Here is a 123,272-nt window from a genome sequence, read left to right as displayed (position 1 = left end):
AGCACTTGTGTCCAAGCGGAGAGAGAGAAGCTCACAGCAGCAGTCGAACCTGAGGAGATGGGGGGAGGGTGGATGAGGGGAGGAAGGCCATAGGGTTGCCTTTATTTGAGCATATAAGCTTTGAAGGTTTGTTCAACTGAATGCCATGACAGACTTCATTCAATCCTTAACTTTGTTTCCCACCCTTACCTGTTTTTACTTACATAAGCAGCGTTGACAGTCAAGAACAATGACGACACAAGGATAGGAAGCCATGTCATCCCGCCGCCGCTTTCTGAATCCCGTCCTAGTAGAACCGGGTACTTAGCTCCCAGCCGAGCCATTCTGTAGCTGTTTCCCCTGGGTCCACCATTAGAAAAGCATGAAAGAGGTGAGCGCAGTTGTTGCCTCTTTGCAAACTCACCCCTCCAGCACAACAAAGGAGGACTTGTGAGCGCTGCTTTTGTGCAGCGGGCTGAGGGTGGGGGCGCCTGTGGGCGGGAGGAGGGGTTGTGTAGTTGGTATAAAAGGTTCTATGTGGGAATCATGATTGCTCAGCAGGTCAGCCTCCTCGAGCCAGATTCACTGTGCCTCTCCTGTTCAGGCCACTGCCCTGGGGATGGCAGGCTCTGACGGGGCCAACAGCTTCTGGGGCCTCCGTCCATCTGCCCGCCAAGGCCTGCTCCAGCTCCTGTGACACTGGTGACGGCAGGGGCCCAGGCAGCTTGCAGCACCCTTCACAGACCTGCCTGCCTGGTCCTGCCCAGAGCACATAGCCCTGGAGTGAAAATGCCACGATCAGCTCCTAGGAGAGCTGCCAGCAAGCATGCACAATTAGGGAACAACTGCCTCGTTGTTGGAGATCTCATTTAAATGTCGCCAAACCTCCTTCATGTCTCCCTCACAGAAACTGTGACTTTGAAAGAAGGTTGATTCCTCCGATTTGATTATTTGGCTGAATAATTACCTGATTATTGGGCCAAATTTGATTATTTGATTAAGTTCCAAACTTTTCAAATAATTTCCAATATTAAACTCTTCTGGCCTTTTTTATTAACTTATCCAACAGCACCGACTGCATGCCTCTTTCTGAGCCTGCTTCTTCATCCTAATTTTGCCACAAGGGCGGGTATATAGTCTCGGATTTTTAAAGCCACGTCTGAAATTCCCCTTTCTTGGCACTGCTCAGAAGAAACATGAACCTAGCTTCCAGTCTATCCAAGTCATCTGTAAGAAAGGGTTCATCTACTATTAGAAGTTCTCTGTTCACTCATTCAGGGGAACGTGCTGACCTCTGTTTGGGAGGAGTAAAACTTGATTTTAGTTCTTTTACTTCATGCAATTATCAAATACCCACTTTTCAGGGTCAAAACTTTTGAAGCTTCATTTTAAAAGCCTTGGTAACAATTCCCTTTAGGACAGATTCTAAGAGGTAACAGAAGTGCTTCCATCCTCTGGCTCAGAGATTCACTCAGTGCGGAGGTGGGTGGGCCGAGCGGTGGGGACACTGTGACAAGCACTGCCCTGTACTCAGAGGGGTCTCCGCCTCGTTCCTCGGCTCCTTGCCTGCCTTGAGGTTGTTTCTACTCAAACTCTTCAAGTACTTGAAATATTGGATAGTGAAATACATGACAGGCAGAAATAAAAATTCCACAAATTCATTCTGTTACATGGATAAACTTTTATTCATATATCAAAGGGAAAACTAATATTCACTTAATATTAATTTTCTAATAATTCACTGACATCCATATTTTCAATAGGGAAGGTGTTTAATTTATTCTGCACCTTTTAAAAAGCTTCAAATAAAATAAAGGTAGGAAAATACATAAAGAATTCAGATTATAAAACTCTCCAGGTAATTAATGGTCATAATAATATTGGAATTATGGAATTATATCTTTTAAAAAGCAACTTTCTAAAAGCCCTAAATGTAGTTTATCTGGAAGTACAAATTTATCCATTAAGTTGTAATAGAGATTTATAAGTAAACAATATCAAACTGCATAACTTTTTAAAAATCTGAAGCTGTAAACTATAATATATAAAAATGGATTATTCCTCCAGGTCTCCCAGAAGCTCTACGAAATCAGTGATGTACCATTTCGCGTTGTCCTTTACATGTTGCCTGATCACATTTCCTCCAAATCCAATGAAAACATCCTAAAAAAGAAAAAAGGAGGGGAGGGTGGTTAAAAAAAGAAAGAAAAGAAAAAAGCTACAGTAGTAGTCTGGGAAGTTAGTGTTATTTGAAACAACCGACTCTACAGAGCGAGCCCAGCCTCACGCGGGCGCCCCAGCGCCCCCTGGGAGCCCCTGCGGCCCACTGAGGACGGCCCCTTGCACAGCCAGTCACCGGGCGGGCGCTGTGGGCTTCTGGAAAACTGAAGCTCTCTTCAAACTAAGGCAATGCTTAGAGAAAAAGTCACATCTAGTGGTAAATGTCTGAGTTCTAAACTGTACAGAATCACACCCCGTCCAGGAAATTTCAAAGAGGAGGGATCGCACAGAAGCCCGTAGTGCAGCTGAACCCACCCAGGACCTACAGTCAGGGCTGGAGCTGGCACCTCCCTGCGGGTTCCGGCTGAGCCTGAGAGGCTCCTAGCCTGGGCCAAAGGAGATGCCACCCTAGTATCTGCCAGCAGCACTCTACTTCTCATTAAAATCATTGAAGCCTGACCTGTGGTGGTGCAGCGGATAAAACATCAATCTGGGGCCCTGGCCGGTTGGCTCAGTGGTAGAGCGTTGGCCTGGCGTGCAGGAGCCCCGGGTTCGATTCCCGGCCAGGGCACACAGGAGAAGCGTCCATCTGCTTCTCCACCCCTCCCCCTCTCCTTCCTCTCTGTCTCTCTCTTCCCCTCCCGCAGCCAAGGCGCCATTGGAGCAAAGTTTGCCTGGGTGCTGAGGATGGCTCCGTGACCTCTGCCTCAGGCGCTAGAATGGCTCTGGATGCAACAGAGCAACACCCCGGATGGGCAGAGCATCGCCCCCTGGTGGGCGTGCCGGGTGGATCCTGGTCGGGCGCATGCAGGAGTCTGTCTGACTACCTCCCCGTTTCCAGCTTCCGAAAAATACAAAAAAAAAAACAAAACCATCAACCTGGAATGCTGAGGTCACAGGTTCAAAACCCCGGCCCAGTCAAGGCACTATGACAAGCAACAACCATGGGTTGATGCTTCCCACTATTCCTACTCCCTTTTCTCCCTCTCTCCTCTCTCTAAATTAAAAAAAAAAATTGTTTAAAATTACATTGTTTCATTAATTTCTATTAAGTGACACCTTTTACTCAATCTTTTTTTCTTATAAACAACAGAAATTTATTTCGCACAGATTGGGAGGCCGAAAGTCTGAGGTCAAGACACCAACATGGTCAGGTGAGAGCCCTCTTCCAATTCTTTTAAACTGGTACCTTCGCTTTTTCTGCCAGGACATAGACACTAATTTGGAAGTACAAAATTCTCCTCCTTGCCCTTTCTCTTCGTTTTAATTTTCATACCACACGAGGGAGAAAAACATAACTAGATTCTTACCTTCCAGTTAAATTGAGCCTAACTGAGCCCCCTGCCTCCACGGCAGCCCTTTCCCTGAGCCCGCACCAGCTCAGCAGCCCTAACACTGACGCACTCCCTCTCTCCAGCTTTCCAGGGCTTCCCACAACTTACAGGTAACACCCTACCGCCTGGTGAAGGGAGGGATCCGCACTGGTTGCTGAAGAGAAAGCCCCCTCCTGCTGGACGGAGCAGCCTAGAACTGTGCCCCAGACATCCCACTCTGCTCTCCGCCTCCCTCCCTCGGCAGCTCCAGGCCTTCCTTCCTGCGGTGGCTGCTGACTGTCCTCTAGGTCACAGATTCCTCTGACACCTTCCAAGGGCTACACACCTGCATGCCACATTCTCTTGGTTCAGTCAGGTTATTTATAATTTTGGAATATAAGTATAGATTATATTCTGGAATTTATAACCAGTGCTATCACGACACGACTGGGGGCTCCCTGAGAACACCGCATGTATGTCTATGTACTCCCCATGAAGCCAGCCCAGCGCTCACTGCTTAGTCATGCCCAACACCATCTAAGACTGTGTTACCTGGATTAGATTCAAGTAATGCTAAAATGTTCCCAAAAGATTGTTAAACCACTTCTGATTAATCATTTATAAAGGCAATTAACTTTTTTTATTTTGTTTTTATTTTGGAATTAACTATTTTTAGATCTCAGGAAATTAAGTAGTAAAAAAAGTTCACTACCATATTTTTGGTTCAGCTTTTCTTAAATTAGAATGAGATAATGAAGGCAAAGTCCTATGTGACATGGACACGGTTGACATTTAAGACACTGGCTCTATAGCATTTGTTTCCTGCTAGTCTCAGAAAGTAACATTAGTTCAGAAGAATAAAATGCTTTAACACAGGCTGAGGCTAGCTCAGTTCCCCGATCAGTGAAAAGGAGATAACACTTCACCTCACAAGGCTGATAGAAGGATTAAATGAGATAACGGAGGGAATCGTTTGTCCAATATAAAATGACACAAAAATGTTGGTTAGTTATAAGAGCTGTATTATTTGAGGGTATTATTTGAGGGAACGAAGCCAAACCCTGTTGAGCACACAGTGGAAACAAGAGGTTCTTGAAAGTTTAAAAGGTTCTTTATTTGCAACCTTTCTCAGATTTGCAAAAAGTCGATTGACATATTGATTTAAATTTGTTTTATTTATTGGTTTTCATCTTACAATGATTTTTAGATTTTTAAACTCATAAATCTTAGTGAATTCTAAATCAGCTAAAACAAAAGTACAACGGGGAAAAGATTAGTATGTTTAATACGTACAGCAGGAGGACAGGCTTCCATGTCTGTGGCTCCGTCTCCAATCATGACTATTTTCTTAAAGTGAAATTTCTCCTTTAAAAGTTTAATAACTTTTCCTTTCCCACCAGATTCAGCTGTTGGCTGCGTCTCATCAAAACCTGCATATTCACCTTAAAAGAGCAGTTAAAACAGTGTTAGAGATTCACAGAATTATATCAGTAGGGTCAACTTTTTGCATAGATGATATCTTCACTTAAATATCACTGAGAAAGCTAAGAATGGTCCTCAGTAAACTGACACAGCCTGGACTTCCACACCTATTCCTCAGAATAAACAAGCTTTGCTTTAAAATTACAAATATAAGGTTACTGTTTTATGTCATAAACACCTTGGGGTAAATTAGTTTTATCTCTAAGCTCCCAGTGCAGTAATTCTCAAACCTAGTTCAGGATGCAGAACACCCTGAAACAGTAATAGATTAAATTTAAAATAAATTAATACAAAATTTCATCTAAGAGGAGGTTTCAACTTATATTTGATCAATTTTTTCCATTCTTACAATAATTACCATACTCATTCTCAACTTTTTAAAAATGATCTCTATCTACAGATCATTTGAAAGTGTTCTATTAACAAGTTTTAAATTGTTTAAGTAATATTATTTGGTTTTAAGAATGTCAGCCACGGCCCTGACCGGTTGGCTCAGTGGTAGAGTGTCGGCCTGGCGTGCAGAGGTCCCGGGTTCGATTCCTGGCCAGGGCACACAAGAGAAGCGCCTATCTGCTTCTCCACCCTCCCCCTCTCCTTCCTCTCTGTCTCTCTCCTCCCCTCCCGCAGCGAGGCTCCATTGGAGCAAAGATGGCCCGGGCACTGGGGATGGCTCCTTGGCCTCTACCCCAGGCGCTAGAGTGGCTCTGGTCGCGACAGAGCGACACCCCAGAGGGGCAGAGCATCGCCCCCTGGTGGGCAGAGCGTCGCCCCTGGTGGGCGTGCCGGGTGGATCCCGGTCGGGGGCATGCGGGAGTCTGTCTGACTGTCTCTCCCTGTTTCCAGCTTCAGAAAAATACAAAAAAAAAAAAAAAAGAATGTCAGCCACCCCTTGAAGTAACTGGAGACACTTTAAGATAATAGAAACTACAGCTCCGTGATGGTCTTTAAAGGGGCCAGGAGACACGTGCAAACAGAGCTACAGGGCAGTGACTTGCTAACAAATTAACTCCCCTTCCTGAGTCTGTATCAGTTCAAATACAGGAAAGCTCTCATACAACTGAAATATAATACCTAACAAAATTAATCATGTGAGTTACGGAGAAATGAACATTTTACTACGGGCAGGCATTTACACTCTGATAGATGACTGTATGAATATAAAAGCTAGGAGAAATGAAGACCTAAGTCTACTTTGCTGGGCAAAGGATACCAAGGAGCAAAAGAAACCAGTTAACTGACTTCTTTATCTCAGTACCGTCTTTCACCCCGATGCCTCCTTGCTTGAGTTGCATTCCAAGAGACATTACCCTGGGATACTGAAAACTAAAACTGCTAAGAAAGGGGACATGTTACCATGAAAGTCTTACCATTAAAGTAGAACTTCAGCCTATTGGCAAATACATTGGTTGATGGGATATTAAGCTTTGAAGCAACATGTTCTACAATGCTCCTAAAGCCACCAGATATTAGGAAAACCTGAACATTTCGCTCTTGTAAGCGACTTACCAGCTCCCTGCAAAAAAGAAATATAATATACTGATTAGTACAAAAGAGAAAACATAAAAAGAAAATTAAAATAGAAATATACTTTTTTGAAATAAGTAAATCAGAAAAAAACAGGAACTGCATTATTCCATACGTAGGTGGGACATAAAAGTGAGACTAAGAGACATTTTGATAAGAGTGTGGTGGTTGGGGGGGGGGGGGGGGGGAGGGGCATAAAGAAAACTAGATAGAAGATGACAGAGGACAATCTGACTTTGGGTGATGGGTATGCAACATAATTGAATGACAAGATAACCTGGACATGTTATCTTTGAATATATGTATCCTGATTTATTGATGTCGCCCCATTAAAAAAAATAAAATTATTAAAAAAAGAAAAAAAGAAATATACTTTTTCTCTCTAATGCATTTACCCAAGGTACATCGAAGCATATTGCCCAGTGAATGGTTTGATATGTTTTTCTAGACGCAGTTATAAATGAAAGCTGGGGCTTGACTGCTCTAGGAACCCATCCCACAATGCTGTTCTGCCCTTAGACCTAGAAACACAAGGTGAAGAGGAGGCTTGTGCTCTCCCGGGGAGAGGGGGAAGGCAGACGTGGGCAGGACCCCTCATATATGTGCCAGAAGAACCACACGGAAGGGAGCTCTAAGGTAATGGGGAGATGGCCTCAGGAGGACGTGCCCCTACAGGCAGGTGCCAATAGGGAGACAATACAGCCAGACCAGGGCTCCTCTTACCTTATGCCAGGGGTCAGGTGTGGGGGGTGCTCTGCTATGAGCCTTTGCACCTGTTCCCTGGAGGGCTGGATCAGCGCCAGGCGCTCTGTGAGGGCAACCTTGAAAGGCACCGCCCCGCCCATGGCTCGCTTAGTCCTAGGAGAAAGACCCAACAATCAGGCCAGTCAAGTCAGCTGTTCTCAAAGTGGATGCGCCTAACCTCCGCAGGCCCTCACAATGCCCACCCATGAGGAAGGTGCTGCCTGGAGCCCCACTGTATGACAGACAAGCTATGCTGCTATGAGAGCGAGGCCTGAGAATAGACTGTTGAAGGTTTGCTTGAGAATCACATTAATATTATAGGGCCATGTCTTGCACCAAATGCAGCTGGATATGAACTGGCCCATGACCTGGCAATCGCAGGTAGCACTAAGGACAGGAAGGGCTCTCATCTGGGCATCCATTGAGAGACTCTGAACCGAAACTAGCTTTCCAGCAACCCACTAAGGCCACACTTTCAACTGTGACACAAAGCACTAGACACTTGGAGAACCCACCCAAGTCATCGTCTCTGGTTAGTGAGAGTCGTGTTCCCCTGACCAAGTGAAGAGAGTATCTTATTCATATTTGTTTGTCAGAAGCAACTTCTTTTGCCATAAATATTTGAACACATGGACGATGAGCTAATGAACACCACCAAATTCAGCTCTAACTGATGGAAGAAAAAGCCTAGTGCCCCTATTCATAACCAGGGACTAAAACCAGGGAACTGTGGCTATGATCCTGCATGGCCTCCAAAAGTTTATCTCTTCTGCAATCCTTTGAATTTCCTACAGTGAATAAATACTGTTCCTACATTTCTGACACAGCATCCTCAACTCCACAAATTTTGGCCAGCTCATCAATTCCTTCTTCTCTGATGACTGTGCTATCAACATCCAAGCATACTGCGTCAGCCGAACAGAAAAGTTTCCTCAGCTCTGAGTGGGACACCATCCTTAGAAGAATTTTCTCCCTACAACAAAAACAGATAAATATATTGAAAGACATAAAATATAAGCATAAAATGGTTCAAGTTTGGCGACTAATGCCAAAGTACTTTGACTTGTATCAAACTCAGGATAGCCCACAAAAGCATGTACTCATGGGCTTATTCATTTTTTATTTTTTTTATTTTTATTTTTTTTGTGGCAGAGATAGAGAGAGTCAGAGAGAGGGACAGATAGGGACAGACAGACAGGAATGGAGAGAGATGAGAAACATCAACTCTTTGTTGCGGCTCCTCAGTTGTTCATTGATTGCTTTCTCATATGTGCCTTGACGGGGGGGGGGGGGGGGGGCTACAGCAGAGCGAGTGACCCCTTGCTCAAGCCTGAGACCTTGGGTCCAAGCTGGTGAGCTTTTGCTCAAACCAGATGAGCCCGCGCTCAAGTTGGCGACCTCGGGGTCTCGAACCTGGGTCCTCCACATCCTAGTCCGACGCTCTATCCACTGCACCACCGCCCGGTCAGGCAGCTTATTCATTTTTTAACAAAAATTAAGTACCTTCTAAATGTCAGGCTCTGGGGTTACAAAGAAGAGCAGACTCAAAAGTCTGTTCCCAACAACTCAGTCTAGTAAAGGTAACAACTTGTAATTATATTTGATGATCAACCAATATGCAGCTGTTTCTGAGCTAATAATAATAGCAATAAGGCAAGTACTAAAATAGAAATGTACATAAGATACTATAGCACACACAAAAAAAGTTTAATCTTTTTTATAAAACAGGTTTGCAGGAGGCACGAGCATAGGGGTTGAATCTTAAAGGGCAAGTGGCCTTCTGAGTGGGTTCTCAAAGGGCAGGGTATCAGTCTGGTGTGTGCTGGGAGTAGGAAGGAGGGAGACGGAGGCAAAGAGAGGGTAGTGATGGCGGAGGGAGTAAAAAGTCACGGCTAAAGTCACGGAGGGAGAATAATGGATAACTTGCTGGAAGGTGCCAAATGGCTCAGTCCAGCTGCTGGGCAGAGCACAAGGAATTCAGACCAAGAGGGGCCTTGGGCCAGGCTAAGGAGCTTGGATTTAACTTCTAGGTAATGAGAAACCTTGAAAGGCTATAGACCTCAGAAGAGAAGTCAGAGCTAAACATACACATTTATTAGTTACCAGTGGAGAGGTGGTAACTGAAGGCATGGCCTGATGCAAGTCACCAGAGTAGAGAAGGAGGAGAAAAGAAGAGGGCTGGGAATGGAGGCCGCAGGAATGGAACCTCCAAGTCAGGAGCCCAGGAAATAAAAGGGGAGGTCACAGAAAGAGACTCTGGGAGACCAGAGCTGCAGAAGCTGTGGAGGACAGTTTCCAACAGAATGTTGAGGTTGCCCTGGCTGGCGGCGCAGTGGATAGAGCATCTTCCCAGAGCGCCAACATCACCAGCCCAATCCTGGGGTCACTGGCTCAATCCCACCAAGGTCGCTGGTTTCAATCGCAGGATCACCAGCTCAATCCCAAGGGCACTGGTTCGAGCCCCAGTCAAGGCACATATGGGAAGCAACCAATGGCACAACTAACTGGAATGAGTTGATGCTTCTCTCTCTCTCTTTCTCTCTCTCTCTCAAAAAAAAGGGAAGAATTCTGAGGTTTTTTATTTTTTAAGAAAAGCATTGGACTAGAATCATTGGCATGAATGGGATCATAGCGGTTACTTAGACCAGTTTTACATCAAAGAGACTAATATGTCATGAACAAGGCCACATGAATGATGGAAACAATCTATATTTAGAATAGACGTCAGCTGACAACAGGCTCACAAGAGCTGGCCAACTCACTTCGGAACTGATTTCTAACCAATGCATTAGATAGAATAACCCAGTTCAGAGTTGACCTGGAAAAAAATGCCTTTTAAGTCAGGGGTTAGCGAACTACAGCAGTAAGCCAAATCCAGACTGCCACCGGTTTTGGTATGGTATGGAAAATGATTTTTATATTTTAAATACACATAGTTGAAAAAAATCAACAGAACAATAATATTTTGCGACATGTAACCTAAAGATAAAAGGCCAAAGTGAGAGGCAACAAGCATCTGACATCCAAAAGAATAGCTACTTGGGAAGCACTGATTCAGGGGAAAAGAAACCCAGAAAACAAAGTGTTCTTTTTTTTTTTTAGATTTTTTTTTATTTATTTATTCATTTTTTAGAGAGAGGAGACAGAGAGAGAGAAGGGGGGAGGAGCAGAAAGCATCAACTCCCATATGTGCCTTGACCCGGCAAGCCCGGGGATTTGAACTGGTGACCTCAGCGTTCCAGGTCAACACTTTTACCCACTGTGTCACCACAGGTCAGGCCAAATAAAAGTCAAAGAGTATTTATGAGACAGGGAAGGGAAACAATTATATCAATAGAAGGAAGGAATTTCTATAGCTCCAAATAAACTAAGATCATGGTGCTAATTCTAAAGAATGTTTTGAATTTTCAGTCCATTAGTCCCTATCATCTCAATATCTGATTTCCTGTTGTCTTTGCAAACAGTTGTTGGGGATATAATGCTGCTTTGGGCCCAGTTACTTAGGCGCAAAGGTTATTTTGCCCAGTTTTAACATTACAAAGTCTTGAGACATAAGACGTGCAAGGCAGTCCCTCTGGGATGACAGCTCCAACTCCATTTTAAAGTGGCTCTGACTATTATTTCTTTATAGACACACGAAAGTTACAAGAAATTAAAAATTCAGTGTCCATAAATAAAGTTTTATTGGAATATAGCTGTGTTAATTTATGTGTCTACAGCTGTTTACAACAGATGAGTAGCTGCAGCAGAGATGGTGTGGCCTGCAAAGCCTACAGGACTTCTTGCACTAAAGTGAATGAATAAAGCTCAAATGCCATCTCCACTACTTCTCCCCAGAACTCCCACAGTACCTTCTGTAGACTGGTTTTTAACATATGGGATTCATAGTATTCCAGCTTAGATTAAATTTATTTATGTGCATGTCACCTCCACGCCTGGATTACAAGCTCTTTATACTAAGATCCAAAATTTTCCAAGACACCTATTCTGAGATTGTTGTGGTTTTTTTTAAAAGAGAGACAGGAATATCGAGCTGCTCCTGTATGTGTTGTAACCGGGGAGTCAAATTGGCAACCTCCATGCTCAAGGATGACAGTCCCACCAACTGAACAATCCAGCTAGGGCTTAATTTCTTTTCACTAATGGCTTCAGAGAGACAGAAAGAGGAAGGGAGGGAAAGGGGAGAGGGGAGAGGAAAGGGAAGAATTCATTTGTTGTTACACTCAGTTGTGCATTCATTGGTTGCTTCCCATGTGTGCCCTGACTGGGGATCAAACTCACAACCTTGTCGTTTGGGATGACACTTTTTTTTCTTTACTAAGTTGAGGTGGGGAGGCAGAGAAACAGACTTCATCATACACTCTGACCGGGATCCACCCTGTAAGCCCCCTAGGGGGCGATGCTCTGCCCATCTGAGGATGTTGCTCTGTTGCACGGCAACTGAGCTATTTTTAGCGCCTGACTGTGGAAGCTATTCTCAACTCCTGGGCCAACTCAGACCAATCCAGCCATGGCTGCAGCAGGGGAAGACAGAGAGAGAGAAAGAAAGAGAAGGAGGGAAATGTGGAGAAGCAGGTGGTCACTTCTCCTGTGTGCCCTGACCAGGAATTGAACCCAGGACATCCACACTCCACACCAATGCTCTACTACTGAGCCAACTGGTCAGGGAGACAGGATGACATTCTTAACTGACTGAGCTAACTGGCTAGGGCCCTGTGCCTTTCTTTTACTTTTATGAGAGATATGGGGGGGGGGGCAGGGAGAGAGAGATGGAAAGGGAGAGAAAGGGAGAGAAAAAGAGAAAAGCATCAACTCATTGCTTTACTTTAGTTATGCATTCATTGCTTCTCATATGTGCCTTGACCAGGGATTGGACCAGCAACCTTATACTTAAGTCGAGCCAGTGACGCCTTGCTCATGCTGACAACCTTGGACTCAAGCCAGCAAACTCAGGTTTCGAACAGGCAACTTCAGCATTCCGGGTTGACACTATCCACTGTACCACCATCAGTCAGGCCTGAGCCTTTTTTGAATAGCTTCTCAATTATTTCCCGAGAGTTAAATTAAAACAAAATGATGTAATTGTAAATTACATTCCCCAAACTAGCCATTTTTTAAACTTTTATTGTGGAAAGTCTCAAATACATACAAAAATATGCTTCCACAATCATAACAAATCTTGCTTCATCAACAACCCTACTAAAAAGGGTTCTGCACCCAATTCCAACATGGGAGAGGGAGGTTCCCCAGACATCCAAGCAATTCTTTCACTATCAGCAGGATATCCCACGATTCCACTCAATTCTAATACTCCGTACCCAGCAGTAGTATCAGATTCCACAGTCAGGGCTCAGTCCCACGAGACTAACCCACATACCACTTCAGATGCCAATTTCAAGTCCATCTATAGAGTAGGGGTTCCCTCACCTACCTCCTCAGGTTAGGTTACTTTGCTAGAGTGGCTGACGGAACTCAGAGAAACATTGTACTTAGTAGATCATCAGTTGATTGTAAAAGGATATGACTCAGGAAGAGCCAGATGGAAGAGATGCACAGGGCAAGGTGTGGGGAAAGGGCACGGAGCTTCCATGCCTCTCCAGGCACATCATTCTCCCAGCAGCTCCAGGTGGTCATCCGTCCCTGTCCTTCTGCGTTTTGATGGAGGCGTCATTACAAAGGCATGATGCCTAAACTCAACCTCCAGACCCTCTCCCTTCCCCAGAGATGGGCAGTGGGGATGGGGCTGAAAGTTTTACCCTCTAATCACATAGCTTGTTCTCCTGCCAAGCAGCCCCTGTCCTTAGCTACAGTTCAAAAGTCTCCTCATTCACATAAGACACCTCTTTATCATTCTCATCACAAGCTGTGAAACAGGGCCAGCTGCTGCTAGTACCAGGCCCGGGGCCACTTAGCAACAGGTATGGAATGCTGAGGCCAGATGCTGCTTGTTTGAGAGATTTTAGGAAAATCTGAAGCACGAGCAAAGAGAGGGCATTCCTATGGAAAAGCCACTGGAAACAGCTGCCACAGGCCTGAAAGTTGGGTGGGGTGGGGCCTCAGGGCAGGGCAAACATTGTGAGGGAGGTTCACTGGAGTCTCAGATATGGCGCTCCCCACCCACCAGCTCTGCAGGGAGAGTGTTCATCACCGGAACAATGGCCTCTGCCAGCATTTGTGTCTTGGAGAGAGCTACTGCCTAGCTCTTATGCTGATGCCGGACAATTCAGTTCCTCCCCATATATCCCTGGTGCCTTTTCAGCTGCTGTCTAGTGCTGGAGCTCAGGGGGAGTGAGTCCAGGTAAGTCCATATGCAGCCCTTTAAGGGAAACCGCCTGGGACTCCAGCAGACCTTCATCTCAGTCACAATCCCCACTTGTTTTTACAGCCAGAAGTTATGAAGACTTCTCTTCTTGGCATGGAAGCTTGGAATGGAGGGGTCTCGTGTGGTACTGGGACCCGTTGTTCCCCAGGGGACCTCTGCAGCTGAGAGATCTCTCCAATTTTTATCTGTCCCATGTGGGTGCAGGACAAGTTTGCTCAGCATTTCCGCTTCTCCTACCAGTCTCGATATGCTTGTTCTTTAAATCCCTATTTGTAAGACTTCCATTCAGCTAGACTTCAGGCTATTCAGAATGATGGTTGTTCTCTAGTTTAGTTGTAATTCCGATGTGGTGTGGGAGGAGGCAAGTACCTCATTTACCTACCCCACCACCTTGACTGGAAGCTCAGTCCCATGCCTTTCTGCAGGAACAATATTAATGTGTCCATTTCACAGATTAACTAATAGGAGTATAAGAAAGTAAGATGCTTTACCCAAAGTCAAGCAGCTGCTAATTCATGGCTACAAAACTAAAACTTGGATTTTTTATTTTTTTTTTGTATTTTTCTGAAGCTGGAAACGGGGAGAGACAGTCAGACAGACTCCCACATGTGCCTGACCGGGATCCACCCGGCATGCCCACCAGGAGGCGACGCTCTGCCCACCAGGGGGCGATGCTCTGCCCCTCCGGGGCGTCGCTCTGTTGCGACCAGAGCCACTCTAGCGCCTGGGGCAGAGGCCAAGGAGCCATCCCCAGCGCCAGGGCCATCTTTGCTCCAATGGAGCCTCACTGCGGGAGGGGAAGAAAGAGACAGAGAGGAAGGAGAGGGGTAGGGGTGGAGAAGCAGATGGGTGCTTCTCCTGTGTGCCCTGGCCGGGAATCGAACCTGGGACTTCTGCACGCCAGGCTGACGCTCTACCACTGGGCCAACCGGCCAGGGCTAAAACTTGGATCTTAAATGCACAGAGACACCATAAAAGAGGTGGATAAATTAAGCAGAACTAAACAAGGTTTAAACAATGATAAGAACCTAAGGTGGACCCAGGAAATGTCAATGATTTTCATCAAGACTTCACACCAAAGGTCTGCTTGCGGGACAACACGATGGATGGTGATTCCCTAACAGTGAAAGACGGAAGTCTCCACGTTGTGGGGAGACCAGCAAACGGACTGGTTTCATAAATTATCAAATTCTCACCAAGCCAGGAAATCCAAGGAGCTCCATATTCCACTCTCTCTATGGCTCATAAACTGCCCTTTGGGCTCTGGTCTGCTTCCCAACCCACAGGGTAAAATACTCTGTCTTCCTGTTCACTTCTGAGTCCCTCTTTTCCCATTGTTTCTACCAGGAGTGACTCACAATTCATACATATTGAAAACTCTCATAGCTTCAGGGGGAAAAATCCACAGTTAAATTCAGTTGCTTCAAAAAAAACTGTATACATTAGAATTTTACACAAAGAAAAATCATGACTGAAGAATGAACTTTGGATACCTCATCTCTGGCCCTTGAGGGGAGAGAGTACAGGACTAGGGGTGGAAAGAAATCCTGGTGGAAGTTTGTGCTTAGACCTGGCAGCTTCCAGGCCCAGGTCCGACCACTGGATCACTACCTTCTGCAGCTCCGAGTAGGACCCAGCTCACCAGGGGCCCTGCTGGTCATCTTGAGAAAGCAGAGGGCCAGCTGATTTTTTTTTTTTTTACAGAGGCAGAGATAGACAGGGACAGACAGATGAGATGAGAGATGAGAAGCATCAATCATCAGTTTCTCGTTGCGCGTTGCAACTTTTTAGTTGCTCATTGATTGCTTTCTCATACGTGCCTTGACCGCGGGCCTTCAGCAGACTGAGTAACCCCTGCTGGAGCCAGTGACCTTGGGTCCAAGCTGGTGAGCTCTTTGCTCAAGCCAGATGAGCCCGCGCTCAAGCTGGCAACTTCGGGTCTCGAACCTGGGTCCTTCCGCATCCCAGTCCGACGCTCTATCCACTGCGCCACCACCTCGTCAGGCGGCCAGCTGATTTTTAAAAACCCACTGATGAGGCCCTGGCCGGTTGGCTCAGTGGTAGAGTGTCAGCCTGGCGTGCAGAAGTCCCGGGTTCGATTCCCTGCCAGGGCACACAGGAGAAGCGCCCATCTGCTTCTCCACCCCTCCCCCTCTCCTTCCTCTCTGTCTCTCTCTTCCCCTCCCACAGCCGAGGCTCCACTGGAGCAAAGATGGCCCGGGCGTTGGGGATGGCTCCTCGGCCTCTGCCCCAGGCGCTAGAGTGGCTCTGGTCGCAACAGAGCAACGCCCTGGAGGGGCAGAGCGTCGCCCCCTGGTGAGTGTGCCGGGTGAATCCCGGTCGGGCGCATGCGGGAGTCTGTCTGACTGTCTCTCCCCGTTTCCGGCTTCAGAAAAATACAGAAAAAAAACCCCACTGATGACAACTCCTTCTTGCCCCCAGCTCCAAAATTAAAAATGCAAGTTTTTCTTCAGGGCCAGGAGGTCCGCTTTTAGATACAAAGGAAAAACCCTCACCCAAACAAACTCCCTTCCAATTTCTCCATCTATTCATTTTACAAGTGACATCTAAGATCACCTTCACCAACTTCCCCTTTGGTTAGCATTGACCTCTTACCTTCACCTGTATAGGAATAAATCCAAGCTGGTTTAATCGTGCAGAGATTGTGGAGCTCAAGCACAGCTGAGAGAACAAAGCTTACTAGGCGCAGATGGACTTCACCTGGGCCACTCTGGCAGCAGTGAGTCTGTCTCAGGCCCCCTGCTAGGCAGTTGAAACAATGAACAATAGAGTCTGAGAAGCTTCAAGATCCGAAAAAGTCAAAAGTATCATACATTTTAGGATTAAAAAGAACAGCTATTTTGGGGGGAACCTGAGATTGTATGCATACCACATACGTTACAGCAGGCAATTTTTTAAATATAGGCGAAGAGTTAAGACTGCTGACTGATACACAAACATATAATGACAACAACATAAGACACATCTGACTCACGTTTCTCCAGTGCTGGACTCCTAGAAGACACGCCTCCTGCTTCTTTCCTCAATAAAAGTGCAGCATAAAGTTCTGAGTACAAATTCCTTTAAGAGTGATCTTGTGAGTTCTGGAAGAGCAAGAAGAGCCTAGAAATAAAGTACAAGGAAATGAACATCAAGGTCCAGACACACCATTGGAAAGAGGGAGACTGTCTGGCTTCAGCCTCCTACCAGGACTGTTACAAAGAAGAGTCAGATGTAATGTTTCCCAAGACTGCTTCCTTTGGGACACACTTGACTTCTGCCTCCTTCTAGCACTGGGGAGGAGGCAAACATTCTTTTCCTTGGCTTTGACTCTGCAAAAGCTTTAGGTCTGACAGCTATCTACACTTGATTAGCAGAGCACAAAGGAGAGGAAAAGGCAAAGAGGATCTACGCGGAGAACAAAATGCAAACACAGAGACAACGACAGAGGTACGTTACAGACTCTACAAAACAGCCCCTGCTGTCTTCAAAATGAAGAGACGGAGTTCACAGCATTCCAGGAACAGAGAGAGTCCTGCTGCCAAAAAACAAGGGAACAAATCCAACGCCTTGAATTACAGTCCTCACAATTAAAACTGTGAGGGTCAAGGTACAAAATCTATAGGGAAAAAAAAAAAACACAAAAGATAAAAAGTGGTTAAGAACACAAGGCAAGGAAAAGCAAAGGTGAGACTGAAAAGAAACTGGGCCAGAGTGGAAATAAGTCACGAAGTCCAGATACAGTCCTTACAGGACTCCACGAGGGTTCAGTGTATCCCTCCTCTCACCTATCCCATATGCGATAATACTACTGTGGAGGAGGAAGAGTACTCAAAGACTAGTACCTGGGCATGCTGTGGGGAAAACAGCTGTGTTATGTTTGCTCGCTCATTTACTGGCTGTTGCACAATTAGTGTGTGTAAAGCCAGTAGCCGCGGCCACCATCACAGCCGCCTGGCCCGTGCAGGTTCGCATTTGATTTGGACAGTTGGTAAAGAAACAACGGAGCCAAAAACTGGTGGGCCATTATCTTTAATCCTAGCTTGCACCCGGTGGGCAAGTAAAAACACACACTGGGGCCTGACCAGGCGGTGGCACGGTGGTTAGAGTGTCAGACTGAGATGCGGAAGGACCCAGGTTCGAGACCCTGAGGTCGCCAGCTTGAGTGCAGGCTCATCTGGTTTAAGCAAAAAAAGCTCACCAGCTTGGACTCAAGGTCGCTGGCTGGAGCAAGGGGTTACTCGGTCGGCTGAAGGCCCGTGGTCAAGGCACATATGAGAAAGCAATCAATGAACTAGGGTGTTGCAACGCGCAACGAAAAACGAATGATTGATGCTTCTCATCTCTCCGTTCCTGTCTGTCTGTCCCTGTTTATCCCTCTCTCTGACTCTCTGTCTCTGAAAAACAAAAACAAAAAAAAACACACACTGGGCTCCAAAACTCACTCATTCAGTGCTCACAAAGCTACTGACTTATCCAAGTTTCCTAGAATCAAAGGTTTCTAGCTCACCAGACTTATTCACCTCTGTTCCCCATTTCCTTCCTTCTCTCTGCACAAACTGCACAAACTGGCTTCTCACTCAGCACTCTACCATCTTGGCTGCCTCTCCTTGCCTCCACGTGGCCTCTCTCTGCACTGCTCTCTAATGCTCATCTCAGGAACCAAGAGAGCAAGCTCCTGGTCTGCCCCGCTTTATAGTGCAGAAATCAAAACCTTTAATCCAATATACAAAATAGGGAAGTCTCTAATACAAAGTCACTTATCTGAGGCATGATGGGATTGTACCACCCCACATCAAAAAGGGTGGGAAAGGTTTAGTCCTAAAACCAAGCCCCAGGCTACAAGGATCCTGTCTGCCCACAGCCCACACCAACACACATTAATATCACCTGGGCCGTGGGCTTTCACATGGGCAGCACCATCTTTAACAAAGTGAGCATAATATATTTTATCTGCCCAACAATGTGTAAGCACGTGGCAGGAGGCCACGTGTGTGTCTCTATGAAAAGCTATGGGTGCTTTCCCTCGGGGGCAATTTCACATCACTCTCCTCCACCACCACTTCAAGGTGCGGTCCCCTGATTCCCTCAGCCGCCATTGTGATGGGGGGGAGGGTTCTAATCCCTTACCCTCTACTGCAAAAAGCAGGTTTTCTCTTGTATATTTGCTGGCCTGTCTTTGCAAGACTCTAATAAACAGGTATCTGGCTACACAGTTCCTCTACCATCTGCCAGAATTCAATGCAAACCTGCCTGGCCTCAACCACCGGCATTACAGATGCAAATTTAGCCTTTCCTTTCCCATTCTGCTGAGCAGGACTGGCCTCTGAAGGTGTTCTGAATCCCACTCCCCTACTGGCCAGGGAGAGCTGCAGCCTAGGGAAGCCTCCCCCAAAGCTGCTAATCCTAAAAGGAGACCCACTCCCAGGGATGGCAGGACAATCAAAGTAATATTTTGAATTTGCTTCTTTAGTATAATTTACTTTCTCCTTTGATACCATTTATATCTATAAGACAACAGTTGTTTTGGGGGTGGGTTTAGAGAGACAGACAGAAAGGGAGAGAGATGAGAAGCATAAACTAGTCATTGCGGCTCATTAGTTATTCATTGTTGGGCAAATAAGTTTGTAAAATTTGTGTTATTTGATTTTGCTCACTTTTATTGTTAAAAATGGCTGCTGCCCACATGAAACAGCTAATTACCTTCCTGCTTGGAAAGGGGCTTTGTCATGCTAATGATGCTGGAGGAGGGGTTTTCACACCATAAAGTTTTAAGAAGAGACCATGTTGTTGCAGAGGAGGCAGGCAGCCAAGATGGTGGGGTACTGAAGGAGAAGTCAGTTTGTGCAGGGAGAAGGAGATGGGAACCAGAGGGGACTGAGCTAGTGGGGCCTTTGATTCTAGAAAAACCTGGAGAAAAGTCAGTGGCTTTGGGAGCCCTGAATGGAAAGGGAAGTGTTTCCCTGCTGTGTACTTACTCATCCACAGGTGTGAGGCTAGAATAAAGGCATGGCCCACCAATTTTCGGCTCCACTGTTTCTCTACCATCTCTCCAAATCTAATGGGAACTTGCACATGTCTGGCTGTGACGGCAGCCGTGACTACAAGCCTTACATTCATTGATTGCTTTCTCATATGTGACTTGACCAGGAGCCTCCAGCTAAGCCAGTGACCCCTTGCTCAAGCCAGCGACCTCAGGGTTTCCAGCCTCAGCATTCCAGGTCGACACTCTATCCACTGTGCCACCACCTAGTCAGGCTAAAAGACAATAGTTTTAATTATAAAGGACTGCCATATTTCCCTTCTAATTTGGAATTCATACATACATTGCTACTTAACTTTTATTTTTTATTTATTTATTTTTTTACAGGGACAGAGACAGAGTCAGAGAGAGGGATAGACAGGGACAGACAGACAGGAACAAAGAGAGATGAGACGCATCAATCATCAGTTTTTTGTTGCAACACCTTAGTTGTTAACTGATTGCTTTCTCAAATGTGCCTTGACCTCAGGCCTTCAGCAGACCAAGTAACCCCTTGCTCAAGCCAGCGACCTTGGGTCCAAGCTGGTGAGCTTTTGCTCAAACCAGACGAGCCTGTGCTCAAGCTGGCGACCTCGAGGTCTCGGGGTCTCGAACCTGGGTCCTCTGCATCCCAGTCCAATGCCCTATCCACTGCGCCACCGCCTGGTCAGGCCTTAACTTTTATTTTAATGTACCTTGGGCATGTATTAATTCATTTGAAAATTTTAAGAAGTCCTTTCTATTTTGTTTTCATGAACATAAAAATAACAGGACTATGATCATTATTATAATGCAATCCTATCTGGACGTTGTAATAAAACATAAAAATCTTAGAATTCATAGATTTAAATGCCAAAAGTTAACTCAAAATAAAACCTACCTTAAAATAAAAGCTACAACTGTAAAACTTCTGAAACATAGAAGAAAATTTTCAAAGGTGGTAGGCAGCCTCTAAGATGGCTCCCAGTGATCTTGACTCCTAGTATTCCAACCCTTCTCGGACCTCCCTGGCCCTTGACAATGAGCTGGATTTAGTGACTCTTCCAGTGAGCATGAGGAAGAGGTGATGGGATATCACTTGCTACTCTGGCCTGTGACATAAAGGAGTGCATGTGTAACTGTGATATCTGAATAAGCTCTAGGGATTGCGCCAATGTCACCTACTTGCGATACTGGCCTCAGGGGAAGAGACTCGGGGGAGGGAGAATGCAGGAGACTTCCCTGTATATTTCTTCGTGAGTGCCTGTGAATCCATAATTACTTCAGATTATTATTACTTTTTTTTTTTTTTTTTTTTGTATTTCTCCAAAGTTGGAAACAGGGAGGCAGTCAGACAGACTCCCGCATGCGCCCGACCAGGATCCCCCGGCACGCCCACCAGAGGGTGATGCTCTGCCCATCTTGGGGCTCCACTCTGCCGCAATCGAAGCCACTCCAGTGCCTGAGGCAGAGGCCACGGAGCCATCCTCAGCGCCCGAGCAAACTTTGCTCCAATGGAGCCTTGGCTGCGGGAGGGGAAGAGAGAGACAGAGAGGAAAGAGGGGGGGGGGGTGGAGAAGCAGATGGGCACTTCTCCTGTGTGCCCTGGCTGGGAATCGAACCCGGGACTTCCGCACGCCAGGCTGACGCTCTACCACTGAGCCAACCAGCCAGGGCCCAGATTATTTTTAAACAAAAGTGGTTTCTTTGTTTTTTAAGTGAGCTAATCTCAAAAACAAAGCAAAAGTTAGTGGCTTCTATCTTGTCCCTGTCCTTCTTCCCCACTTTGCTCTGAGGGAAGGCAGAGGCCATGTTGGTAGCTGCCTGATGGAGAGGCACATTTGGCAGAAATGCGGGGGCTTCCAGCAAACAGCCAGGGAGGACCTGAGGCCCTCAGTCCGACAACTCTTAAGGAACTGAATCCCGCCGACACCATGTGAGTTGGGTAGGAAGCAGATTCTCTTCCAATAAAGGTTTCAAATAAGTTGACTTGACCAACTGCAACCTCTTAAGAGCCCCTAAGCCAGAACCATCCAGTTAAGCAGCTCCCATGTTTGACCCACAGAAACTGAGAAAACATGTGTCTGCTGTTTTAAGCTGCTAGGTTTTGAAGTAATTTGTTGTACAGCAAGAAAGATAGGCCCTGGCCGGTTGGCTCAGTGGTAGAGCGTCCGCCTGGCATGCAGCAGTCCCGGGTTCGGCACACAGGAGAAGTGCCCATCTGCTTCTCCACCCCTCCCCCTCTCCTTCCTCTCTGTCTCTCTCTTCCCCTCCCGTAGCAGAGGCTCCATTGGAGCAAAATTTGCCTGGGCGCTGAGGATGGCTCTGTGGCCTCTGCCTCAGGCGCTATAGTGGCTCTGGTCGCAACAGAGCGATGCCCCGGATGGGCAGAGCGTCGCCCCCTGGTGGTCATGCCGGGTGAATCCCAGTCGGGCGCATAAGGGAGTTAGTGTGACTGCCTCCCCATTTCTGGCTTCAGAAAAATACAAAAAAAAAAAAAAAAAGAAAAGAAAGAAAGATAGCTTAGAGTCAGGATAGCAGAGTAGGAAAATGCTGCTCTCACCTCATCCTGCAACAATATTAAAATTACAACTAAATTATAGAAAAACCATCATTGAGAATTGCTTGAAGACTAGCTGAACAGAATTCCTATAACTAAGGCTATAAAGAAGAAGCCATGTTGAGAAGGAAGGGTGGGAAACTGGAAACAAGTTGGTCCCACACCCATGGTTAAGAATCAGGAGGAGTATCAAGGAGGCAAGGTCCCACCTAAAAAGGAAAAGGTCCCAACTCCTCACACAGCTTCCCAGCTCAGGGCTCCAGTGCCAGGGAGAAAAGTCCCCACAAATCTGGTTATGAAACCAGCGGGAACTGTGGTTGCGCAATACAAAAAGGGCTGCTGGAAACCTAGGCATAGCAGATCTCAGATGGACCACAAACAAACTCACAAACTCTGGGCTCTAACGCTGGGCAGCAGCTCGAAAAGGACCGGGGACATAAGGGGAGGAACTTCATTGACCATTTTCAGGGAAAGGGCTGAAGGGGCAGGGCTCGGGCAGCTCCCTCTTGGGACCAAAGTGCTGGCAAGTGCCATTGTTCTTTTGTGCACCCTCCCCCAACCCAGGGCTGGCCCAAATGGCTTCATGGATGAATTTTACCAAAAATTCAAAGAATTCATATTTATCCTTCTAAAACTATTCTAAAAATTTTAAGAGGATGCCCTTTCCACTAAGTCACCATTGTTGAGGCAACTGAAGAGACATTTCTATAAAGAAGATATGCAAATAAACTCAAAAGAAGAATGACGAAAATAAAAACTACTGACATTGCCCTGGCCGATTGGCTCAGCGGTAGAGCATTGGCCCGGTATGTGGATGTTCCACATTCGATTCCCGGTCAGGGCACACAGGAGAAGCACCCATCTGCTTCTCCACCCTTCCCCCTCTCCTTTCTCTCTGTCTCTCTCTTCTCCTCCCACAGCCAAGGCTCCATTGGAGCAAAGTCGGCTGGGAACTGAGGCCGGCTCCATGGCCTCCAACTCAGGCGCTAGAATGGCTCCGGCAGCAGCGGAGCAAAGCCCTCGCAACACCCTCTGGTGGGTATACCGGGTGGATCCTGGTCGGGCGCATGCGGAACTGTGTCTGACTGCCTCCTCGCTTCTAACTTTGAAAAAATACAAAAAACAAACAAACATAAAAACAACAACTGACAATACCAGGTATTACTGAGGACATGGAACATGAACTCTCATATACTGCTGGTGGGGATGTAAAATGGTAAAACCACTTTGGGAAACAGTTTTTTTACAAAGTTAAACATATAATTACCATTAAGACTCAGCAACCTCACTCCTGGAGATTTACCCAAGAGAAACATATTCATAGCAGCTTGTTTCTTTTTTTTTTTTTTTTTTTTTTTTGTATTTTTCTGAAGCTGGAAACGGGGAGAGACAGTCAGACAGACTCCCGCATGCGCCCGACCGGGATCCACCCGGCACACCCGCCAGGGGGCGATGCTCTGCCCCTCCGGGGCGTCGCTCTGCCGAGACCAGAGCCACTCTAGCGCCTGGGGCAGAGGCCAAGGAGCCATCCCCAGCGCCCGGGCCATCTTTGCTCCAATGGAGCCTCGGCTGCGGGAGGGGAAGAGAGAGACAGAGAGGAAGGAGAGGGGGAGGGGTGGAGAAGCAGATAGGCGCCTCTCCTGTGTGCCCTGGCCGGGAATCGAACCCGGGACCTCTGCACGCCAGGCCGACGTTCTACCACTGAGCCAACCGGCCAGGGCCGCAGCTTGTTTCTTGATAAGAACTAGAATGTCCATCATTAGGATAAACAAATTGTGGTATATCCCCACAATGGAACAATACTCAACAATAAAAAGAAATGAATTATTGATGCATGCTATAAAATGGATATTTTTAAAAAAATACATTATTCTGACCAAAATAAGCCAGACACAAAAGAGTACATACAATATGATTCTATTTATGTGAAACCTTAGAAAATACAAATGCATTCATTATACAGACAAATGACAAAAATCGGGTCAGTAGGACAAGGCTAGGGGGATCTGAGTGCAAAGAGGTCCTAGGAAACTTCCAGGAGTAATAGAAGTGTTTTATTGTGGTGGTGACTAAGTGTGTATAAAATTGTCAAGCCCTGTTCAGATGGCTCGGTTGGTTAGAGTATCATCATCGGGAAGCACAGAGATTGCCGGTTGGATCCCTGGTCAGGGAACATGCAGGAGTGGATTGATGTTCCTGTCTTTCCCTCTCTCTCCCTAAAATCAATAATAAAAATATAAAATTGTCAAAATGTACATTTAAATGGATGCATATTATTGCATGAAATTATACATTGATAAAATGTTGGCTTAAAACATTATTAGGCATGTATCAAGTTATTAAAAAACTTAAAACTGCCTAACTAAATACTTTGTTTCACCAACATGAAAGTGACAGGACCATGCTCATTATTATAAAGAAAACCTACAAGCAGATGTTATAAAATATTGAAATCTTAGATTTTATTATTTTCTTTCCTGATCCTCATTCTAATACCAGTCAAATATTTAAAGAGTAATCATAATGTGCAAGTTACATAAAGAAAACAGATTAAATAGTGTATGAATAAAAGTATTCGCTAAATTCCCAATTTGAAACTCTTATCTCTACAACTTCAACACTGTATCTTGTAAGTACTTATTTAAAATTCTTATTCCAGTGGGAGAGAAGATAACAAAGTCAGACTCTGCAAATATAAATTTTAGAGATTTTCATAATCTTGCACTGATGATTCCCTTGTGCAGGATTGCATCATTCATTCATGCTGTTTGGTTAACAGGCAGCAGTGAGATAAAATAAGTCAAAACTACACAAAAGTAAATAGGTGAAAAGAAAGCCTTGAATTCCCATGATATATTTTTCCTTAGTTATTTTACTAAGAAAAACAACTAGAATCACAGAGGCCCTGGATGTGGGAGAGGCAGACGGGTAAATAAGAAAGCCGGGCACACGGAGTAATAAACACATGCCTGGACTTACCCTGGTGTGCTGCTTCTTCCTGGGCCGCCGCCGCCTCCGGGACTCCCACGGCTGTAACCTTCCGACTGCAGGGGGCCGAGGGCTGGCTTCAGTGATCACTCGCGCAGTTGGAAGGGAAGAGAACTGTGCAGACCCGCAGAGCCTTTATCAAACAATCAATCATTGGCGACCGGCTGGTAAGTGAGGTGGTTTCAGGTCTGTTTAGCAAGTGCTTCATCTAAACTGAAGACTGCAGAACCCGGCTGCGAAAAAACCTTTGGCCCCGCCCCCGGGGAGGTGCTCCCTGAGCCCGCCCCCTCCTCCTTCCCAGGCTCAACCCCTCGAGCTAGACCTGCACCCCACTGTGGGCGCCGTGCCGCGAAGCTGGGAGCCGCACCAGCTGCACTTCATAGAGAAGGAACGAGAGAGCACCCGACGTTCAGTAGCGCTCTCCACCGTCACTTGGGTATAAGGGTACGCGAGAGCAACGAGGGACCTCTACACTGACTTAATGACTAACAAAAAGCCTTTTAGGGGCCTTTTTTGACATTATGCTCTTGTAGGGATGTAGGTCCCAAGTGAACGTTTAAAACCACTTACATTCGCAACTAAAATGCAGAAAACCACGAGTGACAAAGTGAGTCTCGACACCCTTCTGTTGTTTTTATTTCCTTTTATTTCTTTCTTCCTTTCCCTCCCTCCCTTCCTCCCTTCCTTCCTTCCCTTTCCTCCTTTTTATTTTTCTCTTTTCCTTCCTTCCTTGCTTTTTCTGTCATCCTGTTTTCCTCTAGACGGCACTTGCCCGGCTACTTTTACGTTGACTGCGGTAGGGAAAACTAATGGCCCCAAACATTTACCTTTAGTTCAGCTGGCTGGAGCTGCACAGTGAGGTCCCACCCTAAACACGACCGAAACCTCTGATGCTGACAGCTCTGCAGGTTCCCTCCCAGATGGTCACTCAGGCAAAGGTGTTCCAATTGCTGGAGCAAGCCACTTGGTCACAGATTCCCTGCCCTTGGCTACAGAACCTCTCAAAAACCAGTTCTATTCAGAAACAAGAGTCCTGATGCTCATGGGTCAGATGTGCCTTTTAAGTTAAGTTACATATTCTCAGGCTTCATTAGTGAGAAAATGGTTGCAGATTTGGGGTACACCCAGCTTAATTTCTCCCAGATCTGCCTGAGATGTTTCTGAGGAAGGATGCAGAGGAAGAATTTTGATGTTTTGAAATATGAAGTAAAAGATCATACAATTAATGGGGGACATGCAAAATAAGGGGATTTAAAACAACAATCTAGTCAAGAATCTGTTTGTGTTTCATGGTAATTTAGAAAGAAGTCTGATAAAGGAAACAAGATGTTGAACACAAAATATCTGTAGGTAAGTATAATATAAATGCTAACTGAGAATTTATTTAAAGGGGAAAAGAAACCCAAGTATAATAAATGTGGAAGAGTAAAAGTTCATTTCTACAATTATTTATATTTCATAGATATTTAATATTAAATAGAATTTCATATAAAATATACTGAATAAAATCTGTTAACTACTACTCATAGACCCTATGCCCACCTCACATTCATACCTATATTAACACTTGTGTGCATGAGATGGCGGTATTGTAGACAGTTTAGCTAAAGCACATACCACATTTAAAATAAAAATCCAGCCTGACCTGTGGTGGTGCAGTGGATAAAGCGTCGACCTGGAAATGCTGAGGTCGCCGGTTCGAAACCCTGGGCTTGCCTGGTCAAGGCACATATGGGAGTTGATGCTTTCAGCTCCTCCCCCCTTCTCTCTCTCTGTCTCTCCTCTCTCAGATGAATAAATAAAAATTAAAAAAATAAAAAATAAAAGTCCAGAGGAAGCTAATGGGTGGTCACAGGTACTTGTAATTAGGAAGTAATCTTGCCAGACAAGGCATAAAATATAAACAGATTATAATCTGCTTCATTGTTGTTCTTCTGGAATAATGTTAAATAGCAAATATGAACCAAATACAATACAGTATAATGAAGTCATTATAAAAACATTAGCAAATTCTTTTGCAAAGTTTTAATCAAAATTGGTTAATCAAAAATAATACAGGTAATACTAGTGTTCCTGAAAGGTTTTCTATACATCACTTTTTTTTTTTTAATTTTTATTTTTTTTGTATTTTTCTGAACTTGGAAACGGGGAGGCAGTCAGACTCCTGCATGCGCCTGACCGAGATCCACACGGCATGCCCACCAGGGGACGATGCTCTGCCCATCTGGGGTGCTGCTCTGCTGCATCCAGAGCCATTCTAGCGCCTGAGGCAGAGGCCATAGAGCCATCCTCAGCACCGGGGCCAACTTTGCTCCCATGGAGCCTTGGCTGCGGGAGGGGAAGAGAGAGACAGAGAGGAAGGAGAGGGGGAGGGGTGGAGAAGCAGATGGGTGCTTCTCCTGTGTGCCCTGGCTGGGAATCGAACCCAGGACTCCTGCACGTCAGGCCGACGCTCTACCACTGAGCCAACTGGCCAGGGCCCACATTTTTATAAGCTAACAAGTTTTCTAAGCTAACATAGTTAATTAATTATGTTAGAATCAAGTACTGTTTTTCTTTCAAAAGTAATTCAGTGCTAATAAAATAGCCTTCTAAATATAGTAGTAAATTGTGTCATGACCAGCTACCCTAGTTCAGTTGGTTAGAACATTGAACCCCAAGGTTGTGGGTTCCATCCCCCTTCAGGGCACATACAAGAATCAACCAATGAATGTATAAATAAGTGGAACAGCAAATTGGTTTCCCCTGCCTCTCCTTCCTCTCCCTCTAAAATCAATTTTAAAAATTAAAATATAGTAGTAAATAGGAACAATTACTCTAGAAAACAATGTATAGACACAGACTACAGTGTGGGGACTGCAGGAGGGAAAGGGGGTGGGGAGGTGGAGGAGGGTAGAGGGAGGGATAGATGGTGATGGAGGGAGACTTGACTTGGGGTAGTGAGCACACAATGCAATACTGTATACCAGTACAGTACAATTATGTACCTGAAACCTGTGTAATTTTATTAACCAATGTCACGCCAATAAATTCAATAACATTTTTAAATTAAATTAAATTAAAAAAACAACATAGTATTATTCAGTAACATTAAACACGCATGTTTTCTATGACTCAGCAATTACACTTCAGGAATGCACTTGAAAGAAATTTGTACATGAGTACCAGGACTCACATATAATAATGTTCATAGCAATACTGTGTACGTATAAATAATCATTAACCAAAAACATAAAAAAGAGAATATCATTTAATATCATAAATAGTAAGTTGGGACAGGAAAGGAAATGAGACTAGGATGAGATAATATATTGAGTTCTCTAATGCTATTGATAGCCTTCCTTTACTTAAGGGCAGATTTAGATTGCTTTTTTGCATCAGTATGTATGTATAAAATACTTTCTAATACAGGTAATATTTTTTTAAGAATTTATTTATTCATTTTAAAGAGGAGAGAGAAAGGGAGAGAGAGAGACAGAGAGGGAGAGAGAGAGTAGAGAGGGACAGAGAAGAGAGAGAAAGGACGGAGGAGCTAGAAGCATCAACCCCCACATGTGCCTTGACCAGGCAAGCCCAGGGTTTCAAACCGACGACCTCAGCGTTCCAAGTTGATGCTTTATCCACTGTGCCACCACAGGCCAGGCTATACAGGTAATATTTTCTATCAGTATATTAAATACCAATACCATAAAATTTCAAATGTTTTTAAAGAATATAGTTGAAGAGTCTGACCAGATGGTGGCGCAGTGGATAGAGCGTCGGACTGGGATGCGGAAGGACCCAGGTTTGAGATCCCGCGGTCGTCAGCTTGAGCAAAGAGCTCACCAGCTTAGACCCAAGGTTGCTGGCTCCAGCAGGGGGTTACTCGGTCTGCTGAAGGCCCACGGTCAAGGCACATGTGAGAAAGCAATCAATGAACAACTAAGAAGTCGCAACGCACAATGAGAAACTGATGATTGATGCTTCTCATCTCCATTCCTGACTGTCTGTCCCTGTCTATCTCTGCCTCTGTAAAAAAAAAAAAAAAAAAAAAAAAAAAGAATATAGTTGAAGATAAAATGCAATTTAATATGAACAATGACATTCAAAATGAACAGCACCACGGAAATATATCCATGATGTCATGTAAATAAAGCAGGTTGCAGAACAATATACTATATATATATTTGATTTCTACTTTTGTTTGTTTTTGTTTTTGTTTTTTTCACAGAGGCAGAGATAGACAGGGACAGACAGACAGGAACGGAGAGAGATGAGAAGCATCAATCATTAGTTTCTCGTTGCGCGTTGCGACTTCTTAATTGTTCATTGATTGCTTTCTCATATGTGCCTTGACCGTGGGCCTTCAGCAGATCGAGTAACCCCTTGCTGGAGCCAGCGACCTTGGGTCCAAGCCGGTGAGCTTTTTGCTCAAACCAGATAGATGAGCCCGCGCTCAAGCTGGCGACCTCAGGGTTTCGAGCCTGGGTCCTTCCGCATCCCAGTCCGACACTCTATCCACTGCGCCACCGCCTGGTCAGGCTGATTTCTACTTTTAAATAAAGAAAACTGTGTATGTCTATATACATGTGCAATACATGGTTATATATCTATATCTTGATAGATTTTTTTTTATCATTATTAAGTGAGAAGTGGGAGGCTGGGAAGCAGGGAGGCAGAGATAGACTCCCATATGCACCTTGACCAGGATTCACCTGGCAAGCCCCCTACAGAAGATGCTCTCTGCCCATCCCAGGCCACTGCTCCATTGCTAGGCAGCAGAGCTATTTCAGCGCCTCAGGTGAGGCCATGGAGCCATCCTCGGCTCCCTTGGCCAACTTACTGAAAGCATTCGAGCCTGCCAGAGGGGGAAATAGGAGGGGGAGGGGTGGAGAAGCAGATGGTCACTCCTCCTGTGTGCCCTGATCAGCAATCGAACCTGGGACTTCCACACACTGGCCCGATGCTAAGCCAACCTGCCAGGGCCTAGATATCCATACACACCAGACTCAACAGTAGTTAATTTGGGGGAGAAGTTCATCCTGGGAGTAAAAGAAGTAACAAACTTGCCTTTCTACTTTAGTAGGTTTCATATTAATTAAAATTAGTTTAAAAACAGGCCCTGGCCGGTTGGCTCAGTGGTAGAGCGTCGGCCTGGCGTGCAGAAGTCCCGGGTTCGATTACCGGCCAGGGCACACAGGAGAAGCCCATCTGCTTCTCCACCCCTCCCCCTCTCCTTCCTCTCTGTCTCTCTCTTCCCCTCCCACAGCCAAGGCTCCATTGGAGCAGAGATGGCCCTGGCGCTGGGGATGGCTCCTCGGCCTCTGCCCCAGGCGCTAGAGTGGCTCTGGTTGCAACAGAGCGATGCCCTGGAGGGGCAGAGTATCGCCCCCTGGTGGGCAGAGCGTCGCCCCCTGGTGGGCGTGCCGGGTGGATCCCGGTCGGGCGCATGCTGGAGTCTGTCTGACTGTCTCTCCCCGTTTCCGGCTTCAGAAAAATACAGGAAAAAAAAATTTTTTTTTAAACATTTACTACTCTTGTAATGATTTACAAATCTATTTAAATAAATGCCTGAGGGGTGGAGGGGTAGGCAAAATAGATGAAGGTAGTCAAAGGTACAGACTGACAGTTATAAATAAGTTATGGGGATGTAATTATCATGGGAAAAACTCAGTTTTTTCCTCCCTATGTACAGAAAAACTGAATTATTCTCTACTATATCTTCTTTAGTACTCACACAAAACACTTCTGGCCTGATTAGTGGTGGCACAGAGGATAAAAGCATCAACCTGCAATGCTAAGGTCATGGGTTCAAAACCCCAGGCTTTCCGGGTCAAAGCACATACAAGAAGAAACTACAACTACTATAAGTTGATGTTTCCTGCCTCCCCCACCCCACCTGCTTTCTCTCTCCCTTTCTCCCTTCTCTTTCTAAATCAATCAGTAAAAGTAAACTCTTCAAATAAAAAAATTTTAAAAACACTTCTTCTGGTCACCAAATGTGTGGGGGTTTCCTCCCACATCAAACAATTCTCTGCTCCACCAGCTGGGTACATATAATTTATCTCAACTGACTATCTGTCAGCAGCATCAGAGCTCACAGGTTAAAGACCACAGATCAGGAGTAAACATTATGTCATAGAATAAAAAATTGTCTCTAAAACGAAAGGCTGAGGATGGAACTGAAGAGCCAAGGCCTCAAGGGGTTTGTTAGAGAGTCAGAAGGGAGTGGGCAGTAGGACAGACATGGTTGTTGGGTCAGTGTGGGTAGGCAGACCCAGAGAGGCTGAACTTCCAGTGTGTCTCCCAAGTGACCCTGTGAAGACCTCTTGGGGTTGACTGGTGATCTAGCAAAGTATAATATCAAGGCACAACAAGGCAATCAGACAGTATTTTAACTTCCTGATAGAACAAACGTGAACACTCTTCAGAGGAAGAAGAGCAGAATTTAAGTCCCTAAAATTGTACCATCCAAAATGTCCAATATATAATAAAAGTTAAAGCCTTCCTAAGAAACAGTAAGATGTAACCCACAGTCAAGAGGGGAAAAGATAATCAATAGAAATAGACTGCAAGATAACAGAGATGTTATAATTACCACACTAGACTTTAAAGAAATGATATAAATACATTCATACACTTTAAAAAAAGTATAGTCATATGGCTGTCCAGATGAAAAAACTCAGGAGGAAATGGAAAAGTTTTAATGGAAAATATAGAATGAAAAATACAATAGCTAGGCCCTGGCCGGTTGGCTCAGTGATAGAGCGTCGGCCTGGCATGTAGAAGTCCCGGGTTCGATTCCTGGCCAGGGCACACAGGAGAAGTGCCCATCTGCTTCTCCACACCTCCCCCTCTCTTTCCTCTCTGTCTCTCTCTTCCCCTCCCGCAGCCAAGGCTCCATTGGAGCAAAGATGGCCCGGGCACTGAGGATGGCTCCTTGGCCTCTGCCCCAGGCGCTAGAGTGGCTCTGGTCGCAACAGAGCGACGCCCCCGGAGGGGCAGAGCATCGCCCCCTGGTGGGCAGAGTGTCGCCCCCTGGTGGGCGTGCCGGGTGGATCCCGGTCGGGCGCATGCGGGAGTCTGTCTGACTATCTCTCCCCGTTTCTAGCTTCAGAAAAATACAAAAAATAAAAAATAAAAAAAAATACAATAGCTAAAATAAAAATTTACTAGATTGGTTTAACAGAATATAGGAAACCACAAAGGGAAAGGTCGGTGAAATTGCAGTTATATCAATAAAGTACAGAGAGAAAGAAGGAAAAATAAACAGAAGAGCAAAATAAACCCAAAGCAAGCAGAAGAAAATAATAAATACTGGAGCAGAAATCAATGAAATTGAAAAAAAAGAAAGAAAATCTACAAAACCAAAAGCTGGTTATTTGAAAAGAAAGAGCAAGAAAAGAAAGACACAAATTTCCAAAATAGGAATAAAAAAGGAGATATCATCATAGAAGGATAGTAAAACACTGTGAACATACTATGCACATAAATTCAACTTTAATGAAATGGATCAATTCCTTTGAAAACCACAAACTATCAAAGTCACCCAATAGAAAAAATAGATAACCTGAATATTCTTATATTCATTAAAGAAATTTAATCTGAAGTTTAAAAAATGAACCTTTTAGATTAGAATCAAATTTTCAGGCCAAGATTGATTCACTGGAGAATTCTACCAAACATTTAAGGAAGAATTAACATCTAGTTTTTACACTCTCTTCTAGAAAATAGAAAAGGAGGAAACACTTTTCAGTTCATTTTATAAAGCCAGAACAGGTATTATCCTGATACTAAAACTAGACAAAGAGAGTACAAAATTTGGACACAAAAAACTTCAACAAAATAGTAGCAAATCAAATCCAGCAATGTATACAAAGAACTGTATACATCATGACCAAGTCAGGTTTATTCTAGGTACGCAAGATGGGTTCAACACTAGAAAATCAATCAATATTACCCTCAATATTAACAGTCTAAGGAAGGAAAATCACATGATCTTATCAACTGATGCAGAAAAAAGTATCTGACAAAATTCAACATCCATTCATGACAAAAACTTTCAGCAAATTAGGCATTCTGAAAAAAAGGCATCTACATAAAACCTATGGGTAGCATCCTACTTAAGAAAGTATGAATGCTTTCTCCCTACGATCAAGAATAAGACAAGTATGTTCACTCGCAACATTCCTGTTCAACATTATATTGAAGTCTAAGTGCAACAGAGAAGAAAAAGAATAAAACTGTCTCTTTTTTCAGATGACATAAATATCCACGTGGAAAATACCAAGGGAGCTGGGGGTAGGGTGGGGGGCGGGGAAACTCCTATAACTAGTAAGTAAGTTTAGTAAGGTCACAGGATACATGGTCAACATACGAAATTCAATCATATTTCTGTACACTAGCAATGCCCAATTTGAAACAAAAATGTCTCAAACAAGACCATTTATAATAGCTTAAAAAGGAGATACTGAGGTATAAAATTTAAAACATTGATAAAAGAATTCAAATACCTAAATAGAGACATACCATATTGATGAATTGGATTACTCAACATACTGAAGATGTTAAGTCTCTCCAAATTGATCTGTAGATTTCTTGCAATTCCAAACAAATTCCCAGCATATTTTTATAGATCTAGACAAGCGGCTTCTAGCTTAAATAGATGGGCAAAAACCTGGTTTAAGTATAACAGTTTTGAAAAAGAAAAATAAAGTTGGAGGAGTCATAGTACTTGATTTTAAGACTTACTATAAAACTGCAGTAACCAAGACAGTATGATATTAGAAAAGGACAAATACATCAATATAATGGAATAAAATCTAGAAATAGACCCAAACAAATATTACCAATTGATTTTTTTTCTTTTGTCTGCCACCACTCACCAATTGATTTTTTTTTTAAAACAGAGACAAACTCTTTTATTTATTTACTTTTTTATAGTTTATTTATTCATTTTTATTAGAGAGGGGGGGGGAGAGAGAGAGGGAGAGATAGAGAACAGGGGGAGGAGCAGGAAGCATCAACTCCCATATGTGCCTTGACCAGGCAAGCCCAGGGTTTTGAACCGGCGACCTCAGTATTCCAGGTCGACGCTTTATCCACTGCGCCACCACAGGTCAGGCCACCAATTGATTTTTAATAAAAGTGTTAAGGTAATTCAGTGGAGAAAGGGTGTCTTTTTATCATATGGTATTTGAACAATTGGAATTTTATATGCATTAAAAAAAAAAAAAAGAAAAAAAAAAAGAAAAGAAGCAGGCCCTGGCCGGTTGGCTCAGCGGTAGAGCGTCGGCCTGGCGTGCGGGGGACCCGGGTTCAATTCCCGGCTAGGGCACATAGGAGAAGCGCCCATTTGCTTCTCCACCGCTCCCCCTCCTTCCTCTCTGTCTCTCTCTTCCCCTTCCGCAGCCAAGGCTCCATTGGAGCAAAGATGGCCCCGGGCGCTGGGGATGGCTCCTTGGCCTCTGCCCCAGGCGCTAGAGTGGCTCTGGTTGCGGCAGAGTGATGCCCCGGAGGGGCAGAGCATCGCCCCCTGGTGGGCAGAGCGTCGCCCCCTGGTGGGCGTGCCGGGTGAATCCCGGTCGGGCGCATGCGGGAGTCTGTCTGACTGTCTCTCCCCGTTTCCAACTTCAAAGAAAAAGAAAAGAAAAAAAATCAAATGAACCTCAACAACCTATACTTCACAAATTCCATAAAAATTAACTCAGAATTTGACATAAATCTAAATAAGAATATTGAACTATAAAACTTTTTTTATTTTTTTATTCATTTTTGAGAGGAGGGAGAGAGGGAGAGAGAGAGAGAGAGAAAGGGGGGAGGAGCAGGAAGCATCAACTCCCATATATGCCTTGACCAGACAAGTGCAGGGTTTTGAACCGGCAACCTCAGTGTTTCCAGGTCGATGCTTTATCCACTGCGCCACCAGAGGTCAGGCTGAACTATAAAACTTTAAGAAAAGAGCCCGACCAGGTGGTGGTACAGTGGATAAAGTGTAGGCCCAGGATGTTGAGGACCCAGGTTCAAAACCCCAAGATCACCAGCTGATGTAATCATCTGTGAAACTGGTTTAACATATGACCTAATCAACGTCAAAGGATTCCTATTAGGATCAAATGAGATACTGCATGTGAAGGCACTACAAAAATGAAATAGTTAATTATATTATATTAATGCAGTAGTGACCATTTATTTAACACCTTCCATGTCTGGCACAATTCAACACATGTTACTCATACAATTTCATTTCACTTTCTCTAAGATATCACTAACTTCTACTTTACAGATACGAAAATTTAGTCAAAAAAGTTAAAACTTGTCTAAGATCACATATTGGTAAACATTGCAAAACTAGAATTCAAACTCAAATTGTTTGACTCTAGAATTCTAATACAACCGCCCTGCCTCATTAGGGTTCTTTCCTTAAAATGTTCTTCTGTATTGAATCCTTCCTCAATCAGATAGCTAAACACCTGCCGCCACCTTAGTTTCCTCAATCATGAACTAAATGGACTGCTTCCAAAATGTGACTTTTTGTTTGAAATTCTCCAAGAGACATTTTAATGTTATCCCATTATATACATGCATTAGCATGCAGGAAACAATCTCTTGCTGCTCTATTTTGTATCCTATAATGAAACTAATTTGCTTGAAAGTGTGATAACCAAGACTGGAAAAATAATATATGCAAATAGATTGCTTCTAGGGGAATCATGAGGATCCTTCTGTTTTGCTGGTTTTGTCTAATGCCTGATATGACACTAATGGGGATGCCTGATTTAAAATTCTATTGTTCATTGTAAATTTTTTGCATTAATTTTGAATTTTTTAAAAAAAATACTGCATTAAGCCCTGGGCAGATAGGTTAGTTGGATAAGAGTATTGTCTAAAGTGCAGAGGTTACCGGTTCACTCCCCGGTCAGGGCACATACAGCAACAATCAATGCTCCTATCTCTCTCTCTCTCTCTCTCTCTCTCTCTCTCTCTCTCCTCCTCCTCCTCTCTAAAATCAATAAATTAAAAATGTATATTGCATTAAAAGTTATTGATCTCGATTACCGAGTTTCTAGTGCCCCTTCAGGAGAGTTAAGTCTTTCCATTCCCCCTCCCCCTACCTGCAAGCAGATGTTTGAAATTCTAGTCATTACCTCAGTTCATGTTTCCCTCTACATCTCTAAGGGTAGTTAAATAAATCTGCATGCACAGCAGGCAACATCATGAGTCTCATCGTACTATTATGCTATTACTCAAACTTATATGGATGACTTTGTGATTCTCAAATATACAAACCCATGTAAAAGCATTACATACAAGGATATTTACTGCAGCCTGAATAGCAGACAATAGGGAGCTGCCTAAACATCAACCAGTAAGTGACTGGTTAATTATGTCATTCTATTTTTTTTAATATTATATTTATTGAATTTTAGAGAGAGGAGAGAAAGAGAAAGGGGGAGGGACGGAAGAGCAGGAAGTATCAACTCATAGTAGTTGCTTCCCATTTGTGCATTGACTGGTAAACCTAGGGTTTCGAACCAGTGAACTCAACATTCCAGGTCAGCTCTTTATCCACTGTGCCATCACAGGCCATCCTCTTTTTGTTTTTGTTTTAATTTTTATTTATTGATTTTAGTGAGGTAGAAAAGGAGAGAGAAACAGGAACATCAATCTGTCCTGTCTGTGTCCTGACTAGGAACTGAATTGGCAACCTCTGTGCTTTGGGATGATGCTAACCAACCAATCTTGCCAGGGCTAATTATGTCATTCTTACAAAGAATGTCATGCAGCTGTTAATAAGAATGAGGAATCCCTGAAAGGCTGAGGTCGCTGGTTGAAAACCCTGGGCTTGCCCAGTCAAGGCAGATATGACAAGCAACAAGCAAGCTATGACCAACTAAAGTGATATTGTATAATCTCCAAGATACTTTAGGTATAATACACCCAACAGTGTGTATGATAAATTGCCATTTTGTGTGAAAAAAAAAAAGCTTTGATTTATACATATATTTGTTCATAAATTCAGAGTGTATCTGGGAAAATTCAGAGCTTCTAACGGTAACTGCGCATGTCTGGAAGAAGTTACACCAGAGGAGGAAAACTTAACGTTTTACCATATACTCTTTTGCACCTTTTGAATTCTGAACAATTTTTATTTGTGAAAATAAAATACAAAACATTACTAAATATCTGTACTTGGAAAGGGGCTTGATAATAGAAAACAATTATGGACATCTTTCAGAATTTTTGTCTTAAAAACAGAGTTTTTTGAACCATTGTTCAATTGGGTTTGAATTTTCGAACCTGCCTCGAGGGACTAAGGCCCCAGCAGTGTTCTGACTCATGCTTCACCTCAACCGCCAGGGCACCAATCCTGTAGCTTTCTACAGGTATCTAGCACTTTCTACCTTGGCATTGAATAGTTTTATTTTCCCTAGGCCTAAAACACTTAGGATACTGGGCGAGAGTTCTGTTAACTAACATAAAAAACAACCAAACTTAAAAAACTCATTTTTATGAGTTTATTTGAGCCAAACTGACAATATACATGGAGAAACGAAATTTCAACGGATTAAGAAAGGCTCTGGAGAATGAGTTTTGTAGCTTATTTATGCATTCTAATTAAAAGATGATAGTAAGGAAAGTAACAAGAAATCTGTTGGTAGAGTAATAAAGTGGAAAAAAAGCATAGCAGGAAAATCCGTGGGACTGGATAAAAGGCAAAATGGAGAAACACGTTTCTTTTATATTGCTGGTTACAAGATGGTTAATAATTAACATTCACAGCACTTAGAGATATTTGGGGAACAGGATAATAACGAGGGGTTCTGTGTTCTCTGTTCTAGTGCCAGTTGTGCCTTCCAGGGTAGAAGACATTTCTAATGTGTTATCCTAGATGCGTAAGAACAACGGACAAAGCCCCTTAAGATAAAGTTTGATTAACCTTTGCTAAGGGAGCTATAGGCCTGGGATGTGACTACCTCCTCTGAGACATGACATGCCCAGTTAGGAACCTGTGATCAGACCACCCTACGTGGTATACTTTTCCGCACTGAGCGTGTCAAGCCTGCCATGTGACCGCCCCTCCTTCCCCGTCACCACCACCACCAAGCTCGTCGGGTTTATTGCATAGCCTCTTTTTCTCTCGCAGACATTATCAGAATCATTACAGTATCCCCACAGGCCCTAGAACATTGTCAAACACATAGCACATAGTCAAGAAACCAGGCATAAGAGAAGGGGAGGAAACAAGGCAAACAGCGGGAGTGGGGCGGGAAAAGGGCCACTCTACACACTACTACAGCCTGCGGTCAGAGACCTCCAGGGAATAGCGCCCGCGCTCCAGTAACGTCCGGCCCGGCCCACAGCTGAGCCTCACGGCGAGCGGCCAGCCCATCTACGTCTCAGGTCCGCAAAACTGGGTCCTAGGGGCCCGTAATACGAGTCCTCCGAACCCTTGCCGCGGGGGAACGAAGGGCCTCCGCTCCGCAATGGCGCCGTAGCCCCGGCGCAAGGGGCTGGGCCATAGGACTGTGACCCAATGAGAGGCGCCGGCAGACCCGCGGTCCAATGGTGGCGGCGCGTGGGCACGCTGGGGGCGGGCAGAGCGCGTCCGACTTTTCCAGAAGACCCGGATAGCGCCTGACGGCCACGCCGAGCCGGCTTTGGGCGTTCTTTGCGGCGGTCGTCTTTCTTTTCTCTCGGCTCAGCTATGGCGGCCGTGAAGACGCTGAACCCCAAAGCCGAGGTGGCCCGAGCCCAGGCAGCGTTGGCGGTCAACATCAGCGCGGCCCGGGGGCTGCAGGATGTGCTGAGGACCAACTTGGGGCCTAAGGGCACCATGAAGATGTAAGGCGGGGCTGAAGGGGAGGGCAGGGCCGCTACGGGCCTGATCCTGGGAGACGTGGTCTTGAGCCCGCCGCCTCCGGCCTCTGCGCCCGCCGCTGCGGCCCTTTTCCCCTCTTTCTTCCTAGTCGGGCTGTTTTCTGTCCCGGCCATTTCCTCTTGTGATCTGTGCGGTCTCTGAGGAGAACAAAGCTGCCCGCGTGCGCGCGCGGCGCTCCCGCGTGGTCAGTTTGAGACTTCAGCGACCCGGGGGACTCGGCAGGCTGCTTCTCAGAAGGGAGAGGGTGGGCACTGCACCATTCCTCTAACTGGGAGGAGAGAACCAACCCCACGGCCCCAGCTCCTTAGGATCTGGGTAAAACAGTCTTTATGGGAGTCAGCTTGGTGTCCGTTAAAAAAGTCACACTGATTCGTTTCTGCCCATTGAACAGGCTTGTTTCTGGTGCTGGAGACATCAAGCTCACTAAAGACGGCAATGTGCTGCTTCATGAAATGGTGAGGCCTTACACTAGGTGAAAAACGTTTTGATTTCCCTTAGTACATTTGATGGGTAAAATATCTTTATGTTCTCAAGGTGGGAGGAAATCATATTCGTCACTTCTCAACAGGTGGTGTTCCAGACAGTGGAGAAAGTAGAAGAGAAATGTAATTAGTAATAGTGGCAACAGTGAAGTCCTGGAGTCCCGTAATTCTTTTTGAACCCCTACTCCTGACATTTAAGGCCTTGGCTAAAGAATTGCGATTATTGAAATTCTAATAAAATCTCAAAAGTTAAGCGATTGACAATCAGATAAACAAAATGACATAGTTTACACTTTTTCTCTTTTTACATGTATTTTTTTTTTCTTTGTATTTTTCTGAAGTTGGAAATGGGGAGGCAGTCAGACTCCGGCATGCTCCCCTGGGGACCCATCTGGCACGCCCACCAGTGGGCGATGCTCTGCCGCAATCAGAGCCATTCTAGCGCCTGAGGCAGAGGCCACAGAGCCATCCTCAGCGCCCGGGCCACCTTTGCTCCAATGGAGCCTCAGCTGCAGGAGGGGAAGAGAGAGACAGAGAGGAAGGAGAGGGGGAGGGGTGGAGAAGCAGATGGGCGCTTCTCCTTTGTGCCCTGGCCGGGAGTCAAACCCAGGACTCCTGCATGCCAGGCTGACGCTCTACCATTGAGCCAACCGGCCAGGGCCACACTTTTTCTCTTTTTAAAACAGCTATTTGGCCTGACCAGTGTTGGCGCAGTGGATAAAGCGTCGACCTGGAAATGCTGAGATCGCCGGTTCGAAACCCTGGGCTTGCCTGGTCAAGGCACATATGGGAGTTGATGCTTCCAGCTCCTCCCCCCTTCTCTCTCTCTGTCTCTCCCTCTCCTCTCTAAAATGAAAAAAACAAAACAAAACACCCAGCTATTTGATTTTCTCTGTTACATCTCTCTACCTCCAAATGGAGGAGAGATAAAGCTCTTTGCTTAACCATTTAAAGAGTCCCAGTGGCCAGGAATAACAGATTATTGAGAGAATCGTTTTTACACATCCCTCAAACCTGAGAGTCCAGATCCAAGAGTTCAGACTTTGGGGTTTTTTGTTTGTTTGTTTGTTTTTTAACTTTTTTCTAAAGCTGGAAACGGGGAGAGACAGTCAGACAGACTCCCGCATGCGCCCGACCGGGATCCACCCGGCACGCTCACCAGTGGCGACGCTCTGCCCACCAGGGGGCGATGCTCTGCCCCTCCAGGGCGTCGCTCTGCCGCGACCAGAGCCACTCTAGCGCCTGAGGCAGAGGCCAAGGAGCCATCCCCAGCGCCCGGGCCATCTTTGCTCCAATGGAGCCTCGGCTGCGGGAGGGGAAGAGAGAGACAGAGAGGAAGGAGGGGGTGGGGGTGGAGAAGCAAATGGGCGCTTCTCCTGTGTGCCCTGGCCGGGAATCGAACCCGGGTCCCCCGCACGCCAGGCCGACGCTCTACCGCTGAGCCAACTGGCCAGGGCCAGACTTTGGGGTTTTGATTCTAGTGTACCTGTCCTTCGACAGCCAAATGTTTGTAAATATCTTCAGTAAGGACTAGCTCACCTAGGTGTCCTTTTTGTTTTAGTGGGCTAACTGGTGACCTCCGCTAGCTGAGAGCAATTGAAGTTACAAACTTAATGTCAGAAAAGCCTTATATACATGGCTTTTAAAATTTTTACTTGGTTTTTTTGAAATACAACATAAACACAGAGAAGCACCTTAAATATTTACATTTTAATTAGTAACTATAAAGAAAACAATGAAAAGTATACAGTATCACCTATGTAGTGTCAAAATAGTTTACATCAGCAAATTTGGATGAGATAGTGTACAAAAAATATTTACAGTTTAACGAGTAGCTGTAAAGAAAACAAGAATGCAGTATCACCTGTGTAGTGTCAAAAATAGTTTACATCATCAAATCTGAATGAGATAATGTGCAAAATGACTGGGCTGGATTCTTAAAACTGTCAGTGTCCCCAAAGATGTAAAAGGCGGGGGAACTGTTCTAAATTAAAGGAGTTTAAGGAGACATAAAAACCAAAAGCAATGCAAGGGCTTTGATTGGCTACTTTGTAAATGAGAATCTGTGGGGACTTGATGAATATCCTGGTCTTCCAAAGTCTTTCCATGCAGTGATTTAGCATCCACTGATGATCTTTGCTAAGGGGGCTATTTATTTTACTTTCTAATTATTTGGTCAGTACCAAGTAATACTGGAGGCTGCTGGACCTTCTTTATAAAAGGCACCTCGTTTATTCCAGGAGTCCTAGATTTGTCATAAAGAGGCATGCATGGGTTTGAAATGATTTGTAACTGTTACTTGTTAGCTCTATCACTGATTTTTAAAACTTTTATTTATTGACTGATTTTAGAGGAAGAGGGAGAGAGACAGAGGAAAACATCAATTTGTTCTAATTATTTATGTGTTCCTTGATTGATTCTTTATGTGCCTTGACCTGCAACTTTGGCATATTGGGATAACACTCTAACCAACTGCTCTATCACCTTGAGTAAACTTTAATTGAGCCTCAAATGTCCTTATTAGTAAATTGGAAGTAATCTTGAGAAGTAAACATATTTATACATGAAAATGTTTTGGTTGTCAGAAACTGATAAGCAAAATAACTAATGGTGAGTTTTTAATCAAAGTAATATGTATCTGAATACTTGGCAGTTTGTGTACATAGAACTTAGGGAGGTCTTCCACACATTTTAAGTTATATTGAGATTGTTTGAAGTTACTTAATTTTTTTTCTTTTTCTACTTTCAGCAAATTCAACACCCCACAGCCTCCTTAATAGCCAAAGTAGCAACAGCCCAGGATGACATAACTGGTGATGGTACCACTTCCAATGTCCTAATCATTGGAGAACTGCTGAAACAGGCGGATCTCTACATTTCCGAAGTATACATGATTCCTGTGTTTTTGTGATATTTTATTGTGTATAAGAAGTGGACTGAGTTTTGTTTATACAAACTGATGTGTTAGTGGTAGTTGAGGCCATGTAGTAGAATGTGAGGAGTAGGGGCTTCAGTTTGGGAACCAGAGTCATTATCTTGGTCTGACACAAATTTATTGTCATCCTGGACAAGTTAAGGACCCTTTCTTAGCCTGAAAGGTTTTCTTTTTTCCCCCATCAAGTTACAGTGCTTATATAACATATTTATCTAAAATGTAGATTAATAATTAATACCTAAAAATGGGATTATCAGGACTAGGCGTATTTATAAGGAAAAAGCCAGACTAAAAATTCTATAAAACTTTTTTAGTTCCAAGGTTAAATCCAGCCTCCCTGAATACTAATCTGATGTTAGGAGGAACTTCCTGGAAAGACAGAGGAAGCCGACTCTTAGTCTCCCTGTCTACTTTTATTAGTAAATGATGTGAATGTATTTCAGATTACCTATAGAAGAGATATAATGCTCCTATTGACTGCAGGGTGTTGCGACACATTTGAGTTTTTGTAATTATTCCTTGTGGTTTGCACAGTGAACACCCAAGTGTGCTTTATAGTTCCCTTGGCTTTGACTCTGTGCTAGAGCAATGTCTGCCTTTTTCCTCTGCATTGAAAGGACTATTATCCTTTTAAATGTATTCAAAAAGTCAGCACACTATATTGTATTAAAAGGTATGAATGATGACTCCATAGTAAATCTTATCATGAACTATAGTTGCATCTAATTGAAGAACTCCAGGGTTGGTGGTGGTTATTTTAATTGTGTCTTTATTATAGGGTCTTCATCCTAGAATAATAACAGAAGGATTTGAAGCTGCAAAGGAAAAGGCACTTCAATTTTTGGAACAAATCAAAGTAAACAAAGAAATGGACAGGGAAACGCTCATAGATGTGGCCAGAACATCTCTGCGTACTAAAGTTCATGCTGAACTTGCTGATGTCTTAACAGAGGTTTGTGTTGAATTAAAAACCCCTGATATTAGAAACAGCAGTATATTTACCAATTTCAATTATAGGGTGCACTCTAAAGTTTTTACAGTATCATACTGTGAAATAAGTAGGTTCATTTTTACGTCAGTGGTGACCATATCTATGTCCCTAAAGAAGTAAAATGAGAAAAATCAAAGAATCATGCACCTCACTAGGTAATAAAGGTATAATCAGAGCTTTCATTAAAAGGTTTATAAAATGGATTTTTTTTTAATTCAGTGAGAGGAGGGGAAGCAGAGACAGACTCCTGTATGCACCCCAACCAGGATCCACCCCAATAAGCCATAAGCCCAATTGGGGGTGATGCTCTGCCCATCTGTGGCATTGCTCCATTGCTCAGCAACCAAGCTCCTTTTAGCGCCTGAGGTTTTCTATCCTCAGCACCTGGGGCCAGCTCACTCCAATCAAGCCATGGCTGCAGAAGGGGAACAGAGATGCGAGAGGGGGAGAGGTGGAGAAACAGATGGGCACGTTTTTTTTTTTTTTCAGATGGGCACTTTTGTGTGCCCAGACTGGTAATCAAACCCGGGACATCCACACCAGCCCAGTGCTCCACCACTGAGCCAACCAGTCAGGGCCAAAATGGAGATTTTTTTATTATTAAAAAACATCCTATTATCAGTGTTTTTAGTAAAAGAGGAAGGATATCAATGATTCTTTAGGTAATTGAAAAGTTGAGAGTTCAGAAATGGAAATGACTTCAGCCCTTTACCAGATGTATTCTGTTAGCTTATAGAAAAAGACTTAGATCAAGTCAAAAGATTCTAAAGTCCAGAAACTCTAAACTTCTCTTTAGAACAAGTAACATGAGCATCTTGATGTCTGCAAATCAAATTTACTAATAGTTATACTCTTATTGTAGGCTGTAGTTGACTCCATTTTGGCCATTAAAAAACAAGATGAACCTATTGACCTCTTCATGGTTGAGATCATGGAGATGAAACACAAATCAGAAACCGATACCAGGTAGGTAGTAGAATACTATGAAATACTTGTAAAGTATGTTTACAAATTGATAAGCACTTTATACAACACATATTTTGGCTGATTTTCTTCTTTTGGTCTTTGAATTCATATATACTGCCTAGAGGAGTATTTACTTAGTAATATCTCCTTTTGAAGTTAATGGCATGATGTATTTATAGTTAGAATGATTCAGAAAAGTGAGCTATGTCAGTTTGGCATGTATTGAACTGTTGGATCCAAAGTCTGATGGGAGACTGTTGGGGAATTTAAATATGTTTCAAAGATCTAACTTGAAAACTTTTTAAAGATTTTTTTTTTTTTTTTTGGTATTTTTCCAAAGCTGGAAACGGGGAAGCAGTCAGACATGCCCACCAGGGGGCGATGCTTTGCCCATCTGGGGCGTTGCTCTGTTGCAACCAGAGCCATTCTAGCGCCTGAGGCAGAGGCCATGGAGCCATCTTCAGTGCCCCGGCAAACTTTGCTCCAGTGGATCCTTGGCTGCTGGAGGGAAAGAGAGACAGAGAGGAAGGAGAGGGGGAGGGGTGGAGAAGCAGATGGGCGCTTCTCCTGTGTGCCGTGGCTGGGAATTGAACCCAGGACTCCTGTACGCCAGGCCGACGCTCTACCACTGAGCCAACCGGCCAGGGCTTAAAGAATTTTAAAACAATTTGATAGCCTACCAGTTGAAACATTTTCTCTAAAATTCTCTGTACAAATTAAGTTGTTTTTGTCATGTTCTGAAATAATTGCTTTTTTGTAATAACCCTACTTATGTTTCACCCAGAAGTCTTGTCCAGTTAACTCCAGAAATGACTGATTGTGTGAAAATTATCAGTACAGTCTCAATTAAGTGTTATGATTGTGTTAGCGTATGCTACATCCCATATGAAAATCAGTAACTTAATTACAATTTTTTTGTAATTACAGTTGACAGACAATACTATATTAGTTTCAGTATGTAATGTAGTGATTAAATGTTTATATACCTTATGAAGTGATTGTGATAATTTTTTATGTGTTTTAACAGCTTAATCAGAGGTCTTGTTTTGGACCATGGGGCACGGCATCCTGATATGAAAAAAAGAGTAGAAAATGCATACATCCTCACATGCAATGTGTCATTAGAATATGAAAAAACGTGAGTTAAATTTTCTTACAAATGGAACCAAGAAGTAGAGGAGCTTGGTATTTTAGTCAAGTCACTCTGTGAGACTGTTTCTCTCCACTGTATGGACAATAATACCTCCGTTGGGTTTGGTAGCATTGTAGGAAGTAAATTCAGAATGTACCAGGGGCAGGATCAGAATTTAGCGACTATTTGTTAAATCAAGACTAACCAGTTTCTGAGACTGCTTGCTGTCTTGTCTTCTACTCAAAAAATAATCATTCTTATCTCTTCCACCCCCTCTTCTATATTTTATTTTTTTAATAGAGAAGTGAGCTCTGGCTTTTTTTACAAGAGTGCAGAAGAGAGGGAGAAACTTGTAAAAGCTGAAAGAAAATTCATTGAAGATAAAGTTAAAAAAATAATAGAACTGAAAAAGAAAGTCTGTGGAGACTCAGATAAAGGATTTGTTGTTATTAATCAAAAGGTGAGAAGAATTTTGCTTTATAAGCTGGTCTGTGTTGTCTATTTTTATTTTTTAGGTGAAATATATTGAAACTAATTTTTCTTTGTTACAGGGAATTGACCCATTTTCCTTAGATGCTCTTGCAAAAGAAGGCATAGTAGCTCTGCGCAGAGCTAAAAGGAGGAATATGGAAAGGTACGGGGAATAGATGATCCGAGATGTGGATCTGCACAAGTTAACAGGGTTTAGTCCTTTTTTCCCCTCTACTTATTTTCGCATTTCTTCTTTTTGTGGTAAAACACATAGTACAAAATTTATCGTTTTCTGATTTAAGTGTGACAAAATTCAGTAGTATTAAGTTACATTCATATTGTTGTGCAACTGTCACCATTACTCATTTTAAAACCATTTTCATCATTGCAGACTGTAACTGTACTCATTAAACAGTAACTCCTCATTTCTCCTCCCCACACCCCTTCTCATGTAAATACTCTTATTTCTATCTATGACTTTGGTATCTGTCTATGAATTTGGTAAGGGAATCATACCATAATTGCCCTCTTGTGTCTGGCTTATTTCATCTAGAGTGGTGTTTTCAGAGTTCATTCATGTTGTATGTATCAGAATTTCAGAATTTCATTTTTTAAGGACAAGTATTTCCATTGTATGGATGATATCACATCCTTATTTATCCATTTATCTGTCAGTAGACATTTATTTGGGTTAATACTGTTTGGCTTTTATGAATAAAGCCACTATGAAAATTTTATACTTGTTTTATTTTTAAACCATGACATATTATATATATTTTTCCATGTTGAGACAGCATCAATGGGTTTCAGAGAAATACAAGAAATAGCTCTTGTCCACTTTTAGATTTCATTTCAAAGGAATATTTGCTGATTTGATGAGAGTGGTTTTACTTTATTTTGAGAGTTAAGAGAAAAGACCAATTTTTAACTGGTTGGTGGAAAAAATATATATATTTTTATTCAGTGAAAGGAGGTGAAGCAGAGACAGATTCTTGCATGTGTCCCAACTGGGATCCATACGGCAAGCCCAGTAGCGGGCAATGCTCTTCCCATTTGGAGTGTTGCTCCATTGCTCAGCAACCGAGCTCTTCTTAGCACCTGAGGTAGGAGCCATGGAGTCATCCTCAGTGCCGGGGGCCAACTCACTCCAGTTGAGCCATAGCTGCAAGAGGGGAAAAGAGAGAAGTAAGAGGGAGGAATGAAGAAGCAGGTGGGCACTTCTCCTGTGTGCCCTGACTGGGAATCGAATCTGGAACGTCCACACGCCAGGCCGACACTCTCACTAAGCCAACCAGCCAGGACCAAAATATTTTTTAGATTATTATTTTAGTATAGAATTCTGAAAGATTGCTTCCTAAATTTTTTTTATAACATAACTAATAAAAATTATTTAAATCTCCTTAAAATACTTCAATATTTCAGGCTGACTCTTGCTTGTGGTGGGATAGCTCTAAATTCCTTTGATGACCTAAATCCTGATTGTTTGGGACATGCAGGACTTGTCTATGAATATACATTGGTAAGTATGTTTTCTTTACACAGGTGATACTTTTTGGTTCATGAATTCTTCAGTAGTAAAAAGTCATTCAAACTTGGGATCAGATGTATGCTTTGTTTACATACATTTTGATGGTTTATGTATAGCAAAGGTACTCCTTTGATGGGAAAGTCACATTTCTATTACGTGTGACTTTTTCTTTTTTAAGAAATTTGAAGTGCTTAGTGTTGTTTTCTATTAATAAGCTACTTACCATTTCTTCTCTAATTCTGTGTAGAACCATTTGTCATTTTTGAAAATACTCTCTTTACATAGGGAGAAGAGAAATTCACCTTTATTGAAAAATGTAACAATCCTCGCTCTGTCACATTATTGATCAAAGGACCAAATAAACACACACTCACTCAAATCAAGGATGCCATAAGAGATGGCTTGAGGGCTGTTAAAAATGCTATTGATGATGGTAAGATCATTTTATTCAAACTTATACTTTTTGCTTGTGTGAAAGGCATGGCTGAATACTGTGTTCTTTTTATCAGTAACTTACACAGCCAGACACCATGCAAAAGTAAAGTCTTCCCTTTAAAATGGCTATGATGGCATGCCAAGTGTTTTCATAGCATATCATTACTAAAGTGGATACAAATAAATGAGTTAAGAGCTTATAAAAGCTTCCATGTGCTAGTGAAATCATGCTATTTGATATGTTGCTTATATAATTTTCAATGAATACTTAAAGTGCAGTAGTTAATGCTGATTTTTCAAGAAATTAATGGTTTTTCATATATGAGTGTTTTGTTTTATATGTTGTCTTATAATTGTACAGTTTTCTTTGTAGCTTAGCATTTCTCTCTTCCCCACCACCCAACAGGCTGTGTAGTTCCAGGTGCTGGTGCAGTGGAAGTGGCAATGGCAGAAGCCCTGATGAAATACAAGCCCAGTGTCAAGGGCAGGGCCCAACTTGGAGTTCAAGCGTTCGCTGATGCATTGCTCATTATCCCCAAGGTCTGACTACTTTAACAGTCAATTTTCTAAAAATATGCCAAAATGATTCCAGCTGATGAACGTGAAAGGTTTTTGGTAATGTGGGTTTTTTTCACAATGTAGATTTTGAATAAGTTTGATCAGTTTTCTCCCTAACACTAGAATATTGAAATGTATTTGGTTTCCCTGTAAAAGAAACCTGAATATCTGAAGTTTCAGATGGCAAGAGACAACTATTTTAAGAGTTTGCAATGTAGGCGATATATTTTGAATACAAGCTGGCTTTTTGTTTGTTAAACTGCGATCAGTATTATGATTTTTTGATGATTATTGATATACTGTTCATTTATTGTGCACTTAACTATTCTTAGGTCCTGTATTTTAAAGGATTAAATTTGCTTGCTTTAGGTTCTTGCTCAGAATTCTGGCTTTGATCTTCAGGAAACACTAGTTAAAGTTCAAGCAGAACATTCGGAATCAGGACAACTTGTGGGTGTGGACTTGAACACAGGTAAGAGAATGAAAGTATTGGAGGGGGACTAGATATAGCGTTCTCCGGAGAATCAAGAGTCTTAGGGAGTTGCTTTGCAGTTGAATACTAGTCCTGTTAGTGGAACTCTGAGTTCTAAAATATGGTATAAAAATGGAGTGAGTGGAGATGGTAATTAAGGAAATAGAATATATACAATTGAATAGTTTCAAAGAATATGGATTTTTTTCTTTTGCTGAGTAGTAATAGGTGGTTCAGGTTAATGTTGAAAAGTTTCATATTGTGTTTACTTTACTCGATTTTTTATCAGGGGCTTTGATAAGAAAATACATTAGATATTCATATTCACTGAGAAAGCAAATAATGCTGGAAGAGGGGACTATGTTTAAAACCTGGTCTTAGGCCAGGGTAAGAACACAAATTATGAAAGTACAATGTGGAATAGAAACTGAGATACGTCCAATTAATATATGTAAGATCTGTTGTCAACGGCATTATTTACATTAAGTTAAAAAAGTACCTGGAATGAGGAAAATAATAAGCTTAATTTGATCAGATTGCATACCCCTCAAAAAAATTAGGGGATATTTTATAGCTTCATATTCATTTTGAAATATCCCCTAATTTTTGTGAGCAGTGTAGTTCAAATGCTGTAATACAGACAAATGGAAATGTGTCTGGAAAAAAACGATGTTCAAACTGTAACAAAAGAGCATTCCTATCACTGAAGTCTTCTAAGTAGAGATTGGTTACTCATCAAAGGTACTGTGCACAGGAATCATGGTGTGGAGTACAAAATTGGACTCATTGAGCAACTTTGGGTTCTTGTAGTTGATGAGGAAATGAGAGTAATTGGTGATGAGCAAAGAAGTGTTTTGATCTTACGACCTGCTCTATAGGATTTTAAGACTACTGGATTACTTTGCAGGGGAGCCAATGGTAGCAGCAGAAGTAGGCGTCTGGGATAACTATTGTGTAAAGAAACAGCTTCTTCACTCCTGGTAAGTTTCAGAAAGCCAAAACTCAAGTAAGCTAGATAATCATCATACTCTCTTAATTTGGTGTATACTGTTTAATTTCTTGTGTGTGTGTTTCTTCCCCCATAAAAAATATAAAAAATCCGAAGTGTAGAAATGAAACGACTTCTATGTATAGAGGGGAAAGGGAAATTTAATTGGATGTAACTTGCATGGTTTAGTTGGATATTAGTTGAATTAAGGTTCATATCTGAAATCTGAGCCATCAGATTTTTTTTCTTCCCTTTCAGCACTGTGATTGCCACCAACATTCTCCTGGTCGATGAGATCATGCGAGCTGGAATGTCTTCTCTAAAAGGTTGAATTGAAGCTTCCCTGATTATTCTGAATCATGAAGACTCTACAGAGTGATTTTAAGAATACAGCTATGGAACTCTTGTCCTAGCTTCAAATGATTTTCAAAGGAATTTTCTTTTCCCATATGAAAAAAGGAGAGAACACTGGCAGCACCTCTTCAAGTTTCTGAGTCTGAAATTATAATTACAGTATTTTTTTAATTGCAGTCTGTATACAATAAGGCCGTTTTCACTCATTACACAGAATGTTTTACTTTTGCTTCTGTAATATAAAAATACATGTTAGAAAAGCATATGTTATCTACCTTATTAAATATTCCTTGAAAAACAAATTTTAATGGTTTAATAATTTCTTCTGATGTATTTTAATTTATTCAATAGTTCCCTATTAAGCTTTTAAGATTAAAATTTTTATGCTGATTTAAATAAGGTTTTGAAAGCATCCCTGTTTCCTTAGTAAAAATTGCTGTGAATGAAACAATTGGATCTTACAGTGAGATTTTCCATGCTTTGAAGTAGCTTTGCTAAAATGTTCCCCAGGAAAGTTAAGTAAGTGGGAGTGGGAAGCAAAGTGAATAGACTAGAAGCTAGGGAGCTAGAAGAGCTGCAAATTTATGAAGTGGCGAAAGTTAAAAGAGGAGGCAGACATGGAAGATGTCTTGATGGCATGGTGACAGGACTACTTGAAATTTTCAGGCAGACGTTATTTCACACCTCTGAACCTTTGCTTATTCTGAAATAATCCATCTCAAAACCTCCAGTGTCATATTTTCCCCTCAAATTCTGTTTGCACAAAATCGGTTTTTTATACAGTTGCTGTATCTGTACAGTCCTTAAGGTGAAACTGTGTTGCTAAGCTTTGTATTTTGAGGACTTGGCAGTTGCCTACAGTGAGTGTACAATAAATGTTTAACTTGAAACCTTTTCTGTGATCTTGCAATGGTATTCCAAGGCACAAAGGGAATTGAATCTATACTGCTCACAAAAAGTAGGGGATATTTTTTAATGAACATGAAGCAATAAAAAAAGCATTTGATTTTTTAATTAACATCAGAAAAGCAAATGTCAAGTCAAAGTTGTTTGATCCTGCAAATGAGATGCAAAACCAGCTTACTTCATTGGTGAAAATGGACTATACAAAAGGCTAAAAGTACTGAATATCTGCATGTTCCCTATCCCCTAATTTTTGTGAGCATATAAAGGAATGAAGTCAGTTGAAATGTACACAAGGTCATGAAGGGGATTCTGAAATGGCAGGGCCTGTTAATACTAGTACTGAGAAAATAGGTTTTTCTTAACCTGACTTCACCTTAAATTCAGGCCTTAACTTGTTACTCGGTGTCTGAACTAATTACACCCTTTAGAAAGCAGTATTTAGAGGATGCGCAAGGGGGCAGTGCGCACCGGATGGTAGCGCACGTGGTGCATGAGTAGCGCATGCGCAGTAGAGCGACCAACTGTGTGGACCCGGTTACTGACGCTGCGGTGGTGTGCGTTCCTGGCATGGGTTCCTCGCTGCTGCTCGTGACCCTGCTGTCGCTCCTGCCCAGCCCATGGATCGAGTTAGGTCAGTGTGCTGGCCTGCCACCTACCCCTGGTGCCATTTGTCCCAGGAGGCATCTGGCAAGCGGTGGGGCGCTCCACGCCGGTGGGGAAAGAGACCGTGGCCCCTCTGCCTGCTTCCTAGTCGGCTTGAGCAGCCTGGGGTACCTCAAGACTGCCAACCCAGCGAGGCAATTAACAGCTCATATCGTATTTTATTTTGTTTTTAACTTGCTATTTTGGAGCCTTTACAACATAAAAGAGCAGGCTGTAACTATAATGAGCCCCGCACTACCCACCGCCCAGTTTAAACAATTGCCAATTTGTGGCTAATCTTCTTTGGTAATCTAAGCCACTTTCCCCTCCGTTGGGGTCATATTGAAGTGAATCTAGGCACTATACAATTTTATTCGTAAATACTTCAGCGTGAATAGCCAAAAAAACAAGTCATGAAAACAAATATATCATACTATTTTCTGCGGTGGTGGGATTCAAATAATTTAACAACTGGTTCTCTGCCCTAATGACCGTTTTAAGTATAAAAAAAGATATACTGAAAGATAGTTTATTATTTCATGCCTTTAAGACAAATAAAAACAATAAAAGAGGTACACAAAACTAGATTATGTTATGAGTTTTAAAATATTAATGAAAAAATATTAAGTAGTACCTGACAAAAAAAACAATAAAATTCTTATTTAAGATTATTTCCATATTGCTTCTTGACTGGCATCCTCATTTGCAATTTTTTCCACGTATGGACAAATGAACATTACTACGAACGCTTAGAATACACTGTTGTACAGATGAACGTTAAAATATAAGGAATGTAAATTTGTGATTTTCACTTTGGGCAGCTGCCTAGGCGCCCACCTTAGAACTCTGATTACAAGTGCCATTTTAACAACCGGGTCATGAAACTCAACAAAAAATTAGGTATAGGTTGTGCTGAACTGGTGCAAACTGGCTGGATCCCACCACTGATTTTCTGCCTGCAAAATTAATGTCCAGTTAGTGTTCAGATTCACCTACTGTGTTTTATAGTTGGTTTAATTTATGTCAAAATAAACTTTATTCATTGCAATTGTATGTTTTTTTTCGTAATTCAAAGATTTTACTGCTTGCCCCACTTATTTTTCCCCTTGAAGGGAATGAAATCATCAGTGTAAGTATATCAGAATAAGAAGAGGACCAAAGATAGAATCCTGAGGAACATGAAGAGAGATGGACTTTGCCTTTGAGGGGCTTTAGGCTCTTAGACATCCTTAGGTAGAAACATAACACCATAAAGTAATACATCAAGCCAGAGAAGTATGGCCTGTTGGAATTAGCACTGGCCTGGAAGTAAAGAGATCTGAATCTAGTCCTATCTATCTCCTGTGAACTGGTTCTTTAAATCACTTTCCTTTTTGGGTCCTGGTTTCCCTCCTGTTAAATAAGAGGGTCAAAATAAAGATCCTTTTAATCTGATCGTTTGAGGGATTCAAACAGCAAGTATGAAGGAGCTTATTGTTTGATGATAATTATTGTGCACTTGTGCTAGGTGCCAAGGATACAAGGGCAAAATAGATGTAGTCCTTTCCTTTCTGGAGTACATGATATAATATGAAGAACTGGTAAGAGTTCAACAGGTGGAGAGGAAATGACAGAGGAACAGCATGAGCAGAAGTATGGGTAGAAAGGTGCTATATATATTTCAGGGTATAGTGTCTAGATTTCCCTAGCTGGGCCAAAGGGTTGTTCTGTAGAGGAACAGAAAAGTAAGAAAATAAACATTTGTTGAGAACCTATCGTGCTCAATATTTTACACATTATTTGAATTCATACAGCTATTCTTATGAGATAGATGCTATTCCCATATTATAGATAAAGAAATTGAAGCTCAGATTAAGTAATTTGCTTAAGGTAACCAGCAAATTAAATGGCAGAACAAGAATTTTTAAAATTTATTGATTTTAGAGAGAAGAAGGGAGAGAGAAAGAGAAGGAAGCATTCATTTGTTGTTCCACTTAGTTGTACATTCACTGATTACTTGCCATATGTGCCCTGACTGGGGATTGAACCTGCAACCTTGGCATTTTGGGATGACACTCTGACCAACTGAGCTAACCAGCCAGGGTAGAACAAAAATTTAAAGACAAAATCTTAAGCTTCCATTTTTTGTTGATGAATACTCATGAATATTATATATGATCCAAATATATTTTTTTCAAATATTGTTTTTTATGTATTCATGTATTACTAATAACTCTTATTTTCTCTCTCTCTCTGCAGGGAATGGGCAGGTGGCTAGCATGGTTCAGCTACCAGGTGGGAGATTCCAGATGGGAACAAATTCACCAGATGGGAGAGATGGTGAAGGACCTGTCCGGGAGGTGACAGTAAAACCTTTTGCCATTGACGTATTTCCTGTCACCAACAAAGATTTCAGGTACATTGGGTGTTCTTCCATGACTAGTAAAGGCTTTTTTCTAATCATTTTGTGTGTGTGTGTGTGTGTGTGTGTGTGTGTGTGTGTGTGTGTGTGTGTGACAGAGACAGAGAGGGAGACAGAGAGAGTAACAGATAGGGACAGAAAGAACAGGAAGGGAGAGAGATGAGAAGCATCAGTTCTTCTTTGTGACTCCTTAATTGCTCATTGATTGCTTTCTCATATGTGCCTTGACCAGAGGGCTACCACAGAGCAAGTGACCCCTTGCTCAAGCCAGTGACCTTGGGCTTCAAGCCAGCAACCTTTGGGCTCAAGCCAGCAACCGTGGGGTCATGTTTATGATTCCACACTTAAGCCAGTGACGCTGCACTCAAGCTGATGAGCCGGTGCTCAAGCCAGCAACCTCGGGGTTTCAAACCTGGGTCATTCGTGTCCTAGTCTGACGCCTATCTACTGTGCCACTGCCTGGTTAGGTGTAATCTTCATTTAAAAAAAAATTTATTGATTGCAGAGAGAGGGGAAGAGAGAGAGAGAAAGAAAGAGGAATAGTGAGTTATTGTTTCACTTATTTATGCATTCATTGGTTGATTCTTATATGTTCCCTGACCAAGGATTGAACCCACAATCTTGGCATATTGGAATGATGCTCTAACCAACAGAGTTACCTAGACAAGGCTCTAATTTTCATTTTTTTAACTCATTTTAGAGAGGAAAGAGAGAGAGAGAGAGAAAGGTGAAGGAGCAGGAAGCATCAACTCCCATATGTGCCTTGACCAGGCAAGCCCAGGGTTTTGAACCAGCGACCTCAGCATTCCAGGTTGACACTTTATCCATTGCACTAGCACAGGTCAGGCAATTTTCATTCTAAATATCTAAAAGGAAACGAGCTTGCTCAGTATCAGATATCTTTGCAATAACACTGTGGGATAAGTGTTATCTACATTTTTCAGATGAAGGATCTGAAGTCCGAAAGAGGTTTCATTTGCTCTCTGTCAGTGGCAGACTTGAGCCTGTAACTCCAGTTCCCTGACTCTTGAGCCAATGGATTTCCCATTGCACTGACATAGCACTGAGAAATAAGGGTGAAAGTGAAGCTCTCAACAAAAACCTCTTCAACAGGGGAGAAGGGATTAGGAGAAGGGTCCCACTAGCTGAGAGTGCCTTAAATTCCCTTTATGTTTATTTAGGGAAATAGCGTTGTTTTAGGAGTCAAACATTGGGTTCCCATTCAGTCTTAGGAGCCATGTTGAACTGCCTTGGTTATCCTCAAATGGTACAGGGGTAAATATACAGAGAGGTGGGGGCGGGGAAGGGAGGCAACAGGAAGATAATAAAACAAATGTGAGAAATGACTTAATTTACATTTGTGGAATGGAAACATTTCAAAGTATCATAAAAGGTTATGGGAAAAATTGATTAAGGGGACACATTATTGAAGTAAGCATAAGGATTGTTGGTATACTCCTCAGGCCCTTTGACTCAATGATTCCACTTCTCGGGATTTGTCTTAAGGAAAGGATTAAGGTTGTCCAGAAACATTTAGCTAAAAAGATGACACTATGCCTGAACTGTGGTGGTGCAGTGGATAAGGCGTCAGCCTGGAATGCTGAGGTTGCCGGTTCGAAACCCTGGGCTTACCTGGTCAGGGTACGTATGGGAGTTGATGCTTCCTGCTCCTCTCCCCTTCTCTCTCTCTTCTCTCTCAAATGAATAAATAAAATCCTTTTTTAAAAAAAGATTTATTTTTAGATTTTTATTTATTCATTTTTTCAGAGAGAGAGAAAGAGGAGGAGAGGAGAGGAGCAGGAAGCATCAACCCCCATACATGCCTTGACCAGGCAAACCCAGGGTTTCGAATCGGCAACCTCAGCGTTCCAGGCTGACGCCTTATCCATTGCGCCACCACAGGTCAGGCCAATAAATAAAATCTTTATAAAAAAAGAATGAAAAAGATGATATTTCAACAACTGTTAACAATTTAAGGATTATTTAAGCATATTGTACCAATATAACAATACTTAGCCATTTAAAATCCTGTTGTCCAAAAGACGGTTATGATCTGTTGAGGAAAGTGGCTTACAAAATAATATATAACACATGATCCCAGTTTTACAAGTAGATATATAGAATGCATATGCGGTATAAAAGAAGTAGAAGTGCATTAGTTGACAGATTTTGCCCATGTTTTTGTGACTTCCAAATGAAAATAATTTCAGGGAAGCACCTTATTAAATGGGGGTGGGGGAAGAGGGATTGAGGGGCAGAAGGCCAGGAGAATATGGAATGATATATTTAGTTGGTGTGATGATGGATGATCTTAATTTTTTTTTATTGTTACCTACCTGAACTTTTCCGTTTTTCTACAGTACCATGTGTATTGCATAACCCTTTGAGTAGTGAGTTTTTTTTTTTCATGCTCGCTGACCCCCGGGAGTGAGTTTTTTTCAAAAACTGAAATTAAGTTTTATTTACAGTTTTATTAGCTTAAAATCATGTTTGTTTGATAACCAATTATGGAAACAAGAATAATATACATTTGCCTTTTTCTTAATGTTGCCTTACACATTTTTAAAATAAATTGATCGTACTCTGTATGGTCAGGAGGCATGAGGACATACATGAACGTTCGTACTACTCAAAGGGTTAAATATGCTTTTTAAAAATATTTTTAAATAGGAAAATTATTAACATTGAAGGAGAATCACTTCTTTTTTATTTTTTATTTTTTTATGGGAGACAGAGAGAGAGAGAGAGAGAGAGAGGACAGATAGGGACAGACAGACGGGAAGACAGAAAGATGAGGAGCATCTATTCTTCATTGCGGCACCTTAGTTCATTGATTGCTGAAAAATAACTTCTGATCAGACTTGTACCATACAATGACAAACAAAAACAGACAAATGCACAGTATGCATCTTTTATGTTTCAAATTATGACCTAGGATATGATGGAAATATAATGTCATCTCTAGCAAGTCCCTAAAACTTTGCTTGGAACCCATAACTTGCCTACCTCTCTGGTAAAAGATTCTCAAACTGTTCAGGTGCTCTGAGGCTGGGAATAGCTATTGCTGCCTAATCTAACCAACTCCTCTATTCTCAATTTCTCAGTGCCCCTCTGATGGTGAACAATTTCTTCTTATATCAGAGGGCTGGCACAGTGAGGTAATGATGAAAACAATTCATCTTCCCCTAACAATCTGCTTGCTAAGCCATAGCAAACTGTATGAAATTCATTCTGAAATCTCAGCAACTCATTTTATTTATTTATTTATTTATTTATTTATTTATTTATTTATTTATTTTTAGTGTTTGTTTTATTGATTGTAGAGAGAGAAAGGGAGAGAGCAGGAAAGAAAAAGGAGCATCTGTTCCTGTATGTGCCCTGACCGAGGATCGAACTGGCGACCTCTGCACTTCAGGACAACACTCTAACCAACTGAGCTATTCGGCCAGGGTAGCAATTCATTTTTATTTGACTCAGTTTTTTTCTTCTGTTAGATGGAGATGATAACATCTGTTCTGCCTCCCTCCCATGATTGTTGTGAGATTAAGTATGTAAGAAAGACCTTTCAGGAAAGAGACCCATTTCCCACTCCTAAATCTTCTCGGCCGCTTTATTTATAATCTCTAAAAACTGGGGATAACCCGAATGATCTGCAATTGGTGAATGAATAAGCAAAACATGGTACTCAGCAACGAAGAGGAACAAGCTACTGATACCTTCTACAACATGAATGGATCTCAGAAGCATTGTGCTGAGTGAAAGAAGCTTGACCCCAAAACTGCATTACTGTATGGTTCAGTTTATGTGAATTTATATTCCAGATCAGTGGTTGCAGGGGCACAAGGGAATTGGCAGTTGGGGGGATGTGTTTGATGGCACTACTCTGTTTCTTGATGGTGATAGTGACTATAGGCTTTGTCAAAACTCACAGAAGTATACACTAAAAAGACTGAATTTACTATATATAAATTACACATACAACAGATTTTCTCTTTTCTTTTTTCTTTTCTTTTTTTTACAGAGACAGAGAGATAGTCAGAGAGAGGGATAGATAGGGACAGACAGACAGGAACGGAGAGAGATGAGAAACATCAATCATTAGTTTTTCATTGTGACACCTTAGTTATTCATTGATTGCTTTCTCATATGTGCCTTGACCGTGGGGATACAGCAGACCAAGTAACCCGTTGCTTGAGCCAGCGACCTTTGGTCCAAGCTGGTGAGCTTTTGCTCAAGCCAGATGAGCCTGCGCTCAAGCTGGCGACCTCGGGGTCTCGAACCCGGGTCTTCAGCATCCCAGTTCGACGCTCTATCCACTGCGCCACTGCCTGGTCAGGCAGTAGCAACAGATTTTAAAAGAAAATCTGCTCCAGATTTCAGGTTAATTCCTCAGAGTTCGAGGGAACTCTGTGAGGTGTGACTTATAGGATAAGGACATAGGAGCTTTTCTGAAGCAGGAGCAGTGATGGTGAAGCACAGAACCCTTTCAGTTGAACCAGGTGACATATCTCCTTTCAGAGCGTTTGTCAGGGAGAAAAAGTACCGGACAGAGGCTGAGGTGTTTGGGTGGAGCTTTGTCTTTGAGGACTTCGTCTCCGAAGAGCTTCGAAACAAAGCGACTCAGCAGATGAAGGTGAGGAAACCTGGGCCTGCCGTTGAGGGAATGGAGTGGGACCTGGACACAGAACCCTGTGGGACAGGGGGTCACCTGGGCCACAGCAGAACTCACACCTGAGAGCTGGGGGCAGGGAGGAAGCAAGAGAAAGCCTCCCTGGAAGAGTCCAGGGGGCACACACTTCCAGGAAGTAAACCCTGAGCTGCTTTCTGCACAGAGACTCTGTAAAGACCCAGATGCATACAGGGTTTAAGATACATCCTGACCACGCAGGAGAACATCTTGAAGCCTCCCTGTGATCGGGGCTGTGAGATGTCATGCTCTAAAGACTCCAGACACAGTCTTGCTTGGACCAGCTGAGTCTCAGCCTGAAGGCTCTGCTCTGCCTCCTGTGTGTTCATCAAGAAGGTGCCCTTGCTGGGTCAGAGCACCTTACGGTCATGCTCTTTTTAGTAACGCTTTTTCTTCTTTGTAGCCTGTTCTCTGGTGGCTTCCAGTGGAAAGGGCCTTCTGGAGGCAGGTAAGGGTTGGTTCCTCCACTTTGTTTTCTACCTCTGGAAGACTGGCTTTCCTAGACCCCTTGCCCATCTAGGAGTATTGAGTTAAAAAGGATGACAGAGAAATTTCAGGAGAACACCCAAGCAACCCTGTTTGCTCTGTCCTAATCCTTTCCCCATTGTCCATCCCGGTTTTCTTTTCAGTCTCCTGTGTAGTTTCTTTCTGACTCGACCTCTCCTCACCCACCAGGCTATCTCTTCCAACTTCCTGGCTTCACCCGGGTTTAAAAGCTGCCCTCAGTACCCTAAGCCTAACCTTCCTGAGACTTCTGTGAGCTCCCAGAAGCCTGTCTCACTTCATCTGGCTGTCAGCCTGCAGGTCCCGGCTCTGGCATCCGAGAGAGACTGGAGCTCCCGGTGTTACACGTGAGCTGGAATGATGCTCGTGCCTACTGTGCTTGGCAGGGGAAACGGCTGCCCACTGAGGAAGAGTGGGAGTTTGCTGCCCGAGGGGGCTTGAAGGGTACAGAGATGCCACGGCGACTTCCCTTTGTTCTTCTCTCCATCCTGCCCTGTGTGTGTGTGTGGGGGGGGGGGGGGGCTTAAGAGGGTGGGAAGGGTCCACACTCCATAGAGCAGTGCTTTCTTAAAGTGTGTGGTGAAGGGCCAGTTACTGCTGTTGTTTTCATTTCTAATCTCAGACCAGTACTATGTAAAATACCATAAAAGTTAATAACCAGAAAAATGCAATGAAAAAACACAAAATTTTTTTATTGTTGGAGATTCCACATGTTACATTTCAAAAAACACAATCAGAACATAGCATAGAGAAAAAGAGCAGTCATTCAACTACATACCTTTTCCATAGGTGTAGAAAGATCAATATAAAAACTGGCTGCCAGGCCCGAGCTGTGGTGGTGCAGTGGTAGAGCCTCGCCCTGGAACACTGGGGTTGCCGGTTCAAAACCCTGGGCTTGCCTGGTCAAGGCACATATGGGAGTTGATGCTTCTTGCTCCTCCCCCCCCTTCTCTCTCTCTCTGTCCTCTCTAAAATGAATAAATAAAAACCTAAAATACATACATACATACATAAAAATAGCCTGACCGTAATAGGTGGCGCAGTGGATAGAGCGTCAGACTGGGACATGGAGGACCCAGTTTCGAAACCCCAAGGTCACCGGGTGCAGGCTGTCTGGTTTGAGCAAGGCTCACCACCAGCTTGAGCCCAAGGTCGCTGGCTTGAGCAAGAGGTCACTTGGGCTGCTGTAGCCCCCCGGTCAAGGCACATATGAGAAAGCAATCAATGAACTTCGTTGCCACAACGAAGAATTAATGCTTCTTATCTCTCTCCCTTCTTGTCTGTCTGTCCCTATCTGTGCCTCTCTCTGTCTCTGTCACAAAAAAAAATAATAAAGTAAACTGGCTATCTGCTCATAACTTTGTTGTTCTGCAATCCTAACTAAAAAAAAAAAAAAAGTTATGAGAGTGAAATAGCAATTCTGCATATTCAACCCTCTTTGGATGAACACCAGCTATACCAATAGTCAAAGTTATTAATGTAGGCCCTGGCCGGTTGGCTCAGTGGTAGAGCGTCAGCCTGGCATGCAAGAGTCCCGGGTTCGATTCCCGGCCAGAGCACACAGGAGAAGCGCCCATCTGCTTCTCCACCCCTCCCCCTCTCCTTCCTCTCTATCTCTTTCTTCCCCTCCTGCAGCCAAGGCTCCATTGGAGCAAAGATGGCCCGGGCACTGAGGATGGCTCTGTGGCCTCTGCCTCAGGTGCTAGAATGGCTCTGGATGCAACAGAGTGATGCCCCAGAGGGGCAGAGCATCGCCCCCTGGTGGGCATGCTGGGTGGATCCCTGTCGGGCGCATGCGGGAGTCTGTCTGATTGCCTCCCGGTTTCCAGCTTCGGGAAAAAAAAAAGTTATTAATGTGATAAATAAGGTTGCTTGTTCATTTAACCAATCTAAGTCCAATTAACAAGTTTCTCAACAATTACTCTCAGTTTCTGCACTGATCTCAACATGAACCGGTGACAGCTTACACACTGGCATTGATCAGAACCACACCTAGTACTGCACTGCCCTGGAGTGATGGTGGTGGTGGTGGTGGGGGGGTCCGAATGCAATGCAGTGAGTGGAAGGGATGGGCTTGGGAAATGAAGTAATTCTCCTTTTCTCATCACCTCCTAACTTCCTTTTGTTCCCTCATTCTTTCCGTCTTTCCCAACTCTTCACCTCTCCCTCCGCTGCTGCCTCCTTGCTCTCCTGCAGGTCAGGTTTATCCCTGGGGAAACCAGTTCCAGCCGAACCGCACCAACCTGTGGCAGGTAAGACATACATCCCTCGCTCCTGTCTGTTCCCAGAGCATTGCGAGCCGCTGTGGGCTGGGTGCCGTGTCGGGCCGTGGGACTCAGAGGGCCTGTGTTCTAATGGAACTGAACGCTGGTGAAAGGGGGAAGCGGAAGCCAGGTGGCAGGCGGAGTGCGCGGGAGTGAACCAGTCATTCCCTGAGAGCTCTCCTGTGACTTCCCAGAGGAGGTGCCATAGCAGCTGATCAGATACGAGTTTGCCAAGTGAAAAGTGGAGGAAAGGGTGTTCCAAGCTTAACAGAAGAAACAATATGAGTGTTGGCGTTGTCTTAGGAAAGGGCACGGTGTGTTGGCAAACATGACAGATCCAGAGAGGATGGAGCACGGGGTGGGGAAGTCAGGCGGTGGAGTAGGCAGTGGGTGGGGGCAGATTTTGAAGCAGCAGGTGTGCGGAGACATGGCTTTAGATTTTACCCTCTAGGCAGTGGGGAGCCAATCCAGATTTTTTTTTTTTTTTTTTTTTTTTTTTGTATTTTTCTGAAGCTGGAAACGGGGAGAGACAGTCAGACAGACTCCCGCATGCGCCCGACCGGGATCCACCTGGCACGCCCACCAGGGGCAACGCTCTGCCCACCAGGGGGCGATGATCTGCCCCTCCGGGGCGTCGCTCTGCCGCGACCAGAGCCACTCTAGCGCCTGGGGCAGAGGCCAAGGAGCCATCCCCAGTGCCCGGGCCATCTTTGCTCCAATGGAGCCTTGGCTGCGGGAGGGGAAGAGAGAGACAGAGAGGAAGGAGGGGGAGGGGGTGGAGAAGCAAATGGGCGCTTCTCCTACGTGCCCTGGCCGGGAATCAAACCCGGGTCCCCCTCACGCCAGGCTGACGCTCTACCGCTGAGCCAACCGGCCAGGGCCCAGATTTTTAAACAGGGAAATAATAGTATCAGATGTTGACTTGGGGATACTAATTGTTGCTAATTTGTGCAGGACCAGATAGAGTAGAGTGCAGAGATGGCAGGGGGTCTCTGGATTTGAGGCCGTGGCAATGGCCCAGGTGACTATAGACGCTTGGATTAAGTAGAAGTGGAATAGAGAGGGAGCCAAATGGGAGAGGCGTGTCTGAGGGGAAACCAGGATTTGGTAACTAATCAAATGTGGAGGGTTGGGAGAGAATTGGATTCAAGCATGAATCCATGCTTGGGCAGCAGAGCGATGGTGCTCCCATCACCCAGAGTGGATGATACGCTCATTGAATCAGAGGGGTGGAGCTGGTAGGGTAGGATCAGTTTAGCTTAGGATGCCCTGGGGTCCTTTATATGTTCATTTTCAGAGGTTGAGAATATGAGTCTGAAACTTTGGACAGAGGTGTGGGTCAGAGCAAGTAGCTTGTGAGTCATCAGCATATACCTGAGGAGAGAATGATACCTCCCCCCGCCCAGGAGACTCCGTACAGTGGGGGGAGCACAGCATCAGTATTTTAGGGGGAAGCATTGGAAAGAACGGGAGGGAGAGACTGACATTTTAGATGATCTTGGGATCAGAGCTTTGCAGAAAGAGGTATCTGACATACACTGTTTGGTCTTTTTTTTTTTTTTTTTTTTTTTACAGAGACAGTGAGAGCCAGAGAGAGGGATAGACAGGGACAGACAGTCAGGAACGGAGAGATGAGAAGCAAGATGAGAAGCATCAATCATTAGTTTTTTGTTTTGGGGTTTTTTTTTGGTATTTTTCTGAAGTTGGAAACGGGGAGGCAGTCAGACAGACTCCCGCATGCGCCCGACTGGATCCACCCGATATGCCCACCAGGGGGCGATGCTCTGCCCATCTGGGGCGTTGCTCTGTTGCAACCAGAGCCATTCTAGCACCTGAGGCAGAGGCCATAGAGCCATCCTCAGTGCCTGGGCCAACTTTGCTCCATTGGAGCCTTGGCTGCAGGAGAGGAAGAGAGAGACAGAGAGGAAGAAGAGGGGGAGGGATGGAGAAGCAGATGGGCGCTTTTCCTGTGTGCCCTGGCCAGGAATCGAACCCGGGACTCTTGCACGCCAGGCCGACACTCTACCACTGAGCCAACTGGCCAGGGCCCAATCATTAATTTTTTGTTGCGCATTGCAACACCTTAGTTGTTCATTGATTGCTTTCTCATATGTGCCTTGACTGCGGGCCTTCAGCAGACTGAGTAACCCTTTGCTGGAGCCAGTGACCTTGGGTCCAAGCTTGTGAGCTTTTTGCTCAAACCGGATGAGCCCGTGCTCAAGCTGGTAACCTCGGGGTCTCAAACCTGGGTCCTCCACATCCCAGACCGATGCTCTATCCACTGCACCACCGCCTGGTCAGGTCACTGTTTGGTCTTTAATGAATTAACCATGTTGAGCCTCAGTTGCTAGTTTTTTAAAGGGAGAAAATACATGCCTCGCAACGTTGCAAGGATTAAATTAAAAGACATAAGTGTAGCAACCCTAGCACATAGTAAATGTGGAGTAAGTTATAGCCCCTTCACCATCCCTTTCACAAGAGCAACTTCCATAGGGTTGTGGCAGCTGATCTTGATTTGAAAGATTTTATTAATTGATTTTAGAGAGAGGAGAGAAGGAGAGAAATGGGGGGTGGGGAGAAGAAAGCATCAATTTGTAGTAGTTGCTTCTCATATGAGCCTTGACCAGGTAAGCCCAGGGTTTCAAACCAGAGACCTCAGCATTCCAGGTCAACACCGAAGCCACTGTGCCACCACAGGCCAGGCTGAGACCAATTTTAATGAGGAATGAACAAGTTAAATTGCATTCACAGATATAGATTACTTTTTCAAGAATTTTGGTGGTAAAGGGAAGAGATGAGGAAGGAAGAGTGGGGACAGACGAGGAAGGGTTAAACCTGAGGTGGCGGGAGAAGGAGATGGTAGTGAGCGCATAGGCCCGTGGGCATCAGCGGGTCTTTAGAAGGTGGAGTGTGCAGGGCATGAAGGGGAGGGGGAGCCTTTTGTCCCAGGGCGCCTAGCACATGGGGTTCGAGGCAGAGGGGAGAGTGGAGGAAGTGGGAGCGGATGGGCTTGACACGGACCACTGCACACACAGTGGACAAATCCAGCCAGGAGGTCGGGGTGGAGGGACACGAGGCAACAGGTTTGGGAGCTCAGGCTGGGGACCTGGGGTCACTGCTACGTGCCCTCCCTCTTACTCCAGATGATGCAGCAAGATGACCTTGGTTTTCCTGGGGGTAGGCAGGCACACCTGCCATGGGACAGGATGCTAAATCTTTTAGCCGAAATTTCTTTTTTCAGGGCAAGTTCCCCAAGGGTGACACGGCTGAGGATGGCTTCCATGGAGTCTCCCCAGTGAATGCTTTCCCGCCGCAGAATAACTATGGTAAAATTCTCATTGGGCTGCTGGCAACATTCACACGTTGGTTGGTGGCCACGTTCACCTGAGAGGCGCAGCGGAGCACCTGGAAGCATGTGCTCCCCAGGGCAGGGTGGGTGTGGTGCTCCCCAGCTTGGAACTGACCCACCTGCTGTGCTGCAGGCCTCTATGACCTCATGGGCAACGTGTGGGAGTGGACAGCTTCCGCGTACCAGCATGCTGACCAGGACATGCGCGTCCTCCGCGGGGCATCCTGGATCGACACATCTGATGGCTCCGCCAATCACCGGGCCCGGGTCACCACCAGGTAAGGAGCTTGGTAGCTGGGGGCTGAGGCTCTAGAATGTGGCCTCCCAGAGCTCAGGTGGCATCAGAACTGCTGTTGGTATTGCTTCTGTCGTTACGTCCACCAGGAGTTGTGGGTACCGAAAGGAAAGCAGGCAGCGCTTGCAGGGGAAAGCAAAACAGTGAGGGGTAACCTGTGCCTTTTCCTCCCAGCTCTGAGCACCAAGGAGACCTTGTGTCCAGCATCTTAATTCCCTGGGTTTCTCTTCCCGTTCTCAGGGGTAGGTGTAGAGAGGGAGGGAAGTGGAATGGCCACATCAGTAGGTCATGGCCATGGGTCAGGAAATATTGACTCTTCAAACAAGTGGACACATGAAAAAATCATTTTCTACACCCACTTTGATTTACAATCGAGTTAAAAATGGGCTTATGCCTGACCAGGCGGTGACGCAGTGGATGGAGCGTCAGACTAGGATGCAGAAGACCCAGGTTCGAGACCCCAAGGTTGCCAGTTTGAGCGTGGGCTCATCTGGCTTGAGCAAAGCTCACCAGCTTGGACCCAAGGTCACTGGCTTGAGCAAGGGGTTACTCAGTGTGCTAAAGCCCACGGTCAAGGCACATATGAGAAAGCAATCAATGAACAACTAAGGTGTTGCAACGAAAAACTGCTGATTGATGCTTCTCATCTCTCTCTGTTCCTGCCTGTCTGTCCCTGTCTGTCCCTCTCTCTGACTCTCTCTGTCTCTGTAAAAAAAAGGGTGGGGGGCTCAGGTGGGTCCTGGACCCGCTCATTACACACAGATGGTTAGTGGTGGCGCTGAATGGCAGAGTCCCAGGCTCCTGGTCCCCTCCTAGGACCTTCTGCTTCATCCGCCTGTAGATTTGTTTTGGTTGATCTCCCTGCATCTTCCTCCTACTCCTGGGTTCCATAAGAAGTATAAAGGCCACTGTTTCTGTGGCCTCAGATTATCCAGCTTGCAGGTATTTCTTTGACCCATAGAGGTCACTGGATTCTCTCACCTCCTTTTTTTTTTAGGACAAAGTGGTAGAAAAAGTACTGGTCTAGGAACCAGGAATTTTGGTCTGACATTGATTCTGTTTTGCCATCGAAGCAGCACTTTGCCTTGGGCAAGAAATTTAAATCTTTCTAGTATCTGATCCTGGGTCTATAACAGGGGTCCCCAAACTTTTTACACAGGGGGCCAGTTCACTGTCCCTCAGACTGTTGGAGGGCCGGACTATAAAAAAAACTATGAACAAATCCCTAGGCACACTGCACATATCTTATTTTAAAGTAAAAAAACAAAACGGCTGACCTGTGGTGGCACAGTGGATAAAAGCGTCGACCTGGAAATGCTGAGGTCGCCGGTTCAAAACCCTGGGCTTGCCTGGTCAAGGCACATATGGGAGTTGATGCTTCCTGCTCTTCCCCCACTTCTCTCTCCTCTCTCTCTCTCTCTCTCTGTCTCTCCCTCTCCTCTCTAAAATGAATAAAAAATAAATAAAATAAAAAATCATCTGATTTAAAAAAAAACCAAAAAAACAAAAAAAACAAAACGGGAACAAATACAATATTTAAAATAAAGAACAAGTAAATTTAAATCAACAAACTGACCAGTATTTCAATGGGAACTATGAGCCTGCTTTTAGTTAATGAGATGGTCAATGTGCTCCTCTCACTGACCACCAATGAAAGAGGTGCCCCTTCCGGAAGTGCGGCGGGGGCCGGATAAATGACCTCCGGGGGCCGCATGCGGCCCGCGGGCCGTAGTTTGGGGACCCCTGGTCTATAAGATGGTGAATAAATCCTGCCTTCCAGAGCAGCTGGGAAATAGCAAATGAGGGACTGTCTGAGAAACTTCTTTGAAAAGTATGAAGAACTTAAAAAAAAAACAACAACAGAAAAACCAGCATGAAGAAGTGACTGGCGCTCTGATATTCTCACTTCTTGCCGACAGGTTTTTTTTTCACCTGAGTTATTCCTAACTACCAGCAGTCAAAGTTATCAGGCATGGCCTTCCCTGCTTTCCAGGGCAGTCTCTCAGGACCGTTCTCACAGCCTGAACCCCATCCCAAAGCCGCCTCATGTCCCCAGGAGTACCCTCCAGCCAAGCTGCTTCCCAGACGTGCCCTGCGGTCCCAGGCACCCCAGGCCTCAGCAGCCCCTGGGAGGTGGAGCAGGACAGTGGGGGAAGGCCCAAGGCCCCTTTCTCAGCAGATGTTCATTCTCTGTCCCTTTCTTCGGTGGCAGGATGGGCAACACCCCAGATTCTGCCTCAGACAACCTCGGCTTCCGCTGTGCTTCCAATATAGGCCGACTGCCCGGGGAGCTGTGAGGAGGAGAGTCCCCCAGGGCCATCGTGCGGCTCCCTGGCCGCACTGCAAACACAGCTCTTCAGCTTCGGCCTCAGGACTGACTGCCTTCCCCTCGACCCTTCCCTTCATGACAGGCACCTGTCACCAGGGCGGGAGAGGCCTCTGACCACAGAGGAGGCCTCTGTCACTTGGTGAGGAAACCCAACTGAGTGATTGTGGCCAGGCGCTGGATGGCTCTTTGAGATCAGATATTAACCATAGAGGACAAACACATAGTTGGGAAAGAGTACTCTTAAGTGCTTTAAGAGAATTCAAACTTTAAAGTTTGTTGAAAATCTTGAAATCTGTCGCCTCCCCCTTTCTCAGTGCTGATTCAGGGATCAGCCGACATCATTCCCAACCGGCAGGATTTCCCCCGTGCTCTTTGTGTTCCCAGCAAATTGCTGTAGAAAGAAAACGCTTCCTTCATTTGCCTCATTTATAGTGGTTTATGTTTCTCTGAAGGAACCCAGTGTCCGTTATCTGTATGTAAAACGCAGTAACATGGGCTCTTTAAAGTACAGTATCCATCTTTAAAGGGTCTAGAGAACCAAATATTTACCAAGCCAAACTGTGCATCATGGGTGTCCCGGAGTAAACAATACTTCAGACAGACAAATCTGAGAAGTTTCCCCTCTGTTTTCAATTATGTACGGTCTTCCATATGCTGCTACAAACCTGTCCCCTTAAGAAGAACCTGCTCTCATGGTGTCATTGGACATTGTGACGTCAGTAAAATCTCCTGTGATTGTGTATCTCAGATGACTGCCTCTTTTATCCTCATGCGGGGGCCCTAAGGGAAGTGCATGCAAGTGTCAGTAACTCTGGGCCTCCCGTGAGGGGGTCTGAGGTGGTGGTGCAGCTGGGAGTGGAGAAGCAGGCCGGCTGCTGGCCGTGGGACACGCCCAGTCCCCTCCTCTGCGGGCCTGGCCCCAGCTGCACTTACCACTGTGTGATGGCAGTGCCCTGCTCTTGTGCAGAGCCTCTGCGAGGGGACGATGGCCCCGTTCCAGAGGTCCTGGCCAGGACCCGGTGCTCCGCCGCCCAGAGGCCAGCGCACAGTCTCATTCCTTTGACTCGTGTTCCTGTGGTTTCCCCTCCCTGCCTGCCTCCTGCTCCCCCCTCCCACCTGCCAACCCCTCAGTAGTCCTCCTCCTCCTCCATCAGCGAGAGGAGCACGGCCTTGGGAGTGTTCTCAAAGAGGGCAGCCCGGTTCTGCTGCTGGCCCTTCTTCACCCAGTGGCCATAGATTCGGAAAGCGTAGGCATCGATGAGTCTGCGCAGAGGCCGGAGGGCGTAGGGGTCACGGATGACGATCTCACGGGTGATGGGCTTCACCCGGCGGTACTGGTAGTAGATCCGCACGGAAGCCAGCACCGTCAGAGCGATCACCTGCGGAGGGCCAGGACTGAGGACCTGGGCGAGCAGCGGGCCTGTGTGCTCCCCCCAGTGCAGGGAGGCCTGAGCTTGTTTGCCATGAAGCCTTGCGTGGCGGCCTCTGGGCTCTTCCTATGTGCCCCACATTCCTACCCCACCAGCATCCGCAGACATTTAGACTGTCGGAAACGGGTGACATCTGTCTTCCCTGAAGCCAGTAGTTCCCAGAACCCTTACGGGTGGGTGGGAGGAGAAGGGAAGGTGCCCTGGAAACCCTAAGAGGGTTAGTAGTGGTCCCTGGGGGGTAAGGAGGGTACTTGGGGGCTTGGCCTTGAGGAAGCAGCAGCAACTGCCCCAGGGCCCGGTGGGAGGGGAGCTTCAGTACCTTGAACTTGCCCCGGGGGCTGAAGTGACGCACTTCCTCCACCACATACTGCTGGAAGAAGGGATGCGCTAAGGCCTCTTCTGCTGAAAGGCGGTCCTGGGGGTTCACCACCAAGAGGTGGGAAATCTGAGGGAACAGGGGGTGGTTACCAGAAACGTCAAGGGAGGGACCCTTCCAGCACTTCCAAAGATATAGCGTCTCTTCTCCATCCTGGGGCATGGCGTACCCGCCTCCCCCCAGGGTGGACCGACCCCCTTGCCTGAGCCCAGCAGCCACCAGGCCTGGCCCCTCACCAAGTCTTTCACCGTGTCCGAGTAATCATCCCACTCGGGGGAGCCAAACTGGTAGTTGCCACTCATGATCATCCTCAGCATCAGCATCTGCTTCCGGTGCCAGAAGGGCGGGGAGCCAGCCAGCAGGGTGTACATGATGACCCCTGTGCTCCACCTGGCACGTGGATGGGGAGGAAGCGGGGCAGGCTGGCTAGAGCTCCGGCCACTTTCTCCCCTCCCCAGTGAGGATTGCTGGTCGTGGTGGCATCCCGCTACCTTCCCCTCAACACACTCACATGTCCACCTCCTTCCCGTAGCCTGAGTGGTCATCGTTCATGGAGCACTCTATGATCTCAGGGGCCAGGTAACTGGGGGTCCCACAGACCTCTGCAGGAATAGTTACCATCAGGACAGGTCAGCAGGGGGCACTTGGGAGAAGAAAGTCCAAAGAAACAAGATGGAGCCAAAATGGTGCTTGTGCTGGGACTCTCCTAGCCTTGGACAACTTCAGGGCCAAGGGCAGGGGCTAGGGCTGGCTCATGGGGCCACTTCGGAGCTGTCAGCTCCCTGGTCACATCTAGCCATTCTAGCCTAGAAACTCAGGCAGTGGGAGCCTGGCTCAGCTCCATCCTGAGAAGAGGGCCTACCTGCAAGGACTCTTAGCCCTGAAATGATAGGATTTTTATTCCCAGGGTAGGGTATGGGGAGTAGGGGAGAAACCCGAGGAATCTCTGATCCTGGGAGAGTTGATGAGAAAGCCTGAGCCCCCGGCATGGGCCAAGGCCACGTTACCAGACCTCGGAGCTTCTCTCCTGGCTTCAGCTGGCAGGAAAAGCCAAAGTCTGTGAGCTTGATGTTCATGTCATCATCCAAGAGGATATTCTCGGGCTTCAGATCCCGATGCACGATGTTAAGTTTGTGCAAGTTGCAGATCACCTCCAGCAGGGCTCTCATAATTTTTCTGGGGTGGGACAGGCACACATTACTTCTTTCTCCTACTCTGCAGGATCAGGTAGCAAGCAGCACAGGAGACCAAAGCCCACAATACCAGCCAGACTGCAAGTGAGAGAGGACTCGGGACAGGCTGGGACAGTGTAGGCTGAGCCAAGGAAAAAAGGAGGTCACAAAAGCCAGTGGGGCACAGCCCCAGCCCAGACAAGTACTCCATGCCGCCTCTAAGAGCTTAGTGCCTGCAGCACCAGGACTCGAGCAGGGCGTGGGAGGTGGGCACAGGGGTCCTCACCTGGTTTCCTTCTCACTCAGGGTGACCTTCTCAGTGAGGTAATCAAAGAGCTCCCCTCTCTTCATGCTGTGGGGACAGAGCATTTGTAGCTGTATTGGTCCCAAGACCACCCCCTTAACCTGCTCCCAGAGAGCTGTTTCTCATCCTGATCCCTCCAGAGGCAAAGGACTGAGGTCTGCAGGGAGGAGCTGGGGGAGTGAGTGGAGAGGTTGCCTGGGAAGATTAGAAGAACAAGGAAGGCTGGAGGGCTGGGATGGCACCAGTGTGCGGGTCTCCTCCCATCTGTGGAAGTGACAGCATGGACAGGGACCTGTCAGGGCCAAAATCCGGGCTGGGCGGTGGAAAGATGGCCCCAGGCCTCCTGGCCCAAGGGCCCAGACGCAGATCAGAAGGACAGGAGTATTCTGATTTTGTTTTTTGGGGAATAAATGGAAGAAGTGGCAGTACAAGTGTTGGAGGAGCAGTTTTGCCTATTTTAGGATTAAGAATTGTGGCTCCGTCTTCTCATTTCTTGGGATGATCTACAAAGAGGTCTCTGCTAAAACAATCTAGTTATAACCTGGAGGGCAACTTGGGGCAGCATTAAAAATAGATTCCCCAAGCAACTTTTTCAAAGGTTAGAGACATTTGAGCTGCCCCGCAGGGCAGTGCCACTGAATCGAGCTGGGACAGCTCTGGCTGGTCCAGTCTGGAGGGGCCCTGGGACAGTCTCCCTGGTTCAGAGAGGAAAGGTGTCTGCTGCCCCCTTGCACCCGCTCCCCCGGGGAAAGGAGCTGGATTCCTAGGGCACGAGGGAGTTTGCAGTGAGTTTAGCAGCTAGGGCAGGAAGGGGGGTTCTGTTTGAGGAAACAACATAGAATTTACAGAGGCGAGCCTTGTTTTATACAGTATCTGTAATGTGTTCCTAAAAAGCAACGTGTGCATCCAGTTTTTGTCATTTTAAGTCCATTTTAAAGATACTATGAGAGCCCTGGCTGGGTAGTTTAGTTGGTTAGAGCATGGTCCTTATCCGCCAAAGTTGTGGGTTTAATCCCCAGTCAGGGCACAAACAAGATTCAGCCAATGAATGCATAAATAAGTGGAACAACAAATTGATGTTTTTCTCTCTCTTTCCCTTCCTCTATCTCTAAAATCAATAAATAAAATAAAAAAGACACTAGGAGAGCTCACTGTTACCAATAGCAGCAGCAGCAAAAAGATTTACTTATAAGTACTGAGGATTGCACAAGTTACATCACCAGGTTCCTGCCACCCTGGAGCTGGCTGTTTACATATATATACACACTCACACCAAGTTACATTGTTTCTCTAAGTAAAGTAACGCTGCATATATTCAATATGGCTACAATATAAACATGTTCCAACAATACAAAACCTCCTTGAATAAATTCTCAAGAAATCCAGTGCCTACATGAGCTGTTATGTATGGAGAAATCAAGACACCCCTCTAACAGTGAGTCACACAGCAGAGACTTCTGTTCTTTAGTGAGGACTTGGTGGAGTGGAAAAACAAGGGGCCAGAGAGTTCCTTTCCCTGGGAACCTTTTCTTACAAAAATGGTAGTAATGACTGAATGCACCATTCACAGAGAACTTTGTGTTGTTCGAATTTGATGCTCAGAGCCTGGTGACATAGGCAGAGTGGTTCGTATCATATTTCCTTTCTTGAGAAAACAGAGGCTCTCAGAGCTGAAGGGCCCACTGGTGCCTGTGCCAAGGAGCTCATCTCAATAGCCCAGCTGGTGCAGAAGCAGGGGAGCAGTGACGATGATGATGATGATGATGATGATGATGATGATGATGATGATGATGATGGTTGGGTCCATCTTAGCACCACATCCCAAACACAACCCCCACCTCCCTGGTGGGTCTCTTGCCTCAATACTGCTACCTCCTCCTTTCCACCCTTGCCTCCTGACAGTCAGTAGGAGCTTTCTCAGAAGTAAATCAAATCACATTACCCTCTGACGTCCACCCTCCAAAGTCCTTACCATAACTAAAGTGCCTGCAGAACCCGGTCTTTGGTACTGACCGACCTCGCATCCTGCCATCACCACAAGCTGTGCCACTACCCACCCCGGCCTCCTTGCCAATCCTCCAACATGCCAAGCCCATCCAGCAGGGCCCTTGCTCTGGCTGTTCTGTCTGCTGGAAAGCTCCTTCTCTAGGTCTTGGTACAGATTCCTCCCTCCCTTCTTCCTGTCCTCTGCTCAGGTCACCTCCTGGAGAGCCTTCCCTGACCGCACCATCTAAGAAAAGTGCCATCTCTCTCTAACCGCTGTTCAGCTTTGTGTATATGTACATAACTAGGTGTGTATGTTTTAGCTTGACTGCTTTCTGTTCACTGCCTGTGATAATTATTACAGCCTAGGATTCACAGAGGTGAGCCTTATATTATACAATATTTGTACTGTGTTCTTAAAAAGCAACATTTGAATCCAGTGAAGTTGGGAAACATAACTCTCTTATTCATTGCTGTATCCTCAATGTTTAGAAGTATTGAATAACCACAATCATCATCATCATAGCTAACAGTTATTAGCATTTACATTGTGCCAGTAACTGTGTTGTTGTTATTATTATTACTATTACTACTTTTAGAAAGAGAAGGGCAGACGGGGACAGACAGACAGAAAGGGAGAGATGAGAAGCATCAACTCATAGTTGGGGCACTTTACTTGTTCATTGATTGCTTCTCATATGTGCCTTGACTAGGAGGCTTCAGTTGAGCCAGTGACCCCTTGCTCAAGCCAGCAATCTTGGGCTCAAGCCAGCGACCATGGGGTCCTGTCTATGATGCCACACTCACACTGGCAACCCAACACTCAAGCCAGATGAGCCCGCTCTTATATCAGTGACCTTGGGGTTTCGAACCTGAGTCCTCAGCATCCCAGGCCGACACTCTAGCCACTGCACCACTGCCTGGTCAGGTGTAACTATGCTATTATTACATGAAAAAACTGATAGTTAAAGAAAACATTTAGCCTGACCTGTGGTGGCGCAGTGGATAAAGCATCGACCTGGAACGTTGAGGTCGCTGGTTCAAAACCCTGGGCTTGCCTGGTCAAGACACATGTGGGAGTTGATGGTTCCTGCTCCTCCCTCTGTTCTCTCTGTCTCTTCTCCTCTCTCTCTCTCTCCAATAAAAATGAATAAATAAAATCTAAAAAAAAAATACTTAAAGAAAAACAAAACAAAAAGAGTCAATTAAAAAAAAAAGAAAAGAAAACATTTAGCCTGCAAGTGGTGGACCCAGGATTCAAAACCCAGCCGCCCGATCCCAGGGACTGATCTGCCTAAAGCATTTGTGATCCTATTTGGCATCCACAGTGTAGGGGGCTGGCAGCTGGTCTCCAGGAAGCTCCGGGTGGGGGACTACAATGCAAGGTTCTCCAATAGGCCTCAGGGTATGACTGGCTCCAGGGCTGGGTACTTACAGATCAAACACCAAGAAGAAGAAAGTGTTGGTCTCGTAAGTGTCCTTCAGCTGTACTGAAATGGAAATGGCTGGCTTGTCTCAGGGAGCAGAGGAGCCTGGGCAGAGGCAGCGGGGCCCAGGGGCGGGGGTTTAAAGCTGCTGGAGCTGACGTCCAGAGTGGAGGCCCGCTAGGGGAGGAGGCAGGCCCAGGGACTTCACATCCCCATTCCCCAGCTCTCACCCAGCCCTGGCCCCCGCTGTGACCCCTTGTCCTGCTGGAAGAGGAGGCTTAGTGTTGAATCCCCGGAGCAGTCTTCCTAGAGGTTGGAGCTGAGAACCTCAAGCCTCAGGGCACTGAGCTGTGGGGCCTCAGGGTGCAGAAACAAGCTGGACAGTTTGGGCTAGCTGCACAGTGGGGCTGCGCTCCCTGACTTGGGTTACCAGGGCAGAAGCATGGCAGAGCACCCCACAGTGGCTTGGGGGAGTCACTCACTGATGTTGGGGCGCCCCGACACCTTGCGCAGGATATCCACTTCCTTCAGCGTGGCCTCTCGCAGCTCCTGCACCTCCTTGGAGCTGAAGCTGCCCCCGCCCGTGACATCAATGATCTTCACAGCATACTCCTGACTCGTGGGCTTGTGGATACAGCGCCTGACGACACTGCTGACTCCCCTGGGGGTGCAGAGGACAGATGGTCCCAGGGGCCCCTCAGCCAGGTCCCAAGTCCAGGGCACAGCATAGACGTCATGCCTTGTCCCTCAACTCCCAGTGAGCTTTTGGGGAAGGCACAAGGAGGGTGGTTTGCCTGGAGCCGAGTAACAAGCCTAGTCTCTGGCCTCTTAACTCCCAGGTCACTGTTCTTTCATGCACAGAAAGAAGCTGTACACTTTAAAGGCCATAAGCTTCCTCTGACCCCTCATCCCTGACCCTGACCCAGAGCTGGACTTGGATGTGCTTGTCATCAGCATCGGTGAGAGTTGTGGGGAGCTCTTTGCCAGGAGATATCTCTGATCTGGGTACTGTTATACCCCCTTATGTATCCTGTTCAGGAGGAGAGGACCCAAAACTGAGGGATTCTCCAAGTGTACAGTGCTTTGGGGCTGGGAATGGGCGTAGTGCTCAGCATCGAGCAGAGACTGGCCCAGCCTATAGAGCTGGCTGGAGCCCAGGACGGCGTTTCCTGGGGAAGGTCTGGGCCTTACCTGCCCAGGATCTCCTTGGGCTCATAATTCTCATAGAAACCCTGTGCAGAATGTGAGTCCAGCAGTGCCTCGTCCTGTGTCATGCTCAGCTCCCTGGGGGGTGGCTCTGAAGGGCTCTGAGAGGGGAACAGAAAGGAGTTGTCAGTTTTGCTGACCTAGGGGATGTGCCCTTTGAGGGCTGGTGCTGGTTTTCACCCATCTTTGTGTCTCTTGGCACAGGGCTGGCCTATTGTGAATGCTCAAAATAAATGTGAATTGAAAAAACGCTTTGAAAAGAGCCCAGCATCATTTGTCCCACTGGCTGTACTCTTGTGAGCCCAGGTGGCCATGTCTCCCTACATGTTCTCACTGTAAGCTGCTGCTCCCCCATAGGAACAGCCAACACGCAGGCCCAGGCCTGCAGCAGGACATCGGACCAAGGTTAGCTCTGAGAAGGCAGGCATGCCCCTGACTTGAGAAAGAGCCACAGAGAAACTCTTCAAAGGACAAACTAAGGTGCCGTTTCCTTTCTGAGGAGCTGAGGCTGGTCCTGCCTTTCCTCTGTCTGCTCTCTGCACTTCTGGAGAAGGTGAGAAGCTTCACAGTCTCATCTTCCCTGATCCTGTATGCCCTGAAAACACCCCTTCTTTCAGAATGTGCTTCCTGCCCTTCCCACTGCTTCTTCCTTACTCATTTTGTCCTCAACCCGGACTTCCATAATCACTTTCATTCAGTCATGCTTGTTGTAAAGCACTGTGCCAGATGCTCTGAGGGGTGCAGAGGTCGATGGGGGAATCCCAGTCCCAGCCTCTGGTATCACTGTCAGTGTGTGCTGTCATCTCCCCATCAAGCTATGATCTTCTCTGGCTGTCCCAGCCCCAGCCATCCCGCCTCCCTGTGTCCAGTGCAGGCACGTAGTAGGTGCTGCTCCCTAGATGTGGGTTGATGGTTGGAGGTATCCCTATGTCCAAGGTCCTGTCGGCAGAATGCCCCATATCCTACCAAGTGGTGGCCAGTGAGCCCTGAGTAGTCCTGCCACAATGTGGGGCAGTACAGAGCTAGGACACTCAGGCATGGACTCAGGAGCTGAGCTGGCCAGTTTGCTTCGGCTCTGTAGAGACGACAGGGTACTGACCTCAGAGGAAGGATTTGAGGGCTAGAGAAAGTCATCTACTGACAGGAAGAAGAACAGATAGAAAATGGGCACCAGCTGCCACTCGGCAGGGCCAGAACTGCCTCTAGCCCCACTCCTGCTGCCTTTTCTGGGCCCAGCAAGGCCTGGTCTGTCGAAGGGGCCCGTTAGCTGACTAGCCAGGTCACAGCCCTGGCTGCCCCGGGACTCAGGCTGGCTGTTCCAGGAGACCTGGTGTCCCTCCTGCTGGGTGCCCGGTCATCAGAAGGATAAGTATAACAGCCTCCGCTGTCAGCAGGAGCCTGGGCTGCTCACAGGCTGCCTCTGCCCTGTCAGCAACCCTACTGAGCACAGGAGACTGTTCCCCAGAAAACCAAGCTCATTTCCTAGCAAGTCCTTTTAAGGTGGTAGCACCAGATCTTTCCCTTCCCCCAGACCTCCATGGGCAGAGGGTATATCTGGACCCACTCCGGGATGCCATCCTGTCTGGGGGACCCACCCCATGGCATGACTACTAGTTCTGACTGCATTCATCTCTCCCAGGCTGAGGCAGGGAGGTTTTTCTTGCCCCCTCCCCTTAGGCTTAACTTGGGGCTGACTTTGTGCCTCTGTTCACTGCCCTCACATGCATCCTCCACACTCTTCCCGAAACCCCTTTGAAAAGGGTTGCCAAATGGGTTTAGTCCTTTCTGGAACATAACATCCTTCCCCCAAACTCAGTCTGAAAACACAGTAACAGGGACCCACTTTCCATAGATAAATTCCCCTGGAGGGGGCTTCAAGCGTCAGTGCTGCCGTTCTTCTGGTCCATCTGCCCTGGGAAGGGAGAAGTGGGTCTGTTGGATTACGCGTTTCTATCTTCTCTACCCCACAGCCTCTCCCTGTCCCCGTCTGCTGCCTGGCTTTTGTCCATCACTGGCCCAGCTACTCACCGTTAGGTCCGCACAGGCCCTTGAGTGAAATTGACAGGAATCTCAAAGGTCCAAGAGCCCCTTGGGGAGAAGGACGACAGAGAACTGAAGTGTGTCCCCAACAGACACTCGTGGCTAGAGCAGGATATTTTGCTGCTCTTCTTTCGTGCTTTGCTACTTGATGAGGGAAGGCTGAGGGTGCCCAAAATAAATCACAACTGCAAACCCGGGATGCAGGCCAAGGCTCAGCAGGGACAACGCGCAAGGCCAAGTTTCTCCAGGGGGCGACCTCTGGTGGAGGGTGAGGGAAGTTCTGGTGACCTGGGACCAGGCAGGACAGCATGGGGTGACCAATCTTCCTTCTGGAGCTCACTTCATCTCCAGGTCCAGAGGATTTAAAGCCAACCTGCTTCTCTGGGAACAACTTCTGTGTTTGCTGTGATCAGGAAACAGCGCACTGGCGCGCCCACACTAGCGCAGGCACCAGGGCATCACGATCTGCTCAGGGACAGTTTGTGGGGCTGCCCTATAAATTGCAGACCTTAAAAGTTAGGGAACATCTCCTCAGGAATCAACCTCTGATCTGCCTCCATCATTTCATCCTTACCCATTTTGTTTTCAGGCTGCATTTTCTACTGGGAAGAGTTGTGTGTGCCAGGAAAAGCGCCTGGGCTCTATGTGCGACTTTGGGCTCTCCGGGTGAGGGTCCACATCAGTGATTCTATTTTTTTGTGTGTGTGTATATTTTTCTGAAGTTGGAAACGGGGAGGCAGTCAGACAGACTCCCGCATGTGCCCGACCAGGATCCACCCAGCATGCCCGCCAGGGGGCGATGCTCTGCCCATCTGGGGCACTGCTCTGTTGCAACCAGAGCCATTCTAGCGCCTGAGGCAGAGGCCACAGAGCCATCCTCAGTGCCCGGGCCATCTTTGCTCCAATGGAGCCTTGACTGCGGGAGGGGAAGAGAGAGACAGAGAGGAAGGAGAAGCAGATGGGCGCTTCTCCTGTGTGCCCTGGGGAATCGAACCCGGGACTCCTGCACGCCAGGCCGACGCTCTACCACTGAGCCAACCGGCCAGGGCAGTGATTCTATCTTAAGAGGCTGACAGAATTGTAAATATAATAGTATAAGCAACATGCTAACACCCAGCAGATACTTGTTTATTGCTCTCCCTTATGCTAAAGCAACCTTTTTTTCAAACCCTTAATATACAAAATGAAGGGAGGGCTAACACAGTTTCACAGGAGCTGAGCCCATTAACACCCATTTGACAAGCATCTTACAAAGCACTTCACATGGATCCCAAAACTCTGGTATTAGCCCATTTTGAAGAGAATGTGATTAGTTCATCAAAAAATAGGTGAGGAGAGCCTAGATTAACCCCAGATGTGGGCGCAAGTGTTCTTTCTGTTATATCACACTGACCATCTATTTTCCACTGCAGAAAAACTTTGCTGAATTACTATACAAAGAGCAGTTGAGCCTGACCAGGCAGTGGTGCAGTGGATAGAACACTGGACTGGGATGCAGAGGACCTACGTTTGAAACCCCAAAGTTGCTGGCTTGAGTGCAGGCTCATCCAGCTTGAGTGCAGGATCGCTGGCTTACATGTGGGATCATAGACATGACTCCATGGTCGCTGGCTTGAGTCCAAGGTTGCTGTCTTGAGCAAGGGGTCACTTGTTCTGCTATAACCCCTGGTTAAGGCACACATGAGAAAGCAGTGAACAACTAAGGTACCACAATGAAGAACTGATTCTCATCTCTCCCTTTCTGTTTTATCTGTCCTTATCTGTCCCTCCGTCTCTGTAAAAATAAAAGTAGTTGCAAGTAACTTCAGGGTATGAGCTTTATGCATAAAGGTCTTCAGCTTATCAAGGTACATCTGGATCCAAGGATGAAAACACCTCAGTCTCCTCCTTTTACTATCAATAGTCCTTCCCCCACCCTGGCTCTAGCTATAGACTTGACTCATACTAGTTTACACATTTTTTTTGTTTTAAAAGGAAGAAACATCAATTTGTTGTCCTACTTACTTATGCATTCACTGGTTGACTGTTGTACATGCCCTTACTGGGCATTGAACCCACAACCTTGGCACATCAGGGCAATGCTCTAACCAACTTAGCTACACAGCCAAGGCTAGTTCATACTTGCAATACATGACAAAATGCTTCTGACCTTAGGGCAAAAGGCCAATGTACCTAAGATTGTTCCGTGTCCTTCTCTGTGGAGCCATGGTTCCACAAGCCAGCCACTCTTACATTTTACTTGTCAGTGGTTCATTTTCTTTGGATTCACTAATTGAACGATATTTGAGTACCCACTATATACGATCACACTTTGGATGGGGACTAACACTATGAACTTAAAAGCCCTGAGCCTCCAGGAAAATGAGCAAAGGAGACCAATGCAGATATGATGGAGGTTTTGCCACGATTGAACTGTCTGGGGTTATTCAGATGGTTAGGGCAAGGCAGTCTTGGCCCCTTTCAGGAACTCAATGGTTTGGTAGAATAGGGCACTCTAAGAATACAGCTGAGGACAGGAAGCAGCAATTGAATTCACTCATTCAACATCAATTCACTTTATAGTAACAGAGGTCTCTAAATCTTAGAAGGGAAAAAAAAAACAGATAAGAGACATTTGAAAGTCAGAAGAGTGCAGGAGCATGTAGACGTGGAGGACAACTCCTAGGAACTGAATAAAATTTTGTTGGTTTGGAACTTGGCTGTTAAAAAAACGATGGCCTACCTGACCTGTGGTGGCACAATGGATAGAGTGTCAACCTGGAATGCCAAGGTCCTGGTTTGAAACCCCAGGCCTGCCCGGTTAAGGCACATATGAGAAGCTGCTACCCATTGGTGCTCCTCACCCCTCTCCTCTAAAATCAATAAATAGAATCTTTAAAAAAAAAATATGGGCCCTGGCCGGCTGGCTCGGTGGTGGAGCGTCGGCCTGGCATGCGGAGGTCCCGGGTTCGATTTCTGGCCGGGGCACACAGGAGAAGCGCCCGGCTGCTTCTCCGCCCCTCCCCCTCTCCTTCCTCTCTGTCTCTCTCTTCCCCTCCCGCAGCCGGGGCTCCATTGGAGCGGGGATGGCCCGGGTGCTGGGGTGGCTCTGGTCGAGGCTGAGCGGCGCCCCAAAGGGGCAGAGCCCGCCCCCTGGTGGGCGTGCCGGGTAGATCCCGGTCGGGCGCATGCGGGAGTCTGTCTGACTGTCTCTCCCCGTTTCTAGCTTCAGAAAAATAGAGAAAAAAAAAAAATGATGTGCCTCAAAATTAGTCCATCTCAAAATAATTGCAACTAGTCTTTCAGGAAGAGGAAGCAACGATGCCTAAGTATGAGAAAAACATTTCCAGGGGAACTACCTGTATTAACAGAATAGTTTCCATTTCTGACCAACTAATTGGATATTCTAGGGCAGGTCGACAAACTCATTAGTCAACAGAGCCAAATATCAACAGTACGATTGAAATTTCTTTTGAGAGCCAATTTTTTAAACTTACAACTATATAGGTAGGTACATTCCTTATCGAGGTAGCACCCGCATGTGGTATTTTGTGGAAGAGCCACACTCGAGGCCAAAGAGCCGCATGTGGCTCGCGAGCCAAGTTTGCCGACCAGGGCCTAGAACAGTTACTATTTTAAACAGTTTCTTGTTACTGCTCAGTTTACTGAACACTGGCTCCAAAGGCCTATAGTATCTGGAATCTTTTTAATGAGCAGTATGTTTGCTAGTGAACTACTCCTTACATAACTATTTCTCTACAAAAGTTCCTCAATATCCAGAGACTACATACACAAAATAAACTTAAAAGACATGTTGAGACAATTATGTTCTTCTGAAAAATACATATGTTCAACATGTGTATATCATATCTAATTTATGACCTTACACTAATCAGACACCATTTTGGAAGAAAATCACTTTATTCTAATTAATTCACAAACAGTAACATCACAAAAGCTGGTTTAAGGAGGCCAAACATTTGCCCAGCCCCAAACTCAATGCATTTCTTCAGAATGAAGGCTCTCTTCCATTGTAATTCTGAGTCAAGGAAACTATTAATGATAGAAGAGAGGTTTAACTGGTAGTTTTATACTTTCACTATCAATTATATTTTTATACTAAATTAACTTGGTCATGAGAGATGATTTTCCATTTCTTCAATCTGAACTTCTTAATTAGGCTAATCCTGCAAACAAAAAAGGTGTGTTAGAAGAGCACTTGCTATGTAATCCTTACCAAACAGAAGCCCTCCCAATTACATGTATAAGGAGAGAAAGAACCCAGGATTTCTTTCATAAGTTACTGAAGGCATCCTGAAACCAAGAAAACTTCAACTCAACATTTGTCACACCTGACAAAAGACAGGGCACATGTGCTTCTGGGAACAGAGTTCTTAAGCAGCAATATAGCCACTTTGATATCAGATTAGGCTTCATTAAAAAATTCTGAGAAATTTAGGCATGCAATCTGTTACTTCCATATGTTCAACCACCTGAAAGGGTTAACTTCTCCCTTATGTCCTACCAAAATGAAAATAAGCATTTTAATAGATGGTGAATTCTTAGGTTGACTGAGTCAAATGACACGAAAACAAGTTGACATTCTGGAGAGCCTAAATCTCAGTTCCATTGAGAGAATTAATAAACTTGTCTTTCCAATGAGGTACATCGAATGCCAGTAACAGCAGAGTCTATATGTGCATTCCTGGACTTGGATGAAAATGAAATTTTGTATTCATCGCCTTAAGTCTTGATCACTCACATACAGTTAACCACAAGATCTGGCACACTTTCCCAGTCAGGAGAAGTGCCCATCTGCTTCTCCACCCCTCTCCCTCTTGCTTCTTCTCTATCGCTTTCTCTCTCTCCCCCTCCTCCTGCAGCCATGGCTCAACTGGAGCGAGTTGGCTCTGGACACTGAGGATGGCTCCATGGCCTCCATCTTAGGCGCTAAAAAGAGCTTAGTTGCTGAGCAATGAGCAATGCCCCACATGGGCAGAGCATCACCCTCTAGTGGGCTTGCTGGGTGGATCCTGGTAGAGGCACATGCGGGAGTCTGTCTCTGCCTCTCCTTTCACTGAATTAAAAAAAAAAAAAAAAAAAAAAGACTAGAAACCTCTGGACCAGCTGCTCCTTGTTAGAAGTTAGCTTATTTTTAAAGTAATTTAAACAAAATCTCCTTTAATTTGTCAGTTTTATTAAACTCAGACTCCCTCATTTCTACAAGGTCCAGGAGCACCATCACTAAATGACTCGAGCATATGCAAGTTCAATCACAGATTGATATGATCACCTACCATTTGCAAATCTGCACTGTTTCAGCACCTCACTGAAACCCTCACAAAGCTTAAGGTCACCCTGGTTCTGGGCACACTCCAAAAACTGCTTCATCTCATAGTGGCATGGGCCAAACTGCTGCTGCTGCTCCTGGTATCCTGGCTGAGTTCCCTGGGGCTCCTGCAAAGGCATAACAATCAGGAACATTTAGAAAGGAAATCAGATTTACACCTGAGCACAGAGTAATACCCACTGTCTTTGAGGTTAATTGGGGAAACAGAACTAGACCCAGCTGCAAATTAGTTTCCATCTAGTAACATGAAAAGAGAAATATTTTTAAGGCAGAAAATGAGTTTAAGCAAAATTCCAGTTTAATCAGGAAGATTCAAGAACAAAGATGTGGCCCTGGCTGGCTGGCTGGCTGAGCGGTAGCACGTCAGCCTGGCGTGTGGATGTCCCGAGTTTGATTCCCAGTCAGGGCACACAGGAGAAACACCGATCCACTCCTCCATTCCTCCTCCTCTTGCTCCCCCCCCCCCTTTCTTTCCCTCTCCCCCTCTTCCTCCTGCAGCCACGGCTCAATTGGAGTGAGTTGGCCGTGGGCACTGAGGATGGCTCCATGGCTTCTGCCTCAGGCCCTAGAGCTTGGTTGCTGAGCAACGGAGTAACAACCCAGATGGGCAGAGCATTGCCCCCTAGTGGGCATGCCAGGCGGATCCTGGTCGGGGTGCATGCAGGAGTCTGTCTCTGACTACCCTTCTCTCACTGAATTAAAAAAAAAAAAAAAAAAGGGCCCTGGCCGGTTGGCTCAGTGGTAGAGCGTCGGCCTGGCGTGCAGAAGTCCCGGGTTCGATTCCCGGCCAGGGCACACAGGAGAAGCGCCCATCTGCTTGTCCACCACTCCCCCTCTCCTTCCTCTCTGTCTCTCTCTTCCCCTCCCGCAGCCGAGGCTCCATTGGAGCAAAGATGGCCCGGGCGCTGGGGATGGCTCCTTGGCCTCTGCCCCAGGCGCTAGAGTGGCTCTGGTCGCAACAGAGCGACGCCCCGGAGGGGCAGAGCATCGTCCCCTGGTGGGCAGAGCGTCGCCCCCTGGTGGGCGTGCTGGGTGGATCCCGGTCAGGCGCATGCAGGAGTCTGTCTGACTGTCTCTCCCCGTTTCTAGCTTCAGAAAAAATACAAAAAAAAAAAAAAAAAAAGAACAATGATGCAAATAAAGTGATATGGTTATCTGGGCATTTAAACACCAGGGGTTTAGTGAAGTTTCATGGAGGAAAAATGGAGCTATTAAAGAAAAAAGATGGATGCGAGTTTCAAGGATACCAGAAATACAACAGATACACATCCATGCTCATCAGAGAAAATTCACATGCCTCAGAAAGAGGGACAGCGGCAAATGTCAGGTAAGAGATCAAGGAGCAAAGAGCTATTAAAGAGATTTTTTTGAATATTTAACTAAGACTGAAACTTTCACTTAAGGGTAACCAAAACAAAATATTTAAAAGAAAAGGAAAATGGCTGTTTTACAGTGAATCAGGCTGAACTATCACAATTCTCCCTGGGAAGAAATACAATTTATATAGTACTTGCTAATACTGGCTTAAGGCACTAATTCAACTGCCAAATGTGGCTTTTGATAAAAGATTTTCTGTTAACAGTATTGTGGATTCTAAAATTACAGACAGTTCTTACACATTAAGGAACCCCCAGATACTCAGCTTTTCTCATAATATACTACTGAAGGGAAATGCCACCCAAAATCTTACCTGGTAAGTGATGTCAGGCCTTGCGGGCTCAGCATTACTTCCTCCACTGAAGCCCCCAGTGATGGCATGACCTATTGTGTGGCCAACAGCAGAGCCCACAGCCACGCCAGCTGCAGTGGTTGCCATCTGGGCCATCAGACCTGGCTGCCGGGGAGCAGCAGCAGGCGAGCCGACAGCAGATGGTGGAGCAGGGGCTGGTGTCTGAACTGCTGGTGCTGGCCTGGGTGCAGCTCTCATCTGAGGTGCCCGGCTGTGAAAGGAAAGAACAAAAATATAATTCCCACTTCCAGCCAGGTTTAGAAACTGTCAATTTAAATATCAGAGTTTTCATTTTAAATTATTAAACACAAATAGTGTGTATACACACACACAAAAAAAAAAACTTTACAGAACACAATTCCCTGAACTATTTCTTTTCTTTTTTTTTTTTTTTTTTTGTATTTTTCTGAAGCTGGAAACAGGGAGACAGTCAGACTCCCACATGCGCCGGACCGGGATCCACCCGGCACACCCACCAGGGGGCGACGCTCTGCCGCGACCAGAGCCACTCTAGCACCTGGGGCAGAGGCCAAGGAGCCATCCCCAGCGCCCGGGCCATCTTTGCTCCAATGGAGCCTCCGCTGCAGGAGGGGAAGAGAGAGACAGAGAGGAAGGAGATGGGCGCTTCTCCTGTGTGCCCTGGCCGGGAATCGAACCCGGGACTTCTGCACACCAGGCCGACGCTCTAACACTGAGCCAACCGGCCAGGGCTCATTACATTTTATCTTTAATCTTTTGTTAAGGTTGTAACACCAAATATAAAATTTTGTTCCTGCTTTTTTGCAACCATTTCCAAGTATTCACCTAGCCCACAGTATCTTTACTTCTCTTTTGTTTTTTTACCACAGTATCTTTAAAGAAGTTATTCCAATATTTCATAAAAATTGTTATATATTGAGTTTAAAATATCCTTACAGAATCCATCACAAGTGTTAGAGAAAGAGGGAGAATGTTGTGGGATGTCATAATTTAAGGATAGTCAATGGAGGTCTTCCTAAACTGATAACATCGGAAAGGAGACCTGCAGATAGATAGTCATCCCAGGAAATAATCTAGTCCAGGGGTTTTCAACCTCCAATCTGCCAGAAATTTCATGCCAATCCACAAACGTGTTAACCACCCTGATGTTGTATGAAAATAATCAAGCCAATGATCTTAGTCAAATTTGCTTATGCTCAGTGTGATTTCTGCCTTAGTGGTCCCCCAAATAATTATTTCCACTGGTCCCCAAGTGTAAAGAGATAGAAAACCAGTGATCTAGTCCAATTCCTTCATTTTACAGATTAGAACACTGAAGCCCAGAGACTAGAAGTAACTTGCCTGAACTGTTAAACCAAAATTAATTTCAACTGTTTCCCATATGCAGGACCTTTGGATGCTATCAACAATTTCACTATTATGTTCTGTACTACTTTAAAATAATCTTCACAGCCTGACCTGTGGTGGCGCAGTGGATCAAGTGTCGACCTGGAATGTTGAGGTCGCCAGTTCAAAACCCTGGGCTTGCCTGGTCAAGGCACATATGGGAGTTGATGCTTCCAGTTCCTCCCCCTATTCTTTCTCTCTCTCTCTCTAATAAAAAAAATGAATAAATAAAATCTAAATTAAAAAAAAAGCCCACAAAAAAATCTTCACATAGTGTGTTCTCCCTCCCCAGAGCACACCAGTGCCTTTTCCTTCCCCCACTTCTTCCCTCTAAGGGTCTCCAGATTTGCAACCAGAGAAGCAACAGGCAGGGGTGGCTCCTGCAGGGCTCACCCACGCTGAACCTGTCCTCAAGGCCTCCTTCTTCTCTTTCCTGTGAGCCAGAGCAGCCCCACCTAAGCTCTCCTGTTACTTCTTCTGTCCCTCCCTTGTTCCACTGTCCCCAGCTTCAATAAGTGTACTCTCAAAATCAAAAGTAAATAAATAACAATCTTCACATATATCATGCTCCCTTTAACCTATTTTTAGATTGTTCCCTTGGGTTCTCTTCCTCCAAATATTTGAGGCCAGGTCAAAAGTTTATGACTTCATTTTATAAAAATGGGTGACCTGTCCTTTGGCTACAAGTTTCTTCCCGTAAGTGGACCGCTTCCCTATAACCCTAGCACACTGTATGAACCCAATCCAGTGAAGCAATATGGTCCTGTGCTAAAAAGTGTCCCGAATTAGTCACTGGAAAACCCGGGTCTGACACCTGGCTTTCCTACTTACTAGAGGCCATGACCTTGGACAAGTCATTTATTCAGAGTCTCTTTTTCCTTATGTCTGTAAAATAGGAATAACATGAATCTCTAGGGTTACCAGGTGTAATTGGCAGTCCTTATAAAATAGAAAGTCACATACACGTGAGGGCCTTAGAGACTGCGTCCCTTATTAGGCCGAGACCCTAAAACGCTCATTGCTTTTTTAAGTTTTTACCTCTTGATTTTAGGGAGAGAGAGGAAGAGAGAGACACCAATTTGTTGCTCCACTCACTCATGCATTCACTAGTTGATTCTTCCAGGCGCCCCGGCTGGGGCTGCAGCCGCACCGCCGGCCTCTGGAGGGCGCTCTGCCCAGCCCAGCCACCCCGCCAGGGCTCACAGGCTCACTCACTGCGCAGGGCAGGCGCTCCAAGACTCACTGAACTGAAATTCGACCATTTTCCCGATTACATTACCTTTTTTCTACACTGTTTTGCTACTTTGACGTTTCAGCCTGTTTACAACTTACAAACCTCCATTTCTCTTTACAACTTGGCTGTTTTAACTTAAAATGAGCAACGAGGTATTTTAAGCAGTAATTCACGGGCTTTCGAAATACGAACGCTTGCCACTAACGGAAAATCTAGCCAGAACCCCTTTATGCCCGGCTTGCGCGGGGCGGACGGGCCCACATCGGCCATCAGATGCCAGTGGCCTCGGCCTCGGCCTGGCGCGAGTTCCCTCTGCCCCATGGCGCCGGCAGGGCCTCACACCCCGCGGGGGCCTCACCTGGCCGGAGGGGCCACGCGGGACGTGCGGCTTCGGCTTCCACGCGGCATCCTAACTGCCCGACGGTTTGGTGTCTATAAGAGCGAAAGTCGGAGAACACAGCGGCGACAGCACAGAGAAGATTCCGGTAGGTTCTGAGGAGGAGAGCGGAAAGCAGGAGGCGGGACTAGCAGCGCGCGACCAATCAGCGCATGGACAGAGCCCTTCCGTTTGCTGACGTCTCCGTAGACCCTGAAGGTCAACGGAAGAGCGGAACGACGCAGCGGCGTAGGTGGCTGGGTGCTGGGGCTGTTTAGGCACCGGGGAGTTTGTGTGGTTACCGGAGGAGCCTTTGGTCTCAGCCTAGTATGAGTCAGAACTGCTAGCAGGTTCGCTTATTAGGGCACGACGACTTTGCTGCTTCTTTTAACCGTGTGTTATTAACGTGGTACGTCAAATCCAACCTTGAGAGTCAGATCTCCGTTGGCACTACCACTGACCTTGGGCGAGTTGCTTAACCTTTCTCAGTACTAAATTATTTGGGTAAATATTTTTTGAGGCACAGTGTGGGCATGTAATATAAACAGAAGGAAACGGAAAACTTTAAGTAGGAATCAACAGAATGTGATAAGGTGCTAAGGAACTGTAAAACTTAGCATTAGCAGTGCCATTTTAAAGAGGAAAAGTCAGGCCTTTTATCCCCTCCTTTCTGTGGAGAATGGAAAGAAGAATGCAGGAGCTTCCCGGCTTATGAGGACGACTGGGTCATCTAGTCATAGTTCAGCAGATTCCTAGAATTCTCTGAAAGGGTGCCTGGGGCCACTTGCCACACAGAGCAAAGAAGATAGAACTTATCTGAAAACCTTAGGAAATAATGTTCATGTACCTTGGTCAAGAATTCCTATATTCGGACTCACCCTAAGGTCATGAGAGTAACATACCTCTAGACAAAGGGATCGCAAGCCCCTTCTTGCCCACTCTAACCTGTAATTGATTTTGTATAAAAGCAGGCTCAGAACTGTATTAGGCCCTACATGATTTGGGATTGTGCCCCGTATAGCTAGCCGGCTTATGATTAAAGCTCCTCCTAAAATTTCTTCTGTAACCTGCCTTGGTGTCTCTATGTAACCCGTGGAATAAAGTACACTACCTTATAATAAGAACAGAGTTGGTCTGTTTTTATTTCTCTTGTCTGAGGATCCAGTCAGCAAAAGTTAAAGTCAGTAATAGTGCCTTACTTTTATATATTACTAGACATTTTCAACCCTCATTTCATATATGTTAATAGAATTTGTGCCCATAATTGGATAGTATTCACTGAATAATCTACAGGGTTGAGATAACAGCACCAAATAAAACAAGGCTATACCTTCACGTAGCTTAAATTCAGGGAGGGGAGACACAAATGCCAATGTAAATCAGGTGGTGGCGGTGACACGAAGCAAAAGCAGGGTAAGGGAAACATTTAGGTTGAAAAGAACAGGATTCTTTGAAGAGGCAGCATTTGAACAGAGTCCTTGAAGTGGGGAAGCAAACCATGTATGTGTTTATCAAGGGTAAGAGTATTCCAGGCAGAGGGTACAGCAATTGCAAAGGTTCCAAGGGTCTGTGCTTTAAGTTGGTGTGAAATGCTTTTTAGACCCTCTGTGGTAGAGGAAAAGTTGACTAGTGGCATTTAATGGGAAGCTTCATGAGAAAGTCCTTGAGGATGGGGTGGGATTTATGGAGGAGAGAAAGCAGAGGGGGAACTTCATTTCTACTTAGACGTCTATCAGAAATTTCCCCCTTTTACTAGAGGTGGTAGAGCTTAACACAACCTTCCCAGCAACAGCAGGATGTTTGTGGAACCAAGGGGCAAATGCAAAACCTTTTCATGAAAAAGTTTTCATAGGACTTCTTAAAGAAATTAAAGATTTATAAATAAGACTTTGTACTTGCCTTTGGATAATTGATAAGCGTGGACAGGGAAAAGGAACCTCAAAAGGACACTCTGGCACAAGAAGCACATAGAGGGAGAACTTTGGACAATCAAGACAGGCATCCAAACTAGAACAGAGACAATTTTAATCATTCTTAACTAAGCATTAATTCCTAAACTGAAGAGAGAATATTACATGTTTTACATGTTTGTACAAGGTTATTTTGTGATAGTGAAAGATTGGAAACAACCTAATACCCAGTCAGAATTCTGGTTAAAAAAATCATGGGATACCCTGACCAGGTGGTGGCAGAGTGGATAGAGCGACAGCTTGGGATGCAGAGGACCCAAGTTTGAAACCCTCAGGTCGCTAGCTTAAGCATGGGGTTACTGGCTCAGCTGGTGGCTGCCCCGCCCCACGTATCAGAAAACAATCAATGAACAACTAAGGTGCCACAACTATGAGTTGATGTTTCGTATCCCCCTTCCTATCTGTCCCTCTCTCTCACTTAAACAAAAAGTAAGAGTAATCTTTCCAGGGCACATCTCCTACTAGAGTAGACCACAGAAGCCCTCACTCTGTTAACTCTTGGGTAACCATATTGGGTAACCACCAATGTGAAAAAATAAATGTCTATATTATCCAATCCCGGAGATTTCCCTGTTTTGCTTTCTCCCACTTCCCTAATCTATCATCAGTGGATTTCATGTAATCCCTTTAATTCTTCCCCTTTGATTCTGATATATAAAATAAGTGGTGAGACTGCTATTTTCCAGAGCATTTTCTCAATCTGTTAAGATTTTGCTTCTCGGCAATTATAGACAGTTCGACTCAAATTCATGAAAATTCTTACAGGTTTGGATGTTCCTTACATTGACAATAGAAAAGACCTACTACATATGCATAAAATATCTGCAGCAGGTAGCATTGCTTGCCTTCAGGCACTAAGACTGGGTAGCTGTGGCACAGGGGTGGGAGTTTTACTTTCTATCTTTTGGATTTTGAAACAGTTAATGTATTCCCTCTTCAAAAAAAACAAAGTCATTTTAAAAGTTAGTTAAAACTAGTTTTTTAAAAAGTGAGAATTGAAAATACCAGAATTTGGCTGCATATCATTTGTAGTTTGCTGGAGAAATGGGCTAACGTTCACTCTTCAGTAAAATTTATGTAACAACTCATTTCATAGTGATTTCAAGCATTCTCAACAAATTCACTTGTAACCAAAATTTGAACAAAGTCTTGTAGACATTATTACAGATATTTGACACAGACATTTGGCTGAATGGACTCAATGACAAGCAAAAATTCTACTCAAATTAGGCAGTAGGTAACAGAAGTTTTAAAACTGTGCAAACGCTGTTCCAGAAATTCCCTGTCTAGGAATGTAAGAAACAGTCATGAAAAAAAAGAAGAAAAAAAAAGTCATGTATGTGAAAAGAAATTAGTTTTACAAGGATTTTAACAAAATAATATAAAATAGGAAAAGTTTGTAAACAACCTAAGTGTTCTAAAATATAGAATTAAGTTATACATACATATAAGATGCTATTCAGCAATTAAAAATGTTCTGAAAGAATATTTGAAATGAAAGATATGTTCACAATATATTAAATAAAAGAACAGTTTACAAAATAATATACATAGTATATTTTGAGAAAATTTATATATTTTAAAGACTGGCATTATATACACCAAATAGTGATGTATCCATTGGGTAGTGATTTGCTCCCCTTTTTTTCTTCCACAGTTTCCAATTTTTCTTCAATGAACATACTTATATTAAACATTCCATGGTGATTTAAACTGTTCACAAATCGACACTCCTTTTAAAAGGTGCAGCTTGAGTCCTCTTCCCTTGAGTGTAAGCTGGATTTATTGACTTATTTTGTTTGAATGGATAGAGAAAAAGCAAAAATGGTGTGCAATTTCAGAGAGTAGGTCTTAAAAGGTACTGTGGTTTCCTCTTTGTTACCCCTCTTAGATCACTTACTCTGGAGAAAGCCAGCTGTCACATCATGAGGATACTCAAAGAGCCTATTGGAGAGTCTCATATGGCAAGAAGTGAGGCATTCTGCCAGCAGTCACGTGAGGAAGCCCCCTTGGAAGCAACCTTTGGATGCCTGATCTCAGCCAACAGATTGACTGCAACCTCATGAGACACTGAGCTAGAACCACCCAGTTAAGCACTTTCAATCTGGGCTCACCAAAACTGAGATGATAATTATTTGTTCTTTTAAGCCATTAGGTTTTGGAGTCATTTATTACACAGCAGTAAGTAACTAATACACAGTTTCTACAGTGAATATATTTAAATTGTAAATGTGCTAGTATCTAAAATGTGCAAAATCTAGTTAGAACACATTAGAATGTTGCTTTAACATGTCTGTCTGGGTATGCTTTACTTTAGTGCAGGAATTGTGTAGGAACTAAATGTTTGAAACATTGAGGTTGTTATACTCTAAAATGTAATTCTTTTTTCTTTTTTGATAAGACATATAGAGTGTTTTGCACATATTAGATAAAAAAGAATGAATATATCTATATATCTATATACAGTGGTACCTTGAGATATGAACAGACCAACATATGTATTTTTTAAGATACAAGCTGCAACTCGGTTTGATTTTTGTTAGAGATCCAAGTGAAATTCCAAGATATGAGTCGTAATTCAGGAAGCTGCTGCTAGTTGGCGTGTTGGCGCACGGGTCCAGTATCAGCAGTTTGATATACGAGTTGACTGACTTACGAGCTCGGTTACAGAACGAATTAAATTCGTATCTCAAGGTGCCACTGTGTCTATCTATCTATCTATATATTTTTTTCTTTTCTGAGAGAGAGAGAGACAGGAACATTGATCTGTTCCTTTATGTGCCCTGACCAGGGGATCGAACTGACAACCTCAGCTTTGGGATGCTGCTCTGACCAACCGAGCTATCTGGCCAAGGCACAAATAAATTTTTTACCTGTTCACCTAAAAATACAAAATACTTTATGAACAAGTAGTTAAGTGGTGCTTATATGAAGTTCTATAGAATTTCAAAGGAATGGACATTCAATGTGGATGAAGGCTTCAGGAAGAAAGTGGCATTTAAATAAGCAGAGCTGAGCCCTGGCTGGTTGGTTCAGTGGTAGAGTGTTGACCTAGCACAGTGGTTCTCAAACTTTTTGAAGTCAGGGCGCATTTAAAATTCTACAAATAGCCTGACCAGGCGGTGGGGCAGTGGATAGAGCATCAAGACTGGGATGCGGAAGGACCCAGGTTCGAGACCCTGAGGTTGCCAACTTGAGCACAGGCTCATCTGGCTTGAGAAAAAAAAAAAAAAAAGCTCACCAGCTTGGACCCAGGGTCGCTGGCTCAAGCAAGGGGTTAGTCTGTTGAAGGCCTGTGGTCAAGGCACATATGAGAAAGCAATACATGAACAACTAAGATGTTGCAATGAAAAACTGATGATTGATGTTTCTCATCTCTCTCTGTTCCTGTCTGTCCCTATCTGTTCCTCTGACTCTCTCTCTGTCCCTGTAAAAATAAATAAATAAATAAAAATTAAAATTCTACAAATAATTGTAGGCGCACTATATACAAATTTCTGAGAAATATGTTATAATAATTAAGTCAAAAATTAAAGAAGAAATATAAAGTCCAAGTGTGCTTTTATGGTAATTAAATGAAATAAATATGACAAAATTAAATTTATTCTGACATTAAAAACATTTTTGTGGCCTGACCTGTGGTGGCACAGTGGATAAAGTGTCGACCTGGAAATGCTGAGGTCGCCGGTTTGAAACCCTGGGCTTGCCTGGTCAAGGCACATATGGGAGTTGATGCTTCCAGCTCCTCCTCCCCCTTCTCTCTCTCTGTCTCTCCTCTCTGTCTCTCCCTCTCCTCTCTAAAATGAATAAATTAAAAAAAATTAAAAACATTTTTGTGTTACATTTTTTGAGTTATACTTTTTAGAATTTGTAAAAAAGAGGGGCTAAAAAATAAAAAACAAAAAAGTTATCTTTTTTTAAAAATTTTTTAAAGATTTTTTATTTATTCATTATAGAGAGGGGGGAGGAGAGAGAGAGTGAGAGCGAGAGAGAGAGAGAGAGAGAGAGAGAGAGAGAGAAGGGGGAGGAGCAGGAAGCATCAACTCCCATATGTGCCTTGACCAGGCAAGCCCAGGGTTCTGAACCGGCAACCTCAGCGTTTCCAGGTTGACGCTTTATCCTCTGAGCCACCACAGGTCAGGCTAAAATAGTTATATTTTTATATATATAAATATATACTTAGTAAGATTTAGTAAATTTGGCAGGTCCTGGTACAAATGTGCTTTTTCATTCTTGTGTTTATGAGAAACATGAGTCTGATGTGTCCTAGTGATTTCTTCAATGTTTGGGCATATATTTGAAAGGCAAACTTTCATTTCCTCGTCAATACATTGAAGAAGTTTTCTCCTTTTACTCTTAATTGTGTTGAGTGCAGAAAACTGCATTATACATGTCATCTTAACTTTACACCAAACAAAGGATAGAAGAAACTTGCCTCCAGTCTTTCCGGGGAACATGGGGGGTAGTGTAAACAATCCAGCACTATAGCTTAACAGCCTTTTGCAACCTAATCAGGCCAGTGAGGTGGGGGGTTTGGCAGACTGTCAGCTTACAGCCAATTCCCCACACCTCTGTCCTCCAAAAATCTAAATTCCAAAAACCCTGTTGGTTTTTTGGTCCCCAACAGGCACATATTTCTCTGGAATACCATAGGGCACACCTGGAAATTATCTAGGGCCCACCAGTGCGCCCTAGTGCACACTTTGAGAACCAATGACCTATTGTGTGTAAGTCCTGGATTCCATTCTGGGCCAGAGAACAACAAAAGAGACAACCATCTGCTTCTCCCCACACCCCCCCATCTCTCTCTACCTCCTGTAGCCATGGCTCAATTGATTTGAGTGCATCAGCCTGGATGCTGACAATGGCTCTGTGGAGCCACCACCTCAGGTACTAAAAATAGTTTGGTTCTGAGCGAGGGGTAGAGCATAGGCCCCATGTGGATTGCTGGGTGGATCCTGGTTGGGGGCATGCGGGAGTCTATCTCCGTACTTCTCCTACTCTCACTCAAATAAACAAACAAATAAACAAGCAAGCATACATGGAATTAGTTTCAGGATTAAAAATATAAAGAGGGGCCCTGGCCGGTTGGCTCAGCGGTAGAGCGTTGGCCTGGCGTGCAGGGGGACCCGGGTTCGATTCCCAGCCAGGGCACATAGGAGAAGCGCCCATTTGCTTCTCCACCCCACCCCCTCCTTCCTCTCTGTCTTTCTCTTCCCCTCCCGCAGCCGAGGCTCCATTGGAGCAAAGATGGCCCGGGCACTGGGGATGGCTCCTTGGCCTCTGCCCCAGGTGCTAGAGTGGCTCTGGTCGCGGCAGAGGGATGTCCCGGAGGGGCAGAGCATCCCCCCTGGTGGGCAGAGCTTCGCCCCTGGTGGGCGTGCCGGGTGGGTCCTGGTTGGGCGCATGCGGGAGTCTGTCTGACTGTCTCTCCCCGTTTCCAGCTTCAGAAAAAAAAAATACAAAAAAATATATATATAAAGAGGGAAAGTGCATGCTAAATAGGACAGCAGAGATTCAAAGGAAGAAACAGAATTCTTGCTAGAGGACAGAAGACCTTTGTCAAGAATCACTGTGTTTTTTAGGCGCTGGCCAGGTAGCTCAATTGGTTAGAGCAGGGGTAGTGCATTGGTTATACCTACCACCCACTTTTGTATCTCTGTTAGTAGTAAAATTTTCTATCCGCCCACTGGCTCCACCATAATGGTGATTTATAAAGTAGGGAAGTAACTTTACTTTTAAAATTTATAAAGCAGAGTTACAGCAAGTTAAAGCATATAATAATAATTACTTACCAAGTACATTACGTCGGATTTTTGCTAAGTTTGGTAGAATAAATCTTTATAAAACAACTTACTATAGTTAAATCTATCTTTTTATTTATACTTTGGTTGCTCTGCTACCGCCCACCATAAAAGCTGGAACACCCACTAGTGGGTGGTAGGGGCCAGGTTGACTACCACTGGGTTAGAGCATCATCCAGGTACACCAAGGTTGTGCGTTTGATCCTCAGTCAGGGAACATACAAGAGTCAACCAATGAATGCGTAAAGTGGAACAACAAATTCATGTTTCTTTCTCCCCTCCTCTCTCCAAAATCAATTAAAAAAAAAAAAGCCTGACCAGTGGTGGCACAGTGAGTAGAACATCAAACTGGGACACTAAGGTCCTAGGTTTGAAACCTGAGGTTTCTGGCTTGAGCACCTATCTCATCTAGCTTGAGTGTGGCCTCACAAGCTTGAGCGTGGGATCATCAACACAATTCTAAGGTCACTGGTTTGAGCCCCCCCACCCATGAACAACTAAAGTGACGCAACTGAGTTGATGCTTCTCATCTCTCCCTTCCTGTATGCCCCCCCCCCAAAAAAAGAATTAATGTGGTTTTAGAACTTGTGGGTAAAAATTTAATAAAATCCAATAAATGATTTCTAGTACTATATAATATCTAGGTTTTTTTATCCTACAAAGTTGAGGGTTTTATATGATTAAAATGGTTTTAAGGGAGGTTAGAGTTTAAGCAACTCACCCAAGTCAGTACAGTTTAACTCCAAAGCCAAGGTTCCTACCATATGACACTGCCTGATATTGGAGATACTTTAAAGAATTAATTTAGTGAGTAAAATACAGTGGTGCCTTGAGATACGAGCAGAGCAACATATGACTTTCTTTAAAGATACAAGCTGCAACTCAGACCATATTTTTGTTCGAGATCCGAGTGAAATTCCGAGTTATGAGTCATGGTTCGGGAAGTTGGCACATTAGTGCACGGGTCCCGTATCGGCAGCACAACACCAGCATCTTGTTCTTTCTCACGTGTTACCTGCAGAATCAAGTTGAATCTCGAATGCTGTACTTGTTCTTGCATCATTTTTGCATTTTTTACTAACTTCTTTTGTGTGCTATTGTGGGGCTGAAAAAAGTGAGTGTAAAGGGCAGTGGTGAGAAGAAGAAGAAGATAATGATGTCAATAGAAGTAAAGCAAGAAATAATAGAAAAACATGAGTGTGGTGTATGAGTGATGGAATTGGCAAGGCCATACAACTGCAATACAGCTACAATTTGTACCATCCTTAAACAAAAGGATGCCATCAAAAGCACAAATCCAGCGAAAGGAACTACAATTCTGTCCCAATTAAGGACAAATACCCATGAAGAAATGGAGAAGCTTCTGCTGGTGTGGGTGAAAGAGAAAGAGCTGGCAGGAGATACAGTGACGGAGACTGTAATATTCAAAAAGGCACATAGTACTTATGGCAACTTGAAGAAGAAAGAACCATCAACCTCAAAAGAGACAGCAGAAGATACATTTAAGGCAAGTCACAGCTGGTTTGAAAATTTCAAGAAGAGATCTTGGTATCCACTCAGTGGTGAGGCGTGAAGGTGTGAGTGCTGACGTTAAGGCAGCTGAGGAGTACATCACACGTTATGCTGTGCTTATCACGAAGGAAGGCTACATCCCCCAACAAGTGTTCAACTGTGACAAAACAGGATTGTTTTGGAAAAAAATGCCCAGAGGACTTTCATCACCGCAGAGGAGAAGAAGCTGCCAGGCCATAAACCCATGAAGGTCCTTCTGACCCTTGCATTGTGTGCAAATGCTAGCGGTGACTATAAAGTAAAGCCACTGCTAGCGTATCATTCCGAAAATCCTTGAGCCTTTAAGACTCACAAGATTCTTTTTTTAAGTTATTATTTTTTATTTATTCATTTTAGAGGAGAGAGAGAGAGAGAGAAGGGGGGAGGAGCAGGAAGCATCAACTCCCATACGTGCCTTGACCGGGCAAGCCCAAGGTTTTGAACCGCCGAACTCAGCGTTCCAGGTCGGTGCTTGATCCACTGGACCACCACAGGTCAGGCAAGACTCACAAGATTCTTAAAGAAAAACTGCAGGTTATGTAGCCTGCCAATGCTAGGCCATGGGTTATGTGGCAGTTAAGCTCTATCCACTGCGCCACCGCCTGGTCAGGCAGTGTGTTTCTTAATTAAAAACATATCTTTTTTCATAATTTAGGATGGTTTGGGGATGTTTCACAGGGTTGGAATGGATTAAATCTATTTCAGTTATTTTAAATGGGAGAAATTTATTTGATATACAAGTTGACTGACTTACAAGCTCGGTTACAGAATGAATTAAACTTGTATCTCAAGGTACCACTGTAATGTAAAACTTTGTGACCAGAGAGGAAGGCAGAGTTATTATGTTCTGTCAACTTAAAAATAGTTACCACTAGGTGAGCACCTATTGTGTCAGGCCCTTAACTGTGCCCATTGTTGCCTATATTTTATCTATAATCCAGTTTGGCAAGGTAACAAAATATTATTCCCATTTTACAAATGAGAAACCTGAAGCTTGGTGGAACTTGAAAGTATGTAGCTGTCATTCAGATGTTTGCTGACTGCCAAGGTGAACAGTCACAGCTGGAATTAATATTCAGGTTGCTCCTTCCAGTATACATCCTTCTCTGCTAATCAAGGACTCCAAATGCAGACTGAAGATAAAGGAAAGCTATCCTGCCATATTCTGCATAATTTTTAAAACAAACTCAACTCTTCATCCTTGGACATGGAGTTTGTGGGTGGTTCTGAACCACAGAACATATTCTACAGTTGAGAAAAACTGTGATGCTGGAGAATAAATGCTTTTTATTTTCACTTTTTTTTTTTTTTTTTTTCATTTTTCTGAAGCTGGAAACAGGGAGAGACAGTCAGACAGACTCCCGCATGCGCCCGACCGGGATCCACCCGGCACGCCCACCATGGGGCGGCGCTCTGCCCACCAGGGGGCGATGCTCTGCCCATCCTGGGCGTCGCCATATTGCGACCAGAGCCACTCTAGCGCCTGGGGCAGAGGCCGAGGAGCCATCCCCAGCGCCCGGGCCATCTTTGCTCCAATGGAGCCTTGGCTGCGGGAGGGGAAGAGAGAGACAGAGAGGAAAGTGCGGCGGAGGGGTGGAGAAGCAAATGGGCGCTTCTCCTGTGTGCCCTGGCCGGGAATCGAACCCGGGTCCTCCGCACGCTAGGCCGACGCTCTACCGCTGAGCCAACCGGCCAGGGCAATAAATGCTTTTTAAAAGTACAGTAATAACTCGGTTTTCGTTGACTTTGGTTATCGTCTGTTTCAGTTTTCAGCGATTTTTTCCGTGAAAAATTTGTCTGTTTTCATTAGTTGCCTTGAATTTCTTCAGTGTGCCCACGTGACCTCACTGTTAATTTTGTGAAAACAAACGGCAACCCACTCGTTCTCCTGATCAGTGTGGCGTTGTTTCTCGCTGTGTGAGCCTTACCCTGTGGGAGACAGGCTGTAGGATGGCGGGGTCGTTGTAGCCTAAGGCTTGGTTTGGGACTGAGGCTTTCCCACTCTTTTTTTTTTTTTTTTTTTGTATTTTTCTTAAGCTGGAAACGGGGAGGCAGTCAGACAGACTCCCGCATGCGCTGACCAGGATCCACCCAGCACGCCCACCAGGGGGCGATGCTCTGCCCATCTGGGGCATCGCTCTGTTGTGACCAGAGCCACTCTAGCGCCTGAGGCAGAGGCCACAGAGCCATCCCCAGCGTCCGGGCCATCTTTGCTCCAATGGAGCCTTGGCTGCGGGAGGGGAAGAGAGAGACAGAGATGAAGGAGAGGGGGAGGGGTGGAGAAGCAGATGGGCGTTTCTCCTGTGTGCCCTGGCCGGGAATCAAACCTGGGACTTCCACACGCCAGGCCGACGCTCTACCACTGAGCCAACCGGCCAGGGCCCCCACTCTTTTAATACTAAGATCTTTTCAACACTAAGCTTTTCTCCACACCCTTGACTGTTGCATGATGTAGGGGTGGTGCACTCTTATGAGGAATCCAATTTATGCCTCAGATGAATGGCTTTGTATCAGAGGCTTCCCTATTTGTATATTGGATTAAAGGCTTTAATTGTCTATACTATATAATAAAGCAAAGACTGGGGGCTTGCTCTCTCTGATATTGCCATCAGCATTGAAGAGGCCTCCTGATCCCATCCTCTTTTCTCAATTCCGCACTGTTCTCCCTCAGGACCTGGAATTACTAGCTGTGCTGTTCTGCGGCATTACCCTGCCCATCTAGCCAAACAATTCTATTGCTTTCCAGTGTTTTTGTGCTTTTTAAAATTGATTGTGAGTGCTAATACTACAATTACATGTAAGTGATTACTGTATATACAGTATTTGGTGTAATGTGTTTTTGGTATGTATTTTGGAGTGTCTAGAATGAATTAATTGGATTTACATTGATTCATATGGAAATAATTGCCTGTTTTCATTGGTTTCAGATTTCGCTGATTGTTTTCGGACTGATTATCAATGAAAACCGAGGCATCATTGTATCTGTTATGTCTACCTTCTTTCTAACCTGTGTGACCTCGGAAAGTTATGTGAACTCTCTGAGCCTCAAGAATCCACTCTATCAAAAGGACAACAGCAACTACCTCAAAGTATTGTAGGATCTGTAGTGCAGAGAACCTAGCAACTAGGTTCAACACACTATTACAATTTAAAATATTCCTTTTCTTGTAAAACAAATACTAAACCTGCACAGTAATTCTTGACACGAGTTGAAATCTTGTACAAATTCCTTTGTTCTTCAGCCCCCTCTCATTCATCTTTGTGATCTTTTCTTTACACAGAACACAAATATTTGTAGACCTGAAATGAATTACCATAGCAACTAATAAAAAAACTGGAGTTAATATGCCACTCTTGCTGCTGCTTTTTTAATTAAAAACCCTAAAAAGGCATACGTACTTGGATGTTAATTAACAAGCAGTAAGGAAAAGATACTTAAGCAGTAAACTTAAGCGATGTTGAAAACAAATTCTGTTGACCAACATGGATTCTCTTTCCCCTTAGGACCACAGTTACAGCTGGAGTCAGAGAGAATACTTTATCAGGTCCTTAGATATCCTGTAGAAAATCAGACAGAAACAAAAATCAATTATTCTTTTTAGTCTGAGCATCAGCACTGGAAGTAAATCCCTCACTTGTATTTTTTAAAAAGGTGTTTTCTACGTTTCCTGGCCCCTTCCACCATTCCACAGTGAGGAGGCTAGCTGAGGGCTAAGGGGGTCCACCTACGGCTCCCCAGAAAGGGGAACTCGGCCCGGGTCCAGTCGCAGGGACCCACGGAAGCAGCGCTCACGGGGCGTCCCTGGCCCCGATGGGTCGTGGCTCGTACGCACCGGCGCCCAGGCGAGGCGAGTGCGCGGCCGCGGCTGCAGCCTGCGCTGGCGACGCTTGCGGTGGCCGTTAAGGATCTTCTGTGCGATTTTGCGCTCGTGGCCGCCAGGCACCGGCCGGTTGGTGCGTAGTTCCCGCTCGCGCCGCGTCCGGCCCTTGCTGTGCCCGGCCCCACAAGCCGGGAAGTCGCGCAGGTAGTAGTAATCGAGGCAGTCGTAGAGCTCCTCCTCCGAGCTCAGCCGCGGGCACACTTCCAGCAGCCGCGACTGGGTCTGAGTGCCAAAGAGGTCCGGAACCATCGCACCTGCCTGGCCTCCGGGCCGCGCACGCGCGCGCGCCTCTGAAGGCTCCGCCCCTCACTGAGATGGGCTCCGCCCAAGAGGCGGAGCCTACGACCTAGGTCACAGAGCTGGGCTTGTGCCCTGCACCTGGTCTGTGCGCACCAGGGGCGAGTCGTGACTCCTTCATCTGCCTAGGCCTGTGTACTCCTGCGCGAGAGGGGCAGCTGGCAAAATCCAACCGAGCACTTTATTTTATATTGCTTAAAAACTAACGTCCTCAGAGGAAAGGCCAGATGAAGATACAGCAAGAAGGTAGCCGTCTGCAAGCCAAGGAGAGAGAGAGGCCTCAGGAGAAACCAACCCTGCTGACATTCCAGCCTTTACGACTGTGAGACAATTAATTTCTGTTGTTTAAGCAAAAAAACAAACAAACAAACAAACAAAAAAAGGGTTAATTATCCAGGTGTCCAAAGGAACTGCTTAAAATGTGGGGCTGTGTGTCTTCTAGAGCAGTGATTTTCAACCTTTTTTGAGCTGAGGCACATTTTTTACATGTACAAAATCCTGGGGCACACCACCTACCAAAATGACACTCTAACTGTTAGAATTTATTTAAAGTTTAAATAAATTACATTTATTATAAAGAAAAGTTAAATAAAAAAGGATAACCCCCTCATATATACAGCCCCATGTAACATCCCTCATATATACAGTCCCACGTAACATCCCTCATATATACAGCCCCACGTAACATCCCTCATATATACAGTCCCACGTAACATCCCTCATATATACAGCCCCATGTAACATCCCCTCATATACAGTCCCACGTAACATCCCTCATATATACAGTCCCATGTAACATCCCCTCATATACAGTCCCATGTAACCTCATATATACAGTCCCATGTAACCTCATATATATAGTCCCATGTAACCCCTCATATATACAGTCCCATGTATCCATCCCCTCATATATACAGTCCCGCTAATAGGTACTGGAGCTTTCATCAAGGTTGCGGGTTCCAATCAATTTGGCAAATACTCTCTCTATATAGAAACTGGACAAAATCGATTTTAGAAAATGTTGGGTACTTGTGTAACATCATAAGTCCTCAGAGCATCTCTACTGTCAGATTGAGAAGTTTGCTTTCTAGGTAAGGATTCTGATAAATACTAGAGTTCTTCCTGAGGTTGTGGGTTCAAATCCTATGGTCAGCTGGGTGCAGGGGCCTTGGTTCTGTCTGTTTTGATGGTGTATATAGAGATTTGAGCTCTTTAAGAAGATGACCCTTCAGGAGGCCATATACAATATAGATAACATTGTGATGCATTGTATATCACCCTCTGTGGGGGCCTCTTTTAAAAAGAAAAAGGTCAAATATCTATATACACCATCAGGATAGACATAACCAGCTGAGGCTGAGGCTTCATCTAGTGGTGGCAACATTTACCTCCAGTCCTGACCAGGATTAGAAATCGGGACCATGGGGAGGAGTAGCAGCTTCAACTACTCGCAGCGGCCACACAATGACAAGTGTGCAGCAGCCTGAGTGGGGACCTTCCTGGGTGTGGATGAGAGGCGGCCTACTATTGGTTCATTGCTAGTGGTCGGGATGAATCCTAGAAGGTGATTGGTCAGTGAGCGTTTCCTGTGCCTCCACTCTTCCTGTCGCTGATAGCTGGAGGGATTGTGAGGGAAATGTTTATGTTCGGATGGAGGTGGCTGGTGGTGGGCCGGATAAATAGCCTCCGCGGGCCGTAGTTTGGGGACCCATGTCTAATTTCCCCACGGCACACCTGACCATGTCTCACGGCACACTAGTGTGCCACAGCACACTGGTTGAAAAACACTGTTCTAGAGGACGTTATCAGCAATAACTTTTTGTTAGGCTATTTGATGACAGGAGAAAGTTCTCTAATGATTAATGAAAAACTAGCTTCTGAAGAAATGCCTCCAGTATCCCAGGAACATTTAATTTTTTAAATTTTTTTGAGAGAAAGAGGAAGGGAGATAGAAACATTGATTTATTGTTCCATTTACAGTACTTAGGCATTCACTGATTTTTTCTTCTATGTGCACTGGCCAGGAACCAAACCCACACAACCTTGGCTTATGGTAGGATGCTCTAACTAACTGAGCTACCCAACCTGTACCCTAGGAATGTTTTTTGTTGTTGTTGTTGTTTAATTGATTTTAGTGAGAGAGAGAGACAGGAACATCAGTCTGTTTCTGTATGTGCCCTGACTGGGGATCAAACTGGCAGCCTCCGCACTTTGGGACGATGCCTAACCAGCCAAGCTATCTGCCCAGGGCAGGAACGTTTTGTTTTGTTTTGTTTTGGTGACAGGGACAGAGAGAGACAGAAGAACAGATAGGGACAGAGATGAGAAGCATCAGTTCTTTGTTGTAGCACCTTAGTTGTTCATTGATTGCTTTCTCATATGTGCCTTGACCAGGGGGCTACAACAGACCAAGTGACCCCTTGCTCAAGCCAGCGGCCTTGGGCTCAAGCTGGTGAGCCATGCTCAAACCAGATGAGCCCGCGCTCAAGCTGGTGACCTCAGGGTTTTGAACCTGGGTCCTCTGCGTCCCAGGCTGACGCTCTATCCAACGTATCTATAAATGAATGGAAGGAAATGCATCAAAATGCTGAAAATATTTCTGGCTGGTAGGGTTCTTTCCTCGAGACCGTGTTTTTGAGGAGTTAATTGTATTGAGAACAATTAGGCCTGGCCTGTGGTGGCGCCATGGAGAGAGACTCGACCTGGAATGCTGAGATTGCTGGTTTAAAATCCTGGGCTTGCTGCCATGCAACAAGCAACAAGCAAGCAATGAACAACTAAAGGAAGCAACTATGACTTGATACTTCTTGGCCCCCCCCCCATCAATAAGTAAAATCTTTAAAAAAAATTAGAGAATGATTATAAGGAAAAGCACTTCTGCATGCTGCAAGGCCCAGAACCAGTGCAATTTCGGGTTATCTGCAGGTGTCAACATCTCAGGTCAGGCAGCATAAACTTGATGACTTGATGCATTGACAGCTTGGAGTGAGGACAGAGTCCTAAGCTGCAGCATTGGGGAGGGTACTCCAGAAAGCAGCAGAGGCTAGAGGAATCCAGTCAGGTGAAATGAGCACAGTAAATGCTGGGAGTTACTGTGAAGAAGGCCTTTGTTTTGTTTTGATTTGGTTTGGACACAAAAAGGGGGGTAGTATGGAAAGTAACATCACAGGGTGATCCAGTCATAAATTCCTAACTGGGCAAGTTATGGTGGATATAAATAAAAGCCTTTTTAGTAAAAGACTAATCTTTGTCTTAAGCAAGTGGGACCCACTGTTTCTGTGCATTTAGGATAGTTAACGTACTTTTTAAATAAGTTGTAATCACCCTCAAGAGAGCACAGGAGAAGCAAGAGAAGAGCCTTGGTTCTCCCACTTCCATGTAATCTCCCTTAAATTCCCTTAATTTCAAACGCATTTATTTTTTGTATTTTTTGTATTTTTTGTATTTTTCTGAAGCTGGAAACGGGGAGAGACAGTCAGGCAGACTCCCGCATGCGCCCGACCAGGATCCACCCGGCACGCCCACCAGGGGCAATGCTCTGCCCACCAGGGGGCGATGCTCTGCCCCTCCGGGGGGTCGCTCTGCCGCAACCAGAGCCACTCTAGCGCCTGGGGCAGAGGCCAAGGAGCCATCCCCAGCGCCCGGGCCATCTCTGCTCCAATGGAGCCTTGGCTGCGGGAGGGGAAGAGAGAGACAGAGAGGAAGGAGGGGGGGGTGGAGAAACAAATGAGCGCTTCTCCTATGTGCCCTGGCCGGGAATCGAACCCGGGTCCCCCGCACGCCAGGCCGACGCTCTACCGCTGAGCCAACCGGCCAGGGCCTCAAACACATTTAAAAAAACCTGTTATTGTTCAGAGCATTTGAGATCTTGCTCCCTGTCATAGGTTGTCTGTTTGTCTCAAATAAATTCATAAAAATTCTGTACAGGTTTGGAAGTTTCTTACGTTGACAACTGTCATAAAAATTGCAAACACTCCATTGGGGGATTTCTTTTTAATAGATCGAAAATAATTCTCTAAATCTACTTAAAAAATAAAAGGACTTCCCAGGTATTTGATCCTGCTGAGTTTGTCTGTGACTAAGTTGCTAATTTGAGTTTTTTCTTCTGCGCTATGAAGTCTTATCCCTAGTGGGGCATGGCCTACATACCACACTCTGAGGGCAAATTATGGTGATTCCTTAAATGAACAAGTCCCAGGAGAGTGTTTTTAATTGAACACAGAGGAGTTTTTCTTTTATGTCCACGTCTTAACATCTACTATTGGGTAAAAGAGAAACTAATACTTATCCCTGTACCACTCTCCCATACATTATCTCTCTAAAAAATATCTCTTTAGAATTTCTCCTTAAGGAAATATTCAGACATTCTCAAAGGTGAAAATAATAGAACAGTGAACTCCCATATCCCATCACATGGATTCAACACTTATCAAGATCCTGTCACATTTGCTTTATGTATCACATTCTATTTTTCTCTGCTGCAGCATTTTATATATATCCAATTGCAGACCTTAGCCATTTCACCCCTGTATATCTCAACATACAGCTCTAAAAAACGAAACATTTCATAAATAACTGCAATGCCATTTTTACACCTGACAAAATCCACTGGTCCTGTTATTATCTAATACCTAGCCCAAATCCTATTTGATTGTCTAAAATACATCAAAATACATACAACTCAGAATGCATACAAAATCCACAGATGAAATTTGCTTGTGTGGATTTTCTTTTTAAAAGATTTTATTTATTGAATCTTTCTAGTTCTTTTTTTTAGAGAGAGGAGAGGGAGAGAAATGGGTGCAGGAGGAAGTAGCGGTGTCGGAAGCCGATCAACGACCGCTGGCTGACAAGGTCATAGCAGAGAAGACCAACGGCTACTGGTTGACAAAGTCACAGCAGAGAAGATCAACGACTGCTGGTTGACAAAGTCACAGCAGAGAAGACCAACGGCTGCTGGTTGACAAAGTCACAGCAGAGAAAGGCACAATGATACTTTCCCCTTTGACCTTTTTTATTTTTTTTATTTTTCATTTATTTTTTTATTTATTGATTTTTAGAGGGGGGAGAAAGAGAGAGAGAGAGAGAGAAAAGGGAGGAGCAGGAAGCATCAACTCCCATATGTGCCTTGACTGGGTAAGCCCAAGGTTTCGAACCGGCAACCTCAGCATTCCAGGTCGACGCTTTATCCCACTGCGCCACCACAGGTCAGGCCCCCTTTGACCTTTTGAATTAATTTGGCCTTATATCCCCCCTTTTCTGGGTGTGTGTGCTATCATTTATGGCACAGGGATAATAGCACCATGCTTTACCTGCAAATTCGTAGTAATTTCTTTGAAAATGAGACAGAGGGTGTGAGTTCCACAGAAAAGCCTGTAAGCCCCTTGTACTGGGCTCATAGACATAAGAGGCTGGCTGTGATATCCTGTGAAAAGCATTAAGTTTGTAGGAGGATTCCTTCTTATTAATCATGTTAGAAAAAATAGATTGTGACTTATGAATAGGTAGGAAACAGTAACTATACACAGAAGCACCTTTCAGCCTTCCTTAATTCATTGCTTTCCCTCCCTAGCCTTTTCATGTGGTAGAGTAGAGAAACTTTCCTTTCTTCTTGCATACTTGACCTGCAGGTGATGGAACACTCTGAGAAGAATAAAGTTAGAACTTAACTAGTGTATGAATATAGTAGATAAATAAAATTTGACTTAGACAATAGGACCTTAGGTAAGGTAGAGTTATTAATCAGTACTGACCTTTTAGAAGTTTGTACCAATATTGTATAACTGTACTTTGAATGACTTACCACCTGATTTATAGCTTATAGAAATGAATTAACTGTTACCTAGAAATATGTAACCATAGTGAAACAAAAACAATGATTAATCAATGTATTCTGAATACCATGTGATTGTAACTTAGTGTGTGTGTATAAAAATAAAGCTAGACCAGCCATTGGCAGAGATGCCTGGCAGTAAATGCTAAAGAGAAAAAAGAATTCGGCTCTCTCACTCGATTCGCGCCGATGCCGTCTCTTCCTGTGGGACCCCTGGATTCCCCCCCGGGGCTGGACCCCGGCATAGCAGGAAGCATCAACTGGTAGTAGTTGCTTTTTGTATGTGCCTTGACCTGGCAAGCCTGGAGTTTTGAACCAGCGACCTCAGCATTCCATATCAACATCCATCCACTGCACCACCACAGGTCAGGCTACTTGTTTGGCTTTCAAGTCTCCTATATCAAAGCAGTCCCCTTGCTCTTTTCATTTTTCTGACATTGCTTTATTGCAGAAACTGGGTCAGTTGTCCTGTAAAATGTGGATTTTTCTGCTTCCTGTGGGATCATTTAACTTCTTCCTTTCTCTCCCATATTTCCTATAAATTGAGGTTGGATCTAGAGGCTTGTTTATACTCAAGTTCAATTTTGAGGGCAAGAAAACTTCCTAAGAAGTGATGTGTTTTGGCATGGCACCAGAAGACTCAAAATGGCTCATTGTCCCTATGTTAGTAATGCTATGACTGATCAGTGGACTCAGGTGATCACAACCTGTCCCTGCAATGATAAAGTTTCACATTAAAACTTTTATGTCATGATTTCATCCATATTTCATTTTATTTGATATTATATTCATTTGCTATTATTAATATTTCATCAGGGGTTATGAAGTAGTAATTTTCTAATTCAATCGTTCCTTCCACATTTATTAGCTAGAATTCTTTCCTTCATGAACTAAGATTATTTGGTTACCCTGAAATACATTTTGACCAAAAAAAGAGCAGGACAAATGCTTAATTCTTTCCATTTAAAAGTGGGTTTTCAGAGGTTCCAATGGACTTTACTTTTTTCTTGAGAATCATTATGAACTCGTAGGTCTTTAAAAACACAGTCCATGTGTTTTAAGCAATTTCATTTTTGTTTTGTTTTGTTTTTTAAGTGAGAGGAGGGGAGATAGAGAAATAGACTCCTGCATGCACCCCAACCAGAATCAACCCAGCAACCCACTTCTAGGGCTGATGCTTGCATCAACCAAGCTATCCTCTGTACCTGAGGTCAATGCTTGGACCAACTGAGCCATCTTCAGTGTCGGGGGCCATCGCTGGAACAACTTGAGCCACTGGCTGTGGGAGGGGAAGAGGGAGAGAAGGGGAAGAAAGAAGCACATGGTCACTTCTCTTGTGTGCCCTGACCAGGAATTGAACTCAGGATATCCATAAGCTGGTCTGATACTCTTATCCACTGAGCCAGCCAGTCAGGGCCAGCAATTTCATTTTTATTCCTTGCTAATTCTCCAGTTTTTCTATCCTTTGGCATTAACCTTGTCCAGTCTAAGAGAATGTTTTCTGGTAAGGTAAGATGTCCAGGCTCATCCTGTACAATTTATGCCCCAGTCCTGGCTCAGCCATTTCTCCAAGGAGTCCTTAATCTTTTTAGTGTGGAAAATGGATTTAGAGATAATAGTATTATACGCCTGACCAGGAGGTGGTGCAGTGGATAGAGCAGGGGTCCCCAAACTACGGCCTGCGGGCCACATGCGGCCCCCTGAGGCCATTTATCCGGCCCCTGCCGCACTTCTGGAAGGGGCACCTCTTTCATTGGTGGTCAGTGAGAGGAGCACATTGACCATCTCATTAGCCAAAAGGAGGCCCATAGTTCAGTTTGTTGAAATACTGGTCAGTTTGTTGATTTAAATTTACTTGTTTTTTATTTTAAATATTGTATTTGTTCCCGTTTTGTTTTGTTGTGTTTTTTTTTTTTTTACTTTAATATATGTGCAGTGTGCATAGGGATTTGTTCATAGTTTTTTTTTATAGTATGGCCCTCGAATGGTATGAGGGACAGTAAACTGGCCCCCTGTGTAAAAAGTTTGGGGACCCCTGGGATAGAGTGTCAGACTGGGATGCGGAGGACCCAGGTTCGAGACCCCAAGGTCGCCAGCTTGAGCGTAGGCTCATCTGGTTTGAGCAAAGCTCACCAGCTTGGACCCAAGGTCGCTGGCTTGACCAAGGGGTTACTTGGTTTGCTGTAGCCACACAGTCAAGACACATATGAGAAAACAATCAATGAACAACGAAGGTGTCGCAACGAAAAACTAATGATTGATACTTCTCATCTCTCTCTATTCCTGTCTGTCTGTCCTTATCTATCCCTCTCTCTGACTCTCTCTCTGTCTCTGTCAAAAAAAAAAAAAAAAAAAGAGAGAGAGAGATAATAGTATTAGTGCCAAGTGCCTTTCCCTGTGAGATACTACCATCCCAGTTTTCTAGATGAAAAGTTTAACAACTTTCCCAAGGATATATAATTAATAAAAAGCAGAGCCAGACTTAGTGCAGTCTTCTGATGCCTACATAATATTGATAGTTCTTTTATTTTACTATGTGTCTTGGTATGAACTTATTACTTTTCAGTTCACAGACATATTGCTAAATATCTCTGACATCCTAGCTTCTGAGATGATATTTAAAAGCAGGTGCCACTATTGAACTTGTTCTCCTACTCAAGGACTAATGACATTACAGTAGTAAGATTTTAAGATGGACAATGTGTTTTTTTTTTAGTGTTTAACTCTAGACTCTGGGAATAAACAATTAACATGCTTCAGGAGCAGATTTTAATTCCTTATAGTAGAATAACTATGCACAGATTAACATTTTGTCTTACTACTTTCTCAATGAATCAATACAACTACCTCATGAGATAGTGGGAAAAGAAATGGAGATTCATTTAGGTCATAGGGCTTGCCCAAGGTCCATGGTGCTGTGACTCCCTGTGTCTGCATTTGAGCCTTAGTAGAACTGTCCCTGAGGTCCCTCATATAGGAAATAAATGATATTCATTTGAAAACTGAGAGCTAGTACAGCTTACATTCAACACTTCTTTCTCTTCCCCATTTATTCATGCTTTTGTCTAACTCCCCTTTAAGATTAGACACACGTTTGACCCCCCTATTTCCAGTTCACAGTAAAATAAATGCTTGTTAAATAAATACATGTATGGTTATATAAATAACCAAAAACCATTAAAAACTATTAAAATAAACAAAATTTAAATAGCTCTTCTTTTTTTTAAGTGAGAAGAGGGGAGATAGACAGAACTCCTGCATGTGCCCCTGCCAGGATCCACCAAGCAAACCCTGTCTGGGACTGATGCTCAAATCAACCGAGCAATCCTTAACACCTGAGGTCAACACTCAGATCAACTGAGCCACTGGCTGCAAGAGAGGAAGAGAGAGAGAAGGGGGAGACGGAGGGGAAGAAAAGCAGATGGTCACTTCTCATGTGTGCCCTGACCGGGGAACGAACCAGGACATCTGTATGCCAAGATGATGCTCTATTCACTGAGCCAGCCAACCTTCCAGGGCCTTAAATAGCTATTTAAACCTTATTCATTATTTAAAGTAATCTATTGAACGTGTACCATTTACCAGATACTGTTTTAGACTTTTAAGATAAAGTTCCTTGACTTCACACATTGATATTATAGTAGGAGGAGGCAGACAATTAAAATAATATGTAACATTTGAGCTGTCTTGGTGATAAATATGAAGAATGGGAATGTCACAAATGTAATATTTAAGACAGAGGGGTTGGAAGGTATTTTTGAGGAGTTGGCAGTTGAATGAAGGTCAAAATTCAGAGAGCAAAAGGGACATGAGCAAAATGGTGAGGAAGCTCTAAGCCCTCATTCCCACACAAAACATAAAAATATCAGAAGCTGGCTAAAGTAACCCTATAGGAACTCTGAAGAACAGCCAAATGTCTATAGCAACCAAGCAAGTGCTCAATCAAGACAAAGTCACATTCAAATCAGTAGGAAATTTATGCTGTTTTTACTCGCTCTTGGCTCACCCCTTCCATGGCACAGCAATGGTCTTGGTCTGGAGGAGTCAGCAGCGCAGTTCCAAATTCATCCTCTTGAACCAGAGGGAGCAGAGCAGACCTTATGTGTAACAGTCTAACCTGTATGGGGCTGAAGGGCCGGTGTATGTTTTATATCACTTGAAGCTCAGGTGGAAAAGTGGTGGACACTGATCAGGAAAGCTGCAGGTGGACTATAGACCCACAGGTGCCTAGAGCAAGGGATTAATATGGAGACATAAAATAGACCATCCAAGGCCCCAATGAGAAACTGGATGAAACCTTAGAAAATTAAAAAATTCAAAAGCTTCTGTGTATATGTGGAAATTTATAAAGTCACATAAGCCCAAGGAAAACCTAGAGCTGATATCAAGGCTCAGACAAAACCCAGCTAACTAGTGAAGGACTTCTCAACAAAGAACTAGTTTTTATAGACCAGGAGAGATAGATTCTTTCAAATGCCCAACTTTAAACAACATCAAAAAAAATTATAAGGCATATAAAGAAATAGGAAAAAATGGCCCATTCAAAATAAGATAAATTGGCAGAAATCATCACTGAAGAAACACATGCATTAGACTTACTAGACAAAGATTTTTTTTTTTAGACAAAGATTTTTAAAGTTGTCTTAAATATGCTGAAAGTGCTAAAGAAAAACAAAGAACTAAAGAAAAATTGAAAAATGATGAGTAAAATAAGAATATCAGCAAAGAGGTAGAAATTATAAAAGAACTAAAATTCTGGAGCTGAAAATTCAATAACTGAATTGAGAAACTTATTAAAGGAACTCAACATCAAGTTTGAGCAGGCAGAAGAGTCAGTGAACTTGAAAATAGGATATATAAAATGACAATCAAATCTGGGCAACAGAAATAGGACAATCAAATCTGAGCAACGGAAATGAAGACAAATGAACAGAGCCCAAGCAACTTATGGGTCATCATCAAAATGACTAACCTGCATTATGGGAGTCTCAGAAGGAGAAGATAAAGAGGCAAAGATTATTTGAAGACATAATGGCCAATAACAAATTTGGGGAAATACATGACTCTGAAAATCCAAGAAGTTCGATTAACTCCAAGTAGAATTAAACCTAAAGAGACCACACCAAGATATATTATAATCAAACTGTTAAAGACAGAGAGATCTTGAAAGTAGCAAGAGAAAGGTAATCTCTCATGTGTAAGACATCCTTAATAAGATTATTAGAGCATCAACAGCATGGTGCCATGCAAGGTCTCCCTTTGAAGTTATAAGTTGGACAGCTATAATGTAACAGAGGATCTCTGTTTAACACACAAACACATCTTAGAAATCCTTGCATGGAAACATCTGAAGGTTAGTGAACAGGGAAGAAGGGAAGGGGGAAAGACAGAGACAGGTGTTACAGACACAACCTGGAGCTCACTCTATAGCATGGGAGGAGCCAGGTTACATAAGTCACACTCTACAGCCCTGAGGAGCAGATGTATAGGATAACATTCCTGCCTGAGTAGTCAACATATACTATGGCTGGACTCAGATTAATAGGGGCATAGATGGAACAAAAAGGTAGAGCAAATATGGTCTAGCAGCCGCTATTACTAGGCAGAAAAGAAATCCAGAGACACATAGCTACCTCCTTTTATGCCCCAGAGCTCACCTCCCCTCACTACCCTAGAGCTTATAGCAAGGCCCCCACAGAAGCTGTTGCAGGAAGTGTTGGGTTACAGAGCACATTATCTATAGCCCTGAGGACTGGAGAAAAGGAAACATTTCTTCCTTAGTAGCAAGCACACACCGTAGTTAATCCCAGTTACCGGAAGAAATACAAAGGTGTAGCAACTGAGAACTGGACACCACCATCACTGGGAGGGGAACAAAGCTACAAATGCAGGAGCAAGCTTCTACCAGCCAACCTTGCTCCAACCCACCTCAGTGAACCCAGTGGAGGCACCTGGAAGACCTCAGAGTGTACAGCACTGTAGGCAGCATCTAGTTGCAGGGGTACCACTGGCATCTCTTGGCCCAGAAACCCATTGCTCATCACATTCTCTCACAAGAGGGATGCCTTCAGACTGAGGTGAGCTGGTTACAGAGGGAACACCCACATCCCAGGAATATAGGGCATTTTCTACAGCCAAGGTGACACCACCCCACAGAGCCCCAAAACCACAGGAGTACAAGTAAAAGAAAATAAAAATTTGTGTTTCAAGTTCTTATAGATGAAAACATTTAAAAGCACACACAGACAAAAAGAAAACAACAACAAAGACTTTCACTTCAGAGCCACTTACTGGAAAACAAAAGAAACACCTCTACTTATTAACCTGCTAGACAAGTGTCACTCTTCAAAACATTTCATTCCAGTAAATGCCTAGGCAGAGAAATAATCCATCAAATACCATGAATAACCAAGATAACAAGGTATCTCAGAAAGAAAATGAACATTCTCCAGAAAACTTAAAGACATGGAAATATGTGATATAAATGACAGGGAATTCAAGATTATTATAGGTCTGAAAATACTCAACAAGATACAAGAAAACTCAGAAAGGCAGTTTAATGAACCCAGAAATAATAATATCAACAAACAAAAGGACTAATTTACCAGAAAGATTGAAACTGTGGAAAAGACTCAAACAAATTCTGGAACTGAAGAACTCAGTGAAAGAGATGGAGAATGAATTAATCAGCTTAGAAAATATGGCTGACAGGATAGAGGAAAAAATAGTGATGATGAAGATAGAACTCTAGAAATGATGCAGCTGAAAGAAGAGAGAGATTTGAGATTTTAAAATAATGAAACAAGTCTGAGAACTATCTGACCCCATCAGAAAAAACAATATGAAAATAATGGGTATACCAGAAGAAGAGAAGAGAAGGGAATAGAGCTTATTCAAACAAATAAGCAGAACTTTTCAAACTTATGAAAAGGATTGGATTCTGAAATCCAAAAGCAAATAGAACACCTAATTATCTCCAAAAAGCCTTCTCCAAGACACGTTATAATAAAACCGAAAAATTAATACCAAAGAAAGAATTCTCAAAGCAGCCAGGGAAAAGAAGACAGAACTTATAAAGGAAATCCTATTAGATTATCATTGGATTTTACAGCAGAAATCCTTAAGCTAGGAGAGAATGGAATCAAATATTCAAATTATGGAAAGAGAAAAATCCGCATCCAAGAGTAAGATATCCAGCAAGTTATGCTTTAGATATGAATAAGCAATAAAGACTTTTTCAGACATAAAGAAGATGAGGGAATTTACCACCACAAGACCTGAATTACAGGATATACTGAAGGATGTTCTTCTACCTAAAACAAAAAGACAAAAGAATACAAAACTATGAGTAAGATGACTAACAGACAGACAGAAGCAGGAAATTGCAATCGTTTAGATAGCATAATATAAGCTTAAATATAACATAAAGGTTAAAAGAGGTAAAACATTTTTTAAAAGAAGAAGACAATAGCTCCTGCAATTTGGAAATGACTCACAGCATAAAAAAAGAAAAGAAAAAAAGATGGTTTGTGACAACAAAAACATAAAAGAGGAAGGGAAAGACTGAACTTGCACAGGAGAGTAAAGATTGGATGTAATATGAAAAAAAAACCCACCTTTTTTTCCCCATAAACCTAATGATAACCACACACAAAAAAATCAAGAACTGAAAACACATAACATAATAAAAAAGGAAAGGGAGAGGGAAAATCATAGACTAAAACCAAACTAAAATTATATAAACACAAATGAAAAGAAACAATGAAGACACAGAGCTATCAGAAAACAAAAGACAAAATGGCTGTAGAAAATCTTTATATATCAATAATTACCCTAAATGTAAATGAACTGCACTCACCAATAAAAAGGCACAGAGAAGTGGGTTGGATCAAAAAACAAAACCCAACTATATGCTGCCTTCAGGAAATAGATCTCAGCTGCAAAGACAAACAGACTCAAAGTGAAGGTGTGGTAAATGATTCTTCAAGCAAATGGCATCCAGAGAAAAGTGAGTGTAGTCACATTTATATCTGAAAAAAATAGACTTCAAGATAAAAAAGGTAACAAGAGACAAAAATGGACATTTCATAATGAAAAAGGGTACAATACATTAAGATATAACACATTAATATAAATGCACCCAATCTAGGAGCACCAAATATATATAATGCAACTACTAACAGACATAAAGGGAGAAACTGACAAAAACACAATTATAGTAGAGTAAGGGACCTAAATACCCTACTGAGAGCTATGGATAGATCATTTAAACAAAAACTCAATAAGGAAATATCGACCGTAAGTGACACAATAGACCAAATGAACACACTCTGTATCTATAGAGCCTTTAATCTCATAACACCAGATTACACATTCTTCTCTAGTGCACATGAAACATTCTCAGGGTTAAACCATATGTTGAAACACAAAATTACCCTCAAGAAATTTAAGAAGATTGAAATCATACAAAGCATATTCTCCAATCACAATACTTTGAAATTAAAAATCAACTGCAAAGCCTGACCGGGCAGTGGTACAGTGGATAGAGCATCGGACTGGGATGAGGAGGACCCAGGTTCGAGACCTCGAGGTCGCCAACTTGAGCGCGGCTCATCTGGTGTGAGCAAAGCTCACCATTTTGGACCCAAAGTCACTGGCTTGAGCAGGGGGTTACTGGGTCTGCTGAAGGCCCACGGTCAAGGCACATATGGGAGGGCGGTAAATGAACAGCTAAGATGTCATAACGAAAAACTGATGATTGATACTTCTTATCTCTCTCTGTTCCTGTCTGTCTGTCTCTGACTCTTTCTCTGTCTCTGTAAAAAAAAAAAAACCAATTGCAAAAATCTATGGGGATGAAACAACATGCTTCTGAACAAAGACTGGGTTAGAGAAGAAATAAGAGATCAAAAGATACAAAGAGTCAGATGAGAATTGACAAGATGATGTATCAAAATTTTGGTGATGCAACAAAAACTAATAATAAGAAATTTATATTATTACAAATCTACCTCAAGAAACAAGAAAAGGCCCTGGCCGGTTGGCTCAGTGGTAGAGCATCGGCCTGGCGTGCGGGGGACCCGGGTTCGATTCCCGGCCAGGGCACATAGGAGAAGCGCCCATTTGCTTCTCCACCCTCCCCCCCCTCCTTCCTCTCTGTCTCTCTCTTCCCCTCCCACAGCCAAGGCTCCATTGGAGCAAAGATGGCCCGGGCGCTGGGGATGGCTCCTTGGCCTCTGCCCCAGGCGCTAGAGTGGCTCTGGTCGGCAGAGTGAAGCCCCAGAGGGGCAGAGCATCGCCCCCTGGTGGGCAGAGCGTTGCCCCTGGTGGTGGATCCCGGTCGGGCGCATGCGGGAGTCTGTCTGACTGTCTCTCCCCGTTTCCAGCTTCAGAAAAATACAAAAAAAAAAAAAGAAAAGAAAAGAAACAAGAAAAATCTAAAAATAAACAACCTAATATTTTCTTCAAAGAACTAGAAAAAGTACAGTGAAGCCCAAAGTCAGTAGATGGAAGGATAATAAAATTAGAGCAAAATTAAATGAAACAGAAAACAAAAAGACAATAGAAAAAATTAATACAACAGAGTTAGTTCTTTGAAATGAGTAATAAAATTGAAAAAAACCTCTGGTTAGAATCACTAAGGAAAAAAGAGAAAAGACCCAAATAAAATCATAAATGAAAGAGGGGAAGTCACAACAGATACCACAGAAATATAAAGGTTTATACACAATTACTGTGAAAGCCTATATGTCATCAAATTTGATAACCTAGAAGAAATAAACAACCTGTCAGAAACACATAACCTTCTCAGACTGAATTATGATGAATTGGCAAATCGAAATAGACTGACCAATAGTAGGAAATTGAAACAACTGTTTAAAACTTGCCAGCAAAGAAACGTCTAAGACCAAATTAATTCATTAGTAAATTCTACCAAACATTTAAAGAAGATTTAATATCTATCCTTCTCAAACTTTTTCAAAAATTGAAGAAAAGACTACTTTTTAACTCATTTTTTAAATTTAGAAATAAAATTTAATAGTGACATTGATCAATAAGAGTACATAGGTTTTGCCTGACCACGTGGTGGCACAGTGGATAGAACGTTGGTTTGAAACCCCAATGTTGCTGACTTGAGCATGGGCTCACCAGTTTGAGCACGGGATTGCTGGATTGTGTGTGGGATCATAAACATGACCCCATGGTCCCTGGCTTGAGCCCAAAGGTCGCTGTCTTGAAGTCCAAGGTCTCTGGCTTGAGCCCAGGGTAGCTGGCTTGAGCAAGGGGTCACTGGCACATATGAGAGAGCAATCAATGAACAACTAAGGTGCAACAACTATGAGTTGATGCTTCTCACTTTTTTTCCTTCCTGTCTGTCCCTGTCTGTCCCTCTGTCTCTCTGTCTCTCTCTCCCTCTAAAAAAAAGAAAAAGTATATAGGTTTCAGGTAAACATTTCTATAACACTTGAAATGTTGGTTGTGTTTTGTGACCTCACCCAAAGTAAAATCATTTTTTGTCACCATATATATATTTGTCCCTCCTTACTCTCTTCCCCAAACCCTCTCTGATAGCTACTTCACTCTTATTTATTTATTTATTTATTTATTTATTTATTTATTATTTATTGGTGAGAGAAGGGGAGGTAGTGAAGCAGATTCCTGTGTGCACCCCAACCAGGATACATTTGGCAACCACCTCTGGGGCCATAGATCAAGTACCAGGCTATTTTTAGTGCCTGAGGCTGATGTGCTCCAATGGAGCTATTTTCAGTGCCTGGGGCACTGACCAATTCACACAAACCAATTGAATCACTGGCTGTGGGAGAGGAAGAGAGAGAGAAAAGGGAGGGGGGAGAGAAGCAGACAGTTGCTTCTACTGTGTGCCCTGACTGGGAATTAAACCCAGGATGTCCATACACTAGGCTGATGCTCTATCTAATGAGCCACCGGCCATGGCCCACTTCACTTTTATCTATGTCCATGAGTCTCAGTTTTATATTCCACCTATGTATGAAATCATATAGCTTTTTCTAATTTTCTTATTTCACTTATTATAATGTTCTCAAAATCCATCCATGTTGTCATAAATGGCAATATGTTATCTTATGGCTTAGTAGTATTCCATTGTATATATACACCACATCTTATATTTAGGTCTTTGATCCATTTTGAATTAATTTTGTACGTGGGGACAGGTGTAATCGAGTTTCATTCTTTGTACGTGGCTTTCCACTTTTCCCAGCACCATTTATTGAAGAGACTTTCTTTTCTCCATAGTATGTTTTTGGCTTCTTTGTCGAAGATGATTTGTCCATATATATACTATGTGGTTTTATTTCTGGGCTCTTGATTCTGTTCCATTGGACTGTATGTCTGTTTTTCTGTCAATACCATGCTGTTTTGATTATCATGCCTCTGTAGTATAATTTCAAGTCAGGTAGTATGATACCTTTGGCTTCATTCTTTTTTCTCAGGATTGCTCTGGCTATTTTTTTTATGGTTCCATACAAATTTGGTGGTTTCTTGTTTTATTTCTTTTAAAAATAACATTGGGATTTTAATGGGTATTGCATTAAATTTATATATTGCTTTGGGTAATATGGCTATTTAACTATGTTGATTCTTCCAATCTATGAACATAGAATATTTTTCAATTTCATTGTGTCTTTTTCAATTTCTTTCAATAATGCTTTGTAGTTTTCAGTTTATAGGTCCTTCACATCCTTTGTTAAGTTTATTCATAGATAATTTTTTTGTTATAAAAGGAATTGGTTTTAGTTCATTTTCTAAAGTTTCACCTATGGTGTATAGGAAAGCAGTAGACGTTTGTATATTGATTTTATACCCTGTAATTTACTGTAATTGTTTATTGCTTCTAACAGTTTTTCGGTGTAGTCTTTGGGGTTTTCTATATATAGCACCATGCCATTTGCAAAAAGTGATACCCTTACTTCTTCTTTCCCTATATGGATGTCGTTTATTTCTTTCTCTTGCCTGATTGCTCTAAAACTTCTAATACTATGTTGAATAAGAGTGGAGAGAGTGGGCAACCTTGTCTTGTTCCTGATTTTAAAGAAAAAGTCTTCAGTTTTTCATCATGTAGTATAATATTGGCTGATGGTTTGTCATATGTAGTCTTTATTATGTTGAGGTAATATCCTTCTATTCCCATTTTATTAAGTGTTTTAAACACAAATGAATGTTGTATGTTATCAAATGCCTTTTCTATGTTTATTGACAGAATCATCTAATTTTTGTTCTTTGTTATGTGGTATATTACATTGATCAATTTATTATATGTATGTTGAACCATCCTTGTGCTCCTGGAATGGATCCCACTTGATCATGATGAATTATTTTTTTAATTTGTATTTGATTTGCTAGTATTTTGTTTAGGATTTTTGCATCTGTATTCATTAAAGGTATTTGTTGATAGTTTTCTTTCTTTCTTTTGTTCTGTCTTTCTTCCTTCTTTTTGTACTATCCTTGGTAGGTTTTGGTATCAGGGTTATGTTGGCCTCATATAATGTGTTAGGGAGTATGCTTCTTCTATTTTGGGGGAGACTTTGAGAAGGATATGAACCAATTTTCTTTGAATGTTTGGTAGAATTCACTAGTGCAATCATCTGGTCTTGGACTTTTATTTTGGGGGAGGTTTTTGATAGTTGTTTCTATTAGCTTATGGGTCTGTTTAGGTTTTCCACTTCTTCATGATTTGGTCTAGGAAGATTGTATAGTTCTAGGAACTTACCCATTTTTTTTATATTGTTGAATTTGGTGGCATATAATCTTTCACAGTATTCTACTATGATCCTTTGTATATCTATGATGTCTGTGGTAATTTCTCCTCTTTCATTTTGGATTTTGTTTATATTAGTCACTTCTCTTTTTCTCCTTAATGAATCTAGCCAGAGATTTGTACTTTATCTTTTCAAAGAACAAGCTCTTGTGTAATAATTGTTTCTGTAGTGTTTTGTTCTGTATTTCATTTAGTTCTTCTCTAATTCTTACTGTTTTCTTTCTTTTGCTTACTTTGGGTTGCTTTTGTTCTTCTTTTTCTAGTTCTTTGAGATGTAATGTTAGGTTGTTTACTTAGGATCTCTTTTGTTTCTTGATATAAGCCTGTAATGATATAAACTTCTCTCTTATTACTGCTTTCATTGAATACCAGAAGTTTGTGTGTGTGTATGTGTGTTTTATTTTGTGTTGTTTTTTGTATTTTCCTGAAGTTAGAAGCGAAGAGGCAAGGCAGTCAGACAGACTCTCGCATTCGCCCGACCAGGATCCACCCGGCATGCCCACCAGGGGGCGATGCTCTGCCTAGCTATGGCGTTGCACCGGAGCCATTCTAGAGCATGAGGTGGAGGCCATGGAGTTGTTCTCAGCACTTAGGCCAACTTTGCTCCAATGGAGCCTTGGCTGTGGGAGGGGAAGAGAGAGACAGAAGAAGGAGAGGGGGAGGGTGGAGAAGCAGATGGGCCCTTCTCCTGCATGCCCTGACTGGGAATCGAACCCGGGACTTCCACACACTGAGCTGATGCTCTACCACTGAGCCAACCGGCCAGGGCCCATAAGTATTTTTAAAATTTATTCATTCAGGCCCTGGCCGGTTGGCTTAGTGGTAGACTTCTGGCGTGCAGAAGTCCCGGGTTCGATTCCCAGCCAGGGCACACAGGAGAAGCACCCATCTGCTTCTCCACCCCTCCCCCTCTCTTTCCTCTCTGTCTCTCTCTTCCCCTCCTGCAGCCAAGGCTCCATTGAAGCAAAGATAGCCCAGGCGCTGGGGACGGCTCTGTGGCCTCTGCCTCAGGCGCTAGAGTGGCTCTGGTCGCAACATAGTGACGCCCCGGATGGGCAGAGCATTGCCCCCTGGTGGGCAGAGCATCGCCCCCTGGTGGGCGTGCGGGGTGGATCCCGGTCAGGCGCATGTGGGAGTTTGTCTGACTGTCTCTCCCCGTTTCCAGCTTCAGAAAAATACAAAAAAAAAAATATATTCATTCATTTTTAGAGAGTGAGGAGAGAGAGAGAGAGAAAAAGAGAGAGAAGAGAATGGAGAGGAGAGCAGGAAACATCAACTCCCATATGTGCCTTGACCAGACAAGCCCAGGGTTTCAAACCAGCAACCTCAGTGTTCCAGGTTGATGCTTTATCCACTGTGCCACCACAGGTGAGACCCAGAAGTTTTGATATGTTATGCTGTCATTCTTGTTTCTCTGTATATATTTTGATCACTGATTTTATTTCTTCTTTGACCCAAGCATTTTTTAGAAGTATGTTGTTCAATTTCCACATTTTTGTGGGTTTCTTTACTTCCTTTTTTTTCAGTTGAATTCTAATTTCAAAGCCTTATGGTAAGAGAATATGCTTGGTATAATTTCAATTTCCTTTTTTTTCTTTCTTTTTTTTTTTTTACAGAGACAGAGAGAGAGTCAGAGAGAGGGCTAGATAGGGACAGACAGGAATGCAGAGAGATGAGAAGCATCATTAGTTTTTTTGTGTGTGTGTTTTTTTGTATTTTTCTGAAGCTAGAAACGGGGAAAGACAGTCAGACAGACTCCTGCATGCGCCCGACCGGGATCCACCCGGCATGCCCACCAGGAGGCGATGCTCTGCCCCTCCGGGGCGTCGCTCTGTTGCGACCAGAGCCACTCTAGCGCCTGAGGCAGAGGCCAAGGAGCCATCCCCAGCGCCCAGGCCATCTTTGCTCCACTGGAGCCTCGGCTGTGGGAGGGGAAGAGAGAGACAGAGAGGAAGGAGAGGGGGAGGGGTGGAGAAGCAGATGGGCGCTTCTCCTGTGTGCCCTGGCCGGAAATCGAACCCTGGACTTCTGCATGCCAGGCCAACACTCTACCACTGAGCCAACTGGCCAGGGCCAATCATTAGTTTTTTGTTGTGCGTTGCAACACCTTAGTTGTTCATTGATTGCTTTCTCATATGTGCCTTGACTGGGGGGCTACAGCAGACCGAGTAACCCCTTGCTCAAGCCAGCGACCTTGGGTCCAAGCTGCTGAGCTTTGCTCAGACCAGATGAGCTCATGCTCAAGCTGGCAACCTCAGGGTCTCAAACCTGGGTCCTCCGCATCCCAGTCCGACACTCTATCCACTGCGTCACCACCTGGTCAGGCCAATTTTCTTGCATTTGTTGAGGTTAGTTTTATGACCCAACATATGGTCTATCCTTGAGAATGTTCCATGCACAATGGAAAAAAATATATAATCTGATGTTCTGGGATGAAATATTCTGTTAATGTCTGTTATGTCCATTTGGTCTAGTGTGTCATTTAAGGCTGATATTTCTTCTTCTTCTTCTTCTTCTTCTTCTTCTTCTTCTTCTTCTTCTTCTTCTTCTTCTTCTTCTTTTGGTGAGAGAGAGACAGAAAGACAGAGAGAGAAGACAGACAAGAATGGGCAAAATCAAGAAGAATCAGCTTGTAGTTGCAGCAACTTAGTTATTCATTGATTGCTTTCTCTCTCTCTTTTTATTTATTTTTGTTAAGTGAGAGGGACAGATATAGGGAGGCAGAGAGACAGACTCCCACATGTGCCCCCACAGGGATCCACTTGGCAAGCCCCCTACAGGGTGATGCTCTGCCCATCTGGGACTGCTGCTTGTTAATCAGCAACTGAGCTATTTCAGCACCTGAGACGAGGCCATGGAGCCACCCTCAGCTCCTGGGGCCAGCTTGCTCAAACCATTTGAGCCATGGCTTTAAGAGGGAAAGAGACAGAGTGAGAGAGAAGGGGGAAGAGGAAGGGTAGAGGAGAAGATGATCATTTCGCCTGTGTGCCCTGACCAGGAATCGAACCCAGGACTTCCACATGTTGGGCCAATGCTCTACTGCTGAACCAACTGGCCAGGGCAGATTGCTTTCTTATATGTACCTTGACTGGGGAGGTCTAGCTGAGCCAGTGACTGCTTGCTCAAGCCAGCAACCTTGGACTCAAGCCAGCAACCTTGGGTTTCAAGCCAGTGACCTTCAGGCTCAAGCTAGTGACCATGGGGTCATGTCTATGATCCCACATTCAAGCCAGCAACCCCGTGCTCAAGCTAGTGAGCCCATGCTCAAGCTGGATGAGCCTGTGCTTGAGTTGGCGACCTTGGGGTTTTGAACCTGGGTCTTCAGCATCCCAGGTCAATGTTCTGTCCACTGTGCCACCACCTAGTTAAGCATAAAATTAAATTAGAGATTAGAGTAAATGTAAATAAAAAAGAGAATAGAAAAAAATAAAATAAACAGAATAGAAAGTTAAGTCTTCAGAAAAGACCAATAAAATTGACAAA

At 44.2% G+C, this 123,272-nt stretch overlaps 6 protein-coding genes and 3 non-coding genes across 12 annotated transcripts; 4 read left to right on the top strand and 5 right to left on the bottom strand.

Moving 5' to 3' along the window:
* Positions 1 to 1,654: 1,654 nt before the first annotated feature.
* Positions 1,655 to 25,379, bottom strand: PSPH (phosphoserine phosphatase). Of its 4 annotated transcripts, none has more exons than XM_066382493.1 (7): positions 25,125 to 25,379; positions 16,580 to 16,707; positions 8,077 to 8,235; positions 7,242 to 7,376; positions 6,362 to 6,507; positions 4,806 to 4,954; positions 1,655 to 2,142 (listed from the first exon to the last, which is right to left on the bottom strand). In XM_066382493.1, exons 3-7 carry the CDS (start codon positions 8,214 to 8,216, stop codon positions 2,035 to 2,037), a joined length of 678 nt encoding a protein of 225 aa, XP_066238590.1. In that variant the 5' UTR covers positions 8,217 to 8,235; positions 16,580 to 16,707; positions 25,125 to 25,379; the 3' UTR covers positions 1,655 to 2,034. The 4 variants fall into 4 exon arrangements, with proteins under 4 accessions (XP_066238590.1, XP_066238591.1, XP_066238592.1 ...); XM_066382494.1 differs by lacking the exon at positions 25,125 to 25,379 and adding an exon at positions 16,792 to 17,052; XM_066382495.1 differs by lacking the exon at positions 16,580 to 16,707.
* A 2,158-nt stretch (positions 25,380 to 27,537) lies between these two features.
* On the bottom strand, positions 27,538 to 27,613 carry TRNAV-GAC (transfer RNA valine (anticodon GAC)). The gene has a single exon. It is a non-coding gene; the product is annotated as a tRNA-Val (tRNA).
* Positions 27,614 to 38,716: 11,103 nt separating this feature from the next.
* Positions 38,717 to 51,196, top strand: CCT6A (chaperonin containing TCP1 subunit 6A). Its single transcript, XM_066382492.1, has 14 exons — positions 38,717 to 38,957; positions 39,386 to 39,449; positions 42,226 to 42,360; positions 43,190 to 43,363; positions 44,265 to 44,368; positions 45,396 to 45,506; positions 45,801 to 45,960; positions 46,052 to 46,134; positions 47,394 to 47,490; positions 47,785 to 47,932; positions 48,341 to 48,474; positions 48,862 to 48,964; positions 49,872 to 49,944; positions 50,211 to 51,196. Exons 1-14 carry the CDS (start codon positions 38,821 to 38,823, stop codon positions 50,281 to 50,283), a joined length of 1,596 nt encoding a protein of 531 aa, XP_066238589.1. The 5' UTR covers positions 38,717 to 38,820; the 3' UTR covers positions 50,284 to 51,196.
* On the top strand, positions 42,938 to 43,070 carry LOC136404714 (small nucleolar RNA SNORA22). Its single transcript, XR_010751419.1, has one exon. It is a non-coding gene; the product is annotated as a small nucleolar RNA SNORA22 (small nucleolar RNA).
* Positions 47,978 to 48,116, top strand: LOC136404702 (small nucleolar RNA SNORA15). The gene has a single exon (XR_010751410.1). It is a non-coding gene; the product is annotated as a small nucleolar RNA SNORA15 (small nucleolar RNA).
* Positions 51,197 to 51,698: 502 nt separating the features above from the next.
* SUMF2 (sulfatase modifying factor 2) lies at positions 51,699 to 67,764 on the top strand. The gene is made up of 9 exons (XM_066382491.1): positions 51,699 to 51,843; positions 54,093 to 54,249; positions 58,774 to 58,888; positions 59,346 to 59,390; positions 59,740 to 59,890; positions 61,643 to 61,698; positions 64,952 to 65,036; positions 65,193 to 65,337; positions 67,567 to 67,764. The coding sequence occupies exons 1-9, from the start codon at positions 51,714 to 51,716 to the stop codon at positions 67,649 to 67,651; spliced, it is 969 nt and encodes a 322-aa protein (XP_066238588.1). The 5' UTR covers positions 51,699 to 51,713; the 3' UTR covers positions 67,652 to 67,764.
* Positions 67,765 to 67,792: 28 nt separating this feature from the next.
* PHKG1 (phosphorylase kinase catalytic subunit gamma 1) lies at positions 67,793 to 77,759 on the bottom strand. The gene is made up of 10 exons (XM_066382489.1): positions 77,610 to 77,759; positions 75,567 to 75,682; positions 74,858 to 75,036; positions 74,384 to 74,438; positions 70,948 to 71,013; positions 70,502 to 70,665; positions 70,001 to 70,091; positions 69,726 to 69,879; positions 69,433 to 69,558; positions 67,793 to 69,062 (listed from the first exon to the last, which is right to left on the bottom strand). The coding sequence occupies exons 2-10, from the start codon at positions 75,647 to 75,649 to the stop codon at positions 68,811 to 68,813; spliced, it is 1,170 nt and encodes a 389-aa protein (XP_066238586.1). The 5' UTR covers positions 75,650 to 75,682; positions 77,610 to 77,759; the 3' UTR covers positions 67,793 to 68,810.
* A 3,743-nt stretch (positions 77,760 to 81,502) lies between these two features.
* Positions 81,503 to 87,806, bottom strand: CHCHD2 (coiled-coil-helix-coiled-coil-helix domain containing 2). Its single transcript, XM_066382497.1, has 4 exons — positions 87,637 to 87,806; positions 84,641 to 84,890; positions 82,898 to 83,057; positions 81,503 to 81,787 (listed from the first exon to the last, which is right to left on the bottom strand). The coding sequence occupies exons 1-4, from the start codon at positions 87,684 to 87,686 to the stop codon at positions 81,777 to 81,779; spliced, it is 471 nt and encodes a 156-aa protein (XP_066238594.1). The 5' UTR covers positions 87,687 to 87,806; the 3' UTR covers positions 81,503 to 81,776.
* A 12,513-nt stretch (positions 87,807 to 100,319) lies between these two features.
* NUPR2 (nuclear protein 2, transcriptional regulator) lies at positions 100,320 to 101,155 on the bottom strand. The gene is made up of 2 exons (XM_066379961.1): positions 100,813 to 101,155; positions 100,320 to 100,537 (listed from the first exon to the last, which is right to left on the bottom strand). The coding sequence occupies exons 1-2, from the start codon at positions 101,107 to 101,109 to the stop codon at positions 100,529 to 100,531; spliced, it is 306 nt and encodes a 101-aa protein (XP_066236058.1). The 5' UTR covers positions 101,110 to 101,155; the 3' UTR covers positions 100,320 to 100,528.
* Positions 101,156 to 123,272: the final 22,117 nt, after the last annotated feature.

This window comes from Saccopteryx leptura, chromosome 4, assembly GCF_036850995.1.
Source record: "Saccopteryx leptura isolate mSacLep1 chromosome 4, mSacLep1_pri_phased_curated, whole genome shotgun sequence".
Lineage (NCBI taxonomy): Eukaryota > Metazoa > Chordata > Mammalia > Chiroptera > Emballonuridae > Saccopteryx > Saccopteryx leptura.
This window is presented reverse-complemented; position numbering and strand designations above follow the sequence as displayed.

Coding starts and splice junctions, on each gene's coding strand:
- PSPH (XM_066382493.1), bottom strand. CDS start 8,216: ATGGTGTCCCACTCAGAGCTGAGGAAACTTTTCTGTTCGGCTGACGCA. Junction 6,508..7,241: donor CACCTGACCCCTGGCATAAG/GTAAGAGGAGCC, acceptor TCTTTTTTGCAG/GGAGCTGGTAAGTCGCTTAC. Junction 4,955..6,361: donor GCTGAAGTTCTACTTTAATG/GTAAGACTTTCA, acceptor TGCTCTTTTAAG/GTGAATATGCAGGTTTTGAT.
- CCT6A (XM_066382492.1), top strand. CDS start 38,821: ATGGCGGCCGTGAAGACGCTGAACCCCAAAGCCGAGGTGGCCCGAGCC. Junction 38,958..39,385: donor CCTAAGGGCACCATGAAGAT/GTAAGGCGGGGC, acceptor CCCATTGAACAG/GCTTGTTTCTGGTGCTGGAG. Junction 44,369..45,395: donor AAATCAGAAACCGATACCAG/GTAGGTAGTAGA, acceptor GTGTTTTAACAG/CTTAATCAGAGGTCTTGTTT.
- SUMF2 (XM_066382491.1), top strand. CDS start 51,714: ATGCGCAGTAGAGCGACCAACTGTGTGGACCCGGTTACTGACGCTGCG. Junction 54,250..58,773: donor GTCACCAACAAAGATTTCAG/GTACATTGGGTG, acceptor ATCTCCTTTCAG/AGCGTTTGTCAGGGAGAAAA. Junction 65,338..67,566: donor CGGGCCCGGGTCACCACCAG/GTAAGGAGCTTG, acceptor CTTCGGTGGCAG/GATGGGCAACACCCCAGATT.
- PHKG1 (XM_066382489.1), bottom strand. CDS start 75,649: ATGACACAGGACGAGGCACTGCTGGACTCACATTCTGCACAGGGTTTC. Junction 69,880..70,000: donor TACGGGAAGGAGGTGGACAT/GTGAGTGTGTTG, acceptor TCCACGTGCCAG/GTGGAGCACAGGGGTCATCA. Junction 69,559..69,725: donor CGGACACGGTGAAAGACTTG/GTGAGGGGCCAG, acceptor CTGTTCCCTCAG/ATTTCCCACCTCTTGGTGGT.
- CHCHD2 (XM_066382497.1), bottom strand. CDS start 87,686: ATGCCGCGTGGAAGCCGAAGCCGCACGTCCCGCGTGGCCCCTCCGGCC. Junction 84,891..87,636: donor CGCGTGGCCCCTCCGGCCAG/GTGAGGCCCCCG, acceptor TTCCTTTCACAG/CCGGGCACCTCAGATGAGAG. Junction 83,058..84,640: donor GGCCTGACATCACTTACCAG/GTAAGATTTTGG, acceptor ATGCCTTTGCAG/GAGCCCCAGGGAACTCAGCC.
- NUPR2 (XM_066379961.1), bottom strand. CDS start 101,109: ATGGTTCCGGACCTCTTTGGCACTCAGACCCAGTCGCGGCTGCTGGAA.